This window comes from Heterodontus francisci, chromosome 7, assembly GCF_036365525.1.
Source record: "Heterodontus francisci isolate sHetFra1 chromosome 7, sHetFra1.hap1, whole genome shotgun sequence".
Lineage (NCBI taxonomy): Eukaryota > Metazoa > Chordata > Chondrichthyes > Heterodontiformes > Heterodontidae > Heterodontus > Heterodontus francisci.
The window spans coordinates 51004940-51114102 of record NC_090377.1 but is presented as its reverse complement, the minus strand read 5'-3'; the positions used below and the strand labels follow the sequence as shown (position 1 = coordinate 51114102).

At 42.6% G+C, this 109163-nt stretch overlaps 1 protein-coding gene across 1 annotated transcript; it reads right to left on the bottom strand.

The window, feature by feature from the left end:
- Positions 1–249: 249 nt before the first annotated feature.
- Positions 250–108412, bottom strand: heg1 (heart development protein with EGF-like domains 1). Its single transcript, XM_068035169.1, is given in 14 exon segments — positions 250–4473; positions 8043–8220; positions 9378–9465; positions 14172–14209; positions 14309–14351; positions 15339–15473; positions 18579–18736; positions 18867–18925; positions 27662–27747; positions 31729–31851; positions 34799–34912; positions 54852–57512; positions 107864–108201; positions 108203–108412. Coding segments are annotated over 14 exon segments (4335 nt in total). The 5' UTR covers positions 108373–108412; the 3' UTR covers positions 250–4329.
- Positions 108413–109163: the final 751 nt, after the last annotated feature.

Sequence of the window (109163 nt, the reverse complement as noted above, 5' to 3'; positions counted from 1 at the left end):
TAAAATTGGCTCCCAAAGATTGAACATGGGGTCTTTGTAGGCTGTACAGCTCAGTACTACACCAGGCAGTGAATTTTCCCACTGTGTAATTGGGAAATGCAAATTCTAATGTAAAAAAAAAGTTATAGCTTCTTTCAGGAGTGAAATGCCAACACCTTAGCAGAATTCAACATGTCATATTACTAACTGCTGAAACAACCTGTATTTCTCTTGGCTATGCACATAGAACAGAGAACAATTACCTGGACAAGTATTTTATTTTTCTGCTATGCAATACTGACTAGAACGCCAGATTCTGAAACTCCTTTGGAAAAACAAATGTTCATTCTCTAAATATTTTAAGCTGTATATATCGTTCACTTCAAACAAAATATTCAATACGCACGAAGAAAAAACATAAGGAAAAATAATTTAGACAGAAAGGAAATAGCTTTCTGGGTTCACAAGACATTTCCAGTGTTGAATCATATATCTGTTATCATGCTATCAGAAATTAACACACAGTCATTAAAAACAAGGAAGTAAAACATTTTGCAGCAACTTGGGACAGGCGAGTGGACTTTTAGATTTTGCAATGACACTATCAGCCTCCATCAAGCACGTAGTTTCCCAAGGTGTTCCTACATATGAGGAATGTCATCTTTGGTCTGATCACTTTAGAGTTATATGGTTGGAGCAGCTGTAATTGCCACCTGCTCTTTGTCTTCCATTGCGAGATCTGACACTATTATAAGGGCCAAAAGAAAAGTAACCCTTAAAGTAATCATTTTTTGTTAGGACTTTGTGGACAGCCAAGCTGTAATGCTTAACCAGTATTGACTTTTTCCTGACTCAGGTGCCAAACACTTATAAAAGAATAAAGACACCTTAAGATTCCCAAATAACAAAAGTATCACCTATAGGCTAGAGACATCTTCATTTTTAAGTAATCCATTTGGAAAAGTAACTGGTAATGGACCTCTCTTGCAACCTTTTTGTCTGTTTTAGGATCAAAACATTCGTTGTATTATTCACAGTATTTTAGCTGAATCTTTGAAAATATTCAGAGAACTTTCAAAAGTTTTCAAAGCACACAACACTTTCATGTAACAGCTGCAGGAATTATCTTCTACACAGTTCGAACAATTCATATTTTAAAATAATAAGAATTGAACACCCGCAGAATTGAGCTGGACAGTAATGAGTTTGCACTCCAACAGATCTGCCGCAATGCTAAATTTTCAATGCATTCTAACATTTTGAACGTAATTATTCAAAATATTACATAAAATTTTAGACACCCCAGTGGAGTGAACTTTTTAATATGTTGGAACTTGTGAGTGAGGGAGGGCACTGACATTGATTCTCCCCTTCATTCTGCCATTACAGTACAGCTATTACTGTCCATCATGAAGCAGCATTGAGGGCAGATCTGCAGTAGTTCATGGCTTGCACTGTGCCAGTCTTTGCTGAAGCAGAGATACTAGAAACAAATTTTTAAATGTTAGAGCAAATTTTCCCAGCATTTTTGTCTCATTTCTTTTCCTATTGCTCATACTTCCTATTGCTTACACTCTATGAAAGTTATGCACATATTTAAACTCTGTGAGCCATATCATTACTGATGGACTAGGGCACGATCACTTCTGACCCCCTCGTGAAGATGCTGCAGAGGTAAAAATCAAAAGAGAAAGTTGGGAAATGGAAACTATAGTTTAGTAAATTAACTGTTAGTAGTAAGTAAAATCTACAAGATGACTCCAAGGGAAACTAGTCTTTGGGAAAGTGCAACTATTTAAAAGATAGTCACCACGGATTTACCAGTGAGAAAGCCTGTTATCTCATCTACTGATGTTTTCCAAAAATGATACTAACTCAGGAGACAAAGATACTGCAGCTGATACTAAAATAAAAGCAAAATACTGCAGATGCTGGAAATCTGAAATAAAAACAAGAAATGCTGGAAATACTCAGCAGGTCTGGCAGCATCTGTGGAGAGAGAAGCAGAGTTCACGTTCAGATCAGTGACCCTTCTTCAGAACTAGCAAATATTAGAAATGTAAAAGGTTATAAGCAAGTAAAGTGGGGGTGGGGCAAGAGATAACAAAGGAGAAGGTGTAAATAGGACAATGTCACGGAATAGCTGACCAAAAGGTCGTGGAACAAAGGCAAACAATATGTTAATGGTTTGTTGAAAGACAAAGCATTAGTACAGATAGGGTGTTACTGGACTGAAAATTGAGCAGCTGCAAGTACAAACATGAAAAAAAAACAGTGGGTAAGCAAACTGAACAAACTAAGATGAAACAAAATAAAATAAACACAAAAAATATATATATTAAAAAATGTTGATATATGCTTGGATTTTCAGCAAATTTTTGGCAAGGGTCACATTACGGATAAGTTAAAATAAATAAGTAAAGTAAGATATAGATAGATAAATTAATGAAAAAAATTAAACGTAGGGCTGTAAATAGGAACCTCTCAATCTGCAAAGAGGATATTATTGCAGCAGTTCTGGGGTCATTTGGGAGCATTGTTATTTTTCCTATTCATGAATGACTTAGATGCCAGAATCATCACCAAAATCCTCAATTTGCTGATGATACCAACGGATTTATATCATTTCAATAACTGGGCCAATAACACTACTCAAACATTGCTTAGCTGCAGTGAGAAAGTTCATTCAAATCATATTGTAGATTTTACTTAGAGTTAATAAGTAATTGATTAAACTTTAATTTCAATGTCATATCTGGTCTTTATATTCTCTATATGCTACATTAGCAGAGGAACAAAATTAATAAATCAAAAGCCATTATTTTGCTGCTACAAAAGGCGTTGCTCAGCCTCCATTTCTATTTAGTTCTGGTCACCTAATTATAGGTGAGATATTATTGGCCTTGAAGATATAAAGCCAAGTAGCCAAGATGATTAGAAACATTAGTAAGTTATAAGGAGTGGTTAATAAACTTGTCTGGTTCTTTATGGAAGGTTACCAAATAGGAATTTTAAACATTATACAGGGATGAACAAAATTGATCCAAGCAAAGAGTTCGAGTACCAAGGGACACAAGTTTTTTTTAGAAAGGAAAGGAATGATCAAGCAGGGGTGTCCTGCAGAACTTTTTCCCCATAATGTGTGGCGTATATGTGCAATAAATTTAAATGATAGGAAATATTTTAAATGGGTTCAGGAGATAATTAGGTCTCTTTCTGAAGACAGAAATTAAAAGATATGATGAATGTGTTCTGCAAATCAGGTTGCGATCAATCAAAGTGAACAATGCTTGTTAGGCCTAATAGCCTTTTACTGCTTTCTAGAAAAATCTTTTGTTCTCAAACATGTTGGGAGCAGAGTTGCCACCTATGTTTAAAAATATACAAAAAATACTAAAGGCTGGGAAAGACAACAGGGGGCATATTGTCATTTTATAGACCAAATGAAGTAGGGCAGTTATATATTGTACTTGAAGAGGTAACTGCTCAGCCTCTCAATGGAAGTGAAACAGCAATTTCAGTGGTTTACAATGAGAAGGTATGAAAAGATTCTGAATGTTCTGAAAGTACATGTAGTAAAGGAAACCTAAAGAGAATCAAAAACAGAACACAGCATTAATCACTTCCCAATTGGCTGCTAAACAGCATGTTGTGCTCTGGGTGTAATGCTTCAACTAAGAAAAGGAACACTCTATTCACACTCCCCACAGATTCAGAAATTGCCTGCTGTAGCTCTTTTTTTAGGTGCTGGAAGAACTAGTGGGCAAAAGAAGAAATGGGAAAAAATGGAATGCCATATGAACCAGACACCAGAGGTACACAAAGGGTTGCAGAAAAGGCCAGGAAGTTCAGAAATCAGATGTTTCCAGCATGAATAAGGTCCAATTCCTGATAAGTTTCAATGCTTCAATTCACCCAAGCAATATTACAGCACTAGGTCAGAAACGTTAACAGTGTCTTGTTCTCCCAAAAATTCATCAGTTAGTGTTTCTTACAGCTGTGCGACATCATCATTTGGCCAGTCTGAAAATACTGTAATGGTTTATAAGTTATTAACAACTTAGAAACCTGAACCACAATAATACACAAAGTATATTGCCCATTTGTAAGCAAAGTTTTCTTGTGCTGTCGTAAATAGGAGCATTTAGTACAGCTGATGATATCACTTTCATCACTTGTCCATCACAGTGTGATTTATGGTAGCTGCATACAGCTTATCCTTCACATTCCACTGGTCCTTTACCATAAATGTTCAGAATCCAGCTTTTTGCAGTAATTCCTCTTGTTACTTTTGCTTCATATGTCCCACATTCTGTTCCGACACAAAAATAAATTTCTATTTTAATTTGGCTAAAAATAGTCTCGTCTCCTTGATTCTTCGCTACTGAAAGATGGATTGTACTGTCCTGTGTAGATGCAAGAATAGCGTGATCCTGGTAGGCCGCTGTAAGGATGCAAGCCATTCCTGTCCACTTCTGAACCTCTCAAGCCAGACTGGAAATGAAACAAAAAGCAATAAATACTTCAAAGAAGGCATTTGTATTTAATCTTAATTTTGTTAAAGAGGCAAGTTTATTAAACAAGATTTAAACAGTTGAGAGTGAAACCTGAACAACAATAGGTTTTCTATTCGCAGTTTTGTTGCTGAAGTCATCAGAAAATATACTTGCTGAGCTGTAAAACGAGCTCTAGCTGGGTGTTCTAGGTCTAAAGTAGAAAGCCTATCTAACTATGATCCTGTTTTCCCAGCAAGCAAAACAATCCAGGATTTGTTTATTCACCTTAAGTTACTGTGAATCATATGCCATATTATATAGCTTTATCTCTGACTAAATAACATGGAGCAGACGGCTAACTCATGTAAGAGTGGAGACTGTTCTGCCAGTTAAGCATATGGCGAATGAAGTGCTGGGGCATTCGAAAATCAAGAACAGGTTCTGCCAGAAGCACTGGACCCCAAGTTAAATAAATTACTTCCATCTTTGAACGTTCCCAAGATACACTCCTTGCACTATCGCAACTACTTTATCCATTGGTGCACTTCTGCATGGAAATTTGTGCATACTTCCTGTTCGGAGGTTTAGGAGACCATTTAGTACCTGAAGAATGTATGGTGAACAGATTCCCAGGCCATAGTTTATTATTAAACTGTTAAGCCTGGACATTACACTGTGCAACTGTATGATGCAAGTGTTCAGCAAGCTTCTATCAAACACCTCGGCCCACTATTTTAACAAAACTGCTAACCTGATTTCTTTATGGGTAGGCGGTGGCGAAGTGGTATTATCACTGGACTAGTAACCTAGAGACCCAGGGTATTTCTCTGGGGACATGGGTTCGAATCCCACCACAGCAGAAGATGGAATTTGAATTTAATTAATAAATCTGGAATTAAAAGCTTGTCTAATGATGGCCATGAAACCATTGTCGATTGTTGTAAAAACCTATCTGGTTCACTAATGTCCTTTAGGGAAGGAAATCTGCTGTCCTTACCTGGTCTGGCCTACATGTGACTCCAGACCCACAGCAATGTGGTTAACTCTTACATGCCCTATGAAATGGCTTAGCAAGCCACTCAGTTGTACCTAACCGCTACGAAGTCAATAAAAAGGAATGACTCCCTTCCTAACAGCACTGTGGGTACACCTACCCCAAATGGACTGCAGCGGTTCAAGAAGGCAGCTCACCACCACCTTCTCAAGGGCAATTAGGGATGGGCAATAAATGCTGGCCTGGCCAGAGTCACCCACATCCCATGAATGAATTAAAAAAAAGTGCTGGAAAATGGGATTAGAATAGATAGGCTTGATGGCCGGCACCGACATGGTGGGCCGAAGGGCCTGTTTCTTTGCTGTATAACTATGATTCAATGACTCTAAGACTGCCCATAACCTCAAGGAATAGGTGAAGACCGGTGGGTACGTACCATTCCTGTTCATCCTGTTCTTCATGGAGGAGGAGGCCTTAGAACTGGCAGGGCCACACAGGGCCAGTGTCCACACCAGCAGTACCCTGAGAGGAGCCCTCAGATATGGAAGGCAGCTGCTCCTCCTCCCTTGCAAGGCACCCTTGTACCTCCCTGCTGACGAGGAATGTGAGGACCTGGTGGAGTCTTCAGATACCTCATCCTCCTCTCACCATACCAATGCTGCATTGAGTTCACGGCTGAAGCAATGGCATGCAGGTCTTCACACATCTTCAGTATCCACTGACTGGTCTGCTTGATCAGGCTCTTCAGAAGGATCGCCAATCTCTCCATGGAGGAAACCAAGCCCACACCCATCAGAGACATGGCAGCACTCAAGGTCTGCAGCATGAGGTAAGGGAACACCTGGCAGAGATTCCAGAGGTTATGCGCACACAAGCATAGACAATGCAGGAGTCCATCCAGACCTTGAGAAATTTAAGAAGAGCACCTAGCTGCATTGGGGTTCATGGGTGAATAGAGCATCAAAATTTTAAGACTCGCTTTTGTTGTGCTGCTTAATAAAGGATTACTGTCTTTCACCCTACATCTCCTTCCTATTCTTGCTGCCCTTTGGGACTTAAGTTAAGGGACATGCCATATGCAGTCAACACTTACTGCTGCGCGGTGTGCACCTGGGCGCTGGGCAATGCACTGCTGAATGAAGGAGGCAACATCAGGCTGCAGAAAGGTCACGCTTTATTGAGATGGCTCCAACAGGTTGTAAGTGTCATATGAAACGTCTATGTATTAACGCCTCCCAAGCCTCCTTTGCACGTATCTCAATTTGTCTTGCCTGTGGTCCCTGAGGCCCTTCATTTTGCATCACCTGGCCATGAGCCTCCTCCACATCCTCATCGTCGGAGCAGACATTGCGATCCATGAGATCCTCTTTGTTCAACACCTTCCCCTTAAACAATCAATGAATTGACAAAAACTTCAACTCCTACACTGTTAGTCTCGCTGTAAAAACCCTTGAAAAAGTTATACCTTGTTGAATGAGGTGTAACTATGTTTTTAACAGCATACTAACTTCATAATACACAGGGCGCTGTTCTTTGCAGACAGAAAGAATATGTACCTACATTGTGCCGGATTCAGCTGAACAAAATAAGTGACAGCCATTCGCTGGTTCATTCCTCAGGGCAATGCCTTGACCAATCAGAGTCAAGCTGCCTGCTTTAAATTTCAAACAGCTTGGCAGTTAACTGTCAGTCACCATAAACTGGTGCATTCTTCATGGCAACGCCTCTACCTCTAATGTAAGAGTTCACTTGCCAACCAATCAGCACTCTCTTCCCATGCAGTATAAGTTATTATTTTCCCTTACATTGGTTATTCTTCCGTATTATCCTGATGAGTGCCAAAATGAAAAGCTTTGATAACATGTCTCTATTTTCAGCAATTCTCAACTTCATAATTACTGCCAAACACCCTCATCCTGAAAAACTAATTTTATATTTGTGGAACGCCAATTTTTTCCATTATGATAGAAACAATTCTACATATTTTTTAAATCATTTTTAAAAAGGTTTATGATATTTTAGCTTCTAACTAAATCCAATCATATTCATTTATTTTGCTATCTGAAAATTTAAAATAGAAGTGACGGGATTGAGTGCTTTTAACTTCCTGGTTTGCTATCTGTGAGAACACTTCAATGTGATTGGTTGCTTACCCTGCTTCCTGAAATTACTGCTGCTGAATGCCTAGAAATCGCCTTGAACTTCGCACCAAATAGAAACTGCCGTTGGGAAAGGGGAAATCTACACCACAGAGATTGCTAGATCTTTGTGGACAGCTTTCTTTGAGATCAGCAGAGAACACTGTTGCTCTGCAGCTGACTGCAAAATCCAACCCAATGCTAATTTTATTCCTGGGGACTTTGATCCATATAATTATCCATGCATACTGACCATTGTGTATGTTTTAACGGAATTTTCATGTCAGATTTTTTGTCGAGTTGGTTGAATTTTGACAGAAACCCAAGGAAGTAAAGAAAATATTGAATAACTGTGTTTCAACATTTTATTGGTGCTCATTTTTCCATTCCTAATGTAAAATGGTCTTAAAGTTCACCTTTTGGTTTGATACATACCGAATAGTACACATCTGTCATCTGCAACAGGTTTTTCGTGCTTCCATTCTCCTGCAGCTCTATTGTTTCCCTGCCCCACTCTACAGATATCCGGGGATTTTTGGGGAACTCGGCATATGGTGATCTCTGAAAATCGCTACTTTTGAAGATTAATTTGCTGATATCATTTTTGTCTTTCCTGAGGGAAAGAAAATTAAGATCAGAATTTTTCATCACAAACCGATAGCATCCAAATAGAGCAAGATTTTGGAAAATAATATAACTGTAGTCAACAGGCGTGTTGTCTTTAGCTATTACAGTGATTTACTACCACAATGTATTTCCTCAGGACAGAATTTGGAGTCTGAATTTTCGGATTACTATTACTTTGAACTAATGATATAAACTCAGTTCTGATAAGCATTACATATCCTGGTTGATTCTGCTATCTATTTCCTACCTTTTCTGCTTTTATTTAATTTAAGCTTCATGTTCAACACAAGCATCTGGTAGAAACACATGCAAATTATTTAAAATTTAAAATATCTAAAATTATTTTAAATGATCTAATAAGCTAACTGCATGGCAGCCACGCTTACAATCACACACATAGATAACAATCAAAATACTCACACATTGGGGGTTTCATTGTGCCAATGACACCAGATGAAGTAGAATGATGAAACTATTACTGCTTTGTCAAACCCATGATGTAGTATATGAAGGTTTTATTTATTACTACTATCAACTATTTTAATCTGTTTACTGGTCTGTTAAGGAACTATTAGTCACTAGTTCATTTGTTTTCTCAGCAGCTAATTGCCCATGGTATTGTTCGGGAACCAGGTACAATTTTACTGTGAGTCAGTGCGCTGATGGATATAACACCATCAGAACCAGTTCCAGTACTGAGGTTGATTCCACAGTAGAGAACTCTTCAGAAGAAACTTTTCTTTCCTTTCAGCTGATTCCACTAAACCCATTTCTTTTGACAGCCTCTCATTAAGTGAGGCAGAGCTACATGGAAACTTTCTGCACCCATCATGGCATAGGCAATAAAAAATACTGCCTGCATAATAAAAATGCAGGCACATTTAGGATGATGTTCAAAGCTGTAACACAAATGGAAAGTTCCAATGAGTATGTAAACAGCATAACCATTGGTTTAACGATTCAATGTAGTATTGGTACATTTAAAGTGTGTTGTAGCCTTATTCCAATTCCACATAATTCTATGTAAACATTGCACAAGCCTTTCTGCACGCATACTGGATTGAATTGCAACTGTTCTTTGTTTACATTAACAGATTGTGACAAAAATAATCAGATGGAGCAAACTTTGATCCTTGTACTCACCTGCAACATGTGATAGTTAATGCAATGCCCAAGATAAGCAGCAATCCTCCCCCAGCCGCAGCAATCACGACAGTGACGAGCTTGTAAGCTAAAAATAAGGGAAAACAAGTATTTAAAATAAATAAAGCAAGAGAAAATAACACATTTGTTTTCCTGTCTCACAACAGTCATTGATGCACCTAGCTCAAGCCCAGTAAATCTGCAGTTCACAAATAGGTTTAATCTTCTTTGTTAGTAATTTTTTGAAATAGAATTTCCTTATGGAGTTTAGGGATGAGCATCTCACATTTGGCTTTAGCTACGAAAATCAGTAACGTTGGGTTGAATTTTTCCAGCTTGCCGCTGATGTTGGCAGCGAGCTTCAAAGTTGGCGGGGCGCACGCACGGGATTTGTTCAGCGGAGCTGCTGCGGTATTCAGCGCGGCGGCTCATTTACACGGCCGGGGCGGACCGCCCACCCCCCAGCAAGGGCATCTGGTGCAGCTGCGCAGGCGCCGGCGCCATTTTTTAAAGGGCTTAGAACCCTTACTAACAGTTTACATTTTTAAAGGGACAGTGAATTTTAAATTATTAAAAATAATTAGAGAAATCTTACCAGCCCCTCACCCACCTCCCCAACAGCCCCAAAATACTTACCTTGAGTGCCTGACCTTCCCCCCACCCCAAAGTTCAGAAACTTTTACCTTTACCCCTTCCCATCACCACCTTGACCAACTGGGTAAGATTTTCCCTCACCCCCCACCTCCTGCGCGAAATACGTACCTCCTTCCCCCTGCCCACCAGTGTCCCACATCTCCAGTCAGAGATCGGATAGCGCAGGAGTGCCAGCAACCGATGGGAATATGGCAGTGGGATGGCTGACGGGAGCAGGTAGGTCATTTATTCATTGATTTAAATATTTAAATCCTGCTCCTGTCGCCAAGCGGTGGGGGGGGCCTCCACGTGGCCTCACCGCCACTGGTAATATGGGGCAAGGCCTTCCCAGCGTCGAGGCCCATGGCGGGCCCCTCCTGGAGGTATCTTCTGGGTTCCCCCGCCACGACCCCCGATGTCGGGGCCCGGTAAAATTCAGCCCTTTGAGTTTTCTCATTTTGTCCCTGATGGGGGAGCCCAGCATATCAGTGCAAAAAGAAAAGGCTGAAGCATTTGCAACCATCTTCAGTCAAAGTGCCGAGTGGATGATCCAACTTGGCCTCTTCCTGAGGTTCTCACTATCACAGATGCCAGTCTTCAGCCAACTCGATTCGTTCCATGTGTTATCAAGAAATGGCTAAAGGCAGTGGATACAGCAAAGGCTATGGACACTGACAACATCCTGGCTGTAGTAGTGAGGATTTGTGCTCCAGAACTAGCCATGCCCCTAGCCAAGCTGTTCCAGTACAGCTACAACACTGGCATCTACCCAGCAATGTGGAAAATTGCCCAGGTATGTCCTGTCCACAAAAAGCAGGACAAATCTAATCCAGCCAATTACCATCCTATCAGTCTACTCTTGATTATCTACAAAGTGATGGAAGGTGTCATTAACAGTGCTGTCTAGCGCCACTTAAACAGCGATAGCCTGCTTACCAATGCTCAGTTTAGGTTCCGCCAGAGCCACTCGGCACCTGACCTGTTACAATTGGTCCAAACAGGGGCCAAAAAGCTGTATTCAAGAGTTGAGGTGAGAGGTGACCGCCCTTAACATCAAGGCAACATATGACTGAGTGTGGCATCAAGGAGCCCTAGTGAAATTGAAGTCAATGGGGATTATGGGAAAACTCTGCACTGGTTGGAGTCATTATCAAGCACAAAAGAAGATGGTTGTGGAGGCCAATCATCTCAGCTCCAGGAAATCACTGCGTGAGTTCCTCAGGGTAGTGTCCTAGGCCCAAACATCTTCAGTTGTTTCATCAATGACCTTCCCTCCATCTTAAGGTCAGAAGTGGGGACGTTTGCTGATTTTTGCTTAGTGTTCAGTAGCATTCGCAACTCCTCAGACACTGACGTAGTCTGAGCCCACCTGCAGCAAGACCTGGACAACACTCAGGCTTGGTCTGATAAGTAGCAAGTAATATTTGAGCCAGGCAATGCTGATCCCAAATAAGAGAGAATCTAATCATCTCCCCTTGACATTCAATGTCATTACCATCACTGAGTGCCCCACTATCAACATCCTGGGGGTTACCATTGATCAGAAACTGAACTGCAGTAACCACATAAATACTGTGGCTACAAGAGCAGGTCAGAGGCTGGGAATTCTACGGCAAGTAACCCACTTCCTGACTCCCCAAAGCCTGTCCACCATCCTCAAGGGACAAGTCAAGAGTGTGATGGAATACTCTCCACTTATCTGGATGGGTGCAGCTCCAACAACACTCAGGAAACTCAACACCATCCAGGACAGAGCAGCCCTATGATTGGGACTCCATCCACCACCTTAAACATTCACTCCTTCCACCACTGACGCATAGTGGCAGCAGTGTGTACCATCTACAAGATGCACTGCAGCAACTCACCAAGGCTCCTTCGACAGCACCTTCCAAACCCGCGACCTCTACCTCCTAGAAGAACAAGGACGGCAGACACATGGGAACACCACCACCTGCCAGTTCCTCTCCAAGCCACACACCATCCTGACTTAGAAATATATTGCCATTCCTTCAATGTCACGGGTCAAAATCCTAGAATTCCCTCCCTAACAGCACTGTTGGTGCACCTACACCAGATGGACTGCAGTGGTTCAAGAAGGCTGCTCCCCACCACATTCTCAAGGGCAACTGGAGATGGGCTTGCCTTGCCAGTGACACCCAGATTCCATGAATGAATGAAAAAAATTCAGACCTCAGAAAATATATTAATGGGATGATGGCTCCATAATACTCTCTTGTCGCCTCACCAGTACCACTGTTGCTCATTGACCACCTAAAAAGGATGCTGGATAGTAATCTCTGTTGAGCCCTTTTTCTTAAATGCAAGCTTGCTTAGGAGTTGTAGCTGTATTTTGATAGAGTGATTATTTTTTTCTGGTTCTTTCCTGTATTGTTTTGCTTCCGCGACTGAAGGTAAGCATGCCTTTTTAAAGCTGCACCACACTTCCCATTTGAGTACTTCCCAAACAAACTGCAGTTGCATTTAATCTAAATAGCACCTACGGGTGCTCCACTGGGCAACCTTCTTTAGCTGAAGAAAAATCTGATAATTGGTGAATTACAAGGCAGGTGTGTTTGCACCTTAAGTTTTTAAGAAGTCATATGTAAGGGGAAATTAATTTATATTAAAAACAGGCCAAAACATATTTAAGTTATTCCTTTACATTTCTGAAGACAAAGCAATTATGTAGAAACAGTGCTGGAATCCAACAGCGGCCATTTCATAAAAATTGTTTCTGTCCCTATTTTTACGTCAAAATTGTGAATTTGCCTCCCTCTTGTGGTCAAATCAGGGAGCTACGTTATGACAGATTGAAACTCTTTGAACTGATAATCTGCAGGGTTACATCCCAGTGTATGTGTGTTCCATCACTGACTCCACCAGAGCTGTGCTCTCTCCCACCAGTGAAACACAGTGAAGGTCCAGAAAGGTAAGAAAAAAACTTTTATTTGTGGGGCGGTGCTCCTCTGGACCCTACAAGTAAAACCAGGGCCTCTACAACCCCTGGCAACCCTTTCACATTCGTGGAACTGCTGAATCCCCCTCAGGCATTATCCTAGTATCTGACCGATCTTATTTGCTTGTTATGGACCGCGTGTGCTTCTGGGCCACTGATGTTTGCCGTCAACAACTGGCCTGCTGCTTCTTTAAATTCGGTGGGCAGACAGTTAGATGACCAGACATTAATTAGGCCCAGCCATTATAATCTGCTGGCCCTTCCATGGAGATTCATAAACAGGAAGATCAACAACTCCCCTCAGCGTTTTGCCCAGGCATTTGAATCCCTGCTACTGTTTTTTCTGCGATCACACCTTACCACATGAGAAATGCATGAACTGTGAAGTGCCAATCCATAAGAAATTAAATGAGGGAAATACAATTAAACTATAGGAAAACTATAAACCCTATAGAAATCCTTCCAAAAACATGCAAGATTAAAACATGTGCAGTTGGTCTATTCCAGTCAAAGTGAGATCTGCCTGCCAGGAATCTCTACTGCCAGCCCAGTTATAATATGCTGGTTCAGAGGGGGGATGCCCTATTATGAATATTCCTGCTGGGTGGCTGCCATAGCAGGCTGGCAGGAATAGCAGTGGATCTCTGGTAGATTTCTGAAATTCTCCTCAGATCTATTTTGGTCAGAGCCAAATGAGCGACAGTAAGAACCTTCAGTTGTTCATGATTGTATAGCACATTGTAGTTATACCATTCATGATGAGATCATCTACATGAAATACTTTTCTATGTCAGGAAGATGCTACAATAGATGACTGGCAGCTTTGTGTGAACTCTGTTCCACAGCACCACTAACACACCTGCTGTGCAGTCAGTGCATTAGTTTAGTTACTATTTAAAATTAAAATTTACACCTGCCTTTTAATACTAATTTTAACTAACTTACCCAATGTGTGGCATAAACAGAATTACCAATGAAGACCTGTGGGAGTCAATCTATATTACATTTATGGTGTCAACCACAACACTCAAAACGTTACATTTTGGCAGTATCACATCAGCATTGACTATTCATGCAAATAAATTGTGTCCCATGGCTCCTCATTATGAACGTTCATATATTATTGATACACTAGCTAGGGCACACTAAACAGTAATATTTGATTTCAAATTATATAAAACATCAACAAAAAACTGTAAACTTACGATTTTTGCAGTTGAATCCACCAAAACCAAACATACAACTGTTAAATACAACAAAGAGAAATCAATATGTTTTTCCACATGTTAACCAAATTCTTAATTTTGTAATCAAGGTAAGGATTATTTTACAGTCTACTTACGGTGCACAGGTTCCATTCTCTAATTTATAGCCATCATCGCACGCTGTAGTAAGGTAAATGCATAAAAATTACTGCACTTCACTATCAAAACATTGAAATAATTTCTTTATGCTGTAGTTCTGTAAAATCAGTTTGTAAAGACTCAACGCTGCCATTTTCATACCAGAAACAATTGTAAAAATGCATGGCCACTAGGATTCTAATATTCTTCCCCTTCTCACAAATACTCACCTTGAGGAAGTAGTACTACTGGAGTTTGAGAAAATGGGTGGGACAACAGAAGTTTAAACTCACTATTCAATTTTACTCCTTTGGCATTTGCAGTAAGACCAATTAGAATTTGATTATTAATTCACCTGCCATCTCAAAATGTCAGAACTCCAGTTTGTTCCACTTACTTTTGGCATTTTTGAATATACTTTCCTCTGCCTTTACAGCCCTTTCTCACTGCACACTATTCTTAACCTAATGGGTGGGGTAGAGAACCTACCTTTTCAGCTTTTGAATCAGTTGGTAGGAGCTTTGATTTCCTCCCTTCCTCCACGAGGACACAGCTCTAATGCTCAACACCTCTAATGCCTTATGGTCTACATTATTTCATAATTTTTGATTCCAACACTACTTACTTGGATGTTCAGCCATGACCATAATGAATGGTGGAGCAGGCTCGAAGGGCCAAATGGCATACTCCTGCTCCTATTTTCTATGTTTACTAGAAAATATAAACCCAAGTGTGACAATGAGTTCTATTTGTTGACTATTTAAGTTGGTGTTCCGATATCAGCCTCAATGAATACGCCAACATTCCTGTCTGATTCTGGACAATTTTTGCAAACTCTTACATGGGACGACCTAATAGAGAATTGTACGGCAGCACCAGCAACATTACATCTTAGGAAGCAGGTAAAATTAAGAGTCCTATTCTCACTCTAGGGAAGTACCTCTCCTATCTGCTAACCAAAGAACATAATTGATTGTGGCCATGGACCAAAGGTTATAGGTTAATGATCCAGTTGTCAGCGTAACGCACCTCGACATGAATGATCCATGGCATTGTATTTGAAGTAACCGTCTTTACACTGGCAGACTGCAATCCCATTATAATCATTACATTCTGCAGTTGCATTGTCACATTCCGGCACTTTCAAGCCACATAACTTTTCAGCTGTGAATGTAAAAAAGAAGTCTTTATTTAGCAAAATATTTAAAAGGATATCCACTTATTTTGTAACCCATAGTTAATTGCAGTCTCTAAGATCTGCGGGTCAATTTCAATGAGTTTCATTAGTTAATTTCAAATCCCTGCCATCAACCAATATTTTGGTGGATTCACTGATCCAGAATTCGAACCATCATAAATTCAACAAATCTATTAAAATCAAAAATACCATTTAATGCAAATAATATCCAGTGGAATATAATAATAGTTAACAAAATTAGAAGTATAATTTAATGTACACAGGTGAATCATTAGAAATATATGCATATTTTTAGTATTAATGCTTTGAGCTTCAAAAACAGGGTAACATCTTACATTGCCACAATAACAAATTGGAATAACGATCCTAGATACCCCAGTCTATACCTCAATGCCATTAACACCTGTGGAGCAGTTATAGTCTTCATATTCACATTGTGTAAATTATCCAACACATCAAAAAGATGGAAAATGGTGCAATATGCTAAGAACCAATAGTATTTCTCCTCTGGCCTGATGGATAGGAATTCTAAATAATAAATTTTTGGGGAGGGAAGCAAGCATAATACATTTTTATTTTAGTATCTTTGAAAGCGAATTAACTTTTGTTTTAATAGAGGGCATTAAACAGGACAGAGGTGTCAGGCTGAGTTTGGAATAGGATGGTGAAAAATTCTACTCTTTTACCCCATCTGTGAGTCATTTTCAGGATGAGAGCCTGTGATGAACAATCACAGAGTCCAATCCTAAGTGTATTTAATGAGTGACGTATTCATGCTGTATTGGGTAATTTTTCACCTTTTGGCACTAAATGCTCAACATCACAGTTAAAGAGATCAAAAGGATGGCTGGTTTGGGAAATAGAAATGTTACACTGGTGCAGCAAAGAAGTAAACTTCTCAGGTTAAGATCAAAGTGGACTGTTGGTCAGTGCATCGCCTGAATCTAACTCATGTTATTGCTGCCCTGGAAATGCAAATAACCATGGATGCCAAAAAAACCTATAACACATTCTTGAAACGCGCTGCCCATGGAGGATGGTGGAAGCAGAGGCAATCAATGATTTCAAAAGGAAATTGGACTTGAAGGAAATAAACTTTCAGGACTACGGGGATCGAGCAGGGAAATGGGATTGACTGGATTGCTCCACGGAGAGTTGGCATGGTCTCGATGGACTGAATGGCCTCCTTCTATGCTGTAAATGACTCTATGATATTGAGTTTTATTGCATGACTAAGTGTTATCCTGATGAGTACAAAAAATCCTATTGTCCAAAAATGTTGGCTTTCAAAAGGGAATTGGATAAGCAACTGAAGGGGGAAAGAAAATGCAGCGCTATGGGGAAAGGGCCGGGGACTGGGACTAGCTAATTTGCTCTTACAAAGAGACGGCATGGGTTTGATGGGCCGAATGGCCTCTTATGTTATAATCATTCTATGATTCTATGATATGGAAGAGATGAAGTGCTGTATGTTCCTCAAACAAGGGAACAGAGTGGAGTGGATCGTCTTTTCATTCTGGGAAACTCTTTATATTTGGCCACAGGGAGAGATGGTGGTGCAGTGGTAATGTCACTGAACTAGTAATCCAGCAGTCCAGGCTAATGTCCTGGGGCATGGGTTCAAATCCCACCATGGCAGCTGGTGGAATTAAATTCAATAAATTATAAAATCTGTAATTAATAGTGTCACAAAACTATCAAAGCCCACCCGGTTCATTAATGTGCTTTAGGGAAGGAAATCTGCCATCCTTACTTGGTTTGCCCTACATGTGACTCCAGTCCCACAGCAATGAGACTGGCTAAGTTCCCTCTGAAATGGCCAAGCAAGCCATTGAGTTCTCAAGGGTAATTAGAGATGGGCAACACATGCTGGCCTTGTCAGTGATGCCCACATCCCATGAAAGAATAAAAAAAGAACAAAATTAGCAGAGAATTTGCAATGGCACTTGAGGCGATAGCAGTATGAGAAACAGAAACATCTGCTCTGCTGCTATGAAGGTGCAAAGAGTTGAGTTACACTAGAAAGATGTATCATAGTAATGCAAGACCTCTTTAAGTATCTATACAGGAGGTCAGAAATCTCATAATAGATTGTTTCAGTGCAATTTCACCAATGAAAGATTTTAAATAGGTCAATGCAACTGGAACGTAATATTGGCTGGAATTTTATGGCCCACCCCAACAAGCGGGCTTGTGGCGGGGGTGGGGGGGAGTCCGTTCTCGATGCCTTCCCACCTCTGCTGCAATTTTACGCGGGGTGGCGGCGGCGATAAACGGCCCACCCACCCCAGGCCAATCAAGACACTTAAGTGGCCAATTAACTGCCACTTAAGGGCCTCCTCCCACCACCGCTGGTATTTTACCCACAGTAGCCGGACAGCAAAGGCCCCAAGAACACTGCCTGGTTAAATTTGGCGGCCTTCTTGTGGGCTGAGGGGACTCTCCTGATCAGGCATCCTGTGCCCCAGGAGGGCAGCTCCCGAAGCCCCAGCCGTCCCACCGCACAACACTCCCTCCCCTCCAGGAACTGACCTCCCCTTGCCTCGCCAGGGCCTGTCCGATTGTCCCTGGCGAGGCACCAAAAACATACCTTCATTCTGGGGCCGTTCTTCCTCTTGCTGCTGTTGGCTGGATATTGTCCCAGGAGTGGCCACCACTCCCATTGGTGCTGCTGGGACTAAAGGCTGCTGGCCCGCTGATTAGCTGGCAGCTCCATTAGGCAGGATTTCCTGCCTCGAGGAGGTGGAAATCCCGCTCAAAGCCAATTAAGGGCCTGGGGAGCAAAAAGTCCTGGTGTGGCTCCCGAGGCCCAGCGGAGGCAGGCTCGTTCCCGACTTTTTGGCCAGCTTCCCACCCAATGTTAAATTCCAGCCACACTTTTGCTACTGTCTGTACATAACAATTAATCTGCAATTAACAACAGGTGGCTTTGATGGAAAGTGGTCAAAGTCCATTGTATGAGTTTAGTATTTAGTCTGTAATTAGGTAATCACAACTGATAAGTAAAAGAAGGTTGACGGTAGTGACAGTAATGGTATAGCTTTCTGGCTGCATGAACAGCTGGTTTTTACCTTTATATGATAGCTGATGACTTAGCACAAAATGGCAGCTTCCAGTGTTAGATCTGCAGCTCCTAATGTAATTTTGCACACTGCTCCATACATCAGGGGTAGTCACATTGGATGAGAGTATAAACGTGTTCAAGACAGATACACTGGCTTCAGCCTCACTGTAAATAACATGTTTGATTGTTAGTATAGTCACCCAGTTTATTTAGCATTCCATAAGATATTAATGTAATTATCAAATCATACCATAACTCTCAATAATTTGGTGTAGAATATTTTGTTTTACTTTACCTTAAGTCAGTAATAACAGATGTGTAGTAACCATTCAGAAAAAAGAGAGAAGCATTAAGCTGTGGGGAAAAAAAATAAGGTAAACCTAAAGACAATACTGTTTTACAAAACTTCTTAAACCTCTCAAACCAAACCCAAAGAGACTATCTTGACTGGAAATGAAATTTTCTTTGGCTTCAAGGTCCAAACAGAGAATACATGAATTAGCCCCAATTCAGAAAAATGTTTTCCTTGGCCCCAAGTTTCATAGTGATTTGATGTTGAACCACTTCTCCAAGCTTATTATAATCCCTCTAGAGCAACTCTTTTCCCACCTCTTCCACTAAAACAAGCCAGAGTGTTGTGACTGACAGTGCAAACAGGAACCCATGTACAAGATTGAAATATCAATCAAATTCTCAGTTCCAGTCACTATAATGATAGAGGGATCCTCGCAGAAATGAGAGTTCCAAATAGTGGTACAATTCATAGGCTGGAGTTTTATGCCCCCCCAAAGAGCGGGATGGTAGCAGTGGCGGGGGAGCAAAATGGAGCGGGAGGCTCGAGAGGCCCTTCCTAACACATTCCTGCCTCCGCCGCCACTTTATGCAGGGCGGAGGTGGCCAAAAACGGCCTACCCGCCCCAGGCCAATCAAGGCCCTTGAGTGGCTAGTTAACGGCCACTTAAGGGCCTCCACCTGCCTTCACGGGGATTTTACCCTTGGCTGGCAGGCGGACCAAACCCGAGAAAAGCCACCTGTTAAAAGTAGACATCTGATCAACCACCCCCAAAGCCCAACACGGCCCCCGTGTCCACCCACTCGACTACCCTTGCCTCGCTTGGGCCCAACCAATTGTCCCCAGCGAGTCCCCAAAAGGTTACCCATTCTCCAGGGCTCCCGCACATCTTCCATCTTCAGCTGGGCTGCAGTCCTAGCAGTGGCCACCGCTCCCGGTGGCGCTGCTGGGACAGAGAGCTGCTGGCCCACTGATTGGCTGGCAGCTCCATTAGGCGGGACTTCCTGTCTCAATGAGGTGGAAGACCGGCCTCAAATCAGTTAAAGGCCTAGGGACCGCAAAATGCAGTCCGGATCCCCAGGCCAGGCGAAGGCTTGTTTTCCACTGACTTTTCAGTTGGTGGATGGCTCCTGTCCGCCAAGAGAAAAATTCCGGCCTTAAACTTGCACCATTGGATTGGAAGAATATTCTGCTCCCCATTGGCCTGGTTTTGGGAGCAAATTTCACATCAAAGGACCCAACCGAGCTGGTTGGGAGCAGCAGCGGAGCAGATGGACCTGTGAGGGAACCAGCAGCAGTGGAATGCTTCAATAAAGCACGAGGCTCAAAGCCCAGACCGAGCTAGTTAGGAGGAGCAGTGAGAGTGGACAGACCACTTTCAAATCAAGAGAAACGGGGAAATAAAATCAAACTGTGATGTCACAAGAAAGCGTGTAAGTGATTGTTTGGGAGTATTTTTTTTCCCTCTAAACTTAGGGCATTGGTTTAAACTACGCACAATGAAATTAAAAATTTCAATTGGGGTAAGCAAAACAGTAAGTGATTAATAATGAGTATTAACACAGACCAGCTTCACCCGAGTGCAGATTTCACCAGACTGTAAGGGAATTCGGTGAGTGTGGGAATTCCGTGAGATGAGGGTAAAAGGTTTTGCTTGATATATAAAAAAAATAAACAGAAAGGGTTAATTTAAGACTGTGGGTTAAGTTATAATAAAGACCTAAAGCATATAACTAAATTTAATAAATTAAACAAGATTATTACTTGGATTAAAAACTATAAATAGACAATTGAGTGATATTTCAAAACTTGATAACTTAATTAGTGAAATAAAATATATTATACTTGGCATGGCAGGTGATGTGTTGCAGCTGTAGCGTGTGGGAGCTGGTGGACACCAGCATGATCCACAGCAACCACATCTGCAGTAAGTGCCTGCAACTTGAGGAACTTCGGCTCAGAGTTGATGAGCTGGTGTCTGAGCTTCGTACACTGCGATGCATCAGGAAGGGAAAAAGTTACCTGGACACTTTGTTCCAGGAGGCGGTCACACCCCTTACATTAAGTACTTCAGATTTGGTCCATGGTCAGGGACAGGAGGGTGTGACTACCAGTGAGGCAGGTATGGGGATAGCATATGATATGCATAAGATAGCAATGGAGGAGCCTTAGCCCTTGCACTTGTCCAACAGGTTCGAGGCTCTTGCAGATTGTGTGGACAAGAGCAAGGACTGCAGGGAAGATTAGAAAACTGACAACAGTAGTACAGGGAGCCATTCAAGCTGGGGGAGTAAAAAGGAATGTAATAGTGATAGGGAATAGTATAGTTAGGGGGATAGATACTGTTCTCTGCAGCCAAGAGCATGAGTTCTGAATGCAGTGTTGCCTGCCCAGTGCCAGGATTAAGGACATCTCCTCCGGGTTGGAGAGGAACTTGGAGTAGGAGGGGAAAGATCCAGTTTCCATGGTCCACATAGGTACCAACGACATAGGTAGGGCTAAGAAAGAGGCTCTGCTGAGGGAGTATGAGCAGCTAGGAACTAAATTTAAAAGGAGAACCACAAAGGTAATAATCTTTGAATTACTACCTCAGCCATGAGCAAATTGGCATGGGATCAATAAGATCAGTGAGTTAAATGTTTGGCTCAAAGATTGGTGTGAGAGAAATGGGTTTCAATTCATGGGGTACTGGCAACAGTACAGGGGAAAGAGAAAGCTGTTTGGTTGGGACAGGCTTCACTTGTACTGTGCTGGAACTAGTATCCTGGTGAATCGAATAAATAGGGCTGTAGATAGGGCTTTATACTAAACAGTGGGGGTGGTGGTGATTCAGGTGAGGGGAAATTCAGAAAGTTAAAGAGAAAGGACAAGGCAATAGTGCAGGTTAGCAATATGGGTAATAATATCCAGAATGTGACAGGAAGGGACAGGGCGTACAAACATATGAGCGCACCATCAAATAGGACAAAAGTAGGGAAAAATGGTAAAAAGACAAAATTAAAGGCTCTTTATCTGGATGCATGCAGCATTCATAACAAGATAGATGAATTGATGGCACAAACAAAAGTAAATTGGTATGATCTGATAGCTATTACAGAGACGTGGTTACAACACGACCAAGCTGGGAACTGAATATTCAGGGATACTTGACATTTTGGAAGGATAGGAAGAAAGGAAAAGGAGGTGGGGTAGTTCTCTTAATAAAGGATGAGATCAGTACAGTAGTGAGAAACGATCTTGGCTCAGAAGATCAAGATGTAGTTTGGGTAGAGATAAGAAATAGCAAGGGAAAGATGTCACTGCGGGAGTAGTTTATAGGCCCCCTAACCGTGGCTACACTGTAGGACAAAGTATAAATCAAGAAATAATGAGGGATTCTAAGAAAGGTACTGCAATAATGATGGGTGACTTTAATCTTCATATAGATTGAACAAAACAAATTGGTAAAGGTAGCCTTGAGGACGGGTTCTTAGAACAATATGTTTCTGGAACCAACCAATATTTAAACCAACATAAAAGCAAAATGCTGCGGATGCTGGAAATCTGAACTAAAAACAAGAAATGCTGGAAATACTCAGAGGTCTGGCAGCATCTGTGAAGAGAGAAGCAGAGTTAATGTTTCAGGTCAGTGACCCTTCTTCAGAACAGGGATGTAGACATGACAAGCCCAATTTAAAGGGCTCCACCTGGCAGCCATGATTGTGAATGCTGGCATCCTGGGTGATGGCAGAGATGAAATGCAAGGAACGGAGCAGCAGTATGGCATGCACCCATGGAGGGGTGCCCCCATGATATGCCAATGTCTCCCTGGTGGTGCTGCTAGAGGCGGTAGCAGCCCACAGGAATGTCCTGTTTCTGAATAGCGGCAGGAGGAAGCCAGCCAGTCAGACAAAGCAGGTATGGCTGGTGGTGGCTCAGGAGGTGAGCAGCCGCAGTGTGGTTAGAAGGACGTGGGTGCAGTGCAGGAATTGCTTCAATGGCTTTCTGAGATCTGGCAAGGCGAATGCAATGATACACCCAGATGACAGGCTGCCAATTCTGGAGTCACTAGCACAGATATGAGCACAACAGCCAAAGGGTGCATCATGCTCAGGAACATTGAGGATATGTGTACCCAGGTGAACTGCTAAGTCGTGGGCAATGCTCACACCACAAGCACTTATGGAGGAGGTGACACTGGAGCCACGGGCATCACATGTGAGTGAGGTGTAATAAGTGGTGAGGGAGAGCACTTTGGTCTTAACACTTTCGCTTTTGATTCGGCAGGAAAATAGAGGACACAACGTGCAAGAAAGGGGTTGCACTGGTAGTGGAGTGGTGCATCTCCCTATACTAATGGCCATGGAAGAGCCACTTGAAATTGCCAGGGTGGCAGCTCAACAGGAAGTTGGCGATGGCGAGATGAAAGGATCAAACTGTTTCCATGTGAAGGGAATGGAGCTCTGTCCTCATTTGTGTACTCCATTCCAATGCATAAGCAGTTATGGGCTGTTGCAGCTCTGCATAAGCAGCAACTGACAAGGAAGAGCTTTCCTAAACAATGTCTTATGTCTCCCACAGGACATTTGTGGAGGGGGAGCCTCTGCATACAACTGTGCCATCGGCAGCAACTTCAGGAGTAAGGTGCATCTGAGGCACCATTGTCACAGCCGTCAAACGCACCCTCCACCAGCGTAAAAACACTCACCTCGGTGGGGCTTCACATTAGTTTAGAACGGGTGGCACAAGGTGCCCAGCATTTGAGATGTGAGCAGGAGGAGGTGACAGAGGCAGAGGCAGCTATGTCAATTCCCCTCAGAGGGCAGAGGACAGCCATGCTCAACTGGGCAGAGATGCAGAGCCTCGGAGGTCACATACAAGGCGGATCTTTCTGGAGGAGCAACAGGAGATGTGTGCCCAAATGTCAGTTCCCTGAGGCAGTGCGGAGTCTTGGGCAAAGAATGAAGGAGTCCATTCATGAGATGTGTTCTGAAATGTCTCAGGCATATGAGCACATGAGCTCCTCCATTGAAAGAGTGGCCAACCTCCTGGAAAGCCTTCTGCAGCATCATCTTGAGTGGCTCTAGGCACATCACACTGACATGCACAGAATGCATGACATATTCGGTAGCATTGACTGGTCAGTTGCACTGATAGCGCAAAGATACAAGGATGGGCAACCAGATGCCCCCCAGCTGCTGGTTCCCTCAGACGTGCATGTGCGCCATGAAAGGGCTGGAGCAGGCAGGGATGATGTTGAAAGGGCCACCCTTCACAGTACATCCTCATCATCGACCACCGCCTTGGCCCCTCTGACAATACAGAAAGCCCCCATGACCAAGGCTGCCGTTGCATTGATGCAGAAGTTCAGCCTGTGACGGTGTCCCCACTGGTACCATGACCCCGAAGATGGACACCAAAGGCATCTCAGCTTCATGCATGCACACACAAGCGAGCAACCTGCCTCCACGTCTGCCTCAGCCCATAGGAGCAGCCGTGGGCGGACACTGCCGCATCAGTAATTTCACTTTGGGGTTCACTTAGGTTACTTTTGTAATGCTTCCTTTCACTAATTAAATCCTCGATGTAATGAGATGGCTCATGGCAGCACTTATTTGTGTGCTCCCATTGTTTTGAGGGTATTAAGGCACCAGGACGATGAAGTGTATATGCAACACAAAGATCGGTGATCAGGGACACTATGTGACCAGTGGCTATGTGTCTTGCAGGCATTGTTGGGAAACCGCAGTGGTGTCTGCATGGCAGGCACTTTGCATGCACCCACTCCTTGTGGGAGAAGTGTGATGCTGGGCCGAATACAATCTAGAATGTGCCATTCATAAGAGAAGCATACATGGATCAGTGCGGCCCGAGCTTCCCTGTCATCCTGGCCAACGGATTGATGCCTCAGCAGGACCTTTGGAAGGACTTGCAGCACCGGATCACCATCCTTCAGCATGTCTTCCTCCTCCTCCTCTTCCTCTGAAGACGGAAGCCGCTCCTCCGCATCTTCCTCCTCAAGGTCCACACCTCTCTAGAGGGCGATGTTATGAAGAGCCTCTCCTTGGACGTGCTGCTGAACCAGTGCGTTTCCCTTGTATTGCCTTGAAAATCTCATTCAGCCCTGCAACACGCTCTCAAGTAGCTCATTAACTGCCTCAATAACTGACCCACCACTTTTGGGTGGGTTACTGCGACCGCCGGAGAGATGCTTCGACCAAAATCTTTGGAAGGCAGGAGTACATTGGGAAACCAGCATGCCGCTCGGCATCATGATCTGCCCAGCATTCTTGCCTCCAAACCCGCCTTTGCCACGTGATGAAATTCATGTTGCGGAGGGGAAGAGGAAAGAGAGGTCATTGATCGTACCTTTAAATTCTTGTAATTTATGAAGTTTCTAGCCTTCAATACTTGTACATTGTGGTATATGGTTTAACTATAGTCAGAGTCAGCATGGATTTACGAAAGGGAAATCATGCTTGACAAATCTACTAGAATTCTTCGAGGATGTAACTAGTAGAGTTGATGAGGGGGAGCCAGTGGATGTGATTTATTTGGACTTTCAGAAGGCTTTCGACAAAGTCCCACATAAGAGATTAGCGTGTAAAATTAAAGCGCATGGGATTGGGGGTAGTGTATTGCGATGGAGAGAAAACTGGTTGGCAGTCAGGAAACAAAGAGTAGGGATAAATGGGTCTTTTTCTGAATGGCAGGCAGTGACTAGTGGGGTACCGCAAGGATCAGTGCTAGGACCCCAGCTATTCACAATATATATTAATGATTTAGATGAGGGAACTAAATATAATATCTCCAAATTTGCAGATGACACAAAACTGAGTGGGAGGGTGAGTTGTGAGGAGGATGCAGAGAGACTTCAGGGTGATTTGGACAAATTGAGTGAGTGGGCTAATGCATGGCAGATGCAGTATAATGTGGATAAATGTGAGGTTATCCACTTTGGTAGCAAAAACAGGAAGGCAGATTATTATCTGAAAGGCTATAAACAGAGAGGGGAATATGCAACGAGACTTGGGTATTCTCGTATACCATTCATGGTATACGAAGGTAAGCATGCAGGTCCAACAGGCGGTAAAAAAGGCAAATGGAATGTTGGCCTTCATAGCGAGAGGATTCGAGTACAGGAGCAGGGATGTCTTGCTTCAATTATACAGGGCCTTGGTGAGGCCACACCTGGAATATTGTGTGCAGTTTTGGTCTCCTTATCTGAAGAAGGACATTCTTGCTATAGAGGGAGTGCAGCGAAGGTTTACCAGACTGATTCCTGGGATGGCGGGACTGACGTATGAGGAGAGATTGAGTCGGTTAGGATTATATTTGCTGGAATTCACAAGAGTGAGCGGGGGATCTCATAGAAACCTATAAAATTCTAACAGGACTTGACAGGGTAGATGCAGGAAAGATGTTCCCAATGGTGGGGGTGTCCAGAACCAGGGGTCATAGTCTAAGGATACGGGATAAACCATTCATGACTGAGACAAGGAGAAATTTTTTCACCCAGAGAGTGGTGAACCTGTGGAATTTGCTACCACAGAAAGCAGTTGAGGCCAAAACATTGTATGTTTTCAAGAAGGAGTTAGATATAGCTCTTGGGTTTAAAGGGATCAAAGGATATGGGTCGAAAGCGGGAACAGGTTACTGAGTTGGATGATCAGTCATGATCATAATGAATGGCAGAGCAGGCTCGAAGGGCCGAATGGCCTACTCCTGCTCCTATTTTCTATGTTTCTATGTTAACTATTAAATAAATTCAGTGGAACACTGAGTTTTTATTTCCTATCCTAGAACAGCTTCAGTATCAATTGCCATACGATGGAGGAAGTCTAACCACATTTTTGCTTACCACAAAGTAATGTACACTTCACCAGAGTTGGGACCTTTACTTGCATGTTTAAGTTACACAGTAATAAAATGTTAGCACTTTGGTTAGCCTGACTTATATTAAGCCACTGAAATGTACTATCGTGTTTTAAAAGCAATCATGCAGGAGGTTGAGCTAAAATGTTACCAATGTTACAACGCACACCATTGAATACCTTCAAATATTTAAATCTTGAAGAAAACTGCATGTCTAGCTCCTCCCCCTAATCACCAATTCATTTATGCATTTTTAATATAAAATTCGCAGTGCCTGAGGCAGGCTCTGGTACCTCAGCCAACTTGATTGCCTCACACCTTTGGTACTTGGCAACATTTTCACCCTCATAACATTTTCCTTAGATTGGAAGGTCTGAAAAGAACCAAGAAAAAGAAAAAAACCCACCAAACTCAAGTTGGAAAGCTATAACACAAAGAATCTTCCAGGGGAAGGCTGACAGAAAAGAAAACATGAGGAAGATGTAAAGCCATAAGGGAGGGAGTACCAACTGACAATTCCTCGCTCAGATATTGGCAACAAATATACAACATAGACCCCAATGCTATTGCATAATGGGATCATTACCACACTGAGGCAGGCAGTGTTATGCTAAATAAAGCAAACACTGATCACGCACTGGTAAATGCAGGGGAAATGTCATCATATTTACTTTTTTTTGGTGGTTTGTGGTCACACAAATCAATGCTTCACATTTTTCAAAATTTGAAATAAAGATAGAAGATAACTTAAAAAGTTGGTGCCTGGACAACAGCAAATCATGGAAATGTATACAACTATGCTAGATTAACAATGTGAATCAATAATAGGCAGGAAACAGAAAAAAAAATCAGTAATAATTAGTTTAAATATTTTCAAAAAAAAATTTGACACTGCAGAGATTGTTAATTGTTAATGTAATTACTGTTTATCAAGCCAAACTTACCATTTTTAAAATATCTCCTTCTAGTTCCTGCATTCCTGAAATCTGTGATTTGTTGTTAATGTAGAAAACTCCTGCAAAAGTCTTTGCTATGGAGTAATAAAAATAGAACATTGAATTTAAACAACTATCTGCGCAAAACTGCAATGCAGAACAATCATTTAGCTTTATTTATCATTCAGCTCTTCAGTGCTGCATTATCAGAAGTGCTTTCTATCAGATTTTAAAAATTTCTTTCACGGGATGTGCGTGTCACTGGCCAGGCCCACATTTATTGTTATATTGAGGCCCATTAGCCTGTTCAGATACCCAAAAAGAATCTATGTCACTACTCAAAGAAGAGTAGGGAAATTCTCCTGGTGTCCTAGCCAACATTTATCCCTCACGACACTGCCAAAAGTCAGGTTAACTGATCATTCATCCCATTTCCTGTCTGTCGAATCTTAATGTGCACAGTTGGCTGCTGCACTCACCTACTGAACAACATTGACTACTTTTCAGAAGCAATTCATTAGCTGTACTTCGGGTCATGCTGAGATGTGAAAACCCGTATATAAATGCAAGTTCTTTCTTCTTTCTTTACTTTATAATTTATTTTTCTCCTCTTATCATTCCCTGCTAGCAGTTAAATTGACCAGCTCACGTGCTCCTCTGCCAGTGACTTTCTGTAGTTGGCCATTAGGTGGCACATGAGAACCAACCATGTCAACTGACCCTTTGCTTAGCATCAGCCCATGAAGCTCAATGCTCATCACGGTCTCAGTGTTGAATCAAAACCATATGCAACCATTTAGTGGCACAATGCCTAAATACATCAGCAGGTTTTGCTACTGACCCAAACTGAACACAGAGTTAAAGTATGTTATTCACAAGTATGCATAACCAGACATAACAGTGAAAAGGCAACAACTATTTACATTCTGTAGGACTCGTCACACAGAGAAAATATTTCAGAATACTTTACAATGATCATGAATTAAAAACAGGAAGAATAGAAGATAGGATGGCAGAATCCCATGTAAATTACTGGAATCGATTATCAGCAGAAAATCTGTACAATAATAACCTAATAAATCACAGTCAATGTGGCTTTAGAAAGGGAAGATCTTATCTGATCAACCCCAATCTCTTTGAGGAAATGACGTTCAAGAGCTGGAGGCAGTGCAGAGAATAAGTCAGGGTTCTTAGTTATAATGAAAGACTGGAGGGATTTGGGTTTTTCAGCTTGATAAGGAGGTGAATAGAGGTAAATAGGGTAGTAAATGTTTTGGAAAAGGTTAGTCCGGAACACTACTTTAAATTAAACTGTGGGAATTGGACAAGAGGACACAGCTTCAAACTGGTAAAAGGAAACACGAGAACTGCTATCAGGGAGTTCTTCATGCAAAGAGTGAACAACACTTTTGAGTACCTTGTGAAAAATGCAATTAAAGAGGTGTTTTAGGAAGATATCAGAAATCAGAGAGAGAAATAATGAGATGGAGGATTTGGGCAGGATCACAATGGCTGAAAGAAAAACTCTTTATGGAAGGGCAGAAGGAACACTGAATGACAAACAATCAGATGTTAGAGGAGTAGAAGGTGGATACAGAATTATGGGGCTGAAACAGCATGCACAAGAAGCTTGGTGCAAAACTTCAATGGATTATGAAATAAAGTTTAGTTATTGTAATAAGCCCAGTGGGTCACAGAAAGCTACAGTTGAAAATTGGCAAGGATGTGAAGATAGGAGGAGGGAAAGGTCTAAATTAGGTTTACTGTCCATCTTTGTGAACATACAGAGTGTGTTGAATAAGGTTGGGGAGCTGCAGGTGCAGATAGCCATGTGAAAATATGATGTTGTGGTGATAACAGAGACCTGGCTCAAAAAACAGCAGTACTGGGTACTAAATATTCCTGGATATAAGGTGTTCAGGGAAGATTGGGAAGGAAAGAAAGGAGTATGGGTCGCTGTATTGATTAAGAAGAATATTACAGTTCTGGAGAGAGAGGATGTCCTCGAGGTGTCAAGGACAGAATCTATTTGGTTAGAGCTAAGAAACAATCGAGTACTTTTTCCACTATTTTGTATATTCTGTAGGCCACTAACTAGTGGGAATGTTTCAGAGGGACAAATTTGCAAGGAAATTACAGAGAGGTGTAAAAAGGATGGAGAAATTATAATGGGGATGTTAATTATCTTAATATAGACTGGGATAGTAATAGTGTAAAGGGCAGAGGGGGGAAAAGTTTCTGAAGTGTGCTCAGGAGAATCTTCAAGATCATTATGTTTCTGGTCCAACAAGTAAGGAGCATTGCTAGATCTGGTCTGGGAATGAGTGGATCAAGTGTCAGTAGGGGAACATTTAAGGGACAGTGATCATAATGCCAAAAGGTTTTTGTCAGCAATGGAAAAGGACAAGGACCAATCCAGAGTAAATATAACTAATTGAGGGAGAGCCAATTTCAATGAAGTGAGAACAGATCTGGCCTAGATAAATTGGAATCAAAGATTGGCAGGCGAAACTGCAACAGAACAATGAACCTTTAAAGAGAAGTTAGTTCCAGTGTAGTTGACGTAAATTCCCATGGAGGGAGAAAGGTAGGACAAACAAAGTCAGATCTCCCTGGATGACGAAAGTGATAGAGAGTAAGATGAAGCAGAAAAAGGGTGCATATGGCAGATGTCAGGTTGACAATGCAAGTGAGAACGAGGCTGCATATAGAAATTTCAGAGGGGAAGTGAAAAAGGAAATGAGAAGTAAAAAGAGAGTATGGGAAGAGACTGGCAGCTAACATAAAAGTGAATCTAAAAGTCTTCTATAGGCATATAAATTGTATAAGAGTGGTAAAAGGAGGAGTTGGGCCGATTAGAGTCCAAAAAGGGGATTTACATATGGAAGCAGAGGGCATGGCTAAGGTACTAAATGCATCTGTCTTTACAAAGAAGAAGAAGATGCTGCCAATGTCTTAGAGAAAGAGGAGGTATTTGAGACACTGGATGAGATAAAAATGGATAAAGAAGAGATGTTAGAAAGGCTGGCAGTACTTAAAAGTTGATAAGTTACCAGGAGCGGATCAGATGCATCCGAGGTCACTGAGGGAAAGTAAGGGTGGAAATTGAAGAGGCACTGGCCATCATCTTTCAATCATCCTTAGATGCAGGGATGGTGCCAGAGGACTGGAAAACTGCAAAATGTTACATCATTGTTCAAAAAGGGCGTAAGGATAATCCCAGCAACTGCAGGTCAGTCAGTTTAAATTGAATGGTGGGAAAGCTTTTAGAAACGATAATTTGGGACAAAATTAACAGTCACTTGGACAAATGCAGATTAATTAAGGAAAGCCAGTACAGAATTGTTTAGGGAAATTCATCTTTAGTTAACTTGATTGAGTTTTTTGATGAAATAACAGAGAGGGTTGATGAAGTAATGCAGTTAATGTGATGTACATGGACATCCAAAAGGCGTTTGAGAAAGTGCCACATAACAGGCATGTCAGCAAAGTTAAAGTGCATGAAATAACAGGGATAATGGCAGCATGGATACGAAGTTAGCTGAGTGACAGGAAACATTTTTACGCAGCGAGTGATAGGATCTGGAATGGACTGCCAGAGACTGTGGTGGAGACAGATTCAATTGCAGTTTTTGAAAGGGAATTGGATATTTAACTGAAGAGAAAAAATTTGCAGGGCTATGGGGAAAGGGCGGGGAAGTGGGACTAGCTAAGTTGCTCTTGCAAAGAGCCGGCACAAACACTACGGCCTGAATGACCTCCTTCTGAAAGTAAACATTCTGTGATTCTATGATTCTCTAAGATTCTATAAAGAGGACATATGTTGCAGTGGCCTGGCTGCATTATAGTTTGTGGGGTGGTGGAAATGGAGTAACTATCAAGGAGAACATTGGAGAAGTCAGGCCAAGGCACAGTTAAGAATTTTCTTATGCCGTTTCAAGACCTCTTGCATGAAAGTTGTTTGTAATCCAAATTCTACAAAATTAAAATAGCTTTTCCACTAAAGCTAAGCAAATGTCAGAAGCCAAGGTTAGAAACATCCATTGCATCTACAGAGCGGAAAACCATTTTCTTACCCAAAGTGCATCTTCTTCCCTTCTCAAGGTAATAACCCGGGTAACACTTGCAGGTGAAAGAGCCCAAATTATTAACACACTTTGCCTGAGGTGGACATGGATTTGAAAGACATTCATCCACATCTGCTTAAAGAAAAGAACTAATTACTGTGTAAAAACTAAAACTGGATCAGAAGTTTAAAGAAAGGAAGTTACATTTCATTGCAAAGTCACTGACAATACAATAATACAAATTAAAATAGATATTAGTATGTGAATTACATGAAGATGCTATAGCATAATTAACCAATAATTGAACATTTCCCAATTTATCTGATAACTTTTTTTTGCTCTTAAATTTTTCCATCATGAGAATATGAAGTACATTTCTTTTTTTCTCCATTTCCCTCTGGCATCCTTGACTGTTGGGAAGACTGTGGGGATGTGGTAATATCACTGAACTAGTAATCTAGAGGCCCAGGCTAATACCCTGAGGATATGGGTTCAAATCCCACCAGGACAGCTGGTGGAATTTACATTCAATTAATTAAACAAAAATCTGGAATTGAAAGCTCGTCTCAGTAATGGTGCCATGAAACTATCATTGATTGTCGTAAAAACCCATCTGGTTCTCTCATGTCCTTTAGTGAAGGAAATCTGCTATCCTTACCTGGTCTGGCCTAGATGTGATTCCAGACCCAGAGCAATGTTATTGACTCTTAACTGCCCTCTGAAATGGCCTAGCCAGCCACTCAGTTGTCAAGGACAATTAGGGATGGGCAACAAATGCTGGCTTGCCAGCAATGCTCACATTCCATGAAAGAATAAAAAGTTGGATCAGGTGACTTGTCACACCACCTGTCAGTCCAACACCAACAATAACAGCAACTTGTATTTATATATCGCCTTTAACATGTAAAATGTCTCAATGCGTTTCAGACGAACATTATGAAGAAAAATTGGACATGGAGCCACATAAGACAATATTAGGGCAGACGGCCAAAGGTTTGGTTGAAGAGGTAGGTTTTAAGAAGCATCTTAAAGGAGGAGAGTGAGGTAGAGAGGCAGAGAGGTTTAGGAAGAGTATTCCAAAGCTTGGGGCACAGGCAACTGAAGGCACAGCCACCAATGGTGATGCAATTAAAATCGGGGATGTTCAAGAAACCAGAATTAGCTGAGTGCAGATATTGCTGAGAGTTGTGGTGCTGGAGGAGATTACAGAGATAGGGAGGGATTTGAAAACAAGGATGAGAATTTTTAAATTGAAGCATTGCTTGACTGGGAGCCAATGTAGGTCAACAAGCACAAGGCTGATGAGGGAACTGGACTTGGTGTGAGTAAGGGCACGGGGAGCAGAGTTTTGGATGACCTCATGTTTACGGACGATAAAATGTGGGAGACCAGCCCAGAATGCATTGGAACAGTCAAGTTTTGAGGTGGTGGGAATAGGCAATCTTAGTGCAGGCACGGATATGTAGTCAGAAGTTAATCTTGACCCTAAGATCGTGTGCAGTCTGGTTCAGCCCTAGGCAGTGGCTAAGGATGGAATCGGTACCTAGGGAATGGTGTTTGTAGCAGGGACCGAAGACAATGGCTTTGGTCTTCCCAATATTTAATTGGAGGAAGTTGCTGCTCATCCAGTTCTGGATGTCGGAGAAACAATCTGATAATTCAGTAACTGTGAAGAAGTCGTGAGATGTGGTGGAGGTAGAGCTGGGTGTCGTCAGAGTACATGTGAAAGCTGATGTGCTTTCGGATGATGTCACCAAGGAACAGCATGTAGATGAGAAATAGGAGGGAATAAGGACACACCAAACCAATCATTGGATAACAGAATCTTTTGTTAATTCGTTTATGGGATGTGGAAGTTGCTAGCTGGGCCAGCATTTAATGCCCATCCTTAATTTCCCTTGAGAAGGTGGTGGTGAGCTGCCTTCTTGAACCGCTGCAGTCCATGTGGCGTCGGTACACCCACAGCGCTGTTAGGGAGTTCTGGAATTTTGACACAGCAACAGTGAAGGAACAGCTATATAGTTCCAAGTCAAGATGGTGTGATCTACTGCTCTATCAAAAGTGTGGCGGGGGGGTGGGGGGGGGGGGGGGAACTTTGAACAAAAAGAATTCTATAAGATGACCTTTTTATTTAAAAATTAAATATTCATTGTGCGATAACACAAATTTAACTTTCACAAACTCCTTTAATTTGGAATGTTTTGGAAAACTGATTGGATAAAAAGAGAATACTGGTAACATAAATGACATACTGAGCTGGATTTTGTGGAGGAGGCGGGGCTCCTAGCAGTGGGCTGAAACGATGGGGGAATCCCACATCGGCCTTTTTGTGCCCCACACCCTCCCAGAGCGATCCTCCGTTTTTTTTGGCTAAGTGTCCCGTGCCGGGATCACCGGCCCTTTAAAGATGGGGATCGCAGCTCCAAGTGCTGCTGGCCAATCACAGGGCTGGCAGCTCAGCACTATCAGCAGCACCATTGGCCACTGCCAGTATTGCAGAGGCTTTGGACCCAGGCCCAGCACTGGAACCCTGCACCTCAGGTAAATGAGGCAGAGTCGCCAGGGTCTGTCTGGAAGGCCCCGGGAAGGGGAATTGTGGGGGTGGTCACAAAGCCCAGGGGGGGAGGGGTGTCCTGGGAGGTGCATTGTTTCCCAGCCGGGGCCCTCCGTGGGTCACAGATTGCCCAGAGGAGGGACCCTACCCCCAAGCCTGCAGGCAGGGTGCCTTGTTTTACAAGGCGCCCTCCCAGCGTGGCAGAGGCAGCCCACAGCTGGTTCTATCCTAGCGACAATGGGAAGAGGCTCTTAAGTAGCTGTTAATAGGCCACTTAAGGGCCTCAATTGGCCTCTGGGCATGAAGGCCGACGAGGCCTAACCCGCCCTGGCCAAGATCACTTGGTGATGGGGCGGCGACAGCTCCCCCCCACCCCATCGCAGTCCTTTGGGGCCCCCCACCTTCGTTCTCGCCTCAGTGCGGCCCATAACATCCAACCAACTGTCTTGTTCCAATTTTGTTGAGCTACCAATGTAATGCATCACTTCAAAAAGTCTTGTATTAGATCATCGCTGAATATGTTACCTTTGCTGCAGTTCACTCCTTGCCAGTTAGGTGTGCATGCACACTTTTTGCTATTATTATGATGATTGACACAAGTGCCTCCATTAAGGCAAGGATTTGAGATGCAGACACTCACTGTTTAAAAGAACAAAAACAATTTATTAACATCCAGTTGACTGACCAATGGACCTTTTGTTCTGTGTCTTACGTTCTAATAAATTTGTGACATTAGCAATCTGCTAATTCAAGACAAAATCAGCCATCTACTAAAGGCTATAGAAAGTGATCAAACAGGCTCAGTGATTGAATAGGGAATTTTGAGCTGAAAAAATGCAAGGTAATTTCGCTCAATTATTTCCACTTTGTTTAATCAGCTCTCTCTCTCTCTCTCTCTCACTGAATGCTATTCCAACATAGTGACTGAGTATTCATAATGATTGTAGTAATAATAATACACATAGATATAATAAAACCAGCAGTTTTCAAATAAAATGCACACTTCTAAACATCACACATTTATTAACATTTCCCTAATGAAATAAACCCTGCAGAAGGTGATTGGCAAAATAAACTGAGAATATTATATAAAAATGGGTAGCAAACAGTAGCAACATTGTGAATAAAAAACTTTCTCAAACAATTTCAGGATATTGCTTACATTGGATCACGAAAGGTGATAAAATAAAGTGAATCACAGTACAGTTCCAAGGACCGATTTAAATATGGCCGTTTGGAGTTCATCTTTAGAAACATAAATTCTCGTTCACCCCAAATAAAGGTCATATTTCAGCAGTGGCTGGAAATGGCCCTCAACAAAAGGAGTTTTAGCAGTTTGATTCCGCTCTGAAAATGTAGGAATCCATTGCATTGAAAATACCCTTGTTCAGCAATGACATGGAGTTAACTATACTATAATCTTCAGCATCAGTAGTTAAGAATAACAACTGGGTTCTCTTGTTGGCCACATCTATATATATTGAGAATAACTGAGCACTCAAAAGCTTCATCTGGTGCACATTCTGGTGACCATTTGTGAACCATATTCTTCTAACACTGGTTACACTATAGGATGGTTTGGTTCAAGTCAGTTGGTTACTGCAGCTGTTATAGAGTCATAGAGTTATACAGCACAGAAACAGGCCCTTTGGCCCATCGTGTCCATGCCGGCCATCAAGCACCTATCTATTCTAATCCCATTTTCCAGCACATGGCCCATAGCCTTGTATGCTATGGCATTTCAAGTGCTCATCTAAATACTTCTTAAATGTTGTGAGGGTTCCTGCCTCTACCATCCCTTCAGGCAGTGCGTTCCAGATTCCAACCACCCTCTGGGTGAAAACATTTTTCCTCAAATCCCTTCTAAACCTCCTGCCCCTTACTTTAAATCTATGCCCCCTGGTTATTGACACCTCTGCTAAGGGAAAAAGTTTCTTCCTATCTAGCCTATCTATGACCCTCATGATGTTGTATACCTCAATCAGGTCCCCCCTCAGCCTTCTCTGCTCTAAGGAAAACAATCCTAGCCTATCCAGTCTCTCTTCATAACTGAAATGCTCCAGCCCAGGCAACATCCTGGTGAATCTCCTCTGCACCCTCTCCAGTGCAATCACATCCTTCCTATAGTGTGGCGACCAGAACTATACACAGTACTCCAGCTGTGGCCTAACTAGCATATTATACAGCTCCATCATAACCTCCCTGCTCTTATATTCTATGCCTCAGCTAATAAAAGGCAAGTATCCCATATGCCTTGCTAACCACTTTATCTACCTGTGCTGCTGCCTTCAGTGATCTATGGACAAGTACTTCCTAGGGTCCTACCATCCATTATATGTTCCCTTGCCTTGTTAGTCCTCCCAAAATGCATCACCTCACACTTCTCAGGATTAAATTCTATTTGCCACTGGTCTACCCATTTTACGAGCCTATCTATATTGTTCTGTAATCTAAGGCTTTCCTCCTCACTATTTACGACACCATTATGTGGTTTTGCAACCTTTTTCTGTTCACCTCGCACACTTTGATTTTCAAAGTAAGAGACACTAGTATGCAGGGCAATCCACCATCACATGCTAGACAGTGCTACGTCTGTCCAGTCATCCATAGGGATATTACATACCTTGAGGTTATTTTCCAAGGTATCTTTGTGCCATATCTGCCTATGACAGGAACACAAAGCATTTTTCAGCTCAGCGTGAAAAAACCTAGTTCATAAAACTTCTGCCCAGCATCCCAATGACAGGCCTAGCCATGAAATTGCTTTGTTGAATATTGTTTTGATGTTGATTGCACTGGCAGGACTTTCATATTGATGCTCCTGTCTTTCCATTTGCTGCAGTTTTAAAGACAGGTGATGCTTGTGAAATCTGTTGAGGTCTTTCACAAGGTATAGGATCGAAGATTGCAACCAACACTCCTAACTAAAATTAGAAATAAAATCTGAATCTTATCAGGCTTCACTCTAACAAGCACAGAACATGAACAAGCCAATGATAAAACATTAATATTCAAGTACCAAACTTAAGATGTGTTGCAAACTGTGAATGAGATGACTAATGAGCTATAGTTTAACTTTCTGCAGAAGAAGATCAAGGACATGTTACCAATGATTGGTGGTGGCTTCTGGCTGATATACTGCAAGCAATTATAATGACTAAAATAGATTTCAAGAGACCTAAAACTTGTTTTTTTCTGCAATACTTATCTTTATTAATTATTGCTTATGCTTTTTTTAATATCAAGGTGCACAGTGTTCCTGCCAGCAATCCTTTAAAATCTACTTCTGATGAGTAGTATAGTTAACCTGGTAAGCATGACTAGTTTTTCAATATAAATTACACATTGGACAGAATATCTATTGACTATTAAAAAGTGAAAAAAGGCCACTTTCTAATAGTAACACGTTTTGATTAAACAGGAACTTGTAATTGCACAACAAATGCTGATTAGTGATTTAAGGGTTAAATAATTGTAGACATTGATAAAATGTTAGTGCTTTCTTTAGTTGCTTCGAGTTCCAGAAATCTGCAGGGAGTGGTGTGCCCAGCTGTGGACTGTTGTGTGATTGTCTTTAAGCGTGATGTCCCTTTAAGATCTTAGTGCACTAATGAGCCAAGTACCAGAATGCAGTCATGTGACTACAAGCCTGAATCACTCTGCTACTGTAACACTCAGAGTAAGGTTCTGTAAATAGTTAGCTCTGTACTATATATATAATAGTTATCTGTACTAAATCTGTTTAAGGTCTTCAACCAACTGGATTCCACGCATCTCATTTAGGTTGCATCATACAACTCATTTCATGGTGGCAGCTGTGGTGAGAAGACAAAGTCTAAATTGAAGACTACAGGAAAAACAGCTTTAAAAACTAGCTTCCTATAGCTAAAAGAAAGTTTAAAAATAACTGGCCCCAAACAGGGAAAGAAGAAAACACTTACGTCAAGCTGTAGAAGACAGAGCGCTGAATGACAGGCTGCAAATCAGTGACTGCAATCGGGTGAGTCATTGTCCTGACGGTCCACGAATCCCATTGAAAAAAAAAGCTTTGAGGTGCTTGCAAGGTTGATTTTTTTTTTAAAGACTCAGTAAAAGAAAAAAAACAGGGAAAACCCAATCCCTATATCAGGCTGATTAGTTATTTTCAAAGGCTCCCCTAGGTTGATCGAAGTCAGTGCCATTACAGGAGGTGTCTGACAGCAAAAAGTGTGGGAATCCTCTATTCATGTAGCTAAAGCTGAAAAAATCATTAGGCCACTCAAGCATGAAGAGCTTTCATTCACTCGGTCAATGTTTAAAAAAACATTAAATCACTCAACCATGAAGAACTGCCTATTGAACGGCTGTTTAAACAAACAATAGCAGAAAAAAACACTTGAAATGCCTATTGCACAGCTGTGTAAACAAACAGACTAGAGTGCTGAGAGCTAGATTTGCAGAAAACACTTATAAACATATGCACCTGTCAATCAAAGCAGCGAAGAGAGTTTCTTAAAGGGGAAACAGTACAGAGTCATAAAGCAAGTTCTTAAAGCAAGTTTTAAAGCAAAAGAACAGCAGAAAGATGCATACCAAATTTCCCATCATGAACTGGAAGGCCATTGACATCCTATCAGAGTTCCAATTGTTCAAACAAAGAATGTAGTTATTCTTCACCAACCAAGTAATTGTAGAACTAGAAAAACAGGCTATAAAAATACTAATAGCAGTTGGAAATGAGGGATTACACAGAATCAATAACTCAGGTTTATCTAACAAGGACCAGAAAGATCCCACAAAGATATGGAAAATGCTAGAAGATCAGCTCCAATTAAGAGTAAATTTTAGAATTTACCACCTGGAATTGATGTCCTACAGGCAACAGCCACAGGAATCAATAGACCAGTTCCTCAGTAGGGGCCATAATAAGGGCAATGAGTGCGACTTTTCAAAAACTGAGTTGTCAGACAAAATAATGGAGCTGGTGATTGTATAAACATCCATTGAAGTGTTTCAGAAAGAGATCTTGGAGATAAAGAAAGGTCACAGTATTGATGCACTGCTGGGAATGGCAGGAAAAACAAAGACATTGTAGCTGGACAACAGCATCTGCAAGGACTAGGTGCAGCCAACAGTATCGTCACATTAACCAGGTCGAAAAGAGCAAGCATGCTGTGTGGTAAGTGTGGTTGGTCTCACTCATGGCTAAGTTGTCCTGCATTTCGAGACCTGTGCAAGACATGTGGTGCAAAAGGCTACTGGGCCCGCCTATGCAAGAATTCTGCCTCCAAAGATATAGCCAGAAGTCATGGTAGAACACAAGCAAACAGAAAACAGGGCAACAGCAGTAAGGAAAGTGCCAGAGACCTGCATAAATGCAAGCCAATACACAAAGTCCACAGCAAACAGACCTGAAACAAGACTCAGACTGAAGCAATTCTCAGACAGAAGACGAACAGGCATTGCACATTGTGAACCTGACATATCATGTTGATGAAGTCAAACAATTGGAAACTTTTGCCACTATTAACATCACGTGTCCAAAGAAAGCTGGCAAACATACACTCAGGGTTAAGATCGACACCGGGGCTAGTGCAAATATCCTACCAGTCTGAATCCTCAAAGATATGTACCGAAGTTGCTGGACGACAATGATACAGCCGACAACTGCCACATTACCTGCATACAACAGGTCACCCATCACTTGCAGTGGAACACTAACGATGCAATGCAGATGCGGCAAGTCGGCATGGAAACCACAAACGTTCTACCTAGTAGACAAGAGCGGACCAGCAGTGGCAGGACTACCAGTGTGTAAGGACCTCAACATCATAACCATCCACGAGGTCACCAAGGCACCCATTACAGCAGAAGAGACCAAGGGTACTTGCATCGAGTTGGTCCACGATCGACAATAAAATGTACCCGGACAGGTTCGATACCAGAGGAAACTTTAAAGGCGATGCCGTACTGCATCTCAGAGAGGATACAATTCCATCAATTGACCCTCCCAGAAAGTGCCACGTGCACATACAAGAAAATCTTAAGCATGAGTTACATGACATGGAACACAATGGCACCAGCCATCGTGTGCACCATCACACAGACTGGTGCAGCTCAATCACATGCATACTGAAGAAGGCTGGAGCAATCAGGGTATGTCTAGATCCGTGGCATTTAAACCTCTCCCTAAAGAGATGCCGCACAAGATTCTGACATGAGAGGAATTGAATCCCAAGTTCACAGGAGCTAAATTCTTTTCCAAGTTGAATGCCAAAATTGGATATTGGTCAGTACACCTAGCGAAGGAATCTCAAGAAGTCACCATCTTCAGGACACCATTTGGAAGATATTGCTTCCAGAGACTTCCCTTCGGCTTATCTGTCAGTCAAGATCTGTTTCAGCAACATATGGACGGAATTATAGAAAATGTGCCTGGATGTAAATGCATTGCTGATTTTAATGCGATAATGGGCAAAACCTAAGAAGAACATGATCAAAATCTCCATTCCCTGATGGCAGTAGCTCATCGCCATGGGCTTGTTTGTAACAGCAAGTGCCAGGTGAATGTAATTCAGATCAATTTCTTTGGCTCCATCTATTCCGGTTGCGGAATTCGTCCTGACACAGGCAAAATCGAAGATGTAAGGCATATGCTGACCCCACAAGACAAGAAAGACCTCCAGAGATGTCTTGGACATTTCAACTTTTTGGCACCATACATTTCAAATGTTTCTGACAAAGCATCATCGCTGAGAGAGCTCTTAAAAAAAGACATACCCTTTGTATGGCAGGAGGAACATCAGCATATGTTTGAGTCTCTCAAACAAGCATTGTCAGCAGAAACCTGTACCCTGCAGTACTACGATCCAAGGAAGAAGACAATCCTGGAAGTCGAAGCCTCACAAAAGGGCTAGGAGCATGCATCCTGCAGGATGACAAACCAATTTCATTTGGGTCCAAATATTTACCCTCAGCATAGTCCAACTACTCAAACATAGAGCGTGAAACACTTGCTCTGGTGTAATGGATCACAAGGTTCCACACCTACCTGTTCGGCAAGCAGTTCACAGTGGAAACTGACCACAAACCACTGGAGATGATCTGGCGCAAACCATTGACAAGTGCACCACCTCAACTACAGCGGCTCTTCGTGACGATACGGGAGTACGAATTCGACACCTGCTACAAACCAGGTACTAAAATGGTCACCTCAGATACGCTGAGTAGACTGCCAAACCTGAGCAAGAATGAAGAAGTTCCACTGGATCTACAAGTGGACAGGATGGACATCAAGGTGGAAGATGTGCTCAAAATCGACTTATTGCATTTTGGTCTGCACAAATGTAACCAACTACAATCAGAATCAGCAAATGACCCACAACTGAAGGCATTGTGGAGAGTCATCATGGAAGGCTGGCCTGACACAGTAAAAGAGATGCCAGAAACCCTCAGATGTTTCTGGCCTTACAGAGATGAACTGGTATCCCGAGAGGCATCACCTTTAAGGTAAAACAAGTGATTGTACCCAAATCTCTCCAACAGAACATCTTGTCACAGCTTCACCAAGGCCATATGGGCATAGAACAAACAAGACGACTGGCACGAGACACTGTTTATTGGCCAGGGATCAATAATGACATTGAAAGGTTAGTGAGGATGTGTGAGGCATGCCAGAGCCACCAGCCACAATAATGCAAAGAACCTCTACAGCCTCATGAGATTCCGTCAGTCCCTTGGTCCAAAATCACCACTGACCTATTTTCCGTTAATGGAGAAGACTTTGGGCTGGATTTTATTCACGCGCCATGCTCTGCAGATCCCAATTTCCAGGATATAACAATAAAATGTCATTTCAAATATAAATCACTTCTTCCACCACCCCCAATGCGTAAATTATACATTAATTGCCCTCTTCCCCCATAACAAACCTTTCATTGTATTCCGAACTTCCCCCCAAAATTTGTTCCCTTTGACCCTCAACCCCTTCCCACCATCCCACAGCCAATAAAAATGTTCTCCCCGCTCCCCCACGCCTCCCACCCTGAAAATTTTATTCCTCCTCCCTCCCCACCAGGTTCTCGCCTCGGAACTCCGAATGGAGTGTGAGGTACGAATGGCGGCCGTAAAATCGGCATGGGACGGCTACCGCCAGCAGGTAAGTGTATTTGCATGTAATGTAGGTTAATTTGAGTATTAAGATGAAGGACCCGCGGCGGGCCCTTCTCAATGCCGTGGGTCGAGCTGGGCAGAATTTTACTGGCCTTCCCGCCACAATCCATGGTGTCGAGGAGCTGGTAAAATTCAGCCCTTTATCTTAGTCACTGACTATGTCTCCAAATTTCAGACAGGTAAAAAACACTTCAAGCCCTGTTGTCACAGATATATTGAGTGCTATAGTCTATTTGGTGCACCTGAAGAAATCATTTCTGACAATGGTCCACAGTATATGGGCAAACCTTTCATGGATATGTGTGCCATATGGGGCATAAACCATGTGACGTCCTCACTACATTACCTTAGGTCTAATGGTCTCTCCGAGTGAATGGTCTGCAAAGTCAAAGCACTTATCCTAAAGTGTAGGACAACAAAACAAGATTTTCGTGTTGCCATGCTCCACCTCAGAGCTACACCTATGGAAATGGGCTTACTGTCACCAACAGAGATCATGTTTGGCAGACAAGTGCAGAAGACTCTGCCAAACCATCATCTGTCCAAATTCTCTGAGATGCAGGAGACACTGTTTGAAAAACAGGGGAGAATAAAGATGATGCATGACCGACACGCAGGGGCGGAACTACCTCAGTTACATGTAGAACAAAAGGTCAGGGTCATACACCCCACAATGAAAACATGGTTGCCTGAAGAGGTGTCCAGAGTGTGCGGTGAGCCTAGGTCCTACGACATTATAACATCTAGCAGAGCAGTGTTGAGAAGGAACCAAAGCCAACTGAGAGAGGTGTGCAGTACTCCAATTGCACATGGTGGACTCGAGGGAGCATGTTCCGATGTTGGGAATGTGATAGATCAATAGGACATCAGCCAACGCATTGACAACATGCCTGCAAACCCAGGACAGCCAAGAGTGAAATCCACATCCCCAGAAGGTTATACCATAACAAGATCTGAAAGTTGTCAAACCACCAAAATGATATATGGACTCTTAAGCCTCTACATTTGTAAATTTCACAATCTCTATCCATGTGCAAGTACTTTTGATGTTATCTGATTTTATGTATTTTTGCTTTTAGCATCCGAGACCTTTGTTTGCAAAGAAAGGGGATGTTGTGTGATTGCCTTTAAGAGTGATGTCCCTTTAATATCTTAGTATGCTAATGAGCCAAGTACCAGGATGCAGTCATGTGACTATAAGTCTGAGTCACTCTGCTACTGTAACACCCAGAGTAAAGTTCTGTAAATAGTGAGCTCTGTACCATATATAATAATTAGCTGTAATAAACCTGTTTGAGATCTTCCACCAACTGGACTCCACGCATCTCATTTATGTTGCATGAGACAACATAAAGAGAACTCATTACATGGTGGCAGCTTCTAGCACGACTAGTTTTTCAATATAAATTACACATGGGACAGAATAACTATTGACTATTAAAAAGTGAAAAGGCCACTTTCGAATAATAACTAATTCTGATTAAAGAGGAACTTGCAATTGCGCAGTAAATATTGATTAGTGATTTCATGGTTAAATGGTTGTAGGCATTGATAACATTTTAGTGCTTTCTATAGTTGTTTCAAGTTACAGAAGTCTACAGGGAGTGGTGTGTCCAGCTGTGGACTGAATCATCTTGGCATGAGTGGCAGCAGTCTCAGCTGGCTGGCTGACAGGCAACAGCAAGGGCACGGGCAGAGTGGCAGATAAGGGAGGATGAATGCTGTCTTTCTGAGAAAGGACTTGATTATTTGGAACTTCGTAGCAGTAAAGTGACTGTATTTTTTAAGCCTCAACTGAGGTATATGTATTTTTAAGCAGCTGAGATGATTTTTGTTGCTGCTTAGAATTATTTTGAAGTAGTTCGGAAAGTACAGCAGATTCCAAAAATGTATTCAGTATACACAACAGTATCAAAATATATTCCCCAAATCCACCAAATGAAAATATTACTACCTTGATACAGTATATTTTTAAATACTTCAATTCAGAATTTATTTTGTATGCTACAGATTTTTGTTCCTGTAAATAATACAAACTTTGAATTCTACATAAAGACTAACTGTTTAACAAACAGGGTTGCATTTGGTGAGATGAAATCACTTTGACATGATTCATGTTGCTATGTATCTGTTTACTAAACATTTTTTTCAAAAGAATACTCTGCCCCTCATTAACTCTATAAAACTAAATAGGGTGCAGTATAAAAATGGGATTGTATGTGAAAAATCACCACAATGCCTGCCTGACAACGTTGAGTGCTAAGTTTAAAGCACAAATAACGAGGGAACATTATACACTTGGATCAGGATTACAGAGTAAATGCTGTGTCTAGGTCAGAATTAAATTTAAAGGGGTGAATGGGAAGTGATTTGGTAGATTGGAATTCTATGCTTGGATCAGGGATACACTTTTCTGGAGTTGGTTGTATTGTGTTTGGCAACGCATCAGTAACACTGCAGCTACATTGTGAATATCAATATCATCCAAGGAGCTAACACTCTCCAGGCTATGAAGAAAGTAAAAGGCCTCATATGCATTGGAGGAAAAAATTATTTAAACCCTACAGTATTACGGCAGCAGTAAAAAATGCAGATGTAAGTGTGGATTGGAGACACGTTTAATCTGTAAGAATTACATAATTACCTTAAATTTTAACCTGCATTACATTTTCACAGCAAAATACTACCTCATTCAGTCACTGGTGTGGAATGTTACAAAATGATATACTTCATACAGTGATTACAAACAGCGTGATTGAAGTATTGTAGAAGCAGCAATTAATCAACTATATTTCAAAGGAGTGTGTATTCATACTTATTTAACTTCATAGTTTTATAAGAAGCATCATTTTCTCTTTCAGACTTATCTAAAAATCATATTTAATAGAATCCTTCAGATGTCCACATTGTAAATGTTTGCATGTAAGTAAATAAAACCATAATGGAATCCTATCCCTGAAAATGCCTTTTATTTCTTGGATAACTGCAACAGGAGTGCCCACAGGTTGATACATATTAATTACACTTATGTCCAAGAGCAATTATCCCAAAATACCAATGTAAAGCTGACTGGAACTAGATAGTCAAGTTCAAGAGTGACATTTTGAGTAAACCCGTGAAAACTGAGTAAAAATGATTGAGTTTGGGTCCTATTTTGCTTCACTAAATTCATGATTTGAATGTCACTGACTTTTGCCATTACTACAGAAGTTTAATCGCAGTAAACGGAGGATTATTTCTTATTTTCTTTTAAAAACATGCAAAAAAAATCTCAGATTTGTCACGACAACTCAGAAATAATTTAAAAAGCTGTTTTTTAAAACAAAACTTCTTGGAAATATTTTTAGGTAAATTTCTCTCCTTTCCAATATAGTTTTGAACTCTTTCTTCACTATCTGCCTGACCTGACACTACTACAGCCAAGAAAGCAGATGCATAGCTTACTCCCACGCTGCCTCTATCGGCCCCAATAGACAGTCGCTAGGAGATATTAGGGACCACCCAAGCCATCTTTCCCTTTTAATTTCCCTGACCTGCTGGGTGACACTGCAGTACCTTCAATATGACTCAGATTACGAAATGAGCTGAGTGGTACCCAATTCTGCATTACATTGCATTCATATACAGCAATGTTATTATGTACTATGAGTGATATTTTGTCACTCAACCATCTGGAAAGGTTGTTTATGTGACTTTTATTAGAAAGAAATATAACAGAAAGATGAATATTTGTAATTTTAAGGGCATCAAATAGATTGTGAATTTGACTGTTATTCTTTGTAACCATATTCCATTTTCTCCTCATTCCCTCTGTTTTCCATTTTCTATGCTACTACCCTTCAGCTGGAATGGCAGGTTCCTTTGAGGCTTCTCATAGGAATGTCATCAGTGCCATTCACTATTGAGTGACATAATAAATCACTCCATCCTTCTCAGTCATCTCTCTTCTATGAGCCACCTCTGTGTCATTGCTCCACTCCTACACTGCTCTACTGTTCCACTTCTAACTATTCAAATGAAGCTAACAGATTGCCTATAGTGGCTCCCCTGCCACCCTTGTACCATAACCTCTGTTGTACCATAAAGCTCCATCTTTGACTCCCTTGTTTTCTTCATCTGCATTCTACTCCTTAATGATATCACTTGTAAACATTAAGCCAGTTTTCACATGCATGTTGATGACTTCCAAATCTATCTTTCTGCTACAATATGCGACTATTTAATCACCTCTAGACTGTCGGACTGCTTAGCTGACATCAGGTTCTGGAGGTGCAAAAATTTCCTTTAACTCAAGATTGGCAAGATTGTAACCATCTTGTTTGGCTCCCCCAAAAATTCCACACCTTATCCCACCAATCCATTCCTCACTCTAAGTGCTTCCTCAAGCTGAGTATGACCATTCACAACCTTGTTATCCTGTTTGACCCTGAGCTTAGTTATAAAACCCCACATCCTAGCCACCATCAAGAACACCTATTTCAGTATCAGTTACCTGTCTCTGATCCTCACAACCACTGGAAACCTGGGCCGGATTTTCAAAGGGTCGGGACCCAGCACGGACACAATTCAAAAATCACAGTCCCAGAGATTGTCTCCGGAACTTGATGTCTACGGACAGTCCTCAATCTTCAATGCGAGGCTGGGAGGGAGGGAACGGGGAAGTCACTCACCTCCAATTAACAGCCCATGAAGCTCATGGAGGAGCTTGGTAAGGGGCTGGGGTGTCCACACAGCAATTTTCAAGAGGATTCTGGCGAGTCCAAACAGTCTGGTGCATGATAGTGCACAGTTGTCAGCAGGCCGGCATCAAACATTTTTTTGTGGGAGACAAAACGTTTTGGGCCAACAGGAATCTTGCACCGGGCCAAGTGCAGGACTTTCTTTTATTTTGGAAGCGCTGCCTCACCTTTTTATTCCACGGGCCCTCCATGAAGCTGCCTGCTCTCATCAGCAAGGTCCCAGCATGGCTGCTGCCTGCCTTTGCAGATCATGTTCTGCAGGCAGCTCCCAACTTCTGCAGACACTCGGTGCTACTACAGTAATTGGGCACTGAGCTCGCCTTCTCCTCAGTTAGGGTATTTACATTTGAAGATCGCATCACGTTGGCGACACAGCGCGGGGTCAGGACCTGGAAATCATCCGGGGGTCAGGTTCCTGACCCCATTTTGAAAATTCAGCCCCGTTTGTCCCTTCTATGCCTGCTTACTCCAACCTTGCCTTACTATCCGATTGTATCTTGCCCTTCACAAATAACAACTCCATCACCCACATCCTATCCAGTTCTAAGTTCCCATTTCCTATTTAACCCTGTCATTTCCAATTGTTTACACCATTTTCCTGAGGCCTCTGGCAAGTGTCTCAGTGGATTTACAGTGGAAGACAAGTGGAGCTCCCATGGAATTTCAGTAATATTTTTACCAATCTTTCTGTTCGAACTGTATCAAGATGAATCTCCTTGCTACCACAAGCAGCTCTATTAGTAGCCCAGCAGAGAGGTGACAAACAGGGTAGTTACTTTTATGAGACGGTGCTTTACCATGCATCTGCTATTCATTTTGTACAAACAAATTGTGCTTCATTAAACAGGAAACATTGAGATTCCTGTCCTTGCTAAACTAAAGCAAGCATTACGGTAAAATTTGGTATATCAGAGCTTTCCGGTCAATTAACTGTCTCCTTTTACAAATGAAGAACTAATTACTAAATCAAATAAAGAAATAGATTCTTAATAACGCTTAACAACCCCTAATAGCTTTTTTTTTGCAAAGCTTCAGTACATTGGCATAGGAGTAATTATGAATATTTTCCTCAGTGTAAACCATTATGAAAAGATGTGGGCTGGAATTTTATGTTGGCCTGGAGGCCCCGCCCACCAGCCAAGAAATCTGGGGTCAGCCGGCCTCTGCCAGGCCTGGAAGCCACACTATGATTTTACGTGGCCAGGCCCTTAATTGGCCTCAGGTGGGACCTCCGCCCCTCTGAGACAGGAAGTCCCACCTCCAAGAGCTGCCGGCCAATCAGTGGACTGGCAGTTCTCAGTCCCAGCAGCACCACCGGGCACGGTGGACACTGCTAGGAGTGCAGCCAGGGAGAGGGGCAAGAGGGGCGCCAGCCCCGGGATGAAGGTGAGTGTGTGGGGCCTCGCCGGGGTCTATCAACCCAGCCCAGGCAAGGCAAAGGGGGTCGGCTGGTGTGGGGGGGAGAATGTAGTGCAATGGGAGCAGCTTTTGCCATGAGGCATCCCTCCATGGGGCACAGGGTGCCCAATCAAGAGGGGAGCCCCCACAGCCCACAAGGAGGCTGCCAGGTTTTACTGGTGGCCTCCTGAGTCCTTGAGCCACCCAGGGAGGAGGCCCTTAGGTGCAGTTAGTTGGCTACTTAAGGGACTTAATTGACCTGTGGCGGGCGGGTGGCTTCTCAGCACTGCTGCCGCTCGTAAAATTGCAGTGGGGTTGGGAAGGTGACAGGGACGGCACCCCGCGCCTCCCACTCAATTTTACGCCCCCCACCTCCAGCTCACTCACACAGGGGGGCATATAATTCCAGCCATGGTAGATAAACCAGTGAGAAAATTTTAGTTTTTGTAAAACAATGGTGCAATGTTTAACCTTAAATGAAAGTTTCTCCTGTGTGTCAAGTGTAAATAACAAGCATAACCAAAAACAAAGCTTGTTGAAGACTTGTTGCCTGATTGTAATGTGTGGAATGGGCTTGTTCCCACAGGAAAATGTTGTGGCCCAATTTTCCATCTGTGCTTTTGTGCCATTGCAAGTGAGGTGAGCTGGGACTCTAGCTGCTGACCCTATTATAAATTATGCGGTCAGCTAATGTAAACATTGGGAGATGTAAATACTAAGGGTAGTCATGGTGGTAATAAAAAGCACCTGTTTTATACATATATATATATATATATTTACACAAGCACAGTAAAACCATTTTCATAATGCCTGTTTTCTGAGCTGTGTCAGTTTTGTGGTTTTAATGCTTGAGTGTATGCCTGAAGGCCAGCTTGCAAATCTCTTCTGATGTATTCTCAAGGGTGCAACATGCTCTGTAGACCCTGGTGGAAAAGTACCTTTTAGTTATTCTCCTTTATCCTGCATGCCCCTGTCAATTCCTTTCCCTCCCTGCTCAACTTCTGCCTCCATTATAAAAGGCATTAACTCGAGGCTAAGGGTTCCCTGAAGAACTGGGTTGGGGGGAGGGGGAGCTGGAGAAGAAAAAGATTTCCACATCTAAAATTGTTGAAAGGCAGTTTGCAGAATCCTTCCTGAGCAGCACAGCAGAGAAAAACTTTTTTTGAATCTCAGAGCTGATATTTCAGAAAAGGTTTGTGGACATTCATAGCCTGGGAACCCAATCACTTCCTGGTTTTGACAAGCCAAGCAGGTAACTTCTCTCGCTTCTCACCAGATTATGTTAAATCCGATGTAATTCTGATGTAAATGATCGAATTTATGGGGGAGCAGCTTTGCCATTCAGTATCCTGTCATTTTACATAGATGCACTACTTTGGAGCCATGGGCACATCTTCTGTCAGCAGCCAGTTCTACTCGAATTTAGAGTGTATTTTAGTACGGGTTTGAATCTGACGCATGTGATTTACTCCCAAATTTTCAGCCTCCTATGCTGGAATGACACAACTTTTTACCCCCAAAAAACACAGAACTTCTGGCCATTGGTGCTTTACTTCACATACCAACAATTCAAAATGGTAATATTCTCATCGAATCAAATTTACTGTTAATTTCCAAAGAGCGGGGAAGTTGTTGAAGTCTCAGCAGCCCACATGACCATCACAATTAGACTGCAATCAATGAAAGCCTTAGGTGACCCCCAACTAGTCGCTGTTTCCTCATCTATGCACGATTCAGCTTAACCCCACAGAAAATATGCCCCAGCGTACAATGACAGTCCTCGATGGTATGCCTGAAGAGAGCCAACACATGTCTAGGGCTCTATTTTAACTCCCCCACCTGGTAGAAACCAGAAGCAGGATTTTCCCTGTGGACTTCTGAACTCCACCATCAGGCTCATTTGGCGGTCAGAAGACTGTACCATGTGGAAAACAATCAATCAATCTAATTTTCCCCAGAGCAGCCAATTAATGACCGGAGGGCGGGCTCACCATCCAATTAAGGATGACAGGCATGTTGTCAAAGCTGGAAGGCCTTCCAGCTTGAAAGCAGCAGCAGGATGCAATGTTAGGTAAGTAAGGGAGAAGGTACATCAAAATGGAGGCACCCTCTCTACAACTTTTTCAAAGTTTAAATAAAAAATGGCTTTTGCGGCCAGTTCACCACGGGGTGCCCCTCTACAGGGTGGCCTGCAGCTGCCGTTGCCCCCAGGCAGGCAGGGAGGGCCTCTAAGCTTGCCTGGAGTGCTGCCCCACCCCCCAGGCGTGCCACTGGGAGGCCACCTCCAGGTAGCTAAATTGATCCCCATCACCTCCAGGAATCTGGAGGACGAGCAGAAAGTCCCAGTCGGCCTCCTTTTATTGACCTTAATTGGCTCTCAACGAGACTGATCGACACGGTGAGTGACCCTGCCGCCCCCTCCCCCACCCCGTCTTGCCTCTGCAAAAATGGCCCCAGGTGAAGGAACGGTTAAAACAAAGTAAGGGACTTACCCACTCCTTTACAGCCCCAGTCTGGCCGACTACAATTTTAATGTGCAGGCGGCAAGGACACTTGCTCCAGTCTAGTGAGGTATGCTTTATATATGAAAATAAGGACCACTGATGTGACCGGGGCCCAATCTGCTATTTTAACATGAGGCCTGGAGCAGGGCAGCAGTGGTGCCTTCCCTCCCAGACAAAATATGCTAGAAACAGCAACCTGGGACAGAAGAGGCCCAGTACGATAAGTTTAAAAAAAAAAATTGTTAGTTTCCTGGTGGGCCAGAGGAGCAGGAATGTTTCTGTGGACCCCGGAAGGAAACCTTGGGGATTTCTCTCCTGGAGTACATACTTTATGCCAAGGCCATTTCCCTGGGTCCCTGGTGGCAACTTCCTGCCACCCGATATTGATTACCAGGCAACCTCTTCCCAGCCATTCAAAATTAACCACTAATGAGTGCTCATTCCTTTCTACCTTTAGCCAATTTTGGATCTGTTTCCAGGGTTTGATTTTGACAAATGGTCTTTCATGCAGGACTTTATCAAATGCCTTTTGGAAGTCCAGATACACTGGGCTGAATTTTACCAGCCCCCCAATGTCAGAGGGTCGCGGCAGGGGGGCCTGGAAAATACTTCTGGGAGAGGCCCACCACGGGCCTCAGTGCCAGGAAGGCCCCATATTACCACTGGCAGCGAGGCCTCAGTGTGGCCTCCCTGCCGTTCAGCGATGGGGACCTAATTAAAATATTTCAATTTATGTTAATAAAGGAATTAATACATACCTCATTGCGACGGGTGTCCCACTCCGATATTCTGGCCGGTTGCCGGAATCCCACGCCTTCGGATCTCCGTTCGGAGATCTGAGGCGGAACACTGGTGGGGAGGGGGGGAGGAGTGAAGTTTTCAGGGTGGGGGTGTGGGACAGCAAGCACTAACACAATTGGTGGAGGGGATGGTGGGAAGGGATTGAAGGTTAAAGAGAAGAAAGTTCGGGGGGAAAGTTCAGGATCAAGATTTTACTTTTTCGTGGGGGAGAGGGCAATTTAGAGATTGATTAATCATCGGGGGGTGGGTAGGAGAGGGGATTGAAACTGCTAAATGTATTACATTTATTTTTTACAGACCTGTAACTTAAAAAATTTAAATGGACCTGAAGGGCTTGAAGCCCTTTAAAAATGGCGCCGGCGCCTGTGCGGTGGCACCAGATGCCGTTGCCGGAGACAGGGCATCCGCCCCCTCTAAGTCATCAAGGTCAAGCGTTCCGCTCCCTCTATGTAAATGAGCCACCATGCTAAATATTGCGGTAGCTCTGCCGCTATAATCGGCAGCAAGCAGGAAAAATCCAGCCCACTATGTCATAGGGATTTCCACAATCCACTTAGTTACTTCCTCAAAAAAGTTGCGGAGGGCGGACTGACACAATCTTCCCTTTCTGAATCCATGTTGACTGTAGTTTATAAGGCTATTATTATACAATACTCCTTAAGTTTAATCCTGATAATCAATTGCATTATTTTACATAAAATGGAGGTAAGACTGATGGGTCTGTAATTGCTGGTGTAAGTTTTATCAACCTTTTTCAATATGGGCACCACGTTGGTCTTTTTCCAATCTACTAGTACCTTCCTATTAACCAATCACTCCTTTATAATGGTTGACAGTGCCTCACAAATTTCTTCCCTAGGCTCTTAGCTTTGAGATAAATATCATCAATCCTGGTGATGTCTGTTTTGAGTGCATTTAGCCTCCCTGGGACTTCTATCTCATTTCTTATCAAGTTCATTGATTTTACTTTGGTTATCTCCTATTTGGGGAGAGCATGTTGCTAATGTCTTCTCTTATGAATATTTGGAGTAATCATTAATATTAACTATCTTGTACTCATCCTCATTTTTGATTACTTTTAGATCTTTTAAGGTTTTGATCTCTTCCCTAACTTCTCTCTTACTATTAAAGTATTGAACTAATTTTTACATTTATGCTTCACTTCTGCTGCTCTGCTTTTTGTAGGTCTCTACCCTGATCATTCTTTTAACTTGTTTTTCTATTATATTTATCCTACTGAACCCTTTGCGTTTCTATGTAGGATTTGTAGAGGCCTCTATATAATTTCTGAATTGTCTACTAATCCATTTTGGGTCACATTTGTTTCGTCTGAATCTGTTGGTTTTCACTATTTCTTTATCCTGCATTTTCAACATAATAGGCTGGTGTTTATGCTGGAGGCGGGGCTCCTGGCGCCGTGCTGAAGAGGCGGGGAAAGCCTGCCTCTGCCTTTTTGTGCCACCCCATCTCCGCCCCCAGAGAGATCCTCCAGTGTTTTCAAGGCGAAGTGTCCCGTGCCTGGATCCTCGTCCCTTTAAAGATGGGGATCCCGCCTCCAAGAGCTGCCGGCTAATCAGAAAGCCAGCAGTTCAGCAATATCGGCAGCATCAGCGGGAGTGGTGGCCACTGCCCGTACTGCAGCGGCCTTGGACCCAGACCCAGTGTTGGTACCCCGAACCTCAGGTAAATGAGACAAGGTCACCAGGGCCAGTCCAGAAAGCCCCAGCGAAGGGGATTGGGGGGGGGTGGTTGTAAAGCCTATGGGGAGGGTCCTGGGGGACAAACTGGTTTTCAGCTGAGGCCCTCCATGGGCTACAGGAGGGACCCATCCCCCAAGCCCGCAGGGAGGGTGCCTTGTGTTACAAGGCGTCCTCCTCGTGTGGCAGAGGGCCCCCCCCAAAAATCCCAGTGGTGGCGGGAAAAGGCCCTTAACTGACTATTAATAAGCCACTTGAGGGCTTCAATTGGCCTCTGGGCAGGAAGGCTGTCGTCAGCCTATCCGGCCCCTGGGAAGATCGCCTGGCAACAAGCCCTCCACCCTCCCCCCACCCCCGCCACCTGTTGCAATACTCCGTGCACACCGGCCTCCGACTCTGCCTCCAGGGATCACATAAAATCCCAGCCAATAACTTGAAAGTTGTTCCACTTGGCTTCTACAAGTTTTCTTAAAGTGTTGTTGAACAACTGTTGTCAATTACTTTAGTCCTTCTGAATTTAGGCCTTCAGAAGTTCTATATCCTCTTCTTAACTATTTCTGACTCCAGACCATGTTAAATTTTATCATATTATGGTCTTTATCCCCTGAGGTGCTACAACTTCCATCTTCTGTACACTATCTGGATCCTTTACATTTACCAGATCAAAATGAGCATTGCCTCTGTTGCTTCCTCATATGCAATGGGTCATAAAAAAGTTGCGCATTGCATTTGCCAATTCTTATTCTAAAACACTTGGGTGTTCCAAGTTATTTCATTCAAACAACTTTCTTGTTCTCACCTACCATTCATATCTCTGCAGAATAATTTGTCCTCCTTCTTATGCCAGCCTAGGGCTCTCTAGCACACTCCTAGTATTATCTAAGATTTATATTAGAGAAATCAATGTATAATTGCTCATTCTGCAGCTTTCCCTCTTTGGTAAGATCAAAATTATTTACTTTCCAGGTATCCCTTATTGTTCATTCTGAATACTCTCTATTCATTTGTATCCTCATTATTAGCCATATTTCTGATATTTTAACAGCATAGTTCCCTACTGCCATAACAGCCTCCAGTTCTAGCATCTTATTCCCAATGCTTCTAACATTCATGTAAATACATCTTAATATAGATAATTATTATCTGCCAATGGAACCATAGCCTAGAATTTCAATAATTATTGATGAACCAAATCTGGTAAGGAAAGCATAAAATATGCCACTTCACTTATGATGTGAATTTTAAGAATACTATTTTCATCTAAACCATGGTCACAATTCTACATTACCTGTGGATATTGTAGAGATTTCTGGTGTGCTTATACTGGTAACCTGAATCACAGTTGTTGCCTCAGGAATAACTCTTCCTTCAGTAGTAGGAGGCTTCGTGCTTGTCAGAATCCCTGTGGAAGTAGTTGGAATCTCTGTGGCAATATCTGAAATATTTGTGCTTGTTGGCAATATTGTACTAATTGGCGTCCTTGTGCTAGTTGAAGACTTTGTGCTAGTTGAAGACGTTGTGCTAGTTGAGGTCCTTGTGCTAGTTGAGGTCCTTGTGCTAGTCAAAAACTTCATGCTAACTGAAGTTCTAGTACTAGCTGGTTCAGTTGTCTTAATAACAGTAGTTGTAGGCATGCTAGTCTCTGCTGTCTTGTCTCCTATTGAAGTACTCATAAAAACAGCTGGACTAGTCCATATAGTGGCAAATTCACTCCCCGTTGTACTAAGTAATGCAGGTATTGGCATGTCAGTGGGTACCTGTGAAATTGTAGTATATCTTCCAGTGTGAGACCCAGGTTTTATTACAATTGGTGCCGAGGATGTTCTTCCTGCTTCTCTAATAGACGGTTCCATGGTAGAAAATGACAAACGAGCACTTATTGTCAAAGGCAGTGAAATTCTGGGATAGTCTGTTGTTCTTTCAGGAAGTACGCTCCTCAGAGTAGTGCTTGTTGTTGTTCTTGCAACTTCAGTTTTAACAAAACTTTTAGTTTCTGATTCAACTAAATTTAGTTTAGAAGTATTAGCTGCAGTAAAATTAGAACTTAACTCCGTGAAATCGTTCACTAAGCCTTCAGAATCGGACTGTATTGAAGATAAAGTTGTTGCTATCAAGTTGGTAATATTGTATATTTCAGACAGAGCAGTAATATTTAAGAAATCATCTGTAATTCTGGGAAGTAAATTACTTGTTGCTGTGATGGCAGTTATAGTTTCAGCACCTGAAATAAAAAGGGAGTGACTTGTCGACCTTGAACCATTTGTCTGAGTATCAACCGACTGTGCTGAGGGTATACCTAGTGACCTAACTGCATCTGAACCAATGGTAACATCATTAAAATCCATAGGTATGGATGTTGAATGTGAATGAGTTGTCTCTTCAGAACTATTTGTTGCAGTATTGATGGATCTTTTAGAACTGCTCAATGAAGTAATTAAAGGATTTCCAGAATTACTTGGTGTAGAACTTACAGAACTTTTAGAATCATTCAGTGAAGTACTTAGAGAGCTTTCAGAATCATTTTGAGCACTACTTAAAGCACTTTCAGAAACATTTGAAGTACTTAATCTTTCAGAATCATTCAATAAAGTACTTAAAGATCTTTTAGAATAATTTGGTGAAGTACTTAAAGATCTTTCAGAATCACTTGGTGAAGAATTTGTAAAGCTTTCAAAAACATTTGTTAAAGTACTTGATCTTTCAGAATCATTTTGAGCACGAATTGTAGATATTTTAGAATCATTTGGCAAAGTACTTAAAGATCTTTTAAAATCATTCAGTGAAGTACTTGATCTTTCAGAATCATTCAGTGAAGTACTTGATCTTTCAGAATCATTCAGTGAAGTACTTGATCTTTCAGAATCATTCAGTGAAGTACTTAAAGACCTTTCAGAATCACTTGGTGAAGAATTTGTAAAGCTTTCAAAAACATTTATTAAAGTACTTGATCTTTCAGAATCATTTTGAGCACGAATTGTAAATATTTTAGAATCATTTGGCAAAGTACTTAAAGATCTTTTAAAATCATTCAGTGAAGTACTTGATCTTTCAGAATCATTCAGTGAAGTACTTGATCTTTCAGAATCATTCAGTGAAGTACTTAAAGACCTTTCAGAATCACTTGGTGAAGAATTTGTAAAGCTTTCAAAAACATTTATTAAAGTACTTGATCTTTCAGAATCATTTTGAGCACGAATTGTAAATATTTTAGAATCATTTGGCAAAGTACTTAAAGATCTTTTAAAATCATTCAGTGAAGTGCTTAATCTTTCAGAATCATTCGGTGAAGTACTTAAAGATCCTTTAGTATAGTTATGTTTGCTATTTAAAGACGTCTCAGAAATATTTTGTAAAATACTGAATATTTCAGAATCATTGGGTGAAATGCTTGAAAATCTTTCTGAATTATTCTGTTCAGTAGTTAAATATGTTTTAGATCCATTTGGCAAAGTATTTAAAGGCATTTTTAAAACATTTGGTGCAGTATATAGAGGCCCTTCAGAAACACCAAGTGAAGTATTCAACAACCTTTCAAGATTATCAGTTCTTTCTGACATTGTGTCATGAAGCCAGCTTCGAAATTCTTCACCTTTCCTTGAAGTCTCATCTGAAGGTGAAGTGAAAGGATGACGTTCAGAATCAAACAAATCTGTAGATATATGTTCTCTTGAAGGTAATGTAGAATATGAATGATGTGTTGAATCAGAATCACTTGTAACACTTGCTTCAGATTCTGAAGTTGAAGTCATGGTAGGTGAATGACTTTGTGAACTGTTGGTAACTGTTAAAAAAGAAGTGGGCAATTCATTTTTTTCCATAATTGTGCTATTAGTTGACAGAGGCAGTTGCACTTCTCCAGTAGTAGAGATATATATGCTGTTATTTTGAGAAACATGTATCCAGCTTTCAGACGTTATGCTACTGTTTGGCTGATTTCTACTCCCAGGCCCTAAAAAAACAAAGAACAAAAAACACTGTGATCAACTTCAAGCATCTCATTGTTTTATATATAGTCAACAGGATATTACAACAGTAACATGTGCGAATGTCAAGTGATTGAAGTTTGCAAGAGAAAGTATTGCACCAGGACATATAATGTGTTAGGCATACATACAGAACTAGATTTAACATTCCTGACAGTTCCTGGCAGTGGGCGAAAAAAATGGTGGTCCTCACATTTTTCTATGGCGCTGCGATCTAGCGCACGGTGGCTCATTATAATATACCAATCGAGCCCCCCCCCCCCCCCCTCATCATGGGGACGGGTTCTGCGACGCCAGCAACAGGGCTGCTAGACCTGCCGCAAAAATTGTATATTTAAAGCGACACCCCATCACCCCCCACACCCCTCTCATCGCAGTACACTGCAAATAAAATGTTGCTCCTTCCCTCATCCCCGCCACAAAACCCTTACTTTGCTGATTTGGCCTCTCATCCCCAAACTGTACAAAGTGCAGAGGTTACCCCTTAACCCCACCCCTACACCAGTAATGCAGATTTACCACCCCCCCCCCCCCCCAACCACCCACCAACCACACTAAAAATCCTAAGTGCCCCCCTTCCCCACCTCGGTGGTGCCACCTTTCCCTGGACAGGAAAGTGAAGGCACATGAGTATCAAGCAGCTGGTAAGATCGCGGTCAATGTTATTTAAATGTACTCATGTACTTTATTTTAAATATTTAAAGTCAGGTTCCGTCGCCGAGCGGTGGGGGGACCACCAAGGAGCCTCGCCGCCACCGGGAAGATCAGGCCCAGCGCTGCCGGCATCGGGCTCCGCGGCAGGCCTCTGCCACTGCGATCTTCCAGCCAACCCCCTGCCATGGAGCCTGGTGTTGGGTGCTCAACAAAATCCAGCCACAGAATTTCAAATGTGTAAGAGTAAAATAAATTGTAATGTCACTAGTAAATCAACAGTGTTTGAATTCATATAATTGTAAAAATTTGTCAAATTCATTTAATGTTTGAAAGAGAATTATGGTATATTATATGATCTTTCAAATATATATAAATGGCACTGTAGTGTATTGAATGGCAACAATACTACTTGTTCATATGGATATCAAAGAAAATGACACTGCTGTACATTAACCAATGGTTCCCTCATGCTGACGAACTTGCAAAATAGAGCAGCTAAATAGACACAGCAAAGTTTTAAAGATCCTCAAACGCTATGAAAAATGTTGATCTTGATCCATTCCCCAATATTATTGAATCCTAAACCTTGATCCTTGCCCTATGTTCCCAGTATTCATCTTTTCTCCTTATTACCTAATCCCTGTTGTAACCTCCCCTACGTTAGCCAATTTTGGATCCAATCTTAAACCACTCCCCACATTACTTGATCCTTGAACTTGTCCTCTTTGTTGTCCAATCCTAGAGCCAATTTTGATTCTCTCGCCATACATCAAAGGTAGCCATACACTACAAGAGTATCATCACATTACATTTTACACTGTACAATGGAGTACATGACACAAAGATTAATAAATAAGTGCTGATCTGTACCTCTTACTCAGCTACCTGGGACCATTTGTATTTTATAGATACTTGTGACTACACTAATGAATTCCCACAAATAGGGCTGAATTTAGTGCGGCTGTTTGGAGTGGGAATGGTGATGTGAGGGCCAGAGATTCATGTCGGGCGCGTCCACCCGGAAATCCAACATTGTGATGTTGGTTCAGGATTTAGTCAGCAGCAGGAAAGCAACAAGTTAACATCACCACCCCGAGGTGACGGGAATACAATTTAAATTGTAGAACACTTAGTTTTAATACATTCGCATCTAATTCATTGTGATTCAATGTGGGGCTTGGAATTAAGTGCCTTCAGATCCCCAACCATTGAAAGCTGATGGATCCGGCTCTGAGGCAAAGCCATGACGGGTAGACAGCCATGATCTGCACTGCATTGGGGAAAGAGGGGGGAGCGGAGGCCATTGTCAGCCTACAGTGCTGTATACTCTGCAAGGGCGAGGCTTGGTTTTGGGTGTGAGTACTGACTGAGCAGGGTCTCAGGTAGGAATACCGGCTGAGCAAGGTCTTGAGTGGGAGTACCAACTGCACAGGGTCTCAGGTAGTCTGCAAGAGGGGCCTTGGTTTTGGGTGGTTGTATCGGGTGGCCAAACTGTTGGGTGAGAAGGTTTGGTGCCCATACTTCTGGGTGAGAGGGTCAGCTATCAGCAAGGGTGGACACTGAGGGCCATCAGGGAATCTGATAGAAATAGCAAAGGCACAGCTGCCAAGGCAGGGTTGTCTCTGCATCAACAGCACTCTGGAGGCCCACTGATCACCTGGCATGGGTCTCATACACCCTGTCTTTTTGGGTCCCTGTGGCATGATGCAGCACCTCTGACGGAGGGAGGGCCAACAGGCAGCTGCGCCTGCCCATGAAGTTCCGCAGCAAAAGCGACAGCAGCTGGCCATGCCAAGAAGGGCTTACCTGCACCAGGGAGCATATTGGGCTCAAATCAGTCACCTCTCAATGTCCAAGTGGCAGTGTCAGCAGCAACTAAGGCTCTGCAGGCAGGCCATCACCGACTTATGCGCCATTCTGTAGCACGTGATGCAACCTATGTGATTTGATGGCCCCCCATGCAAGTGTCCCTTAAAGATCACCGGTGGCACTTAACGTTTATCCGTCTAGATCATTCCAAGGATCCACCAGGGACATGTGCGGGGTCTTCCAGGCAGCAGCCCACCACTGCATCAAGGAGGTGACCAATACCTTGTTCAAGAGGGCCGGCGGCTATATGCACAACCAGACCGACCCTGGCATTTAGGCCAAGAGTGCCGTCGGATTCAGATCCATCGTTGGATTCCACCAGGAGTATGGTGTGACAGATTGCACACATGTAGCCATCAAAGCTCTAACGGACCAGCCAACCACCTTCATCAACAGGAAGGGCTTCCATTTCATCAACTTTCAACTGGTCTGCGACCACCGAAAGCATTTCCTGCAGGTGTGTGCCCGCTTCCTGGGAAGCAGTCATGATGCCTATGTACTTCAACAGTCCCAGGTGCCACAGCTTTTCAGGCCCCCCACTCACCTTCAGAAATGGATTTTTGGGGACAAGGGCTACCCGTTGAAGACATGGCTCCTGATGCCTCTGAGGAACCCTCACACTGCAGCAGAGGAGAGGTATAACACTTGCCGCAGCAGCACCCAAGGGACCATCAAGAAGGCCATTGGGTTGCTGAAGATGAGATTCCAATGGCTGCATCAATCTGGGGGTGCCCTACAGTATGCCCCAGTGAGGGTTTCGCATATCGTTGTGGTCTGCTGTGCTCTGCACAATCAAGCACTGCAGTGCAGGGAGGCCTTGCATGAAGAGGACAGAATTGAATGGCACTCCTTCACTGATGAACTGATGAGGAAGACATGGAGAAGGGTGATGAGCAGGCGGCAACGGATGTTGAAGCCCTTGCACCGGAGGCCATGTAGATTGAGTGATGGGCCAAGGAGGCAAGAGACAATCTCATACTTACATGCTTTCAGACACCATGATGGCCTGGGAGAAAAACAATAAAGACTCACCTCAATGCATGCAATTTATCATCTCCTTTCTGTTTGTGTTTTGTGCCTAGTACCCAGCTGAACCATGCACTATGGTTTCTTTCGATACAGAACATGAGGTGCCTCACAACTCTTGCCATTCCATTTTACATGCCATGTACATTTGCAGTACACCATATTTTGGGGTACATACACCCCGAAGGGTTTTACACAGGTTCCAGCCCCTCGGTTCACTATGGCAGAAGGACCTTACAACGTGGCCTTTAGCTGTTGAGCCTTTGCACGGCTGCCCCAAGCTTTAGTGCGTCCCTCAGCATGTCGTCCTGGATCTGGGAATGTGCCAGTCTGCAACACTCGGTCTCGGGCAGCTCTTTGCACTGGAACACCAGCAAGTTTCGGGCAGACCAAAGAGCGTCCTTCACCGAGTTGATGGTCCTCCAGCAGCAGTTGATGTTTATCTTGGTGTGAGCCCCTGGGAACAGCCCATAGAGCACAGACTCCTGTGTTATGGAGCTGCGCAGGATGATCTTTGACAAAAACCACTGCATCTCTTTCCACACTTGTTTTGCAAAGGTACATTTGAGATGGAGGTGGGCAATGGTCTCTTCCCCACCACAGCCACCTCGAGGGTAGCATGCAGAGGCGGTGAGACTCTGGGCATGCAGCAAGGATCTGATGGGGAGGGCCCTTCTCACCACCAGCCAATCTACGTCTTGGTGCTTGTTTGAAAGTTCTGGCAATGAGGCCTTCTGCCAAATGATTTTGGCAGTCTACTTGGGCAACCATCCAACAGGATCCACCATCTCCTTATCCCGTAGGGCCTTGAGGACATTCCGTGCAGACCACTGCCTGATGGATTGGTGGTCAAAGGTGCTTTTCCGCACAAATTTTTCCACGAAGGATAGGTGGTATGGTACGGGCCAACTGAATGGAGCGTTCCTTGCCTTGTGGCCAGACCCATCGTTCACAAAACCGGGGACAGATAGAAGTTCAGCAGGTAGTGACATTTGGTGTTTGCGTTACTGGGGTTCTATGCACAGCTTGATGCAGCTGCACACATAGGTGGCCATCAGGATGAGGGCAACATGGGTATGTTTTTTCCCCTTTATCCAGAGGTTTGAACATTGTGTCCCTGCAGACACGTTCCATTTTCAATCTCCAGATAAAACGGAAGATGGCTCGGGTGACTGCCATGGCGCAGGAGTGGGGTATGGGCCAGACCTGCAACACGTACAGTAACAACATGAGCGCCTCGCACCTGCTAACGAGGTTCTTACCCGCAATGGAGAGAGAACGCTGCTCCCACATGCTCAGCTGATGTTTACCACCCTCTTATGCCCACATCCTTCCTAATGGACTCCGCAAATGGACTCTGGACCTGTGCTCCAGAACTTGCCGCGCCCCTAGCCAAGCTGTTCCAGTACAGCTACAACACTGGCATCTACCCTGCAATGTGGAAAATTGCCCAGGTATGTCCTGTACACAAAAGGCAAGACAAATCCAACCCGGCCAATTACCACCCCATCAGCCTACTCTCTATCATCAGTAAAGTGCTGGAAGGTGTCATCAACAGTGCCATCAAGCAGCACTTGCTTAGCAATAACCTGCTCAGTGACACTCAGTTTGGGTTCTGCCAGGGCCACTCAGCTCCTGACCTCATTACAGCCTTGGTTCAAACATGGACAAAAGGGCTGAACTCACGAGGTGAGGTGAGAGTGACCGCCCTTGACATCAAGGCAGCATTTGACCGAGTATGGCATCAAGGAGTCCTAGCAAAACTGAGGTCAATGGGAATCAGGGGGAAAACACTCCGTTGGCTGGAGTCATACCTAGCGCAAAGGAAGATGGTTGTGGTTGTTGGAGGTCAATCATCTGAGCTCCAGGACATCACTGCAGGAGTTCCTCAGGGTAGTGTCCTGGGCCCAACCATCTTCAGCTGCTTCATCAATGACCTTCCTTCAATCAGAAGGTCAGAAGTGGGGATGTTTGCGGATGATTGCACAATGTTCAGCACCATTCGTGACTCCTCAGATACTGAAGCAGTCCGTGTAGAAATGTAGAAAGACTTGGACAATATCCAGGCTTGGGCTGATAAGTGGCAAGTAACATTTGCGCCAAACAATTGCCAGGCAATGACCATCTCCAACAAGAGAGAATCTAACCATCTCCCCTTGACATTCAACAGCATTACCATCGCTGAATCCCCCACTATCAACATCCTAGGGGTTACCATTGCCCAGAAACTGAACTGGAGTAGCCATATAAATACCGTGGCTACAAGAGCAGGTCAGAGGCTAGGAATCCTGAGGTGAGTAACTCACCTCCTGACTCCCCAAAGTCTGTCCACCATCTACAAGGCACAAGTCAGGAGTTTGATGGAATACTCTCCACTTGCCTGGATGGGTGTAGCTCCAACAACACTCAAGAATCTCGACACCATCCAGGACAAAGCAGCCCGCTTGATTGGCACCCCATCTACAAACATTCACTCCCTCCACCACCGACGCACAGTGGCAGCAGTGTGTACCATCTACAAGATGCACTGCAGCAATGCACCAAGGCTCCTTAGACAGCACCTTCCAAACCCAAGACCTCTACCAACTAGAAGGACATGGGCAGCAAATACATGGGAACACCACCACCTGCAAGTTCCCCTCCAAGTCACACACCATCCTGACTTGGAACTATATCGCCGTTCCTTCACTATCGCTGGGTCAAAATCCTGGTACTCCCTTCCTAACAGCACTGTGGGTGTACCTACCCCAAATGGACTGCAGTGGTTCAAGAAGGCAGCTCACCACCACCTTCTCAAGGGCAATCAGGGATGGACAATAAATGCTGGCCTGGCCAGCGTCGCCCACATCCCATGAATGAATTAAAAAAAAGGTTTGATACAGTAAACAAACAAGACAGGCGAGAGAGGACAGCCCTGTCTGACTCCAGATTTAATCCGGAAACTTTCTGATTCCCACCCATTGATTGCGACTGCACTACTGATGTATGTGTAGAGCCGTTGGATCCAATTGCGGATTCCCTCCCCAAACCCCATTCTGGAAAGCACGTCCATCATGTAGGTGTGTGATATCCTGTCAAAAGCCTTCTCCTGGTCCAAGCTGATGAGGCAGGTGTCCACATTGAGAGCTTGGTAAAATCTAGCCCATATATTCTATTTAATTATATATGTGTTAATATCTAACTAAACTGTGGAAAAATGTGGTTTAACTGATTTTTGGTGCACAGAGCAGTTGAATAAAATCAAAATTGTTTCAGAATTCATTTACAATGATCAGTAGAACAACTATCCAGTGTTGTCATTATTAACCTGCCACAATCTGTGGGAAAATTTAGCTTTAGAGCCATTAAAATAAATTCAAAGACCACTTGTACAGTCTATGCTACCACAGAAGGTGGCGTTGTGATGGTCATCCATTTATCAACAGGCAGGAAATCCAAGCAGTGGACTGTTTTGAAAACTTACTGCGGATGTGATAATTACGGGTGGGGAACAATTGGCAGCAATAGGAGGTCTAGGTTAACAAAAGCTCCAGCACTAAATATGGAGGTTACACAGTACAAGGGGATTTGAGATTTCCTTCCTATAGTTTGTTCTTACAAAGACAGTGATGAGAAGTCTTCATTAAAAAATACATTCCTCTTATATTTCAGACCGACAGGAGCTAAAGAGAATTAGCGCCTGTTCAGGATTTCTTGTATTTCTCATTGTAAAGTTATCAGAACATTTATACAATCGTACTCACTCATGCCTGAAGTTTCCAGGTATATTGTTTTATAATTTCCTGTTTTGATATTTGTTCTGAAACAACAACATGGGAACTTTTCTAACTTTGAGTGATTATAATACTTCCAAATGGCCATTATTTAAAAATGGAAGATAAAAATCTCCAGTTTTCAGTATTTCACAAATTTTTGCAATTCCTTTTCTTTTGAAAGTTTGCACAATTGAGCATGGGTCAGTTGGCAGCACTCTTCCCTATGAAATAGAAAGTTGTAGGTTCAATTCCTACTCCAGATACTTGAACACATAAACCTCGGCTGACACTATAATGCAGTAATGATGCAGTGCTGTACTATTGAAGGTGCTGGTTTTCAGATGAGATTGAGACCCTGTCTGTTCTCTCAGGTGGATGTAAAAGATCCTGTGGTGCTATTTTGAAGAAGAGAATTTTTAGGCCCTAGTTTTTAAATGAAATGTGATCTTAACCCTTTTCTGTTCAGATATTTCAGTACTGTATTGAATGTGAGTTCTCTACTGTCCTGGTTTCTTTGTTATAAATGGCTATTAATCAGTTTCTAACAGGGTATGCAGCAGAAGGTCTTCATCTAATGGAACTCCCTTCCTAACAGCACTGTGGGTGTACCTACACCCCAAGGACTGCAGCACTTAAAGAAGGCAGCTGACTACCACCATCTCAAGGGAATTTCAGGATGGGCAATAATTGCTGGCCAAGCCAGCGACGCCCAAATCCCATCAACGAAGAAAAAAAAGCGTACAAGATCCAGGCTACGCTGTGGACTGTTTTTGTAGCAAAAATAGAAATGGCTGCAGGAGCGAGGACTTCAGCCTATACCAACCTGTCACTGAGTCACTTAAAAGGGGAGTATGCTGTGTGGCAGGCACACATTTTTTCCAAAGTCTCTTATATGAGGACTTGGATTAGACAGTCAGTGATGGGTAAGTCTGGTATGTGACATTGGATTTAGACATCTGGACATTTGATATGATGCAAGCTTCCCTGTATGAGGTCCTTCCAGCTTGCTGAAACCAAATGCTCTACATTTCCAATTGGAAGAACCAATGTTCAATGGAATGTGGTGTGTGCCCACATTGTGGTCAAGAGGATTGTGGCAATGCACACACACATCTTGTGGTGAGTTGTACTGCCCAGCATGTTGCTCATGAGGAGCTCCTGGTATTTGCTTTTTACCTGGCAAGGGCTCAAACCCATGCTTGTCAGTTGTCTAATCATGAACTAGCAACTATCCCTACTGAAGGGAGGTAATTTTGGTGTTGAGTTGACTCTAAGTTTGAAACCAAGTCAGGCCTTTTGACAGTAGTCCAAAACTTAAACAAAGCAGGTACAAATACTCCAGGCACTACTGAGATTGAATACAGTCATTCTGGCTCAGCAATGGAATCCTGGAGTGATAGGCCTGACAATGGGGACTGGAATTTCTCCTACAAATTTTGCCCCTCAACCCAATGGAAGTCACTAAACTTCAACTCTGTTTTTCTGTACCGAAACTCTATGCAATTAGATAGTGTGCCAATGTGAAGAAGCAGCAGAATCTGCAACCATTAGAAAAATGAAGTGAAGTTGCAACAACCTGGCAAACATAAAAACAATTCTACCTACAGTATGCACTGCAGCAAGTCACCACAGGTTCTTCTGCAGCACCTCACAAATCGTTGACATCCACCAGTTAGAAAGACAAAGGCAGGAGGCACATGGGAACACCTCCTCCTCCAAGTTCCCCTCCAACCCAGGCACCATCTGGACGTGGAAACAGAGTGCTGTTCCTTCATTGTCGCTGGGTCAAAATCCTGGAAATTTCTAGCTGCTAGCATTGTGGGAGTAACATCATCACATGGACTGCAGCAACTCAAGAAGAAGGCCAACCACCACCTTCTCAAGGACAACTAGGGATGGCCAATAAATGCTGGCCTTGCCATTGACATCCATACTACAGTATTAACTTTATTTTACTTGGTGAAATTTAACACTTCTAGGAAGAAACAAACACTCACACAATCCCAAAGACTTTCCTGTCATTGATCTTAATGTTTTGCTGACATTACTATTTTTTTATGTGCTTTTAATTGTTATAAACCGAAGAAAAATGTAAGTATTTCATCTGCCACACAGCTGGGAGAGTAATGCAAATGGAACATGGTGCTGAATTACTGAGTATCAACCACAGAGACAATCTGTTCAAACCTACATATAGACTGATGCCAAAAAATATCATTGCAAGAATTTGCAGCATATGGTTCACTCTGTATTGAAACAGATCAAGCCTGCCTCACTTTGTCCCTCTGAAATATATGTCTAATCTTATAAATATCCCAGAAAAACTCTTCCAGAATTGTAATTCACAAACTTTCCCACTGAAATAACATGAAAAATTAAACAATTTAACAAAGAAACAATCTTGAATAAGGATTATTATTATTAATAGAATGGAATAACCAATCAGGAATTGTCATTATACACAAAATAATTCAATGGAAAATATGGGAAAGAATATCCCACAAATCCTAGGGGTAATATGCTTTATGATAACCTATGACCTAAATTACTTTTTTATATTACAAGCTGGTTATTTGATTCATAACAGATGTTAGTCTAGTTCAGTAATAAAAATAAGAAACAAAATAAATGGTGAAACTCATGGCCACTGTTGATCTGAGGTCATGTGGTAACAGTGGTTATAAAATAATTCAGTGACTGATTGCTTGGGAGGCTGTACATAGTAGAATCACATTTTTCAGACTACAACTCTGCTTACGATTACTGTGTAATATGCAGGTATCGGTTATATGTAATTCTGATTTGGAAATCTTCAGAATGATAATACTAAATACTTGTTTTGAATTAATGTCGCAGCTTAGAAGCCAAAGAAACACATCATTCAATGTAGTTTGTAGGATGGCCCAGTAAATCCAGCAGTAGGTTGTTTCTCAGCATTTGCACACCCTCACTGAGAAGCTAAGATTCAAACTCACATGTCGTCACTACACAAGAATTGCCTTCTCTCAGCCAGGTCTCTACGGGGTTACACAGCAGTGGTTGCTCTATCACAGGAGGCTGATTAGTGCTGTCCTGCAAGACCCATTGGCTGATTACAGAGCACATAAACAGTTGCCATGGAGATATGCATAATCCAGCTGAAGGAGGAAGGGTGGGACAGCAGGCAGTATTTTAGGAAACTAAAATGGGAAGTAGACAAAGAAAACTCTAAAGATCTAACAAAGAAAACTACAATGTATTGCCAAAAGTAAGCCTTCTCAATTTGCAGATAAATAAGCCCCAATTTTCATGAGAATTATGCATGCACACACAGGGTGAGGTGAGTGCTAAACTGCCCTTACCTCAGCAACATGTGGCCCGATCAAATTTAATGCCCAGGCCCCACCTGCATGCCCCCAGTCAGCTGCCTGCCCAAAGTGGCCAGCAGGCCGGAATGGAATTTCAGGTGGGAATTGACACAGCCACCCCCAAAAGAACCCATTAGCAGCCTTTGCCAAGATTGAAGTAGCAGGGGATTGCAAAGTAACAGCCGATAATGAAGATAAAGGAAACTCCATGTGCAGGCTTAAGGCCACTTCTTTCACTACCTGTGTCAGCTCTATGGTACATATTTGCAGCGAATATCCTTACAACAGATGACACAGCTCTGACTCTGGTTCTCTGCTGACCCAAGCTCAGTGAAAACATTTTCCCACAGACATTGTTGAGTAGAAACAACAGTGCCTGTAAAGATGGCTGGTAGCATCTTGGTGGGTGTGGTTAATCAGACTTTGCTGCCTGATGATCACCATGAGTGCCTTATTTTAAGAACTATTACATAAGGTATGCAATGCTGTGATTGCGATGGTTCTGAGGTACCAGCCAGCATGACAATGAGTCAGGCTATCACGTGTATCTGTGCAATTGTGCCTGATTCATAACATACCTTGAGGTAGGAGCATCTACATACGCTATTGTCTATCAAAATGAGGTCTGAACACCTACATCTGTAGATGTGGGTGTGCGGGTATTAGTTGTGAGTTCTTATACTCAGTATCTGAGATAAAAGATGCCAATTGGGAAACACATTGATGTCAGCAATAGTGCTGTACAAAGGCATAAAGGGCACAAAAAGACATGGGAGGCATTAAAATGTACTGCCACATAATTTCCATATCATAACGAAGGTGCTGCTCCATTTTAAACAGGAGCTTCTTTTACCCAACCAGTCCCCACCATCCCTCGCCCCTTCTCGGGCCGCCAAAACTCCAGGCAATGCACAAAAGGATGGAGACACATTGTTACAGGCTTCTGCTCCTTTTTCCTGTCTGTCACACCCATGAACTGAAATACACGAGCCAGTCCAGACATAAAAATAGTTTTCGGTGTTTCCAGAAAGGAGGTAACGTCAAAAGACTGTTAAAATGGCAAAAGTAACATGGTTTAGGGTTCAATAAGAAGCATAGGAAAGAAAGGGTCAGGCTTTTAAATGGTGTAATGCCAATGAAAAGCTGCCAGTGGTATCTGTAAGATGTTATGATTATTATTTCTTTTCCCCCAGGATCTCCACAGATTAGGCTTATGAGAGCTATCAACAATTCATCCTACTGAAATTGTGTGCTCAGGCTCTTATGCCTGAAATGGTCAGACCGCATCTCCCTGTTGGAATAACCATTATGTTTTATGTTGCATTTATACTGCCTGTGCTGCTTCAGAGCATTACCTACTTTTACGTAGTGCAAGTAAACAACTCTGAATTGTACTGCCAGCCCATTGTCATGCTGTAGACAGGGCAGGAAAGGGTAAAAGGACAGAGTTTCAGACATTGTGCAAGATACTTTACTGTGTTGAAATTGAAAAGTGTCAGTGATGTTTAAATGTGATATATTTATCTCATTTTAAATGAAAACATAAATATCCAAAAGGCACACGGGAGAAGTTTGCATGTCTGCAGATATAACACGTCTGATGACATAGCAAACATGACAATGATAGACCATAATAATCCAAGCAGAAGGTCCCGGGGACGAGTCTTTCTGTGAGTTCCAGAATACAGTGATGTAAGACCAATCCTTTAATCAGAAGTTATTGAAATCTTACTAATTGCGATGGAATCTGAGCTCTTTCTCTTTAAAGTCAAATATTCTAAGCATGATATATGATGTAATATGCAATAAGCAGAACTGGATAACATGAGAAAAAATATAGTAGTGTTGTTGTGTGAAGAAGCAGGCTGTAGTGAAATTTAGCAGCAGGCATTAAGAATCATAGGGCACTGGAGACTAGTTTCAGCATAGCGGGAAGTTTGTCAAAGTTCTCACTACCTTCTGTGTGTGGTAGCATTGGTTTTAATGCAGGGTAACCTGAGGCAGTCTGAAACTTTTCCTCACACAGCATTCACAAAACAAGCTGTTACTTGATCCAGGTTCCAGACATGTGAACTATCAGAGCCCATATGAGTGTGTCTGTTAGACAGTGTGCAATAAATCAAGGCCGATTTTATCAGTGGTTGATTGGAAATCTCATATAGTTACTGCAAAATGATTATCTTACAATACACTAGAAATGTTTACATATACAGGTTGCAGAGTTTCTTTCAAATCTACTGAAAATGTTTCTTTGCTAGTACAATAGCAGAATTATCCACTATCTTTCTGCTGAGGATCATAATTCCAAGCCCTTCCAACCTTCCTCCCTTGGATCCTAATTCCAGCAAATTCCCAGAATAGGCTGACTTTGAATGAAGACTCGGTGGGGGACTTTTAACCTCAAAAAATATTAAAGTGTTAAAAATCTGAACCCCGACCCCAACCCACCTTCAACCCACCCATTTGATTTTAACAGAGGTTGGATGGAGCAGGGGTTGGGTGGACAACCAACCAGTTCCCAGGAGGGGGGGTTGGCTCCTTAAATATTATAAGGATGTGAGCCTCATTTGTATTCAAGTGATTGAATATAACTCTGGACAGCGGGTTTCCTGTGCCTCAGTAAAGCAGGCAGCTAAAGCCTCCAGAGGACTGCTGGATCCAGCGTGCCTGCCTGGACAATCCCTCGTGACTGGACACACCACACCGACCCCTATGATCTCCCCTTGACCTCCCATTCAAGGCCTCTGACCTCCCACTGAGGCCTCCGATCTTCCACACTCCAACCCAATCACCCAGACCTTCGAATGTACCCCTGGCCTCCAAAACCCCCACCTTGGCCAGGTCTCCAAACCTCTAACTCGGCTTCTGACATCCCCTCCCCAGACCTCTGATCCTCCCTCCCCACGCCTCCGATTCCTCCCACCTTTCCCCACATCGAGGCCTCGGACAGAGCTCCAATCCAAGGCCTCCGATCCCACACACCCCAGATCCTGAGAGCATCCCCCCACCCCGGTATCAATCTCCCCCCACCCCCCACACCCCCAGGCATGGACCCTGGTCCTGTGACTGGAAGCCAAATTAAAACTCCACAGTGTGAGGGGTGGCCCCGACCTCTGGGTTCCCTGCACTTTATCAATTGCCCCTCCAATCATGATGGGTCAGGTAAAATCCAGCCCAAAGAACTACATGGCTGCTTGGGGTCATAGGTGAGAGATCGGTGGGCCACCAGAGACTGTTAGCTGTATTATGAGTGTTCTACAACAACTCCATTGTATCACATTGCACTGAGACCCAATGAATCTTCCCAATAAAATTAAGAAACCAAAGTCTTAAGGGTTGATTTTAAATCCCTATGACTGGTAGAAAATGGGAGGCAGTGGAGTTAAAATCAATTGTAAAGAAAAACACTGTGGATGCTATAAATCTGAAATAATAACAGAAAATGCTGGAAATGCACAGCAGGTATGGCAGCATCTGTGGAGGGAGGAACAGAGTTAACAGGCGGAATTTTCGGAGTCCGATGGAGGCAAGCACGTAATTATGCACCACCAGCCAGCGTGCCAGTTTGCTGGCACCATTCTGCCCCCAAGCCTTTTTCAGGAAGTCCGAATCAGGTACAGAAGAGCTACCTGCCTGCAAGTCGCAGATAGCTTGTTAGGTTAATTAAAAGGCCAATTAAGGACATTGATCAGAGGCCATCTAGAATTTTCCAGTTGGCCTGTGGACCCCCCACAGCGTTGGGAGCACGGCAGTTGCCTGAAGGCAGCCTCCTGGCAGCAGACCAGGGGGCCAGCATTCCGGGGTGACTTTGAGGCCAGCCTCTCCTGCCTACCTGCCCACAGTTGCAGCCTCAGTCCCTCCACAATGGTGGTCCAGCAACTGTGGCCATTTTCATTTCAACACTTTTAAAAGTGCTGAGAGGGCACCTCAAGATGGCGATGCCCTCTCTCTCCATTACCTACAACAGCAGGCTGCAGTTCCTTCAATGCTGGAGGGCCCTCCAACTGGACCTCCAGCTTCGAGAGCCCACTCGCTGTCCTTAATTGTTCAGCAAATGCACCCTCTGGCCACTAATTAGCCAATTCAGGGAAAATTAATGTTGGGTAGCCTCTCACGACACAGCACGGCGTTGGGACCCGCATTTTACTCTGACCCCAGGGTCCCGACCCAAAACTGAAAATCCTGCCCAATGTTTCAGGTCAATAACTGATCATCAGAACTAGACCTGAAATGTTTATGTTTAGAGATATAGCACTGAAACAGGCCCTTCGGCCCACCGAGTCTGTGCCGACCATCAACCACCCATTTATACTAATCCTACATTCCTACCACATCCCCACCTGTCCCTATATTTCCCTACCACCTACCTATACTAGGAACAATTTATAATGGCCAATTTACCTACCAACCTGCAAGTCTTTTGGCTTGTGGGAGGAAACCAGAGTACCCGGAGGAAACCCACGCAGACACAGGGAGAACTTGCAAACTCCACACAGGCAGTACCCGGAATTGAACCCGGGTCGCTGGAGCTGTGAGGCTGCAGTGCTAACCACTGCACCACTGTCTCCACAGACTGTCTCCACAGACACCTGCTGAATATTTCCAACATTCTCGCTTTTTATTTAACATCAAAAGAGTTGCATTTATTGTTTTGCTTCCTGTCCACTGGCATATTATGTGAAATTTTCAATTTTGTAGGAAGAATAGAAGAGCAGAGTATTTTTTTAAAAGGTGAGAGACTTGTAAGTTTGATATTGAGAGGGATTTGAGTGCCTTTGTACACAATTCACAGAAGGTTAACATGCGAGTGCAGTTTTGGTCTCCTTACCGAAGGAAGGATGTACTTGCCTTAGAGACGGCACAGCAAAGGTTCACGAGATTGATTCAAAGAACAAAGAACAGTACAGCGCAGGAATAGGCCATTCGGCCCTCCAAGCCTGCGCCGATCTTGATGCCTGTCTAAACTAAAACCTTCTGCACTTCCAGGGACCGTATCCCTCTATTCCCATCCTATTCATGTATTTGTCAAGATGCCTCTTAAACGTTGCTATCGTACCTGCTTCCACCACCTCACCCGGCAGCAAGTTCCAGGCACTCACCACCCTCTGTGTAAAGAACTTGCCTCGCACATCCCCTCTAAACTTTGCCCCTCTCACCTTAAACCTATGTCCCCTAGTAACTGACTCTTCCACCCTGGGAAAAGCTTCTGACTATCCACTCTGTCCATGCCACTCATAACTTTGTAAATCTCTATCATGTCACCCCTCCACCTCCGTCGTTCCAGTGAAAAGGGATTCCTGGGATAAGAAGTTTGTCCTCTGAGGAGAGATTGAGTAGAACAGGCCTATATTCTCTGGAGTTTAGAAGAATGAGACATAATCTCATTAAGACTTAAAATTCTTAGCTGGCTTGGCAGGGTAGGTACTGAGAGAGTGTTTCCCCAGTCTGGAAAGCCTAGAACTATGGGTCAGCCGTTTAGGACTGAGATGAGAACATAGGACCATAGGAACATAGGAGCAGGAGTAGGCAATCAGCCCATCGAGCCTGCCCTGCCATTCAATACGATCATGGCTGATCATCCACTTCAATGCCTTTTTCCTACAGTATCCTCACATCCCCCGGTGTAATTTGTATTTAGAAATCTGTCAATCTCTGCTTTAAACATACTCAATGACTGAGCCTCCACAGCCCTCTGGGGTAGAGAATTCCAAAGATTTACAACCCTCTGAGTAAAGAAATTTCTCCTCATCTTTGTTCTCAGTGGCTTCCCTAGAAGAAATATTTTCACTCAGAGGGATATGAATCTTTGACATTCTCTACCCCAGAGAGCTGTGATTACTCAGTTGATGAGTATATTCAAGACTGAGATCGATAGATTTTTGGACACTAAGGGAATCAAGGGACATGAGGATAAGGCCGAAAAGTGGAGTTGATGTCATGATCTCATTGCACGGTGGAGCAGTGTCAAGAGGCTGTATGGCTTATTCCTGCTCCTATTTCTTATGTTCTTATATTCCCACCAGTGTTTTCTTGAGAAGATAAATTCAAAAAATTGGGATCCTAAGACATACATAGGACATTGATGGCTTATTAATAGCCTACTGTGGAGTGTCTAGAATGGATGCTCTGCTTAGTAAAACCTGCCTAGAAAGAAGAAAAGGGCTAGAATGATTTCTGTGGGACCAGGAGGCCCCACAAGAATAATGTGAGCCACTGTCATCCAGGGTTTCCCCCACCCTCAACCAGAATGACCTCTCATCCCAGCCAGGTTAACCTCTGAGCTGCGTGATATGACAATGGTTCGAGCTGGTGAGTTGCAGTGGGGTCATACAGCTTACCATTTTTATGTCAATGAAAGCCCTCCCTTGAAAAGGACCAGGCCTCCCACACAGCTCTGATCGCTTTCAGTTATTTATTTTTGGCACTAACTTTGCCACAGTTGGTTTCAAAGAATGTCTCATGCAGGTGTTTTTCATGGCTGCTAAAATTCAAGATTTCTGATTTAAAACTGCAGTCCCACTGGAAGCAATGGAACAAAAACTTGAATGCACTGGTCCTTGGTGTGCCAAGAGCACATAGCACAATATCCATCTAGGATGGACGGAAGATCATGAGTGAGTGGTGCACAGTTTTTCACTCCCAGCATGTGCCGAGAAGTGATGCATACCAATTTTTAGTCCTTATGTTGAGATTATCCAAACTAATTTTCCTTAGGATTCTTTACAATCAGCGAGGAGACACGGGGTGATTTTATCATTTGCCGTTAATGTAATTGAACAAATATTTTGCGTCGGTCTTCACAGTAGAAGACACAAGTCCCATACCAGAAATAGGCAGTAAGCTCGGGGCTAAAAAGAGTGAGGAAATTAAGGAAATTCATATTAGCAGGGACAAAGTATTGGAGAAACTTAAGGGACTTAAATCTGACAAATCTCCAGGACCTGATGACCTACACCCTGGGGTTCTAAAAATGTTAGCTGCAGAGATAGTGGATGCGCTAGCTATGATTTTCCAAAATTCCTTAGATTTGGAAATGGTCCCATCAGGTTGGAAGTTGGCAAATGTTACATCGCTTTTCAAGAAAGGAGGGAGAGAGAAAGCAGGGTATTACAGGCCAGTTAGCTGAACATCAGTCATTGGGAAAATGCTGGAATCTATTATTAAGGAAGTCTTAACAATGCACTTAGAAAAGCAACATATGATTGGAACAAGTCAACATGGTTTTACAAAAGGGAAATCCTGTTTGACAAATTTATTAGAGTTTTTTGAGGATGTAACTAGTAGGATGGATAAAGGGGAATCAGTAGATGTAGTATACCTGGATTTTCAAAAGGCGCCACATAAGGTGCCACACAAAAGCTTAATTGGCAAGATAAGGGCTCATGGAGTTGGGGGTAATATATTAGCATGGATAGATGATTGGTTAACGGACAGGAAGCAATGGGTGGGAATAAACGGTGCATTTTCAAGTTGGCAGGTAGTAAATAGTGGAGTGCCACAAGGATCAGTGCTGGGCTTCAGCTATTTACAATCTATATTAATGACATAGATGACGAGACAGAGAGTAATCTATCTACGTTTGCTGATGATACAAATGTAGATGGAAAGGTAAGTTGTGGGGAGGACACAGAGAGGCTGCAAAGAGCTATAGACAGTTTAAGTGAATGGGCAACAAGATGGCAGATGGAGTATAATGTAGGGAAGTGTGAAGTTATTCACTTTGGTTGTAAGAATAGAAAAGCAGAATATTTTTAAAAGGTGTGAAACTTGTAACTGTCAATGTTCAAAGAGACTTGAGTGTGCTTATACAAGGAATGCAGAAAGTTAACATGCAGGTATCTTCCAGGAGCGGAGCGGAGAGGAGCTGACCTGAGGGGAGAACACCGAGAGAGTAGTGGATACATAGAGCCCAAGAATCGCGGCCTAGACACATATCTTCTGGGAGCAGAGAGGAGAGGAGCGGACCTGAGGGGAGAACGCTAAGAGAGCAGCGAATAAATAGAGCCCGAGGATCGTGGCCTAGTCACTTATCATCCGGGAGCGGAGCGGAGAGGAGCAGACCTGAGGGGAGAACGCCGAGAGAGCAGCGGATAAATAGAGCCCGAGGATCGTGGCCTAGACACTTACCTTCTGGCAGCGGAGTGGAGAGCAGTCCAGGCATGCCGGAGTTTGAAAAAACGAAGAAAAAAAGTCAACATTAACATCACAGGAAAGCTGTAAGGTGATTGGTTAGGTATGTAACAGCTGTTAGTGCCTGTAAGTAGCTTAAAAAATCAGGGGAAAGTTCTTTTTTTTAAAAAAAAGACTCAAAACCTACCGTATAAATGATAAGGTGAGTACTACTAAAGTGTGTTTTTTAAAATTAGTGTAATTTATTAAGGACTTTAGATTTTAGTGGGTAGTGTTTGGAGTAGAGCAAGGCCCCTAGCGTAATTAGTATTTTTTTAAATAAAGGGAGTAACTAAGTAATCTAAAAGTAAGTCATGGCAGGAGAGCTTGCACCCGGGATATGCTCCTCCTGCACTATGTGGGAAATCAGGAACGCTTCCAGTGTCCCTGACAACCATGTGTGCAGGAAGTGTATCCATCTGCAGCTACCGGCTACCCGCATTATGGAGCTGGAGCTGTGGGTGGATTCACTGTGGAGCATCCGCGATGCTGAGATCTTCGTGGATAGCATGTTTAGCGAGGTGGTCACACCGCAGGCAAATGCTGCAAAGGCAGAAAGGGAATGGGTGACCACCAGGCAGAGTAGAGGAAGGCAGGTAGTGCAGGAGTCCCCTGTGGCCATCCCCCTCTATAACAGATATACCACTTTGGATATTGTTGGGGGAGATGGCTCAGGGGAAAGCAGCAAGAGCCAAGTTCATGGCACCATGGGTGGCTCTGCTGCTCAGGAGGGGAGGAAGAAGGGTGGCAGGGCTATAGTGATAGGGGATTCAATCGTAAGGGGAACAGACAGGCATTTCTGCAGCCGCAAAAGAGACTCCAGGATGGTATGTTGCCTCCCAGGTGCAAGGGTCAAGGATGTCTCTGAGTGGCTGCACGGCATTCTGAGGGGGAAGGGCGAGCAGCCAGTTGTCGTGGTACATATCGGTACCAACGACATAGGTTAAAAAAGGGATGAGGTCCTACAAGCTGAATATAGGGAGTTAGGATGAAGATTAAAAAGTAGGACCTCAAAGGTAGTAATCTCAGGATTGCTACCAGTGCCACGTGCTAGCAAGAGCAGAAATAGCAGGATATATCAGATGAATATGTGGCTGGAGAAATGGTGTAGGGGGGAGGGATTCAGATTCCTGGGACACTGGGACTGGTGTAGGGGGGGGGGGGGGTTTCAGATTCCTGGGTTCTGGGGAAGGTGGGACCAGTATAAGCTGCACGGGTTGCATCTGGGCAGGACCGGGACCAATTTCCTCAGGGGGGTGTTTGCTAGCGCTGTCGGGGAGGGTTTAAACTAGAATGGCAGGGGGATGGGAATCTGAACAGGGAGACAGAGGAGAGGGAAACAAGGATAGAAATGAAAGACAGAAGCAGAAGTGGAAGGCAGAGAAAACAAGGGCGAGAAACAAATGGGGCCGTAGTGCAAAATAAAGTCAAGATGTCTAACAATGTGAAAAAGACAAGTCTAAAGGCATTGTGTCTTAATGCGCGGAGCATTCGCAACATGGTAGATGAATTAACAGTGCAAATAGATATAAACGGTTATGATTTAGTAGCGATTACGGAGACATGGCTGCAAGGTGACCAAGGATGGAAACTGAACATCCAGGGGCATTCAGTATTTAGAAAGAACAGGCAAAAAGGGAAAGGAGGAGGGGTAGCACTGTTAGTAAAGGAGGAAATCAATGCAATAGGGAGGAAGGATATTGGTCCGGAAAATCATGATGTGGAATCTGTGTGGGTGGAGCTAAGAAACACCAAGGGGCAGAAAACATTGGTGTGGGTTGTCTATAAGCCCCCAAATAGTAGTGGAGATGTAAGGGATGGCATGAAACAGGAAATTAGAGACGCATGCAAGAAGGGTACAACTGTAATCATGGGTGAATTTAATCTACATATAGATTGGTCAAACCAAATTAGCAATAATACTGTGGAGCAAGATTTCCTGGAGTGTGCACGTGACGGTTTTTTAGACCAATATGTTGAGGAACCAACTAGAGAACAGGCTATCCTGGGTATTGTGCAATGAGAAAGGATTAATTAACAATCTTGTTGTGCGGGGTCCCTTGGGGAGGAGCGACCGTAACATGATAGAATTCTTCATTAAGATGGAGAGTGAAGCAGTTGAATCCGAAACTAGGGTCCTGAATCTAAATAAAGGAAACTATAAAGGTATGAGGTGCAAGTTGGCTATGGTAGATTGGGGAACTTTGCTAAAAAGGTTGACGGTGGATAGGCAATGGATAATATTTAAAGGAAGTGTGCATGAATTACAACAATTATTCATTCCTGTCTGGTGCAAAAATAAAACCAGAAAGGTGGCTCAACCATGGCTTACAAAAGAAATTAGGGATAGTATTAGATCCAAAGAGGAGGCATATAAAATTGCCAGAAAAAGCAACATGTCTGAGGATTGGGAGCAGTTTAGAATTCAGCAAAGGGGACAAAGAGGTTGATTAAGCGGGGGAAAGTAGAGTATGAGAGTAAACTTGTGGGGAACATAAAACTTGTGACAACAGAACACCTGGAAAGCATAAATGGGATTGGGCAAAGTCAGCATGGGTTTACGAAAGGGATATCATGCTTAACAAATCTACTGGAGTTTTTTGAGAATGTAACTAATAGAATAGACAAGGAAGAACCAGTGGATGTGGTGTATTTGGATTTTCAGAAAGCTTTTTGATAAGGTCCCACTTATGAGGTTAGTGTGCAAAATTAAAGCACATGGGATTGGGGGTAATATACTGGCATGGATTGAGAATTGGTTGACAGACAGGAAACTGAGAGTGGGAATAAACGGGTCTTTTTCCAGGTGGCAGGCAGTGACTAGTGGGGCACCGCAGGGATCAATGCTTGGGCCCCAACTATTCACAATATATGAGTGAGGGAACTAAATGTAACATTTCCAAGTTTGCAAATGACACAAAGCTGGGGGTGGGGGGGGGAGGGGAGGAACTGAGCTGTGAGGAAGATGCAAAGAGGCTCCAATGTGATTTGGACAAGTTGGGTGAGTGGGCAAATGCATGGCAGATGCAGTATAATGTGGATAAATGTGAGGTATCCACTTTGGTTGTAAAAACAGAAAGGCAGATTATTATCTGAATGGTAATAGATTGGGAAAGGGGGAAGTGCAACACGACCTGGGTGTCCTCGTACACCAGTCGCAGAAAGCAAGCATTCAGGTGCAGCAATTAGGAAGGTGAATGGTATGTTGGCCTTCATTGCAAGAGGATATGAGTATAGGAGCAAGGATGTCATACTGCAGTTATACAGGGCCTTGGTGAGACCACATCTGGAGCATTGTGTGCAGTTTTGGTCTCCTTATCTGAGGAAGGATGTTCTTGCCATGGAGGGAGTGCAAAGAAGATTTACTAGGCTGATTCCTGGGATGGCAGGATTGACGTATGAGGAGAGATTGGGTTGACTAGGCCTATGTTCACTAGAGTTTAGAAGAATGAGAAGGGATCTCATAGAAACCTATAAAATTCTAACAGGACTAGACAGGCTAGATGCAGGGAGGATGTTTCCGATGGCTGGGGAGTCCAGAACCAGGCGTCACAGTCTCAGGATACGGGGTATGCCATTTAGAACTGAGATGAGGAGAAATTTCTTCACTCAGAGGGTGGTGAGCCTGTGGAATTCTCTACTGCAGAAGGCAGTGGAGGCCTATTCATTAAGTATATTCAAGAAGGAGATAGATATATTTCTTAATGCCAAAGGGATCAAGGGATATGGGGAAAAAGCGGGAACAGGGTACTGAATTAGACCATCAGCCATGATCTTTTTTGAATGGCGGAGCAGGCCCGAAGGGCCAAATGGCCTACTCCTGCTCCTATTTTCTATGTTTCTCTGTACAGCAAGCAATTAGGAAGGCAAATTTGGCCTTTATTGCAAGAGGATTGAAAAGCAGGAATAAGGAGGTATTGCTACAATTGTACAGGGTTTTGGTGAGACCAGATCTGGAGTATTGTGTGCAGTTTTAGTCTCCACATTTAAGAAAGGATACTTGCATTGGAGGCAGTACAGTAAATGTTCACTAGATTGGTCCCTGGGATGAAGGGGTTGTCCTATGATGAGAGGCTAAGTAACTAAGTAAATTGGGCCTGTATTCTCTGGAGTTTAGAAGAATGGAAGGTGATCTCATTGAAGCATATAAGATTCTAAAGGGGCTGGATAGATTATTTCTGCTGGTCGGGGAATCTAAAACATGGGGGCACAGTCTCAGGATAAGGGGCTGATCATTTAGGACTGAAATGAGGAGAAATTACTTCACTCAAAGGGTTGTGAATCTTGGGAATTCTCTATCCCAGAGGATTGTGGATGCTCCATCACTGAATACATTTAAGGCTGGGATAGACAAATCTTTGGTCTCTCAGGGAATCCAAGGGATATGGCAAGCGGGCGGGAAAGTGGAGTTGAATCCTAAGATCAGTCATGATCGTTTTGAATGGCAGAGCAGGCTCAATCGGCCATATGGTCTACTCCAACTGCTATTTCTTGTGTTCATGTCAATGGGGTGATATTGGACCAGCTGTCTGTTACACACCTTTTCATTTGAATTTCACTTGACCCAATTGAAATTGGGCATCAGGCTTCATTTCAATGAGACCGGTGAGCTGCAGATGCAGGCTACAATTTCCAGGCAGCTTGGGGTGCCTAAAAAATGGCCTGCATCAATTTAGCAGTGCAACCAACAGCCTGAGCAGATTGGGCGCAGGCTCTCCTACTGCTAAATTGGTAAGCTTTGTCCCCAAAACAGGCGCACGTGTACCAATCTCTACCCTATACAATCTCTACCCTCCCCCCCACCCCCACCCCAGCATGTGCCATATTTTATTTTGGAGTTTAACACATTAGTTATCAATATGCTTTTAGAATTGTCTATCAGACATGCCATTTATCAGAACACCAGAATTAAACTTAGGTGTCCTGTCGAATCTGTGTGCAAGCTCCAGTGGGATTTCAAATGTAAAACATTTCCATCACTGCCCAAAACAGTCTTTGCTTTTTTTTTAATTTGCTAATTCTATTTTTGCGTATGTGGTGCAGGTTAATACTTAAAAGCCAACAGAAAGTTTGTTCAGATCTTGAGCCAATATTACAAGTCCTGCAGTTCTGTGAAGGGGAAAGCTTGCTGGCAGAGCTCAGCTCTAAGAAAGCTGCCATGGGTCATTAGAACAATGGAGGCAGAGGGGAGGAAAAACATCCGTGCTATAAAAACACGGCAGCTGGAGGAATGTGACTGGCTGGGAGCCTTCAGGCTGAAGGAACTCAAACAAGAACTTTGTTCCTGCAGCTTTGATCCACTGATTTGTGTTCGGGTTCAACTTAACTATGGGTACCTTGCACATTAAAAATAAAACTGACTTTATTAGGCAAAAACTGTAACAAATGAATATGATGGACTGAACCCAAAATGTAAAATTACAGATGTGTTATTCTGAGTAGCATTAGTAACTGACCAAACCCTCAGCCACATCCTGTGCTATTTATTTGTCCGCAGATTAGTGCACCACCCTTTTTGTCCACAAAACAAACTTACTGGATTGTTTAATTTCCCTAGCCATTACTTTCATGGAATCACCCCCTCATTTTAAACAAACTAGAAAGGAAGCATCCCACTTGTGTAAACACTCAAATCCTCAGGAGCACTTTGCAGTAAATCATCTCAAAATTGATAGGAATAGAAATCAATTCAGCAGTGGAACCACCTGCAGAACAATTGAGCTAATGAGGGGCCTAACAAAAGTTGAAGAACCGCCTTACAAAGTTAGTTATTGATGAGTGGGGCAGGCACCATTATTTTCAACAGCCCACGAGGTCACCAACTAAAGATAAGTAAAAAAATTATTTCAGTAAAAATGCCCTTCCTGTGTGCAACCAGGAGGAGCAGGAGACTTCCCCCGACTCCACAGATGTCATAACTGGTTCCCTCGCACCCCCCAACCTCCCACCCCAACCTCCCCTCCTGGGACAGTGGGCCTAAATGGTTTTTTCTCATATGGCGAGCTGCCTCTGGAGGTGTGATCAGCACCAACAGCTAATGCTGAGTATGAAGATGAGGCCTGAGGGCAAATTTGTATCAGTCCTCAGGCCTTTTGGTTTAGGAGTGAGCTGCTCAGATTAATTTCTGCCCATATTATTTCTATTGTTTCAAATTCGGTCAATCATTTATTTCTAAAGTTCCAAATTCTTGTGCACCGAGCAGACCATTGATTTTCCTCATAGCTAGATTGTTTTGAAGAAGTTTTCCTTCTGTGGAACAGTGGAGAACTGTTAATGTAGGGCCTACTGATTCCACTTGAATCACAGCAATTCATTTATTGCTTGTGGTGCTTGTATTTACTTCTCGCCAGCCAAAACAGGAGAGGAAAGAAAAAACAGGTGGCACAATGTCACCTCATGATCTGAACCTATCTTGTTCTGATCCAATAAAAAAGCATAGTGTTCAAGGCCAAAACCACAGCAAACTGAGCAGACTTACACTCTTTCACAAACTGAACAGAGTGTAAAACAAGTAGCCAAATAAAACAGTGGTCCCAAGAAACCTCCACATGCCACAGACCTGAGCATTCACGATGCTAGGCAGGATCTGCACACCAGTGGATAAAGGATGTCAACCTGTTCATTTAGGAGTGCTTCGACTGAATAACATCAATGTTTAATATTAAAGTTTAATGACAGCCAAAAGCCCAGGCACTCTGCTGATGAACCTCCTCTACATGTTAGAAGAGCACTAACAGGAAGGTGAGGTCTTTTCTTATACTAGTGAATCTTCTGTGGCGTTACACATGGTGAGTAAAAGGATACACTGAACAGCAGAGAACTATTGCTACCAAAACCAAAACACGAACCAAAAAGAACATTTCCTCCATCCAAAGCAGTTGAGAAAACAGTCAGATTAGAATTTTTATCTAGAGGTGTGTGTAATGGGCTAGATAGACCTGAAGATATCTGTAATCAATTAAACATCTTACATCTGTGCACACCTCATGTCTGCACAACTTGACTTCCTGTTGTCTAATTTTTGTCAAACATTTTGTGCCAACTTTTTCTCATATAAACTCCCTATGTTCACATTTATTATGGATTTTAAATATGTAAACTTATCAGACTTTAACTACACAGTCTGGCTGCTGGATACCTTTGTGCTCTGTCTGTCTCACTGAAAAGAATTTCAGTGCCTAGGACTGCCATCATTATAACTCAGCTGGTTAGTTTTGGTTTCAAGCTTTAGTCTTCTCATCACTTCTTTAGTACAAGTGATTTTTTTTTTAAATTTTGCTCTTTTTTAATAATTGTTTAGCTAAGTTAAACCAACAAATTAAAAACGAAATTGGCACTTTCACCATTCCCTCATAGTCCTTCCATCCGCCTCACCTTAGCTATATCCTCACAAGGGTTTGGTCAGACCTGTGAAGAGCAAATGCAATTAACAGCCAATTTGTTAATCAGAAAAGTAGAAGTAATCTACTTGTTTTCCTTCTCATTCCACCACATCCTGGTCCTGTCACGACAACATTCGCCCCTTCTGATTGTACCCCAAAGTAACAAGCCCGTCTGTGCTGAGCTACCACCAACAGATACAACCTGGGAAACTCAAAGAATGCACCCAAAACAACCTCAAGGAAATGAATGAAGTAACTCAGAACCAGATAACATTCCTGGAAACAGATGCCAAAATCATCAATTTTGACTATGAAGCATTCCTATACCTGATCGTAACCCTATCTCAGAATTCAGAAGAGTGTTGTGCTAGCATGGGAAGTATTACTGTAACTGCCTCCAAAATGCCATTCTCCCCTTCCCCATCAATTCCTCCTTCAGCTGTCAATTCCCCACTCCACCCTCACACCCCTCCTCACTCCCCTCACCCCTCCACCTAACTCCCAACCCCTCCCCACCCATCCCCTCACTCCCTCACATTATTCTCCTCACACCCTTCCCCTCACCACCCCCATTCCCCACTCCTCCCCCCTCACCCCCCATTCCCCACCCCTCACCCCACACTTCACTCCCTTCACCCCTCCGCCTACTCCCCACCCCTCCCGACCCTCCCGACTCACAGCTCCAGCAACCCGGGTTCAATTCTGGGTACTGCCTGTGCGGAGTTTGCAAGTTCTCCCTGTGTCTGCGTGGGTTTCCTCCGGGTGCTCCGGTTTCCTCCCACATGCCAAAGACTTGCAGGTTGATAGGTAAATTGGCCATTATAAATTGCCCCTGGTATAGGTAGGTGGTAGGGAAATACAGGGACAGGTGGGGATGTGGTAGGAATATGGAATTAGTGTAGGATTAGTATAAATGGGTGGTTGATGGTCGGCACAGACTTGGTGGGCCGAAGGGCCTGTTTCAGTGCTGTATCTCTAAAACTAAAAAAAACTAAAAAACTCCTTCCCATTATTCTCGTCACACCCTTCCCCTCACCACCCCATTCCCCACACCCCACCAACCCCCATTCCTCACTCCTCATTCCCCTCCACCTACTCCCCACCCCCCGCACTCCTTCCCATTATTCTCCTCATACCTTCCTCAATACCACTGCCCCTCACTCCCCTCACCCCCTCCCCCTCACTCCCCAAATCCCTCACCTCTCCCCACTCACTGGTTTCACCTCTCTCCCCACTCACTGGCTTCACCTCTCACCCCCACACTTGCCTCACTCCCATCTCCCCCTTCCCCCACAGAATAGACTTTTCACCATCAAGACAATCCCCTCCCACTTCCTGCTAAACAGTGCACAATCATGAGATAATCCTTCTGTCACATGTAGGAGTTACGGCATGTAGACGTCCCTCTAAATTGGAGGAGGAGGAGCAGGAGGAGGGCAAGTGGGAGAGGGAAGAGGTAGGGGAGGAAGTGGAAAGGAGGAGGCAGGAGGGGGAGGGGAATTTGTCTGACTGAGAATCAAGCAAGCAGGGCCATTCACAGTGCTTTCAATCCATATTTGTGTGAAGTCAGTAGATGCATTGTATGTACCCTGTTAAAACATAATTCATATCCTCGCTCTCCAGGGAAAAGAAGAGTCTGTCCTGCAGAGGAGGGGGAAATGCTGTCAGGCTCAGTAGCTGCAGAAGTACCACAGGCAACATTTTTGGCAGTCTGATCTAGCAACAAGCTAAGCATGAAATATTGATGTAATCCAGGATAAGGTATGAACTGTGCACTCACATACCCTGTAACATGAACATTTCAAAATACTGAAAGAGAATATGAATACAGAAATACATCTCAAGAGAACTAGTTGGTAGCATGCTTGTCTTTGGGTGAGAATATTGTAGACTTGTGTCCCACACCATGGACTTCCAACACATAATCTAGGTGGACACTCCACTGAAGAAGTGCTGCATTATTTGAAGATGCCAAGTAAGTGCTGTGTTATCAGAGGTAGCGTCCCTCAGATGAGATGTTTAAGCTGAGATCCTGACTGTTCAGATAGCTGCTAATACTGAAGTTGGAAGATGGCATGGTTGGTAATCTGAAAAGCTGAGATCAAATAGGGTAAAATGTCTTCTGAAATTATCATGGAAGAAAAAAAGGTTCTCACAGATCAGTGTGTTGATTTTGATTGCTGCTATGCCATGTCTTGTTTTCAATGATAAATACATTACTTTCCTTTTCCAGATAACCTGCTGCATCCAATTTCACTGCTGCTCTTCTGAGCGTAGACATGGTCCAGCCTACTAATCAGGACTCCAGCTCCAGTTGTGAGTGACTGATAGTAAGTCAGTCTTTGATTAAACTAGCTTTGGTGCACCAGTTAGCTCAGTTAGTTAGTGTGTGGTTGCAGACTCAATCCATGTGCCCAAAACATAATACTGAATGGAAGCAGTGGAGCTGGTTCAGTTAGTGTCGTAACAATATTTGTAAAGGTACATCACTTTTACAAAATGGTGGAGATCAGAAATAACGAACTTAGATTTACATTGTGCCTTTCATGACTTCATTTCACAGGGGAGAGACAGGTAGAGAGGTGGAGAGGTTTAAGGAGGGAATTTCTGAGATTAGGGTCAAGCACAGCCATCAATGGTGGAGCACTTAAAATCGTGCAATCGAGCAGGGGACTGGGACTGACTGGATTGCTCCATGAGGAGCTGGCATGGACACAATGAGCCGATTGGCCTCCTTCTGTGCCATAAATGACTCTATGACCCTAAGAGGCCAGAATTGGAGGAGCGCAGAGATCTTGAAGACTTGTAGGGCTGAACAACATATGGAGGGCCGAGACCATGGAGGGATTTGAAAACAAAGTAATTCTAAAACTAGTGGGATACACAGCAATCAAAGGGTTAATCCAAGGTAGAATTGGCTACTCCAACTGCTTGTGGGCCCTACCAGATGGCAAATGTATTTATTAATCCACATCATAGGATTGTGAACTAGTGCTTCATTTTCCCTCTGTTTATTACTTGTTTCATTAAATCAGGAACTCAGCATTGGTTGAAACCGTTCATACAGGACAGATTATTTTGCAATATTCCAACCTGTGACACAATCTCAAAAGAGGCTGATTAATCTCCAATTCACTAGGTCCACTAGGCTGCTAACTGTAGAAGAGCTGTTAGCTCATGTTATCCTTAAGACTGGTGTACAATTATGGCCTCCATCTTTTAATTGACAAATAAACTGACTGCCAGAGGCTGTGCATTGTGCACAAGGGTTTTTTTTTAGTTAAACTGAGCCTAACCCAGATGATCAGTGATATCCAGTAGCTGTATAAATACAGGAATGTTCATCACAAAGCTCTTTAAATATTAAACTGAATGGAAGATAAAATTCCAAATAAAGTTCTCGGTGGACTCAAGGTAATATATGGTTTCCTTCTTCAAAGAATTATACCGCACAGAAGGAGGCCATTTGGCCCAACGTACCTGTGTCCACTCCCTGCAAGATCCACCAATTACTCCCACTCCTCCATTCTTTCCTTATAGCCCTTCATTTTTTCCTTTCTCAGTATATATCCACCACCTTTTCAAACAGTGCATTCCACAACATAACAATAATTAAAAACTTCTCAACTCTCCCCTGGCTTTTTTTTTGCCAATTATCTTAAATCTTGGTTATTGACACTCCTGCAAATGAAAGCAGTTTCACCCCATCTACTCTATCAAAACCCCTCATAATTTTGAATGCCTATATTAAATCTCCCCTGAACCTTCTTTGCTCTAAGGAGAACAAACATAGCTTGTCCAGTCACTCAACATAATTAATTTTTTTCAGATCTACTTTCATAACTACACAGGAAAACCAAGAAGGGCACTGAAATCTTTCGAGATCATTGCTAAACAGTCTCAACCAAACATAACCTGTGATGAATTGCTTTATTAAATTTTCTGGAAATGGCACTAAACTACAAACTTAAGCAGAAAGCATATCAAATTACTCAGTCAAAATGCAGCACAAAATGTCTGCCTTTAATATACAAGTGAATGAATTGCCCAGTATTTGCAACACACATGCCAAAATGTGACAATACTGGTTATATAACAATTAAACTGGCAGCCTTTTCATTTTATTTTAAATACAAATTAAAAAGAATTATCAGCTCAATGGGGAGCTTTTGGGAAGGACCAATGCCATGGTCACTCTATTCCAAAATTCAGTTACAGTGGTGCTGGATTGGCAGCACAGAAAGTTCAAACTGCAGCAGATCTTGAAGTAGAAATTGGTATGCATTGCACCCCATTTTGGGGCAGAAAATAGGTGCAAACCATAACAGTTAGCAGTGGGAAGGTCTATGACCAATCTACCCAGGCATTCATCCCACTGCTAAATTTGTGAGGTGCTTTTCTGAATTGAGTTTTCCCTATAACTCTATACTCAAAGTCTAAGCAGCTACTTAAGCTGTTTACATCTGTGCCATCTATGCCATTTGTCATTTTAAAAACCGAGATTGTATTCCCTTTGAATCTTCTCTTCCCCTTTGGAAACAGGCTTAATTCTGAGTTCTTTAATAACTAAATCCTAAGTCCCAGAATCATCCTTGTTGTTCTTCTCTGGGTGCCTACCAATGCACTACTATCCTTTTGAGACAGAGATCACAATAGAATGGTTCCACTTGATTAGGTTATCTGACAAACCAGAGTAGAATCTTTCTCGACTTAAGTCTGTTTTCATCATTCATTTTTTCAGTAACTTCCAGATGTGAAGTATATAAGACAGAGTAGTTGTTCATTTAAAATTAGTTTTAACATCATAAGAACAGGAGTAGGCCATTCAGCCCCTCAAGCCTTTCCACCATGAATGGTCACAGCAGATCTGTATCCTGTTTCTATCCACCTGCCTTAGGTTCATATCCTTTTATACCCTTGGCTAGCAAAAACCTATCAATCAAATTTAAATTTATGAATTCAGCTAGCATTTACTGCTTTTTGTGGGAGAACGTTTAACACTTCTACAACCCATTATGTGAAGAAATGTTTCCCAAATTCTCCTTTTTAGATGTATTGCCCTTGAACTGGACGAACAGCCAACAAAATCAGAACTCAGTGATGCCATTGATTCTCTAGCCAGTGGAAAAGCCCCTGGAAAGGACGTTATTACCCCTGAAATAATCAAGAGTGCCAAGCCTGCTATACTCTCAGCACACCATGAACTGCTTTGCCTGTGCTGGGATGAGGGAGCAGTACCACAGGACATGCGCGATGCCAATATCATCGCCCTCTATAAGTGACCGCGGTGACTGCAACAACTACTATGGAATCTCCCTGCTCAGCATAGTGGGGAAAGTCTTTGCTCGAGTCATTTTAAACAGACTCCAGAAGCTGGCTGAGCATGTCTACCCACTCATTTAGTACTGCACTGAATGTCAGTCTAAATGATGTGTCCTCAGTATCTGAGACTTTTGAATTGCTGAACTTTAAATCAATATTGATGATATCCACCATGACATGCTGTTCTCCCTTCACCAGCTACAGGAGAAATGCCGCGAACAACAGATGCCCCTCTACACTGCTTTCATAGATCTCATCAAACCCTTTGACTTCGTCAGCAGACGTGGTCTCTTCAGACTACCAGCAAAGATCGGATGTCCACCAAAGCTACTAAAGATCATCACCTCATTCCATGACAATATGAAAGACACAATTCAGCACAGCGGTGTCTCATCAGACCTCTTTCCTATCCTGAGTGGTGTGAAACAGGGCTGTGTTCTCGCACCTACATTGTTTGGGATCTTCTTCTCCCTGCTGTTCTCACATGTGTTCAAGTCTTCAGAAGAAGGAATTTTCCTCCACACAAGATCAGATGGCAGATTGTTCAACCTTGCCCGTCTAAGAGCGAAGACCAAAGTACGGAAAGTCCTTGTCAGGGAACTCCTCTTTGCTGACGATGCTGCATTAACATCTCATCAACAGGATTGTGGCTGCCTGCAACGAGTTTGGCCTAACCATCAGCCTCAAGAAAACAAACATCGTGGGACAGGACATCAGAAATGCTCCATCCATCAATATCAGCGACCACGCTCTGGAAGTGGTTCAAGAGTTCACCTACCTAGGCTCAACTATCTCCAGTAACCTGTCTCTCGATGCAGAAATCAACAAGCGCATGGGAAAGGCGTCCGCTGCTGTGTCCAGACTAGCCAAGAGGGCGTGGGAAAGTGGAACACTGACACGGAACACAAAAGTCCGGGTGTTTCAAGGCTGTGTCCTCAGTACCTTGCTCTATGGCAGCGAGGCCTGGACAGCGTATGTCAGCCAAGAGCGACGTCTCAACTCGTTCCATCTTCACTGCCTCCGGAGAATCCTTGGCATCAGCTGGCAGGACCGTATCTCCAACACAGAAGTCCTCGAGGCAGGCGGCCAACATCCCCAGCTTATACACCCTACTGAGCCAGCGGCGTTTGAGATGGCTTGGCCATGTGAGCCGCATCGAAGATGGTAGGATCCCCAAGGACGCATTGTACAGCGAGCTCGTCACTGGCATCAGACCCATCGGCCGTCCATGTCTCCACTTTAAAGACGTCTGCAAACGTTACATGAAGTCCTGCGACATTGCTCACAAGTCGTGGGAGTCAGTTGCCACTGATCACCAGAGCTGGCGCACAGCCATAAAGGTGGGGCTAAAGAGTGGCGAGTTGAAGAGACTTAGCAGTTGGCAAGAAAAAAGACAGAAGTGCAAGGAGAGAGCCAACTGTGTAACAGCCCCGACAGCCAATTTTATCTGCAGCACCTGTGGAAGAGTCTGTCACTCTAGAATTGGCCTTTATAGCCACTCCAGGCGCTGCTCCACAAACCACTGACCATCTCTAGGCGCTTACCCATTGTCTCTCGAGACAAGGAGGCCAAAGACCCTTGAACACCCTCTTTAAACATAAAATCATAAACACCTACTGTGTCTTACTTAGTTTTTGAATCTCCAATCATATTAACAATAGATGCTATTTATAAGGTCTTTTGACAAATGAAAATCCAAGCAATGTTAGTCCTTGGGGTTGATGTCAATCACTGTTCTTCAAACAGTGCGATGTGATGCTTTACATCCACTCATCAAGAGAGAGGACCTCAATTTAATTTCTGTCATTGCAGCACTCATTTAGTACTGCACTGAATGTCAGTCTAAATGATGTGTCCTCAGTATCTGAGACCTTTGAATTGCTGAACTTTAAATCAATATTGATGGCTCTGCTGATATTTATTCAGCTGCCTCACAGTCACCAAAAAAGATAGAATTAACCAAAAAGACAATTAACTTTATAGAATTCTTTGTAGCAGATTTCAAAAAGATGTTCTGATAGGTTTTTTTATTAGCGTCACTGGCAAGGCCAGCATTTATTGCCCATTGCCCATCCCTAATTGCCCTTGAGAAGGTGGTGGTGAGGCACCTTCTTCAACCAATCTAGTCCATGTGGGGTAGGTACACCCACAGTGCTGGTAGAAAGGGTGTTCCAGGATTTTGACCCAGCAACAATGAAGGAACAGCGATATATTTCCAAGTCAGGATGGTGTGTGACTTGGAGGGGAACTTGCAAATGGTGGTGTTCCCATGCATTTGCTGCCCTTCTAGGTGGAAGAGGTTGCAGGTTTGGAAGGCACTGTTGAAGGTGGCATGGTGAGTTGCTACAATGCATCTTGTATATGGTACATACTGCTGCCACTGTGTGCCGGTGGTGGAGGGAGTGAATGTTTAGGGTGGTAGATGGAATGCTGATCAAGAGGACTTCTTTGTCCTGGATGGTGTCGAGCTTCCTGTGTGCTGTTGGAGCCGCACTCAGCCAGGCAAGTGGGGAGTATTCCATAACACTCCAGACTTGTGCCTTGTAAATGGTGAGTTACTCGCCTCAGAATTCCCAGCCTCTGATCTGCTGTTATCGCCAGAGTATTTATGTGGCTAATCCAGTTCAGTGCATCTCACTTCTCTAGCTACACTCTTTTACAGACCTTGGAAATGCATCCTCCCCACACAAGGGGCAATTTTGGTTGTATGCTATGGGTAGCAAAAATCATGAACGTGTTCTTTATAAATTACACCGTGTACAGAATTCTTCCCATGTGACTGAACTGCATACAGAAATCTGAGGGAGGAATGAACAGAAATATACCACATACTATGCTATAAATGGAATAATGTAAAAAAAATAACTAATTTGTGGATGATAGATTAGATCAAACCCCAACTTTACTTATTTTAATCATTATTACAAACTCTGTTATTACAAATCTCTTTTTGTAACAAATGTTTTAATTTATCCTAACTGCATCTCCATTATAGCCAATAAAGAAGCATGAACAATGAAAGATTGAGTCCAGAGATTAATTCTTACATTGTCAATTCCTCGAGTTTATAGTAATCAGGTTCAGATACTGCACTATTATTAGTTTTTCACTAGCAAAGGAGATTCAGCAATTCTCTGCATTCAGACAAAATAATGATGCCATCTTCTGATGTACTGTTGTCTTCTGTTGCTTTTTCTGCTATCCTTAGCAAACTTTTCAACACAGCAATAATTTCCAGTACTTGAAACTTTTTAATTACTGAACCTTAAATCAAGTTTAAGTTTTTAGATCACATCCAATTTTTGTCTAGTTGGTAAGTAATTAATGTAAATTAAATGTAATTAAATTCATGCAATTAAAGTATGTAATGGCTAGGTATCGTCCAGAAATACACATGGCTCCAGGATACCACACGTTAATAACAGATTGGATTTAGGGCGGCACGGTGGCGCAGCCTCACAGCTCCAGCGACCCGGGTTCAATTCTGGGTACTGCCTGTGTGGAGTTTGCAAGTTCTCCCTGTGTCTGCGTGGGTTTCCTCCGGGTGCTCCGGTTTCCTCCCACATGCCAAAAACTTGTAGGTTGATAGGTAAATTGGCCATTAGCAATTGCCTAGTATAGGTAGGTGGTAGGGAAATACAGGGACAGGTGGAGATGTGGTAGGAATATGGAATTAGTGTCGGATTAGTATAAATGGGTGGTTGATGGTCGGCACAGACTCGGTGGGCCGAAGGGCCTGTTTCAGTGCTGTATCTCTAAACTAAACTAAACTAAACTAAACTATATAGCACCTTTAATGAAGAAAAATGTCTGAAGGTACTTTAGAGGTGTCAGGAAAAAGTTGATACTGAACCCTCACTCTGTAGAAATGCTGTGTAAACTGCTCATTACCAGAGCTGTTGTTGGAGCCATAGTCCCAAAGGACCATAGGTATCTCTCCCCATGAGAGAAAAACAGTTGGTGATGTATAGCTTGAGGGTCATCACTGCACAAGCATGGTGCAAGGTGAGGAGGCAGACCTCCATGAACTACTACAGCCAGTATAGGGATTGAACCCATGCCGTTGGTGTCTTTCTCTATTATGTTGCCTAGCTGTCTAGTAAACTGAGCTAACCAACCCCCACCAGAGCAATAATGAGTCCTTATTTTACCAACTGAATTTAGTCCTGAAAGAGAAATGAGACAATATACTTTTGATTATATTTTTTTCAAATGATAGTTTATTTTTTTTTGCAGTTTTATCTGATCGCTTGTTGACAATGGAGTTCAGTTTCTTGTAAACCAACAAAAGTCCGGTGTCATTATGGCAAAGTTTGTACATTGATTTATTTTTCTGTCAGGCCATTAGAAAAACAGATTCAAATTATATGCTTATATCCTACATTTGCACCTTATTTGTTTAGTCAAGCTGGACTACCATTTTAGCCAAGAGTGAGGAATATTACAAAGTGAAAAAGCAAATAAAGAAAAAAATAGTTTTAATGCATGATTGGAATGTTCACAATTATACTGTGGAGGAACTTGTTGGAAACTTGCATCCTACGGTGCACGCCATTACAATTTCCAGGAAATTATAGCGTGATTGACTGGAATTACTAACACAACAACAAAAGTTCCTAGGAACCTATGCCCTGAACCTCACTGCAAGAGTAAGGATTCTATAATCATAGCTCTGCATCCATCCCAGTAAAATCACTTGCGCTGTGCAATGCGTTGGATGAACAATGCTTTGATCACTGTTGAATTTAGACTGAATCGAAATGGCACTGGTGACTTGGCAGCAACTTGAATTATTGCTGCAAAATCGATTTCCCGAAACAAAGATCTTTCTACTAAACTTTGCCAGGCTAATGCAAAAACAATTATCTTTCAGATGTACTCGCTGGCCTGAATGTTTCCTGGTAAATGGAATTGAATTTATAAAAGCCATTTAATGTTTGTAGCGATTCACTGATTTCTGGTAGCTGTCAATCACTAATTTTCACATGGAGTATCGATCCACACTCGCATTTCTTTCAGAATACATATTGATAAATACATATTGATTCAATTTCACATCAATGCAATAGTGCATCAGTAAATATTTTGTTGAGGAAACAAATGTAAAATTTGTCTATTTAAAACATTAAGATGACTATTAGACACCATGCAGCTACTCTCAATTTAACAGGCAGGAATATCTGAGGAATAATTAAATAATTACTTACTATAGTTCTTACACTGAATATTAATATATTTCCCCTGCAAAACACCAGATGCATGCTTTGAAATGAATTTGCCCACTGCCATCTGATATTATTACAATTCAGCAGCCTTCCAAAGACTAGCATTAAAAAACAAATAAGATTTATGGTAAATTCTGAAACTGAAAATTACTGGTCAAATATGCAGTTTGATAAACCAGAATTGAAAGTACATCAACGATGCTGTTCAAGTGATTTCATTAGAATTGACAGCAAACATTTGTCATTGGAAATTGGCTGTGCCGCTTCCAAATCGGCAACTTCCTCGGTGTTTTGTATCTTCACTATCCTCACTGTGGTGTATTCTATCCCCACTATCCTCACTGTGGTGTATTCTATCCCCACTATCCTCACTGTGGTGTATTCTATCCTCACTATCCTCACTGTGGTGAATTCTATCCCCACTATCTTCACTGTGGTGTATTCTATCCTCACTATCCTCACTGTGGTGTATTCTATCCTCACTATCCTCACTGTGGTGAATTCTATCCTCACTATCCTCACTGTGGTGTATTCTATCCTCACTATCCTCACTGTGGTGAATTCTATCCTCGCAATTGTCATGCTAGGCCCCCAACTGCCAAGAATGAGGCACATTAAATTTTTCATGAACATTGATTTTAAACTGTTACTGGAATGAAGAAAGGACTTGTTAAACAGATCAGCCGTGGCTGGAAAAGACATTTGCACATTAACAGACAGTGATTGGAAGGACAAAGGACCATTCCCTGACACATTCAACCCACAATGGACCTTGATCACCAGGTATTGAGTGTAACAGGAGCATTCCAGAGAATGCTAAGGTGATACAATCCAAGATGTGTTCAGACCAGTTAGTCACATGACTAACCTGCTTGGCAACCTAGGTTTTTCTGAATTGCACAAACAGTTTGAACTCAAAGTGTCTGTTTGCTCCTGGACTGAGAAGATCTCTCCTGTCTGCTCCTATCTCTTTCTCACAAGCCTCTAAATCCACTGAAGACACATGGACCCCAAGAGAGAAAAGTCTCCTACAGTGAACAAGGTTTAAGAAGAATACTGGACCCCAATAAAAAGCAAGAACTACCTACAATTAAGGACTCTACAGTGAGATCGAAGAACCATAACAAAAACTCTTCAGATATTGCCTCAAATTTTTCCACTTTATCTTTTCTTCTGCTCTTTTCTGTCTCTATTTACATGTACATATCGCGTCTGCCTGCTAGCGTGGGGCGCATCGTGTATCCGTAGGTGTTAACCGAATTAGAGTTTAAGTTTAAGTTTTAATAAATTTCACTTTTCTTCTTTAAACCTAGGAAAGTCTGTTTGTGATCATTTCTTTGCCTTATAAATGGAAAGCGGTGAACAAGGATTCACCAAGGTGGAGCTCAAAACACAGTGTGTTTAAAATTAAATCCTGTTACAGTAAGACCAGGTGAAGGCTGAAAGGGACCCCTAGACACCTTTCTCACCTGGTCGTAACAGTCAACAAATCAACAACATATGCAATCAGCTACAATAAAACAGGCAACCTTCCTTCAATGAACAAAGGAGAAAGAGGTAGAGGAATGAGAGGCTGTGGATGAGAGACAAAGATTTATTTTAGGTTATTTTGTTACTTTAGTATATGTTTAAAATAAAATAATATATTGTTTGGTTTCTTTCTAACTTTTTTTGAAATGCGCAGAAAACTCAGTCTTTGATTTCACATGATTTAGTTATGGCTATAACATATGGTATTGTTAGTAGGAGGATTTTAACAAATTTGCTAGGGTGGGGGGAGGAAATCAGAAAATAGCAGAAGGGATCAGAAATTGGATCAAAGTATAGAGGGATATAAACAGCAGTAAAATCAGAAATATCGCCAAAATTGTCAGGACCAGATTGAGGGAAGAGTGACAAAGGAGGTATTCAATTACGTGTATGTCAATGTCCATAGCATAACTAATAAAGTTATCACCTGCAGGCACAAATTTCTACATAGGTTTATGATGTGGTTGCATTAACAGAGACATGACTCAAACAAGGCCAGAAATGGGCTCTTAATATTCCTGATTACCAATAATTCAGGAATGATAACAGAAGAAAAAAGTGGAGGGGTTTAGCAATATTGATAAAGAATTATGTGACAGTTCTAAGTAGGAGGGATATATAGATGGTTCTAGGACTGAATCAATTGGCTTGAGTTGAGGAACTGATGGGGAGTTTTTATAGAGCTGCAAACAGTGAAAAGGCGATAAATGTACAAATTTGTCAGCAAATTTCAAAGTGATGTAATGTAGGAACTTAGAAACAGGACCTGTGACCTAACTCCATATACCCCACCTTTGCCCCATATCCCATTACTTAATACCTTTGGTTAATAAAAATCTCTCAATTTCCAATTTAAAATTACAATTAATCTAGCATCAATTGTCGTTTGCAGAAGAGAGGTGCAAATTTCTAGCACCCTTTGTGGGCAGAAGGGTTTCCTAATGGGCGGCACAGTGGCGCAGTGGTTAGCACTGCAGCCTCACAGCTCCAGGGACCCGGGTTCGATTCCGGGTACTGCCTGTGTGGAGTTTGCAAGTTCTCCCTGTGTCTGCGTGGGTTTTCTCCGGGTGCTCCGGTTTCCTCCCACAAGCCAAAAGACTTGCAGATTGACAGGTAAATTGGCCATTATAAATTGTCACTAGTATAGGTAGGTGGTAGGGAAATATAGGGACAGGTGGGGATGTTTGGTAGGAATATAGGATTAGTATAAAATGGGTGGCTGATGTTCGGCACAGACTCGGTGGGCCGAAGGGCCTGTTTCAGTGCTGTATCTCTAATCTAATCTAATTTCACTCCTGAAAGGTCTTGTTCTAATTTTTAAATTGTGCCCTTTAGTTCTGGACTCCCCAGCCAGAACAAATAGTTTCCCTCTACCTACCCTATCTGTTTCCCTTAATGTCTTGAAAACTTCAATTAAATCACCCCTTAACCTCATAAATTCCAGAAAATACAACCCGTTTGTGTAATATCTCCTCGTAATTTAACCTTTAGAGTCCAGGTATCATTGTGGTAAATCTACACTGCAAACCCTCCTTCCTATATATATCCTTCCTATATATATTCTTCATAAGGTGTGGTGCCCAGAACTGCTCACAGTAGCTCAGGTGTGATTTAACCAGGGCTTTGTATAGCTGAAGCATGACTTCTACCCCCTTGTATTCTAGCCCTCTAGATATAAAGACCATAATTCCATTAGCCTTTTTGATTATTTTCTGTGCCTGTTCATGATATTTTAATGATCTATATACCTGGACCGCCACTGTTTCTCGCTTTTCCCCATTTAGGAAGTGTTCTGTTCTATCCTTTTTAGGTCCAAAGTGGATGAACTCATGTTTGCCTACATTGAAATCCATTTCTCACAGATTTGCCCATTCACTTAATTCATCAATATCTCTTTGTAATTTTATGTTTCCATCTATACTGTTTACAATGTCACCTATCTTTGTGCCCTCGGCAAATTTGGATGCATGGCTTTCTATTTCATCATCTAAATCATCAATTAATGCAGTGAATACTGAGGCTCCAACACAGATCTTTGCAAGACACCACTAGCCCCGTCCTGCCAATTAGAGTACCTGCCCATTATCCCTGCTTTCTGTCTCCTGCCACTCAGCCAATTTCCTAACCAGGTTCATAATTTACCTTCAATTCCATGAATTTCAACTTTAGTTAACAGTCTGTTATGCGGTACTTTTTCAATTAGAGTAGTAATATTAGGAGACTTTAATTAACCTAAAAAGACCGGGACAAACATAGTGCTAAAGGTACGAAAGGATAGGAATTTCTGAAATGTGTACAGGAGAATTTTCTTGATCAATATAACTCCAGTCCAACAAGGAAGGAAGCAATGTTGGATCTGGCTCTAGGAAATGAAGTAGGGCAAGTGGAGTGGTTACAGTAGGAGATCATCTAGCTAACAGCAACCAAATATGATTCTGTTTAAAGTAATTATGGAAAGATACCAGAAAATATCAAAAGTAAAAATGCTCAACTGGGGAAGAGCTAACTTTAATGATTTAAGAAGGAACTAAGAACATGTGGATTGGAAAAGGCGATTGCATGGAAAGGTGGTAATGGAACAACGGGTGGCATTCAGGAAAGAGATGTATCAGATTTAAACTAGGCACATTCCTTTGAAGGAAAAAACTAGAGCATCTAAAACCAATGCATTCTGGATGATAAAGGAAATAAAAGTTAAAATGAAACAGAAAAAGGAGGCTTTTGACAAATGCCAGCAACAACAGTCTGTTCATAACCAGGAAGATTATGGAAAGTACAGGAGGGAATTGAAAAAGTTAATATGGGAGGGAAGGAAAGGTTATGAGAAAAGATTAACAAGCAACAGTACAGTGAACCCTAAAACATTTTATAAACATATAAAGTGTAAGGGGGTAGCTAGGGAAAAAGTAGGGCCTGTTGAGGACCCAAAGGGAAATGCAAAGGCAGAAGGCATGGCTAAAGTATTAGATGAGTACTTTGCATTAGGCTTCAAAAAGGAAATGGATGATGAAGGTTACACTAAAAAGAGGAGGGAAGTTATTGCCATGATAGTAAATAGATGGTGAAGGCATCCTAAAAAGATTAGCATTACTGAAATTTGGAAAATCACCTGGTCCAGATGGAATGCATCCTAGGTTGTTGAAAGAAGCAAAGGTAGTAATAGCAGAGGCATTGATCACAATCTTTCAGTCCTCATTGGATATAGGAATACTGCCATAGGACTGAAGGGTTGCTAATGTTATAGCACTATTCAAGTAGGGGGAGAGAAATAAACGAGGAAGCTACAGGTCAGTCAGCATAACATCAGTGATGGGGAAGTTATTGGAAACCATTATCAGGGACAAAATGTATTTAGAAAAGGATGGGTTAATCAAGGAGCGCCAGCATGGAATTGTTAAAGGCAAATCGTATCTAAAGATTGAATTCTTTGATGAAGTAACAGAGAAGATTGATCAAGGTAGTGCAGTAGAAATTGTATGTATGGACTTTTGGAAGGTATTTGGTAAAGTGCCACACAGGGGGCTGAATTTTATTACCCCGCCTCTGGCAGCAACGGAGGACAAATAAAATGGCGGCCTGCACTCCACGGCCACACACCGCCACGATCTAGCGTACTGCAGCTCATTTGAATATGTAGGGCAGTCCGCTCCCCCCCCCCCCAATCAGGTGGCGCGGGCGGGTTCTGCGATGCCATGAACGACGTCACCTGCCTCTGCGCAGGCACTGGTGTCATTTTTAAAGGGCTGCCAGACCTGCACAGTTGAACCCCATAACCACCCCCCTCCCCACCCCCGCCACAGAGTCCGACATCGGGAGCTCAACAAAATCCCGACCAGGAGGTTTATTAAAAGGATGGAAGTTCATGGAATTAAGAGGAAAATGGTGGTATGGTACAAAATTGGTTCAGTGACTGGAAGGAAAGGGTGGTAGCGGAATGATCGTTTTTCAGACTGGGAGATGTTTGCAATGGTGTTCCCCAAGGGTCAGTTTTGGGTGCATTACTCTTTGCAAATTTTATAATCAACCTGGACTCAGGTGTAAAGAGTGGCATTATAAAGTTGGCAGATGGTCCGAAACTTAGCAAAGTAGTAGATAGTGATGAGAAAAGTTACAGACTTCAAAATGACATAGACGGGATGCTGAAATGGGCAGACACATGGAAGGTGGAGTTCAAGGTGGAAAAGTGTAAATTGATGCCCTTTGGGAGTTTGGGGGGACTAATGTGGAAAGATAGTACACTACAAATTTCAGGATTTTGAGAGAGCAGAGAGACCTTCGTGTCCACATACACAAGTCCTTAAACATGGCACGTAAAGTTGATAAGGTGGTTAAAAAAGCATATGGGTTACTTGGGTTTATAAAAGCAAAGAGATAATGCTAGAACTTTATAAATCACTGGTTAGACCTCAGCTGGAGTATTGTGCTCAGAACTCAGGAAAGATGTAAAGGCCTTAGGGAGGATGCAGAGGAGCTACACCAGGATGTTACCAGGGATGAAGGACTTCAGCTATGAGGCGAGGTTTGAAATGTTAGGACTGTTCTGCTTGGAACAGAGAAGATTAACAGGTGACCTAATAGAGATTTTCAAGATGATGAGTGGTATTGGTGGAGTGGATAGAGAGAAACAATTCCCATTGCTGAGTGGGTCAATAACTAAAGGTCATAGATTCAAAATCACCGTTAAACATCTAGAGGGGAGATGAGGAGAAATATTTTCATTCAGAAAATTGTCAGGATCTGGAACACTCCACCTGAAAAGGTGGTGGAAGTTGATTCCATAAAATTTTAAAAGGGCATTGGACAGGTATTTGAGGATGAGCAACTTACTGGATGATGGACAAAAAGCAGGGATGTAGGGCTAAGCACAATTGCTCTTTAAAAGAGCCAGCAAAGTGCAATAGGCTGAATTTGTGCTGTAAGTTTCTATGATTCTATTATTTCCAGTCAATTGATAAGAATATCCCCGGAATGTCCTCTGCTGTTATAATCCTGAATATTTGATTCAAGGTATTGCCATGACCAGCCTCACATAAATTGACACATATTATCTTAAGATTAAAAATCTATAATTGTAAATTAATTAATCAGAATGCAATTCTTTATATAAAATTCAAAACTTGCTGCCTGATATCTCCCCCATCACATGCTGGAACAGGACAGCAACATTTAGCAACAAGTGAAAATGTACCGCCTGGTGAAAAGTTATAACTTAAGTAGCAAGTTTTCTATGTGACAACATAATCCATCCAGGAGCTTCTAATGAAATCCGTTTTTTGTTTTTTTTAGGACAAGCATCTAGTCAAGTGGATGGACACATTATAACAAGTCATTCCCTACAGATCTAACTAAAAGATCGAGTGATTAATACAGCAGCTAACCCACCCATTAGTCCACACTGCAGTCAGCTGTCTGCAAAAGCAATAGCTTGCACTGCCATCTGTAAAGTATCAGTGTTCACATATAATTTCACACAATGGAGAAAAACTGATGTTACAACTCCCTCCCGCCTCAATACTTCCTCCTTCAATTAGTCAGTGGAACAAAGCTGCCAGTGCCTGCATGGGTAACGACTAATGATAGTTCATTGTTTCAAAAGGCAGAAGTGTACATGTTTAGACCTAATTTCTCAGGAATTACAACAACTTCAAGAGAATTAATTACTGAAGTACTTCTTTGAAGCAATTGGGCAGTTCTGCACCATACAATTTAATTCCTAGATGTTCTGTTATTCTTTTGTTAAAATATATAATGTAAAAGTCAACTGCCTAAAAACCATCAGGTTACCTAGGATCTAATGCATCTTGTTGCAACGTGGACCCTTCCATAGGGGAAGATTGGATCGATCAGTTCACACTTGCTCTCAGGAGAATCAGTTCCACATGGTACTCATGTTTTATTATTTATAAATCTCTCATGAAGGAAAACAGTAAAATAGCTTATTGAACATATTTTACAACTCCTAATGCTGATGCAACAATGTGGAAGCAGTACTAATCTGTGAAGAATCTTGTTTTTATAAAGCTGCAGGCACCATAGTGCAGGTCTGCGTTTGGTACCAGGAGACACTCTCTTTGGGCCACAGGAAGTGAATATAAGGTCAGCTGGAGTTTAATGTGGGCCAGAAAGCGAAACTTTGAAACAGAAAAATCAGCATTAATAGTGAAAGCTTCAAATTATTATTTGTATTTGTTGTTTCTGCACCATATACAATAATCCAGAATTGTAAAGAAAAAATAATTGCATTTCATGCCCTCAGTCACAAAGTGCTTTGCTTCCAATGAAGTACTTTTGTAGTGTAGTTTCTGTTGTATTATAGGAAATGTGGCAGCAAATTTGGAGCAACAATATAATAGGATAAAGTTGGGCCAGGACAGTGGGGAGAAGTGCCTTACTCTTCTTCAAAGAGTGCGAATGGGTTCTTTTATGCCCACCTGAAAGGACAGCTAGGGAATTTATTTGTTTATTTCTCAAGCGCTCCACTGAGCTTTCAGCCTAGATTATGTACACAGGTCACTGGAGTGAGACTTGAACTCACAACCTTCTAACTCAGAGGTGAGAATGCACTTGGTAACACTTAGAGTGGTAATTGTGCAGAATACAGATAATTTACTCTGCCATGGAAGATTCATGGATGCTTGGGAATTAAAGCTTTGATTTTACTTCCCATATTTGCAACTGATGCAATAACATTAAAACTCTTATTATATTAAATGTTTTGTAACATCACCCCACAGGATAAGGATGCAGTATTAAACCGTTAATGATCAAAAGTATAACTACATATGAGTTTCCCTGCAGCTCAATAACTTGCTCGGTACAGTACTGTTTGATATAACATGCTTCATTTATGGTTCCATAATTCATAAAACATATAAGAAATCCACTGTGGAACATTCACTGAGCTAAAACATAGTTTTCTTCTGGCTCTCAAAGGCAACATATAAGGGAGTAGGCATTGTATTACAATAGTAACTAAGAATTCAACAACTATGAGAAGCATTAAAATAATGGTAAAGGAGACTAGTGTCTGCCTCTTTGGCTTTTCTCAGCTTTGTGAGATATTTCCGTTACCATTTGAACCTGACTGCTGGGAAACATATGTCTTAAAATTTTCCAATCTTTAGTGTTGCAGTTAAACATGTTTATGATGACGAACTTTGGAATTGACCTCAGGTGGTCTTTGTAGACATTGCCTGATACAGGTTCAAATTTAATTAAATAGGTCACAATATAAATGATATGTCCATCATAGTCTTAAGTACTGTATAATACTGGCTTCACAATTACATGCAACTGTCCGTATAACCTGAAGAATTATCTTAGCAATATATACCTAGCCACTGAATTAAGGAAACACGTAAGGTGGGCCCAGTGCACTGCAGCCTTAACCATTACACTCTCTCACTGTCCTTCACATCTGGAGACCAGCATTCATTTGAACTTCGAAAAATAGAAACACGAGTCTTTCCTTAATAATTAATTAAAGCATTCGAGGTGAGTAGAGTTCTCCCTATCTAACCCTATTCCTGGCCACAAAAAAAAATGCCTTAATCTTATCTTCAAAATCCAAACCATAAATAGAAATACTGGATTGTGTGAGTGTTAGCACATTGTCCTTTCATTGATGGATCGTCAGTTCAGTTCAGACTTCTTTCTCTGATCGTTCAGAGAAATTTCACTTTTGTTCCTAATGGTCAAATTTTCTATAATTCAATACTAAATTGCCATTCTTTCTCAGAGAGGTCACAATGATAGGTGGAAGACATCCTGTTTGGGGATAAGGTTCCTCTGGCATTGGTCTCTGGGCTGAGTTAAGGGTCATATAGAGAGGGGTCATGGCAAGTTGTGTCAATGACCTTTGCGGGGCTTCTAGAGGGGGCCACTAAATTTTGGGTTGGCCCATTATTACTTGGAGTGATCTGGGTTCCAGCAAAGAGCTGCAGAGCAGCTGGTACTCCTAGAGCTCTAGGCGGAGTCCATACATTAGCCAATCCAGAAATACAACTCTCCACACAACAAACATTGGTGAAGTATCTGTGGCATAAGAGCCAGTTCGACTGCTAGGTCTTCCTGTAAGACAGTTGTGCTAACATTGCGGTTGTAAGGGTAGCTCCCTCTTCAGTGGATAGCCCCAATCAACATATGTCCAGGTCTGCAGGAATTGGCAGGTCTGTCATACTGTCTGTCTCCGCCCAAACTGCTCCTCGATATGGTTAATTTGAGGGGTGGAAGCAAAATATGACAACCTTTTGGTGCCGTTCCAATAGGCAGAAGTACCTGTGTGTGCACTTATCAGGCCCAGTAAATGCATGTTCCATTCATAACTTTAAACATGGACTGTATCCAGCAAAGAATCTTCTGGAACAGAATTTTCCTTTAATTTTAAATGAACCACAATGGACGTTAAAAGCTGGCATGGGCTGCAAAGATGGCCACTGAAGGTCAGCTGATCTGTGTATTTAAAAACTGACTCACTGTCTCGAAAAGAGAAAAGGATACCTTCTAGACTAAGAGATCTCATCGATGCCCATCCTAAAATCATCAGGAGACATTCCTGAATTGAATGGTTTTCACCTGAAACAAAGAAGGTGATTGTCTTAAGCCTCCTCAGGATGAATATCTTACGACAATAAACTAGGATGGGGCTAATCAACCTACCATATTTGGAAAAGAAGTCACGGTGAGGCAGCCATGTTGGTCTCCTTTTAAAGATCTTTAAAATACAAACTGTAGAAAAAGCAGTAAGCAGACAAAGCAGTACCATCATGCCTTAAAAGAACTGGAGGCTGTAACATCTTAAGGTCTCCAAGCCTGTTCCTTTTCAAGTCCACTAGAACAAGAAGTCAACCTCCTGTTAATGAGATTACAAGCAACTAACTTCGTGACCTGCTGAAAATCCACCTCTTTGAGAGAATCCTGTAATGACTTTGATATACAACTCTGGCTATCAAATCCACCTAACTACATATCAGGAGTGAAAATGGCTTCTTCACCAGACTTGCAATGCATGCCTTTTCCCCAAGACAAGCCAAATCACGCGACTTATGAAATATTCCTTTGTTTGCAATTTGTGAAAGTGCATTATCCTTTTAACGGTTTTCCTTCTTGAGTGTCTGTGAGTGCTGAATGAGTGATGTAGTGTTGGACTTTCGGGTTGAACGTGTGAATAACAATAATCCTCTTTATTTAAACCCACAAAAAGCATTCTACTAGTTATTAAAATTGGCCATTGACTCGGGAGTTAAGAAACACACACACCCTCCTTGTCAAAAACACACTGATTATGGGGAGTAAACGGAAAAGAATTGGGGTTTCAGTTCTCTCTCAAACCTGACTGTAACAGCACTAAACTCATAGTATTATCCTGAGAAGGCTCTTCCCCGTCTGCTGCATGTAGTAGCTCTGAGGGTCTGCTTCTCATATCTCTCCATTCCTCCTCAGTTACTTGGCAATCGAGATCTCATTTGCAAAGCCTTTCCGACTTTGTGTATTCTCTTTTCACTTGGAGATTGAGATGGTGCAAAGTATGTAGAGATAGGTGTCTGACAGGGAATGGTGGTATATTTCCAGGGCTTTGGCTTACACTTGAGCTGTTGGAAATCGGCCAAATCCTGGAGGAAATGTTTAATTTGTGGGTAACAGTATCTGTTTTGCTAGATGAGGTGATTTTTCTTCTGCCAGCTGTTGGATGGGAATAATCTGCCCCTTGCAGAGAAGTTAACCAAGCCCGTGATATCTTTCTTGTGTTGGCAGTCAAATGTGGTATAGGTATACTAAGGAGACCCCAATGTGACAAATTGGAAGGTTCATCAATTTTCCCTTAAAGATTTTCAGAGAAATAGTTGGCCTCTTTCCATGCTTATAGTGGTGTTGTTACAACTCCAGGGCTTGAAAACATAATCTAGACTTCAGTGCAGCACTGAGAAGAGCCCTGCATTAATTGTATTTTGCATCGGATATTAAAGTCCATTTGGACAGTGCAGGTGGACATATAAAAACTCTCATAATATTTGAAGAAGAATAGTTTCTTGACCAACATTTATTCATCAACTAACACTATCAAACTTGATTAACTGGCCAATGATGTTTATGAGATCTTGCTGTGTACAAATTGGTTACCATGTTTAGTTATATAACAACAGCGACCATACGTCAAAACCAATTCATTGGTTGCAAAATGCTTTGGGATGTCCTGAAGACATGGAAAGCATTATATAAGTGCAAGTTCTTTATTTTTTGGGCTGTTTTTGTGCTGCTGTTGGGCTTCTCTGAGGAGTTATGTGTTGTCTACCCTTTTCAGATGCTTGATGTCAGGATCCCTAGTCAGCAATTCTAAAAACACAGCTTTCAACCCAAGCTGCATATATATTTCTGTTTTTAAATGCTGCAAAAATCAGAGGAAAGAATCTTTTAACGTAATTGTTCTGTTGTGAGATCACCAATGCAGTCTGTCTGCGAACCACTAGATTGTCAGTTGTGGCATTCTTCACACTGTTGAAACAATTACTTTGTTTATAATAAGCATCTTTTCCCCTAAAGGTACTCACATGCTGAGGTTTGGGTGCAACGGCATAAGTTGCCCCCAAGAGCTTGCTCAAAGGGCCATGTTTCATGTGTGACCTTGGACAGTGAGCATTGGTAGGTTATTAGAAAGAAGGGAGCATCACAGCTGAGTCCAATCCATTCTTCACCAGATATTCACAAATACACATTCCTACGGGGCTCACTGGATCAGGAGTGGAAACCACAGCTCGGTTAGATGCTGATTTTGTCAAAAGATCCATCAGGAGAGCCTATAATACATATATTTTGTTCAAATGAAAATATTGACTTAAAGAGTATGGTACAAGTTTATGCTATGTTAAAAGTGACTAAACATAACCATCCACGCTATACTCATCTGCCTACACACAACTCCACAATAACCATTGCTTAAGGAGTTTATTTTACACGAATGATTTGTAATTGTACTGACCTCAGAAATAGTATAACTCAAAGTTCATTTGCATGCATAAAAGAACATACGACAATCTAAGAGGGATGTACCGCCAAATTATTATTTTTTTTAACTACATATGTTGGAAATCTGAGCTAGAAGCAGAAAATGCTGGAAATGCTCGGCACATCAGCAGCATCTGAGAAGAGAGCAGTTCTGATTGAAGGGTCTACACATGAAAGGTCATGTTTGTTTCCTCCACATAACCTGACCTGCTCAGTGCCGTCATCTTCAGCTTCTGTTTCTGATCTACGGCTCTTTTCATTTCACATGCTTTTGTTTGAAAGGAAATTCCTTAAACGATGACAGTTAACTAAAATACCTGTCTTACTCATAAAAACTCGTAAAGATGTATTTTTTAATTTGCGTCGTCAGAATAAATGTAGTGACAAACGAGGCCAATCGTCAACCCGGGACATCATAAAGAATATAAATCTAACAAAATCATCTGTAGCCAAGATTTAAAACTTTTAGTATTTTCCAGTAGTAGATCTGTTGCTTGTCACAAACTGAAACATGATTGGCATAAAATCACTACAAATATTTTTAAATTTATATTTTTGAATTTCTTTCGGGGATTTAACTAAAACTCTATCATCGCTGGGTGTTTCACTGGTGAACTAACCACAACGCTCCCGATTGATGAGAGATATCCTCCGTCTGTATATATGTGTGTTGGTACGGAAAGCCTTCGGGACTTTTAATATTTTGACCAGGAACATTATATTCTCACATCGCAAACTGTTGGCGGGCTTTGCCTACAACTTTATCACTTGTGAGCAAAATAGGAACAATACATAGGCATAATCCATAGACTACATCAAGGTTAACATTAAAAACAGCTGATTTCCATCTCGTCGCCTGAGGAGTTGAGAAACGTACAACAGCTGAAGTAGGGCGAGGGAGTTTCTAAACAAAAGTTACTTTTTGCTAAAAACACGTGCAGCTGCTGCAAGTTGCGGTGTTCAGGGCTTGGGAAGTATACAGGAGACGGGAAATGCAGCTGCAGTGGAGAGAGAACTGTCTACATCGGTTAACTTACCACCACTGGGCTGAGGAGGTGACTGTCGCCAATCATCTGAGCCCAAGCCCAAGCCTGAACTGGAGAGCGAGTCCGCACCGGGGCTGTGAGTCCTCCAGCCAGGCTGCGAGTCTTCCGGAACGCTCACCTCCTCCCAGCTTGTGCTTTCAGCGGTAGAATTCACTGGCAAGTCGGTAGAGTCTGTAAAACCAGACCGGTCTATATAAGGGGCGTACGATCCGACGTACAGAGGTTTGAAGAGCAGCAGCAGGAGCAGCATTAGGCTGCTGATGGGGTAAATCAAAGCGCACGTTGCCATGATGATGCCTGATCGCTTCGGGGATCTGGATTTCGTATGTCAAACACACACACACACGGATAAAATGCCTTGGAAGCAAATCCTTTCGTGGAAAACAGTCGATCTTGAGCTTATTTGTATTTACAGAGTCGGTCCCGCATTCTCCACCTAGTTCAGCAGCTCCACTGTAGATGTAATCCAGGGTAAAAATCCATCTTGAACCAAAACTCATCCGGCTACATCTGAGTGACTGTAATAGAGAGAGACAGGCTGGCCGATTTTGACTGACTGACTGACTCCTCCTAGGGGTCGGTGTTGATTTCCAGTTGAAGCCACGGCAATGCTAACATCTCAAAATTCACTTAAGAAACCACAAGTAAGCTAAAAGTATACCTCAACAGGGTGAAGGTGTAATTTTCTTTCCTGTACAGAAAGGGACACTTTATTTCCATCCTGGGAACTAATGTGAGTTTTCTCTCTTGAGAAATAAGCACGGGTGTCTTTCTGGGCATGAACCAGATACTTGTGAACTCAAGAAAATCCCAGCAGATCTGAAATCTGTATCATCTCTATATGTATTCACATTGGTTCACCTGGTTCCTTTGAACTACAGGAATTTGAAATCAAATTCGACCCACATCAAATAGCTTTTCAATATTTAAGTTTAAAATGTTTTAAATATAAACGGACCAGTGAGTATAAAACCACCGGAGCCATCTGATATCCAACATGTTGGTTTTAAAACGGTGTAATTGTCCCAACCTTGAACAATGCAAGTTCCAGCACATGCAAGATTTTGCTTTTGTTTTATTGCATACTGCAACATATTCAGTGTTTTTACATGTGACTTCAGCTTCTTTATAAAGCAGTTGCTGTTGGGGATAAACTGCAGCAAATGCTGAGTAATTATTACAGAAAGGCTACTTGTAGTACCAGAAGGCAGATGGTTCACAATGAACGCTCCGTGCTGAGCTGGACATATGTGAGAATACCTCTCAGCACTACTTGCAGCCATGTAAAAAA